The sequence below is a fragment of the Notamacropus eugenii genome, chromosome 1 (genome assembly GCF_028372415.1).
Source record: "Notamacropus eugenii isolate mMacEug1 chromosome 1, mMacEug1.pri_v2, whole genome shotgun sequence".
Lineage (NCBI taxonomy): Eukaryota > Metazoa > Chordata > Mammalia > Diprotodontia > Macropodidae > Notamacropus > Notamacropus eugenii.
The window spans coordinates 479,859,080-479,991,990 of NC_092872.1; the positions used below are offsets into that span (position 1 = coordinate 479,859,080).

Genomic DNA, 132,911 nt, shown 5'->3' on the forward strand with positions numbered 1-132,911 from the left:
ACCCCACCTCACTGCAAAACATTCATGAGGCCAGGGTGTTTTTCAGTGGGAGACAAAGGCATAAAAAGGTTTTTATAACTATCCCTCCATAACTGAAATTAAATGCATTCCTTACTGGTGGAAATTGGTATTCTCATTCTAGGTAGCTATAGCTTCCTGTGACACGGATGATGTTAGCCATTTTATACACTGAGCTGAATATTTGATTAGATATTTTGTTGCTGCCAGAAGTGGAAAAGGATATTGAAAGGATCAGCTGTTAACTGAAATGATTCCCCTAGGGAGAAATCCTTCAGCTCTGGTCTTCTCTATATAAAAGGTTTCAGGAAACATTTTGCCCTGTTGCCCCATTTTTCTGAGTCTGCAAAGCTTTTTGGGAGTGGCCATCTTTTTCCTTTGGGATGATGGCTTCCCCTGGAAAAAACATTTCCCTCCCCGAACTGTATGGTACTGGGAAGCTAGGAATCTGGGCAGAGCTTCCTAAGTCAAAGGAAGGAACCCGCCCATCCGAGTACGGGGAGCCTCCGAGCTGGGCCTGGACCAACGTTGAGCGCAGAGCCAGTGCCTTGAATGTTTATTTAATGAACACGGCTGCAGTCTGATGCGGCTTTGAGGCTATCCACCTCAGCACTGCAGATCTCCTTCTCTCTGACAGCATGGTAATTAGGTTTTCCCACTGCTCCTAAAGGCTGTTTTCTTCCAGCTCCTGTTTTTAGCAGAACTGAGGGGGGGAGGGAGGGAAGCATACTGCAAATCTTCCTCCCCAAGGGAGGGATCTGGAAGCCTTGGAGTCTACGAAAAATAATGTCTTTTAAAATATCCCCCCTATATATCTCTCTTTTGGCTTACAAAAGATTTTCACACGTATTGATCTCATTTCTTACCACATCTGTGATGTAAGCATTGTCCCCATTTTACGGATGAACATTCTGAGGGGATCGCCATGTTAATAAATGGAAGGCTTGAACAGAGGTTTTAGGATTCCAAATCCAACGTTATTTCCAATGTACCCTGCTGCTGTTTCTCAGGAAACAACCTGCCGTGTGCTCCCTGCCCTCAACCTCCTAGGGGAACTGTCATTATTAGCCAAGGTGGCAGGTTCTCTCTTCCCATCTGTCCTCGGGTCTCCGAGGTTCAGACCCCGGCTATCTGCTGTTTTTAAATGCGCTTCTGACACGCCGACCCGGGAGGCTGCGGTTCTCACTCTCGGTTTAGCCCCGCGTGTCTCGGCCCCGTCTCTCCCAGGAGGTGGGTGCTGCAGCGGAGGCTGCAAGGGCTATTTTTACTGGCCTGAATGCCTGCGGGACCCCCCGCCTCGGCACGGGGGAAGGGCAGGAGCGCAGGCACGCTCCCAGCTACAGGAATCAGGGTGGGACGGGGGCAGTGCGTCCAGGGGTCCTGACTGCCCACCCTAGGACTGGACGTTCTCTACGCTTACACCAACTCGGCTCTTTGCCCTTTCGCAGCATCTCTGCAAGGGGTGGGGTGGGATGGAGGCTGTGCAAAGGGGCGGGGGCAGCGGGGAGAACGGCCCCACCCTAGGAGCGCCGAGCCGGGCTCGCTCTCGGCCCCCACCCGCTGGCGTCTTCCTTTCTCGTTGTACTCCCACGCAGTTTGCTCCGCAATCCCCACCCCCCTTCGGCTCCTTCCGGAACCTCTCGGCCCTTTCCGCTCCAAACAGCTGGGGCGAGGCCCGAAAGCCCCGCCCCTTACCCCTCCTCCCCGCCCCTTGCTGCGTGATTTCTCCTCTTCGCCGCTCCCAACTATTCCTCCCTCCCCCCTCCTGCGCGCTGCCGTCGGGAGCGCGCCTGGGCTGCTTATAAAAGGATCCGGGGAGCGCGCGCTGCCTTCACTGGCCGCGGCGGAAACGAACGGAGCAGAACAGAGCCGAGCCGAGCTTTTTATCCCCTCCTCTGTCCCCGCGAACCCCACTCCCCGGCCCCAGAACCGGTGAGAGGCATTGGGGTGCCCCTCAACCCCCAGGGCCGGGCGAGGGCGGCTTCCTCTTCTGCCTCGGAGGCTGGCCTGGGGAACCTGGGAAGCCCTGGGGGTGGGGAGACGGAGGTGGAGGTGAGGGTGGAGGTGGGGAGGCACACCCTAGCGTTGGGGGGGTGCACGGGACCGAGGGGACGCTGGGAAGGGAAGAGAAAGGGTCCCCGGGAGGGCTCGAGGCGCTGGGCTCCCTGGAAGGGGCGGGGCGGAGACCGGAGGAAACCGACAGGTGAGCTCGGGCGGGGGCGGCCGCCCAGAACCAGCCGGTCCTCTCCGGAGCGCGGGGCCCGCGCCCGGCCCCGCCCGCGCCCCCGCATCCTCGCTCGGGGGCCGGGGGCCCGCGGGGGAGCGCGCGGCCAAGCCTCCCCCGACGGACGGAGGCAGGAATGTCATTGAGAGGATCGCCGGCCCAGCTGGTCCCATCCCCCTCCCCGCCAGCCCGGCCCCCGCCCCAGCCCACCCACCGCTCTGCTTTCTCCCTCCCTGCCTAGGCTGCCGGATGAACGTGGCTGGGGGTCGGGGCAGCTTAGACCCCCTCCGAGGAGGCGTGGGGGTGAGAGGCTCCTGTTGGGAAGCCCCCTTCACCGAGTCCCCAGCGGGTGAGAGGTCAGGGTTGGCGTGCGGGTCCTTGGATGGAGGGGAGATCGAGACAAATCCCTCAAGAACCCTTGACATCTCTGCCCCCCTTCCCAGTTTGCATCTTTCTAGCCCTTAACAGACCTTAGGAACCATTTTTTATAATTCCACTAAACATGCCTTTTTTTTTTCCAGCTCAGCTGTGGTTTGTCAATCGAGTTGGTATCATGCAAACATTTATAATTGTAAAACCGTTCAAATAAAACCTTAATAGGTTAGAAAGGTTTTTTTTCCGTTGTGCTTGGGATTCATAAGATACTTATTTGCCTTTTTGTATCAATTTCTCATTGAATGGTGGAGCCGTTGTTTGAAAATAATCCCTATGGTGAATTTTTTCTAAAGATGTTTTCTTTAAAGGTCTGTAACTCAAGAGTGTAAATTGCCTCTTTAAAATCTGTTCTTAGGTTTAAAAGCTAAATTTGTAAGTAACTGGGCAGACTTTGAAAGCTGGGATGAGGTGAATCAACTTGAAAAATAAGCGTTTACATAATGAATCCTGAAATACTTAACGCTCTTTGTTCTACTATCGTCATATTGAAAAAGCCCAAATTCAGGCCTTTTGAGGGAGAATAGAAGAGAATTCGAGTGACAGTTTACCAGTATTTTAGTGATCTATTGAAAAAATTGCCGTAAGCAGGGAATGCAGGTTTAAATACATCACCATATTGTGGGTGGGGAAAAGAGAGGACAGAAAAGCACAAAGGGATGGGAGGTGATTTTTTTACAGAAAGAAAGTGATGCATATTATAAGAACAGCACTGTACTTGTCGCTGAGGTATGTAAAAATCATTGAAGAAGTAATTGGTTGTCTTGTCATAAGTTTTTTTTTTTAATTTTTAACTAAAGTTGTGCATTTTGCAAGGTCAAATTGAGGCCAATCAGAGAAAAGATCATACTGCAGTCAACTTCTTACTGCAGGAAATTAATTCTTTTTTTGGTAAGTGGATCAATAATTAGCAGAGGGACGCTTAAACTGTGTTAGATGTTATCTAGGGACCTTGCCAAAGTCAGGAAAAGAATTGAAGGGTGGTATGGACAGATGTAGTTTCTATTGGACATTTTTTAATTGACCTAATAGGAAAATTTAATTTATTCGTCAAGTTGTAACATCTTCCTTTCAGACTGACAAGCCATTTTAAGTAATGGATATTATTTGCTCAAAATGGCTTTATTACATTCTGGTTCTTTGGAATGAGCCTTGTGAAAGGGAGGGGCTTATTGCAGATACTGGGAGTTGGATAACTGGGAGAGGTCCAGCACAATCCTCCCATTGCTGAACTTGTGTCAAGGGCAATAGGCGTCCAGTAAGCCTGCCTGCTGGACTGACTGTAATCAATCCTTTCTGAGCTATGCAAGGATTGTGCTAGGTATGCACTCAACTGCAAGGGTACATCTGCAGCAGTTAGCCCTGTACAGTAGCTTGGAATGCAGTGCCTTGATGGTAAATTCAGAGTAAGAGAAGGCAAAAAAAAAAAACTCAAAAAACTCCTACAGCTGATGATTTGATCACGCTTATACAGTACAGCAGCTGTTCCCTCAAATAGTCATTTCTCTTCCATGTTTTTAGTGTATTCCCTTTGGACCAGTTTTTTGTTTTGTTTTGTTTTTAAACAGGAAATGATATTTGGGAGAAGAAGCTCAGACTTCATCTGGGCTCATTTCAATGGATTGGGTTATGATAGTGTATAGAGATAAATACCATAACATTTTTTGCTTAAATCTTTGTTTTTTCTTGTTCAGGATGTGTTAACTAATCATAGAGAATGAAACACTCTAGAATATAGGAAAGGGAGGCTCACCTTTCCTTAAGGAACCTTATTATGTGTAGTTTGAAAGTAATCAGTCACATCTTTATTAAAAAAAATAAATAAAAGAGCTGAATAAAAGGTGAAATAGGGCTTGCTTTTAAAAAAATAAAATTTAGCATTGTGGCAAATGATATGCTACATTAATTCTTTAAGGCATGGGGAAGGAAAGAAAAGAATTCTGAAGTTGAAATTTACCCAAATGGTTTTTATAGATCTCTTTATTTTACCCTGGTTGTTCAGTTTGCCTTTAGCAGTATATTATCTTGCTCTTCCCCCTCCCCCTTTAGACTGCATTCTTCCATCATGTTGTCATCGTTTCGTAAGCGCAGAGTCCAGGTATTTGACATGAAGCATGCAGGAAATGTGTTGCTTTCTCTGGTTTGCCTGTTTTGCAGTGATGGCACAATATTGATGTCAGAGAGGATTGTGATCCAGAGAAGGGGGAAGGGGGGAGAAATTCGACTTGCATGGACCTTTCTGTTAAGCAGACAAGTTGGGGTTTTGGGGGTGGGGTATGGAGATTGAGGAGTGAAGAGAAAGGGGGGTGTGGTGTGTGATTGAAGGATTCTTAGTAGCTTCTCTTTAAAATTTCTAAATCCTTAAGTATTTTTCCTCTTCTGACGCATGAATGTATTATCTCATCACTGGACCGTAGTTTGCATGTCATGGATTTGGATTTTTTCTTTCTTGGTCATTGCTTGGCTCTTAGGAACCAAGGGACAAAACAGATTGTTGTTAATGTTTGGAAAAGAATTTGAACCGCAATTCACTTAGTAAAAGTGACATTTTGGTTCTCATTGTGTTCACAACTTGGGTTTGTTTCCTGTCTCTACTAGCTTTTATTTTTATTGTAACTTTGTCCCTAGAATGATAGGAATTTTGAATTTTATCTTTAAAAAATACCCAAAATAGCTAATAACCATTTTATTTGAAACATTTCAGAGCACTTGTTGAATTGGAATAATTTTTTTTTAAAAATATAAAAAGTTGAATTCATTTCCAAAGAAATAGAGATTCTCAAACCTGGAGGGATAATGATGTTACAGTATAAAGAGCCTTTGATGTAGAATCAGGGCCTGCATTCATGTTCTCTCTCCTCTGCCACCTAGTAATGTATGGTCTGGGGCTAGTCACTTAATCCTTCTAAACCTCAGTTTCCCTCATTTGTAAAATGAGGGGGTTGGACAAGATCATAGATTTGGTGATCTTGTGATTATAGGCAATAAATCCAAGGTACAAGCCTATTTTTAAAAAAATTGATCCTGTTTAACTCTTTAAATGGGGTTTTTAAAAGATGGGCTACAATACAGAACAGTTTCCTGTTCTAACTACAATAAAGATATTGTGCTTAAGTATTTCTGATCTGAATGTTATAGGTTAAAAGGTAAGTGATATGATGATATTTGAGAAGCATTCAGGAACTAGATTATCCAAAAAGCACATTCTTTTTGGATTTTGATGCAATGCAGTCTGGATAATTTGCTTTCTCGCTAAGACCCTGCTGATACCTAGTTAACTAAAAAATTAATGTAACATAGGTGCTAACTAGTAATCAATAGAGTTAATACTTTTGCTGGGGAATGTTAACATTTAAGTAAGTAAGGCTACTATTTATTCTCCGAAGACAGCTGCATTGTCTTTTCCAAATATCTTGAGGTGTCTGACTAAGCAAAAAAGCAAGACTGTTGAATGATTGCGCTGGCTCATTTCTTTGGCTTAATGCAAAGATTTTTCCCATGGAGCAGGTTACTTGTTCATCCTGTTAATGAGTAAAAACAGATTTTTTTCTGGAAAACCCCTCCCAAGCTACATTTTGGTTTTGTTTTGATCAAGTAGGTGGAATAGTATTCTTAACTTCCAGCAAAATAAATAAGAGTGTGATTTGAGATGCAACTCAAAAAAAAATTCATTGCTCTCTCTGGAAGCCTGAATTTATATAGTGGTTGCTTTGGATGCCTTTCAAATTTCTGTGCCATTCATTTCTGAAAGGATGGTGATCCAAGATTTTCCTTTTGTAGAAACTTCTGACCATCATCATTACAAATTTTTCCACTCATGAGCCCTAGAAAGAAGCTGTAAGTGCTAGCTCACTGCAGATACCAAGTCTGCAGTGCCCCAGATCTGTGACCTTTGGATTGAATATGTTGCTTAACAGTCCCTCTACCTTGCGAATGTCCCTCAGTCCATACTGAGGATTTTACTTGCACAGTTTTATTCATTTATTTAAGCAAAAACATTTTTTTAAACAAATAAATTTTAAAGTCTGTGTGTAGGGCACTGATTTAGAAGCTGCAAATGCTAATTAATGTCAAACTGCCCTTCAGTTAGAAATCTAGAAAATGCAGACGTGTTCAGTTATGTATTAAGCTTTAAGGTAGGTTTGAAAAATTGATCTGGGATTTCTAGGTGTTAAGTTCCAAATCTTTGGGCCCTTCTGTCCCTAGAGTTTAAATTGTACTGTAGAAATGCTGACAAAGTCTTAATTTTTATTTATCACTGTTGGTGGCCTGGTTGTAATTCCTCTTTAACCCCCTGAGATCAAGCTGCTTTCTTTGCTGAAAGATTGCTGACATCATGGCTGTTGCATTGCAGCATTTATAAATAGCCCCCATTGAATGGCGTCATTATTTTTTAGCATCACTCTTTTCTAATACTATCTGCAAAAATTTGATGTTTTTTTGTTTTCCGTTAATTTGAAGGGGATGATTATGCATGATTTTTAAAATAAATATTTTTATTATTAGACCAGCTTCACTCACTGTTAAATGTCCCATTGTATTCACACAGTGGTTTTTTTAAAAATCCATTTACAAACTGATTCAAGATAAGTAGTTGTTTGCTTTGTAATTGTAATAGTCTAAAAAATTATCTCATTTGAGGTTTTTTAGAAATTTAGTGTTTAGAACTTGAAAAAGACTTATCTTAAGTTCCTCGTTTTTTTAAGTCCTCATGACCAGAATTTATTTACCTCTAAGGACAAATATGGAACTTTTTGTCTCCAACTTGACCTTAATAGCCCACTGAATATTGCTAGGAGATACCCTGGTGCAGGTACCTTGTAATTCTGCAGCTTTAGTTGTGGGAGGGGTGAGGGTTGTATGCAAACGGAATCCAGGAATGCAATCAATTATATCATGTTGTGTGAGATGTAACACCATGGGATGGTGATAGCTTTTGGTAATTCAAAAAATTCTTAACAAGTTGGGAAGGGCTTTTTCTACTTATGCTTTTTAGGGGCTCTTCCATTGAGGATGGGGCAGTGAGAATAGGTTGAAAATAGCAGCTAAACTGAAGAGACAGTTCCATTTCAGATTGGGGGCTTTTTTGTAATTCTACAAATGAAAACACTGAATGCAGACTTCATTCTGCAGCATGGATGACTTTCAGCCTCCAAGCTCCCTAGTGACTGCTGACTGCTGATTGCGTCTTGGCAGAACCCAGGCCTGCTGATGTCAGCTGATCTGCTGTGGGGGAAAGAACAGTCCATTATCACCCGACCAAAGTACTTGGTATACAATTGACTGGCTCTACTTCACTAGGGCTACAAAGAGATCCTTTTAGGTTGGTAACTTCAGCCACAGGCCTCTGGATGGTCTAGCCTCATTGGTAGATTAAGACCAGTGAGCTCTGGGGAGACTGAAGAACATTCAAAAGACAAACATCGTAATGGTGGGTTATTTTTTTTTTTCCATCACAAAGGGCTTTTTTACTGAATATGATTTTTTGGAGGTTTCCATAGCAGCTGAAGGATTATGGAATAGGAATGGAGATTGTGATGTGAAGAGGCAGGGCTAAATAACACAGTAACAATCTTTAGAATTTAAGATGTCTTTCAGAAACTCCAGTGATTATAGCTTGCCTGTGTTTGACACATTCCTTGCTATGGAGGAGCTGGCAGGAACTATTTTTTTAAATTTTATTTATGTTTCCTCCTTTCTTAAGAAGGATTATAACCTGTTTCTGTGTCTTATTTATTCAGTAGGAGATGTAAGTATGAGAGATGATGGGTGGTATGGTGTAACGCAGGGATTCTCAAATGTTCACCCGTAGTTTGATTTGCCCAGCCATCTCAGGGAATATCTCAATTCTTAACTGCAAGATTCATTTTAATTAAAGCGTAGACAATATAGCTCAGGGTGGATATAATCAGTAGGAGTTTATTAACTTAAAAAAAAGGTTAGCAGTCCCTTGTTTAGTAGGCAAAGTGGTGAATCAGGATACAAAATACTTGGGCTCAGTTTGTAGCCTTACTGTTGACTTCATGATATCCAATGTTTTGGATAGACCACTTTGCCTTTGTATGCCTCAGTTTTCTTGAGCTATAAGAATGAAAACACTCAGTATATCTTATTTCCCTTGTGATGATTTGAGGATTAATGAAATCATGTCTGTAATGAATAAGGAACCAATAGAAAATACAGGGTGTGGTAGTGGGGATGGTGCTATCAGCAAGATATTTACTTTTTAATTTTATCCAATACTGTTTTAACCAAAATAAGCTTGGGCACTAGGACACCAAGAAAATAATGTAAAGATGCCTTTACATTTGGAAAAATTCAGCTACTGTCTGGTGTGTGTTTTCACTATAATTTATGTTTTCTCTTGCAAGGCTTTTGTTTTTAAGAGAAACGCTTCAGAAGCTAGAAAGAGAATCTTATTTTTCTTTTTTAATTCTTTATTCCTATTTTTCTAGAAACAATTTTACTATTGTCCTTCTTACGCCATAAAAAGTTCCGTCTTTAATCTTTATTTCCCTGTGGCATATCTCAGTTACAGTGAAAAGAGCAGCAAATTTTCTCAAAATGTTGCACTATGATATATCCAAGATTACCTTGGGCTGAACTCATTAAATGTGATTCAGACTTGCTAAATAGGTTGAGGCTGTTCTTTGTTTCTCTAGTTAATATTTCCTAGCTTTGTCTATTAAGTCATGAGTACAACTTCTTTCTAGATGAAACACCTGTTTTTTTAATTTGGAAAATGAAATTGTGGATGGATTATTAAGCCCTTACCTCATCCTTTGCAAATACACTTAAAACTCCTGCAATCCAAGTTGAGCTCAGAACTCAACTAAAAAGCTCCTGCTTTCCCCCACAATAACCAGTCTTGTTTAGATATCATGAGAAACAGGAGGAGTTATAATGTGACTGTTGTCACTTAATGTATTCCAGTTAGTGTACTTCAATTGGAAACACATTGACTGTATCTAGACCTCTTCTCAGTAGTGGTGTAGTTTTACAGGAGATTCTGGTCATAATAGTTACATATGTGACTTAAAAAACTAAAGGGTAATCTAAGCTTCATTGTTAAGACCTTTCAAAATGACCTTTCTATTCTCTCATCTCCATTTATTTAGTCCCAAAGCTAGACAAAGGTGCAAATTTCTCACAGATGATGATAGCCCAAACCAAATAGTACAAGAAAATTTGCTTTACTAGATTCTATAACTGTTTCCTGAGTAGCAAATATTTTTGAGCTTTTTACAGATTTGGAGATGTCGCTCTTCTCTGTACCCATTTCATTTGTCTATTAAAATCATTGAAGGGATGAGAATGGCCCTTTTGATTGGTAAAAGTTTCTTGAGTTCTTCACATCCTGTTACCTCTTTGACATTTAAATTTCAGTGAAGTTGTCCAGTCAGCTACCATGTAAAAATGGTTTGAAATTGGGTGCAACAGAACAACTCTGCCTTCTTGGTTTGCCAGCTTTTAACAAGCTGACTTCTCTAATAAATGAACTAAAGGGATTTGAAATTGAAGCTAAACTTACTGCCTTTTTAAAACCTACCATCTTTCTAAAAGGTCAAGTAAGGACTAAGTAAGTCAAACCTAGAGGTTATTACCTTAACTTACGCATGTAAGTTTTGTAACCCCAGTTATTTAGTTGTGCTTTGTTTTAGATTTCTTGCCAATTTGTTAAGCTTGATTTAATCTGACGGTCACCTATCTAACTTCTTTGGTCTCAAGTCAAGGTGTGATTGAGAGAAGCCAGCCAATAATGGTTAATTTTCATATTTAACCTCATTGATATAAAGGATTGATCATTGTAGTCATTTCTCATCTTCATTGAAATTCTAAATCAGGTTGAGAGAGCAGGAATAAAAGAGAAAATAACTGAATTAAAAGTTGGCAGGCAGTGGGAAAGTTTAATTCTCTCTACTTTCCCCACAAGGAAATGGGAATAATAAATGAAAGAGCTTTTTGAACGAATTTGGCAATGAGTCTTGATTACTATAGTTGGACAGGACAGTCTTTGAATTCTCAAAAGGCCTTTTAGGATTCTCCATCAACAACTGTAGAACAGCTTCTCTGTTCTGCATTTGAATTGTCCTCTACTACATTGATTAATCACTTTGGGAATACACAGAGACATGTACAGGTTTTAAAAATTAAAAGGTAAGTAAGCAGTCCAAATCTGAGCTTCATTGTTGGGCTGCTAGGAAGTAGCACCCCTTTCTTATCTCTACTTGTATGAACTAGTCTTTTGGAAAGCTCTTTTCCTTGAAATATGTTGGGAACAGGGAGTCAACATGGCAAGAGTGGATAGAGAATTGGCAAGACCTTGGTTCAGTCCTGGCTTCTGTTACTTAACTGGCTGGTTGACCTTAGGAAGACACTCAACCACTCAGGGCCCCAGGCATCTTGTAGAACTAAGTAACAGAGAAGGTATAGACCTACAATGGTATAGGAAATGCCTTATCCAGTATCCCTCACTTTTCTCCCCTCCATTCCTCAACCCCAGGAAATCACAGATTTAGTCAAAGCAAAAAAAAAAACAACTTGGGAATATTCATGCCGATTCTCTTTCATTGATTCTGTTTAAGCATATTTATAATTCAAAACACTTTGCTTTTCAGAAAATGGACCCAAGTGGGGTCAAAGTGCTGGAAACAGCAGAAGATATCCAGGAAAGGAGACAGCAGGTTCTAGACCGATACCACCGCTTTAAGGAGCTGTCAACCCTTAGACGTCAGAAGCTTGAGGATTCTTACCGATTCCAGTTTTTCCAACGTGATGCCGAAGAGTTAGAAAAATGGATCCAGGAGAAGCTACAGATTGCATCAGATGAGAATTACAAGGACCCAACCAACTTGCAGGTAAGTCTCAGCCCTCTGAAATGCCCACCTAAATTCTTGAACTCTTAGGCTTATACAATAAGGCAAGAGATTTTATTTAAAAAAAAAAAGTGATTCCAAGAGAAATTAGCCTATAGGAAAGCCCAATATTTGATGGATCTTGTCAATGTAAATTCATGGTAAATATATTTTTGCTTTATTAATTTTGTATAATTTATTTTAAAATATTCAGAGTACTGAATGGTGTGTCTGTGGAAAGGAAGGGGTTAGGGAATAAGCATTTCTTTCATGCCTGCTGTGTGTCAGACACTATGCTAAATAGATTCACAAAGATTTCACTTGATCCTTTCACATAGGAGCTGTTGTTATTTTTATTTTACAGTTGATAGAACTGAGGTAAATGGAAATTAAGTGACTTGCCCAGAGTCATACAACCAGTAAATGTCTGAGGCTACATATGAACTCAGGTCTTTCCTATTCCAGGCTCAGCTCTCTATCCACTGTGTAATCTTTTTAGTACTTGGAATATTTTAAAGTAAGTTATACAGGATTACTGTAGCAAAATATATTTACTATGAATTTATATGAAGCTATAGTTTAATATTAGCACTGACTCTAGAACTTTTTATTTAAAATCCTATCAGTAGGCAATTTGTCTTGAATGATTTGTAAGCAGTTTCTTGGCATCCCATTCGTTAATCTCTTACAGTATTAATTTTAAAACATTACGTTTATATTTTTGTTATTGATGTGAATTCAAAATGATGATAGACAAAAGAATACACATTGTGGAGAACTCTCAACAGGGAAGTTCCCTGTGTTAGTGCAGACCAAAACTCACTTGTGATTTACTATTTATAAATATAAGTCCTAGAGAAGTGCCTGAGGAGCAGAAATACAAAGTGTCAGAGGTGGTATTTGGACGCAAGTCCAGCACTTTGTCCATTCACTATTCCATACTACCTCTAGACAATTACTGTAGAATATTTAATACATGCCAGATGTTTCATCAGTAGCATATCAATAAAAATACTATTCTTTCTGTTCTGGAGAGATAATTTTTATGGTTTCAAGTATGTGTTGTGTATACTTGGATTCTTTTGTCCTGCCAAAAGTATGCTATGAATTAAAAATCTTTACCTTGAACTGCCTTAGATAGAATTTTGCTCCTAAACCTCTGAAGCTTCATCTGAGCTTAGTATTTTATGAAAATATGAATAACGAGTTATTAAAAGGTTGACTGCTTGCAGGATTGTAGAGTAGCAAGCCGATGTCGAAAAGCCTGTGAAGAGGAAAGATTTTTATGGTGTAAACCTGTACATGAAACAAAGTGATGTCATTATTAGGAATGACTAGCTCATTTGTTTCCTTGTTCATCCTTCCCTCCTCCTCCCACATATGAGCTTGGCACTTAATATGACTGTAAAATAAGTAGATTTTGCACTTTCATCAAATCCACTCTTGGAGGCATGGTTGGCATTGGTGTTGGAGCTGCCAGAGTCTTTTCCCTTGGAAGTCTCCCAGCCCCAATATGAATTCAGGGTACCTTAGTCTGAAAGTAAGCCAAGGAGTTTCTCCGGTTACAGATCTGACATCGTAAAACCATGTGGCCTGTAATCACATTCTTGTTAAGAGAATGATGATAAAAAAATGATGAAGATAAAGACCATTATCAATATGAATAAAAGTGCTTTTGGGGAAGAAGGTGGATCTCACTTGTGTAGGAAACTCCTGCCAGTCCAGATTTGCAACTGTTCTTAAAGGAAGGCTCCCTGGAGTAGTGGGTCAGACAGCTAGCCTTGAAGTCAGACTGGAAATTCAGGTCCTGCCTGTGACACATGGGCCAGCACATGTGATTCGAGAAGGGTCACTTAACTTGTCAGTTTCTCAAGCAAAATATTCTCATAGAATTGAAAGGTACTGAAAAAAGTAGCAATAAATATATACATTATACGTAATAGTTTTTATATTTCATTTTAAAATACTTTTAGTATTGAAATTTTCTATTTTACACATGCACACGCGCACACAGACATACATGCACGCACACACACACACTTTTTTCCTTTACCATACCCTCATTATTCATACAGCAAAATGTATTTTGAAAAATTGTGGTATTTGAGCCAAGTAGTGGGGAAAGGGAGGGACAGCATTGGTAGTATAAGAGATACCGGACAGTGCAGGGAGACGGGGAGAGCCTCAGGAAGAAAGCTGTGTTGACCTGAGTGGGTGCTTCCTTCCTTGTTTCCCTAACAGGGGAAGCTTCAGAAACACCAGGCCTTTGAAGCTGAAGTGCAGGCGAATTCAGGTGCCATCGTGAAGCTGGATGAGACTGGCAATCTGATGATCTCAGAAGGGCATTTTGCATCTGAAACGATAAGAGTAAGTATGAGTACTCAGTGCAGTGACTTTTGGCTGGAAGTAGAAAGAATTTGATAAAAACTGTTACCTGATTGACTCACTAAATAAATTTTGGATTTCTCAAACATTCTAAAGGAGTTTATTGAATCCTTAAAGGAAGTATCCAAATCTTAAGCAAATACTATGGTGATTCTTAGAGAATGTAATTAACAGTAATTGTGTATTCATTGCAGAACATTACTATCCTCTTTGGACAGCAGTCTAGAAAGTAACTAGAAAGAAATACTAGCAACAGGATTGGACAAATTAAATCATATATTTTTTGGAGAGGCAATTAACAGTGGGAGGGCATGTCGGTGACAAATTTACATGAGGGTACTGCCACATAAACAGAGGTCAGCCCTCTTTGGCTACTTGTTCATTTGGGCTTACTCTGGAAGATGCTATTGTTCTGAAAAAATCAAGTGGAAAAGTATTTCAACAAATAAACAGGTTCAGCGTCTGGTAGCCATGAGTCTGAAGCATGCTTGTTGTCTGGGCCTTCTGCCATGTGCTCTACCTAATATGACTAGATTTCAGCATTAACACATGGAAGGGGGGGTATGGTAATAACTGATCTTCTGACTTTTGTTTTGCACATTTCTAATGCCAGGAAGTTGGGGAAAATAGTTTTCTGTAGGATAGACTTTATGCTGCTATTTTCAGTGTGCTTTTTATTCACTTTTGATTTTCAGGATAACCTTACTTGCCTTGGAGGATTGACCAAAGCTTTTTTATATTTTATAAAAATTTTCCTCAGAACTTAGACTTAAGTAGATGCTCTTACTATCAAGTGTGAAGAGGTAGCTTCTGTGCTCTAGTATATATAATATTCTATATTTTTGTAAGTCTTTAATAACTTTTTTCAAGTTAATTTTTTAAGTCAATTTTTCCTTTAATCTGCTGTAATAAGCAATCTTGTAATGAATACATGCAACCATCATGTTTGAAAACAATCATTCATTGCTTTTATTATTAATAGAAGAAATGCTAGTAACAAATGCACTTTCTCTTTATAAAATGCCTATTTCTCTATTCCTGAAATAACCCTCTGAGAAATCATAAGACAATTCCTTTCCATTAAGCAAAAATTTGTGGTAGCCCATTTCTTCTTAGAATGATATATAGATATTGAGATGAGCGAAATCAGCGTTGTTCATCACCCCCTGGTATAAATTGTTACCTCCTCAAACTGAGCTTCCTTTATCAATGTCAGTAGTGTTATTCCCATATTACTAATGGAAAAAGTCAGAATAGCTCAGACAGATAACATCTTTAGCATCATTTAGGAAATGAGTTGTCTAAATCCAGATTTGTTAGTCTCCTCGGGATGCTTGACAAATCCTAAGTGGGTCATTAAAATATTATTTTCTTCTAGTCCTCTCTCTTAACCTGTATTAATATACTATTACTTTTAGTTATTTTCAACCCATATTGATTGGTAATACCTATTAGCTTTCCTATCTTTTTTCCACTTTTTTTTTTAACCTCTGCTACTCCTTAGAAAAAGATTGCTGTTTATATCAAATTGCTGTTGAGAAATATATCTGATCCAAGACCAGAATTTTCCCTCCAGCCAGTCAACCTTCACTACATTTCTCAAGTATTATGGTAATAGTGTTGGAGTCTTTGTTCAGACTAGTAGTCCTTGACAACTTACCCACCCACAATCATACTAATAACAACCTTGTGAAACTGGTGTCTGATCTACAGAATTCAAAAGATCAGGCTAATCAGGAAAGAAAAGACTGTTCTTAAATTAGTAGATTGTTTTATATCAGACTTTTAATAATATGAAAATTAAATTTGCTTTGGATAAAGAGTTAATTTTAGAATAAAATTTTTTGTAGGATATGTTTAATCTTTTGTGACATTTTAAATTTGGTCTGGTTCCTTCCCTGGTCTTTGCCTTAGTGTTCTCAGTTCCTTCTGCTTCTCAGAAACCAGTAATTCTTTATTGAGCTTTTAACAAACAAAATCTGTAAAATGTCATCACTGACTTGCTGTTGAGTGGGTGAATAAAAACTATTTTTGTATGCTGTATTGTGGGTAACCTATCTATTACTGATTCAGACTTTCACGCCATACCGGACTGCATGTCGTCCCATAGTCACAGCTACCCACATTGGGTCCCACATACGAGTAGGTAGAGTGTTTACTGTGCCATATGTGCTATCTCTTTTTCCATTCCTTGGAGATGCCACTTTCTTCTTCCTTCCTTAACTTAATTGCAGTGTTAATGAGCAATGTTAGAAGTGAGTTTTGTGTGAACTATTTTTCTCCCCTATTGCTTTTTTCTTTCAAATTAAATACCCACAGTTGTCTCCTGAGAATCCTCCTATGTTGAATGTCCATTAGCCTCAGTAACTTGGCTTTCAAGTTACAGTTTTAATGGGAGTAGCATTTCAACAGTGGGTGGAATTCATGCCTCTTTCTCTTTTGTGTTTAGTTTTTTGCTTTTGTTGGTGTTATGGAGAAACTTCCAGCATCTTGGGTAGGAACAACTGTATTAAGAAGAGATGTTTACCCTTAATCTGAATATAGAGTTTTGGCCTGCCTTTTTGCAAGCCACCTTAAGATTCTTAATTTGGCCAGGCCCAAACCAATAAAACCCAATGATGCTGGAAATATTGTTTAGGATATATTTATACATACTTTGGAAAAAGAGCATGTGACTTACAATTATTATTTGTTTGATGTCTGAATTGAGTCAGATTTGATAACTGTGTTCTCCTAATAATCTCTTCAGCACAAGCTCCTAAGGTTATTCTGCCAAGAACCCATTTTTGTCATTTGGTTAAATTTCAGGAACCTTTCCTTCTCAGTCTTCATGCTTATTTGTTTCCCTTAAGTCCTATAATTTTTTTTTTTTTTTTACATCCATGCTGTCTATATTATTCCCTTGATTGGGAATCCTTCCCAGTTAGATGATCTCCATTAATCTGTTAGCCTTCCCATTTTAGATCATCATCACTTCTGTCAGGGACAATCTTTTGAGCTTGGCAAAACTCAATTTTTTGAGTACTTTTGAGAAGTACTACCTTAAAACAGACCAGAGTATATCTGCCTATGAAGACTTGAGTCACGTCAAATTAGCTTTTAGTGCCCGCTCATTTTTCATTGTCACCGTTCATGTTTTTTTCCTGCTTCTGTAATGCCTTTTCAACTTAGTAATTATCTAAAAGGAAGATTTTGATGCAAAGCCTTGTGATGTTTCAGACAACTTGCAACTCTTGAAAAACATTGTTGCTCACTGCCAACACCCTGAGGCTGGCTGTGCTCTGTAGGTCTGACTTTTGTTCCACAGGCTCGTTTGATGGAGCTACACCGCCAGTGGGAACTGCTCTTGGAGAAGATGCGAGAGAAAGGGGTCAAATTACTGCAAGCACAGAAGTTGGTGCAGTATTTACGAGAATGTGAAGATGTGATGGACTGGATCACTGACAAGGTAGGTCTGCCCTGCGTTTCTTGTGAAGGGAAGCCGAACGGTGGAGAGTATCTGGGAAGAGAAAGAGGATTTTGTGGTGGAAATGATAAGGTGGTAGATGATGATAGGAGGGTCTTCAACAAAAATGTGACTGACCTGACTTTTGAAAAGAAGTTAAATGATACTAAAGGACTTTGTTCTATTCTCAGGGATTAGACACTCTGAGTCTTCCTGTTCTAAACATGTGTATCTTCGTACCTGGTTCTTCATAAAGAAGGCTGTTTTTTGTGCTTTAGTGGATAACTGGTTCTGATTCTGTTACTGGACAGGAAGCAATTGTTACTTCAGAAGAGCTGGGTCAGGACCTAGAACATGTGGAAGTTTTACAGAAGAAATTTGAAGAATTTCAAACAGATATGGCTGCTCATGAGGAAAGAGTAAATGAAGTAAACCAGTTTGCTGCCAAACTCATCCAGGTAAACAGCAAAAGAATCATGTGCATTCTGGAACATCATCAATACCAACTTCTTCTCGAGAATTCAAAAGGAAATAAAAATGGCAATTTGGGTATTATTTATAATCTTTCAGGGGATCACATTTCCCAAAAAGAACTGGCGACTGTCTTGTTCAGTTAGTCAGTTTGACAGATATCTGCTATTTTCCTGAGAATGTTTGCTTTCCTACTTAAGCAAAAGGAAGAGTCCATTTGAGCATTCTCACCTCCACCCAATTTGGGGTGAGGCTTAATCAAGCTTCATTTGAAGCTCTGCCCCAAAGGGTTTCTCAGGGGAGGGTGTGGTAGGAAGAGCTTCCTTAGAAAGGATTGGCAAGCTTCCATCAAGCCTGATTATGCCTTGCCTCCACTGTGATTCAAAGTCTTCCCAGGTCCCTGAGGTAGTCTGGCTTAGGGAAGGCCTTGTAATGAAAAGGTTGTAGAAAAGGAGTCCTACCCTGTTGTTATAGTGCAAAAACAGCCCTCTTGTGTCTGTTTCCTTCTTCTGAAGAGTTCATACTGTGTTAACACACGCTCTAAACCCTCATAGAATAAAATTTTAGCTTGCACAAGCTTGTATATTAATATACATCAACTACTAATAGTTTTTATAGAAATTTGTATTTCAGACAATTTAGTATGTATGTGTTTTTCTCCAATTAACAAAAATTCTCCCCTTTCCCATCAACCCTCTTTAACCCTCTTTCCTCTACCATTGAGGATGAAAGAAGAACAAAACCCCTGTTGCAAATTTGTATTATCAAACAAAACAAATTCATGCCTTGGCTGTGTCCAAAAACATGCCTCATACTCTATGGAGTCTTTCAGGAGGGGAAGAGGATGTTTCCATCATTAATTCTCTGGTATTGTGGTTTGTCATTACATTGATCAGAGTACCTAATTCTTTCATAGTAATTCATCTTTTCCAAATTATTATCATTATACAAATTGTTCTCTTGGTTCCGTTCACTCTCAGTTTATACAAGTCATCCCATGTTTTTCTAAAACCATCCCCCTTCTTCATTTCTTGGAGCACAATAGTATTCCATCATATTTATATTCCATAACTTGTTCAACTATTCCTTAAGGGACAATTTCAATTTTAAATGCTCTGGCTGAAGACATTCTTAGATTCTCTGGACCTAGATATGTTGAATGAAATAAATTGACTTTCATTCTACCCGTGAAACCTGACCTTCCCGTGTGGCACAAAATACTGTAAAAGATCTGCTGTCTTGTTCTCCTAATGTCCTGAAGTCCCCACTCCATTGAAAATCATCAGCGGTGTCCTGAAAGAAATGTGTATACCCTTAAGAAACTTTGGAAACAGAAGCAGATTGATTGCTTTGGATCTCTAAGTGTGCAGACTAAGTTACTTCATAGGCCCACAAGCAGTTCACAAGCACAGAACTTGAGGAGGAATGGCTGTTGAATTTGCAAATAAAAATGTTAAGTTGTTGAATAGATGGAATAAATTAGATAGCATCTATGAGTGTAGGTAAAGCCAATAAAAAATTTTTTTTGTCTGATGAAAACTTTAATTAACAGTCTTTCACTTGACTCTACTGTCTTCCCAAACTCTTATCCTATATTTATTCTTCCTTTGCAGCCAAATTCCAGAGTTAACTCACTTCTCATGTCACTCCTCAACCCTTTGCATATTTGGGCTTGTGACTTCATCACTCAGTTGAAAATGGTCTCCTCAGAGTTACAAGTGACCTCTCTCATTGGCAGATCCAGCGTCTTCTTTTTAGTCCCTGAACATTCTTGGCCTCTGCAGGATTTGGCACTGTTAATCAACCCTTCTTGTTGGATATACTTTGCTCTCCTCCCTAGGTTTTCTTGACAATGCTTTCTCCTGGTACTTCTGCCTTTTTTATTTGGTTATACTTACTCAGTACTGCGTCATCTCCTATGTGCCCTCATGTGTCCATGTGAGAAAGCTCTGTCCTAGATCTTCTCTCTCTACTCCTTTGATCTCATCAACTTCTACGGGTTTACCTGGTCATCTCTATACAGGTGATTTCCAAATGTTTGTATATTCAGCTGTAATCTCTCTCATGAGTTCCAGCAACAACTGCCTACTCTGACCCAGTAAGCATCCCAAATTCAGCATGCTCAGAATTTCTGAAGAGGATACCAGCATCCTCAGGTCCCCAATTTTAGAGTCTTCCTCAACCCTCCTCTTTCCCACACCCTCCATGTCTAATCATCTTCCAAGTCTTGTTTATTACAGCTCTGCATCTCTTATATTTGTCTCTTTTGTTCTATTTACCTGTAGATTAAGCCCTTATCACCTCTTACCTGGACTTAAGACTAGCCTTTGAATTTGTCTCTTTGTATCTGTCTGCTCCATGTTCCATTCAGTTTCCTAATAAAATCTTGACCCTAGAGCCCTTACTAGCTCCAAATTGCCTCTAGAATAAAATCCTCTTCAGTCTCGCTCCAGGCTTATTACGTAGTACTGTCACTGTGCATTCTGTGTTCCATCCAAACTGTCCGGCTTCCTATCCTCCACTCAGAACACTACCACCCTTCCATATGCCTGCACCTAGAACACATTCACTTCTCAGTCTCACTCTCCCAGAATCCCTAGTTCCCTTTAGCCCTTAGCTCCAGTGCTATACCTCTGATCCAAGGTCTAACCCGATCCCCTTAGTAACTAGTTTTTCCCCCTCACTCTCACTTATATTTATTTCATATTTGTCTTTGTCTAATTTCTTATTGTTTCTTCCCAGAAGAATGTGGCACCTTTGAGGTCAGAAATTGTTTAAATTTTATCTTTATATAGCAGTACTTGGCAAATAGAGGGTGCTTTAGGACATGCTGGCTGGATTCTTTCCCTCCAAGGTCATTGATCTTAATTACCAAAGAAATAATTGAAGTTCACATAAGCACTTAATTTCAAACCATGTAGTAAATTGTCATGAGATACATATTTTTTAACAGGAAATTAGGCTTTCATAAGATGCCATTACAACCCCAGGGTGATTTACTGTAACTGGATGGGCCAGAAGTTATTATTCATACATGTCCCCTTTATTGCATCTTATTTTTTTTTTAGGAGCAACATCCTGAAGAAGACCTGATCAAGACCAAGCAGGATGAAGTGAATGCAGCCTGGCAGCGACTGAAGGGCCTGGCTCTGCAAAGACAGGGGAAGCTCTTTGGAGCAGCTGAAGTTCAGCGTTTTAACAGGTACAGGCCTCAGAGATCCAAGAGAGAGGTGGGTGTCTTTATGACTTGTAACAAGCAAATGAGACACAGTCCTCTCTTTATACAAGAGAAAAACTTGATACGTGTGGAGATCTTACCAGCCGTATGGAAAGACTAAGACTCCTGCTCCTTGGTGTGCTAAATTCCTATGAATAAACTGGTGTGTGTATCTTTTAGGGATGTTGATGAAACTATCAGCTGGATAAAGGAGAAGGAACAATTAATGGCCTCTGATGATTTTGGCCGAGACTTGGCCAGCGTACAGGCTTTACTCCGGAAACATGAGGGACTAGAAAGAGATCTTGCTGCCCTAGAAGACAAGGTGGGTTTGACGGGAAACTGACTCATTCTTTCAAATTAACAGTGGTCTAGAGAACAGTACTTAAGAGTTAATATGTTTGTAGGTCAAAGCTTTGTGTGCTGAGGCAGACCGTCTGCAGCAATCCCACCCTCTGAGTGCTACTCAGATCCAAGTTAAACGAGAGGAGTTGATTACAAATTGGGAGCAGATCCGCACGCTGGCAGCTGAAAGACATGCACGCCTCAATGATTCTTATAGGTAGGGAAAGACATTTTTGCATCACTTTCGTTTCTCCCTGTATCCTTCTCCTCTCATCACAAAGAGCCATCATAACAATAATTCTTCTTAAAAAAGAAAGAGGAAAAGAAATTCAGAGAAATCAAGGGAGAAAAATCTGGGTGTGTAATGTTGCACACCTGTGGACTCTGATCTCTGCAAAAGAGTAAAGGATATGTCATCTTCTTTTTCCTCTGTGAGACTAAGCTTATTTATGTTTTTGCAATATTCAGTTTGTTTTATCATTTACATTTACAGTAGTCATTTTGCATATTTTCCTGGTTCTGCTTACTTCACTTTACATCAGTTCATTTAAGTCTTTCCATACTTACATATTCATTGTGTTCATTATTTATTACTGCACAGTAATACTTCATTATGTTCATATGCTGCAAATTTGTTTGCCCAGTTCCCATTTTTGTCAGTAACTTCCTTGAAGTATGTACCTCTCGAAAGACTCTGAGTCAAAAGGTACGGGCATTTTAGTCATTGTCTTCACATAATTCCAGATTATTTTCCAGAGTGGTTGGACGCCAGTTCTCAGTTCCACTGATAGCGTTTACCTTTACACAATCATTTTAACAATGGCTATTCTCATCTTTTGTTGCCTTTGCCAATTTTCTGGGAGTGTGGTAAAACTTAAGGATTGTTTTGATTTGCATTGAAATCGTTATTTTGAAATCATTTCTTTGCCTGGTAACCCCCTTCAATCCTTCGTTACATTATAGCACGGAATAAAGAGGTATCAGTTCAGAGATAGCCCTGCATTTTTTCAAGTTGGGACCTGAGGGCAGGATTTTCTGTCTTTTGGGTGAAGAAAGCTCATTGTTTCTTTCTGATTTTTCAAAGACTTCAGCGCTTCCTTGCAGACTTTCGAGATCTCACCAGTTGGGTGACTGAGATGAAGGCTCTCATAAATGCAGATGAACTTGCCAATGATGTAGCTGGGGCTGAAGCTCTACTTGACAGGCACCAGGAACACAAGGTAACTGCAGTAGGATCTTCTGAAAATACGTACATCCTGTGACACATGAGGTTTCTTTTTGAATTTCCAATGATCCAGATTCAAATCTCATCAGGGATCACTTCATGTCTGCTTTATAGGATGGGCTGTCGAAACCTTATTTACGTGTAATTCCTGGAATACATTATCTTGATCTGTTTTGCTGCTAAGAGTTATCAGCTTCTTTTAGTAGATTGCAGTGACCTTGGATTAAACATCAAGAAGTTAACTAGAGCTGTAAAGGCCAAAAGATGAGTTCTGGCGGGATTGACAGGATGATGTTTTGATTCTTGCTGTAGTATATTCTCTGCTGGAAGGGGATTGATTGACAGAAATGATTCATTTTAAACTCCCAATTCCTTTGTTATATATAAATCCAAAAAAAAAAGCAGTGGAAAGAGCACAAAAGAATCTAGGTTTGAATCCTACCTTTAGCACTTAATCACTGTAGGATCTTGGGCAGTTCTTGAGATTTCTGGGCCTCCTCTGTAGAAATGAGGGGGTTGGACTAGATTGCTTGTAAGATTCTTTTCAACCCTTCATCTGTGATCCTACATATTTTACATATTTTGGTGACATTTTCAAAGTTCTTACTGCTGCAGTCTGGTCTTTTTCTTACATGCCTATTGGGTGCTAAACTTCAACATTTGTTTCTCTGGGGAGAGTGTTCTTGAACAAAAGCTTTCTGTGAATACTGTTTTTCCCAACTTCTCCTCCTCTTAAGCTTTTTAGTAACCACCACCATCCCCCTTTTTTCTTTTTTGAAGAAATTCTTTGTTCAGAAAGGCTAATGAGATTCAGTAATCTGAGCTATTATTTCAGACTTGCAAAAAACATCAAGAGGTTTTGCTATTGATTATTTAGAAACTTGCCATAATATTTGGTTTAGTTTCTAATGCCTTGTGATATTCTGACTTATACTTCAAAAGGCCCCTTTGGAAATAAAGAGATGGAGTTTGTATTTTCTACTTTTGCCAAGTGTACAGAGTTGGAGTTATATGCTTTTTTCCCTCCCCTAGGGTGAAATTGATGCTCATGAAGATAGTTTTAAATCTGCTGATGAATCAGGACAGGCTCTTCTTGCTGCTGGTCATTATGCTTCTGATGAAGTGAGAGAAAAGGTAAACAAAATTGTGGAGAGTGGAAAATTTTTTGAATCTGAAAGCTGGCTATTGATCCTTTTCTAGCCTATAAGACAATTATTTTCTTTCATACCCTTCCCCCCCTCCCCAAAAAAATCTATAACTATACATCTGTATCTATAGATACACATTTATATTTATCAGGCTTATATCCAGCCTTTAGATTTTATTAATGTGAGAAAATCTTACAAACATATGAAGTTTTTTAAAAATAAGTTTATTACATGTATTTATATTCTGTTCCTCCTGTCTCCCCCCAAAAAAGAAAATGAAAACCCTCATCATAAACATGCATGTTCCAGCAAAACATTTCCACATTGGCCAAATCCAAAATGTATTAACGTTTTTTGCATTTTAAGTTACAAGCATAAAAATTTAAGGAGTGACTAAAATTATTAGGGCTTTACCATAAATTAATACAAGATATATGCCATTTAGTAATGGGCAAAAAACTAAAATTTTTAAGTTGATGTTTATTTACCTTTCAAATTAAAACCTTTATTTTATTCATTACATGTTTCATGCTTTAGGCAGATGTCATTTAAACAGTTTTCCGTTAGATAAACTTAACACTAATGTAGCATTGAATTAACCCCAGAATAAAAAGATAGGATCAGGGCTTTCCTCTTTTCATTAGCATAAACATTGACATTTTGGTCCTGCTGGTTTTTTAATCTTTATATAGTTTTTGCTGTGTGTCTTATTTTTATTCTCCCATCACCATAAGTGAAGATTTTGTAGGTGAGAAAACTGGATTCTGGAAAGGTCAACGGTCTTGTAATAGAATTCACAGACTCTAGATTTGTCATTTACGTGTGTTACCATCTAATTATTATAGCTAAAGTAATGGTTAATCTCTGTTTTTGTCTTCTCTCACTTTTAGCTCACCATCCTCTCTGATGAAAGAGCTGCCCTCCTGGAACTCTGGGAACTTCGCAGACAGCAGTATGAGCAGTGCATGGATCTGCAGCTCTTCTATAGAGACACTGAACAAGTGGACAATTGGATGAGCAAACAAGAGGTAGAATTTGAATGAGAATGTTAGGGAAATCGGAAGTTCTGGTGCTCTGCTCAGGGGAAGAAAAATCTTGTACCATAAGAGATAAAGTCTGACTCCACAAGTAAAAGTATGGAGTCAGTGTTCTTAAATATACTAGCATTTCTCCCTCAGCCCAGCAGTGTATCTGGACTGTCCTTAAAAGAAACTTCATGTATATAGTCTTTCAAAATTATTATCATTATTATTCTCGACTAACAATCATTGGGAAATGTGTATAACTAATAGAAAGATAGAAAACAACAGCCCAAAGAGTTTAGGACTGAGTTGATTTTCTCCTTTGTTGAATCTGAAAGTTTTTTCAAGTTTTCTTTGGAGCCTGGCATACATAGACTCTTCTTTCTCATTTTCCCTCTCCCTCATTTTCCCCCAGCCTAAAGTAGTTTATGCCATTTAATTTTCAGAAGTGAAAGCATCATCCCAAACCTTCTATTTCCTTTCTAAAGGCATTTCTGTTAAATGAAGACCTGGGAGATTCTCTGGACAGTGTAGAAGCTCTTCTCAAGAAGCATGAAGACTTTGAGAAATCCCTCAGTGCTCAGGAAGAAAAAATTACAGTAAGATATTTTACTTAGCTCTAGTCCCTTCATAATGATCTTGAGAATATTCTACAAGATTTATCATTTTCTAAGGGATTCCTACACACAATAGTTTTCACACAGTGTGAAAGGTGCTTTGTTGTTTTCCGTTGATACCCAAAATCTTTCCAAGACATCTGAGCCAGGGATTCTCAATAACATGATGAGTTAGGTGACAAAAGGCCAACTTGTATATTTGACTCCAAATTTGGAATTAACGTTTTGCTTAAAGATAGGCAGATAGACATTGGCAGTGTCATAACTTTGTTTGACTTGTGTGGAACTAAGGTTTTACTACTCAGTTGCTTCCTGTTGAACTGAGAGAGAGGAGGTCAGTAGCCTCTAAAAACAGGCATCAAACTTGGGGCCGGCAAAACTCTGTAGTGCAACCACAAACAGACCAAAATATAATTGGGAAATTTTAAACAAGAAATAAAAATACAAGATAATGTCATTTTGTGGTTTTCTAAGTCAATATGTGGCCCACAGGGGTCTGTCTCTTTTTGAGTTTGACACCACTTCTCTAAAACATCTGATGAGCAGAGGCTCAAAACCAGAAGAATAAATTTGCACAAATGTAACTTTGACATAGGATATATAATAATAACTCACATTTCTATGGCACTGAAAGGTTAGCAGAGTGCTTTACCAGTATAATCTCATTTGATCGACACCATGACCCTGGTGTTCTTATTTACGTTTTACAGGTGAGGAAACTGAAACTTACAGTGACGGTCCTTGTGGTGCTTTACACAGGATCATACAACTAAGTAAATAGCTGAAGCAGGATTTGAGTTCAGGTCTTCATGACTTCATCTCCAACACACTATTTATTGTACCACCTACCTGCCTGTATATGAATTTTAAAGTGGATGGAGTATAATCAAAGTTAGCTCAGCTTGAGGAAAACAGTATCCTTACTAATGAACAATTCTGTCTTTCTAGGCACTAGATGAGTTTGCAACCAAGCTAATCCAAAATAACCATTATGCAATGGAAGATGTGGCTACACGTAGAGATGCAGTAAGTTTCCAAGTCCTCTGTAATCAGGAAACGATGATGAACCATTTAACTAAGAGGTAGAAAGAAGGTCTACTGGGAGCCAAAAACCAGGAATTCACACATAATTCTTATCTTTCAGTTATTGAGCCGACGCAATGCCCTTCATGAACGGGCTATGTACCGTCGGGCGCAGCTGGCCGATTCATTCCACCTACAGCAGTTTTTCAGAGATTCTGATGAGCTAAAGAGTTGGGTGAATGAGAAGATGAAAACTGCAACAGATGAAGCTTACAAGGTAACTGCTAGGAAAGATAAACATAAGTCTGTAACAGTGTGAATTATGTCAGGAAATGAGACTTCTTTTATATGGAACATAGATGCCTTCTAATTTAAGACTGTTGACTGTAAGTCAGACACTGAGTGTGAAAGTGTGTTGGATGAATTTCCCATTAAAATTCCAACTAGAAATCTTTCTCTGCCATTTCCTCCAGGATCCATCGAACTTGCAGGGCAAAGTTCAGAAGCATCAGGCTTTTGAGGCTGAGCTGTCAGCTAATCAGAGTCGAATTGATGCCTTGGAGAAAGCTGGACAAAAACTGATTGATGTTAATCATTATGCCAAGGATGAGGTGGCAACTCGTATGAATGAGGTAATCAGTTTGTGGAAGAAACTGCTGGAAGCCACAGAACTGAAAGGTAAGAAATATTTTGTTCCAGTATTGGTGGGTTCTTCAGAATAGGAATCCATAGGTGTAGTTGATCTCTCTTGGCTTAAGACATTGCATATGAAGTCAGATTTTTTTTCCAATATAGTTTTGTTTAAATTGTTGTGAGCAAAACATGTACCGTGGAAAGTTATACCTTAGAAAGAGTAGATTTGAAGATAATTTCGGTATTGGGCTTAATAATTCTGTGAGAGAATTATTGTCAGCAGATTTCGTATGACAGACCTAATTAGTAAATATATTTGAACATGGCAGATGAAACATATGTTGTGTCCTACCATTGGATAAAGATTAGAGAAAATGGTTAATAAATTTGTTCAACCCTGGTTGAGAAGGGGATAATGCAGACAGACTGTTATCTGATAGACACCCATAGCTGAGAATAAAAATGGGCAATTCAGTTATATTTCATATTTCTTGTGATTTTTTTTCTCATGGAGCTCAGGATCCTTTTAAAAAATATATCTGATTCAACTTTCCATCCCTTCAAAGAAAGGGGAAAACAGAGATTAGACAATAGAGAAGTACATGAAAGGTAGTAACTTTTTCTCTCATTATTGAGTCACAAGGAAAGAATATGAAATAGCTTTCTGTTCCCATTTCTGTACTAACATTGCATGGCATCTTTAAAACATGTATTGACATAAAAAGTGACAATCATTATTAACATATAGAAATTCTCTCTGAATCTGAGACCCTTCTCTCTGAATAGGAATCAAACTTCGTGAAGCTAACCAGCAACAACAGTTTAACCGTAACGTGGAGGATATTGAATTGTGGCTTTATGAAGTAGAAGGTCATTTAGCCTCTGACGATTACGGGAAAGATCTTACTAATGTCCAAAACCTTCAGAAGAAGCATGCCCTGCTAGAGGCAGATGTTGCAGCCCACCAGGTAGAGAGTGTGTTCCTTTGGGATATTGGGCATTTTCAGCACCATACTTTGGGAATGTAGAAAAAATGCTCTCACACTAGAATCTCTGGTCATGAGATACCAAGAAATTCAAAGGGGATAGTCAGTTCAATATATCAGATGTTTATTAAGCCCCTGTTATGGTCAAGTGAGGGTTACATAGATATTGAGACAACAAAGGCAAAGGAAATAGTTCCTATCCTCAGGAAACTTAAATCCTCCTGTATGTTTCAGCAATGAAACTTAATAAATTTGTCAAAATCTGGCATTGTTTTCTAGTTAACCCAGAAATAAAGCAATTATGTAGACTTAGAATCCCTGAAGTGATGAGAGAAAGTAGATCTTCATCATCAGTTTTGTCTCTTCCTGTCTTATGCCTCATCCCAGGATCGAATTGATGGCATCACCATCCAGGCCCGGCAGTTTCAGGATGCTGGTCACTTTGATGCTGACAACATCAAGAAGAAGCAGGAGGCCCTTGTAGCTCGATACGAAGCTCTGAAGGATCCTATGGTTGCCCGAAAGCAGAAGCTAGCTGACTCCCTGCGCTTACAGCAACTCTTCCGGGATGTTGAGGATGAAGAAACATGGATCCGGGAAAAAGAGCCCATTGCTGCTTCCACTAACAGAGGTCAGGCCATTTCTATAATATGTAAAGCAAGTTTAATGAGCTAATACTCAATTCTAGTTGAGTTCTAACATTCAAGTAGGATGATCTATGTAAATGTCAGTTGTTACTGATTCATGGTTTTGTGTCTTAAAATGCATGGGTCAAAGTTTACTTAAATTTCAGCTATGATGATGGCTCCTTTTCACATAGTAGGCATTTGATGTTTAAATTGGATAATGGTGATTCCTGGGGAAACAGTTCAGCCTTGACTTTGTTTTATTTAATGGCTTGGATGAAGGAATTGACTTATTTTTTCAGGCAAGGATCTCATTGGGGTCCAGAACCTCCTAAAGAAGCATCAGGCCCTTCAAGCTGAGATCGCTGGTCATGAGCCCCGTATCAAGGCTGTTACACAGAAAGGAAATGCCATGGTAGAAGAAGGTGAGTTTGAGAGATTACAGATATTTTCTTCCACTTTTAAATTATTATTGATGCGTTTGTTTTGGCACAACAGAAACTTTCCAACAAACAATGCCCTCCTCCCTCTCTGCCAAAAAAGTTTCTTTACTGTTGTTAGCAGAATTTAAGAATCGGTTCTTAAAACGGTGTAGTCCTAACATGGGCCATTGTGTTTGACCAGGGTTTTGTTAACTGATGGTTGACTTTTTTCTCCACGTTGTTGAAATATGTGTATATTGTTCATTTGTGATTTCTTCACTCTTATCACTACAAACCTTGTCATACTTCTCTGAATTCTTCATATTTGTCGTGCGTAAGGGCAGATGGTGTTCTGTCTATTGTGAGTTCTCGATGTTCATCAGTTTAGAGTGATCTTGGCAGAACTGTCTGTACTGCGTTCAAGTTGGGATGTGGCCCAAATGCCCTAGTTTTATGGTCAAGTAAATGAGGTTCCAAGTTCTGATTGAACTTCAGCTCACTTAGGTCTTGGGATTTCAGAGTTGTTTCTGTGTTCTTTACAACAGGCAGAGTAACTGTTGTTCAGAATAATGTATTGATAACTGCTTCAGGGAAGTTTTTTGTTCATTTTCTCCTTTATTGATGCCTTTTTCTTTTCTCTCTTCCTCCTACCCCCCACATTCATACCTCAGGCCATTTTGCTGCTGAGGATGTGAAGGCCAAGCTAAATGAATTGAATCAGAAGTGGGAGTCTCTAAAAGCAAAAGCTTCCCAGCGTCGGCAGGATTTAGAAGATTCCCTGCAGGCTCAGCAGTATTTTGCTGATGCCAATGAAGCCGAATCTTGGATGCGAGAGAAAGAACCTATTGTGGGCAGTACAGACTATGGAAAAGATGAGGACTCTGCTGAGGTAAGACCTTTTCAGAAAGTGGGAAAAGTTGAACAATCTAAGGCATTTGACAGACTGACAGGAACCATTTGGTTAGAAGAGCCAGTTAGAGAAAACGTGGGGATAGCTGTCTTTTTTTTTTCCCCCAAAATTGAGATTCTGTGTCCACCTGTACCTTACTTTGTATGTCCTTCTGCAGTAGATGATGGGGCTCGCAAAACTGCAGCAACATTACGGCTGCTATTAACTTCTTTTAGATATTCTAATTAGGTGCTAGATATTTCATGGTAGGAGGTATTATTTTGACTTTCATTTCATCAGTTTGAATTTGTCAAGAATCGTTAGAATGGATACAAAGAATAAGGTTAGGTGACAACTTGATATGATACATGAACTTCACTTATCATAATATTAAATAGCCAGCATGTTTTCTCACATTGTAAAATAACAAGCAATTCAGTAAGGCTTGAGGGTAGAGTGTACTGATAAAGCTGCCACAGACTTCCCATTCGTGTTTTTGATATATTTAATTTTGGTTTCAGGCTCTTCTGAAGAAACATGAAGCTTTGATGTCAGATCTGAGTGCCTATGGCAGCAGTATACAGGCTTTGCGGGAGCAAGCTCAATCATGCCGGGTAAAAACATCTGATGTGACAGATCCATTATTTTCTCTAGATACTATTAATAAGTATTTCAAAAGCAAATTGAATGCGGGCCTGGCACATAGTAGGCACTTAATAAATGTTTACTGACTGACAATCAGAATGAATGCAGCCTAAGCTCTTTGAATCTCCTCTGGAGGAGGAGGTGTGCAGTTTAATATAGTTATAAGAATTAACTTTAAATAACATGAAAACTTAAGTGTTCACTTCAGCATCATGTAAACTAACGGAATGATATAGAGATTGTCATGTCAAGGATGATGCCCAATTGCGTGTTCCATAGTTTTAAGATATATTGGCTAGCCTTGTTTTGCTATGTTTGTTATTTGCAATAATAAATTAAAATTATCACTTACAAATTAAAATGTGTGTGTTGTCTTAAAATTTCCATGTATCTAGAGTAGAAACTTTAAATGAATAAAAGCAATAATGGGAATAGTGATAAGTTGATAGTCTTTCATTTAGCTAGTAGAAGATACTCTGCAAGAGAGAGTTGATTTTTAACTACTAAACGTAATTTCCTCTTTGCATTTTAGCAACAAGTTGCTCCCACCGATGACGAAACTGGGAAGGAGCTTGTGTTGGCCCTCTATGACTATCAAGAAAAGAGTCCTCGAGAGGTCACTATGAAAAAGGGAGATATCCTCACACTACTCAACAGCACAAACAAGGTAAGGCACTTTAGAGGATGGTGATTTTTGTTTTTTTATCAGCACGACAGTTGTTTCTGAATTTTCACAGCTGTACCTACCCTCCTGAACCTTGTCCTCCTGCAATTGCCCTAGTAGTTGAAAGTAAGTCTCAGGTTCAGTTTAGGATAAAAAAGTGTTAGCATTAGAAGAGAACTTGGAAGTGTTTAGTTGAGTTTCTTAAGCAGTAGAGAAAATCTGCTGTCTGATGACCTGAAGAGATTGTTATCTAGCTTCTGCTTAAATATCTCGATTGAGGTGTATCTAGCCTTTTTTCATTTTTTTGGATACTTCTAGTTAAGAAAGTTCTTAAATTATGCTGCAAGCGACTTCACTGTAATTTCTCCAAATTGGTCTAGGTGGGTTTATGGAGGGTTTCTAACTCTTCTTGACTCTGCAAACATTTGAAAACAGCTATAATTCTTCCTCTTGGCCATGCTTTTACTGGATTAGTAACATTACCTATCAGTCTCTCACACACACCCCATTCCTTTAACCAGTTCTCATATGGTAGAGTTTCCAGACCTGATCAGTATCCTGGACACAGTAGAGGGTGTATTTGTTAATATCTTTTTATAAATGTGTAGTACCTTACATTGGTTAGGACAGGAGAAAGTCCCAGTCATCATTCTCTTGGTAAGAAGCTCCTTATTTCCTACTCTTCACATGTACTTAAATATAGATGGCATTTTGGAAAGAAATACTATTCTTTTTTTTTTTAGGCTGACATTAGTTTAACCCAAAACGAATACCATAACACTAGTAGTGGGGTTTGCTCTTTAGTGGCTTGAATAAAGAAAGTTTCTATGTCCTTAGTCGTCTAATAACCCTTTTATTTCTGATTCTGGTGTAGCATTGGAACTATAAAATTACAGTACAAAATGATATAAACTATAAGATGATTTTTTACTTATAAGTGGCATACAGTAAGGCTGCTTTTGGGAGTAGTATAGTATCATTGTGTATGCATATAAAAATTTAACTGAATTCTTAACTTCTTTTGAGGAACAACCTTGAACTTAAGATTCAAATGCTTTTTTCTTTTCCCTCCAGGACTGGTGGAAAGTGGAAGTGAATGACCGTCAAGGTTTTGTACCTGCTGCCTATGTAAAGAAATTGGACCCAGCGCAGTCAGCATCACGAGAGAACTTACTGGAGGAACAGGGCAGTATCGCACTGAGACAGGAACAGATTGACAACCAGTAAGGGCATCGCAGATAAGACCCAAAGTCAGAGCCTATCAGTGGGCGTGGTCAGCACTGGCAGGCTTTAGACTCTGATTTTTACTTCTCTGTAGTTGAATAGTGTCCTAGTGTACATCTTTACTCAAGGATATACTTTCTTACTCTTGCTACTTTTCTTAGAATCACCTTTAACATGTGAATATTCCCATTTTTAACTAGATTTCTTGCCTAATTTTCCATAATGGTTTTTCCCCTAACTTCCATGGCATTCTCCTTTTCCTAGGTAATTTTCCTTTTTGAAATTACAAGCCTCTTAATGTTTCCATCTGGTGTGGGGGTACTCTTTGAAATTGGTTTACCAGATAGGCTTCAGCTTTCTGCCCCCCATTCCATTGTTGAATCCCTGCTCAGATAGATTCTGTATTGGAGTTTGCAGATTTTTCAGTGTAATTTGTTTTGTGAGGAATAGATAGCACTTTTTCCCAAATCCCTTTGTTAGGCTATGTTATGGCACAGTTAATTCGACTAATGGATTTATCAGCCTAAAAGTTTGGCAACCATCTTTTTTTTTTTCTGCATATCTACTTAGATTTGAAGTATCACAGCCACGGGCCTCACCGTGGTTAATCTTATTGGGGAAAAAAATAAAGCTGATTGTTTACTCAGTGACTTCATAAATTGCTCCTATTTTCCAGAGAGGCAAAATAGTATTCAAAATGACAGCCCACTGAGTCAGAAGGTTTGGATTCAAGTTCTGATGTTGACATTTTTGTAGCTAGGTGGTGGTGGACAAGTCAGCTTCTATATTTGTAAAATTAGGTTAAATAATAATTGTTTCAGCTTGGCTAATAGTAAAGAAGAAAAGACTTTTATATAGCACTTTGTAGTTTGTAACATGAGTTATTTTTACTATTCGGTAAAGGATTTTTAGTTTTTGTGGGGGAGGTTGTGATTTCTATTATGAATAGTACAACCTAAACCTGGCATTGTTTTTAAACCATCCTACCTACGATGTTTCAAAGGGATGTCGTTAGCCATTAGTAAGACTCTCATCATTTCCAAAGGAAGCCAGTTCTGAATCTAGGGCTTGATTGCAAGAAGTATCTATCCACTCCTATTACCTCCATAACTTTGAAGCCAAGGTGTATGTCTAACGAATGTTGTCTTCAGGTTTAGAGTTCTGAGATATTCTGACCTACTAATAAGTTGAAATGAATACCCTGCTGATCACTTCTTTGCCATTTGCTGGCCTGAGCTGCCCTGCTTTCCACAAGCTTTTGAATGACTCCCTAATCTTCACTTGAATGGGTCCTTTCTCCTCAGTCCTCCACCTTGGCCTCTGGTGGAGGTTCCCGCTTTACCTTAGTTGAATTAATCTCACTAATTTTTGCATGCTTTTGCTGTGCCCCCTCTGTGCAGGACACTCATAACTAAGGAGGCTGGCAGTGTATCTCTACGTATGAAACAGGTGGAAGAACTGTGAGTAGGCTGAAGAGCCTTTCCTGAGCCCCCTCTGTCCATTGATGTGCTTGCTGGTCTTGCCTCTGCTGCATAACTTGGAGGGGGTGGGCATAGAGTGGTGGGAAGAATGTCCATTGGTCATCCATCTTTCATCCAAAAGGAAAAAGATTTCGTTTTAAACTGTCTTCAGTTGGTTGCTGCTTTTCTCATCAGTTGCTTTCATGTCTTGCTATGTGTTCAGAGTGTCCTTGGTTTCACCCTCTTGAAATCTGTTTAGCTAACCTGTCAGCACCAGATGCTGATTTGCTCTTAATACCCAGTTGGCTGTGTAGTAGAGAGATTAAACAGGCCTTTAAAAATGTAGGTTGATGTGTAAATTCAAGATTTGCTTTACTTCACTTTTAGAAGCTTAGGTTTAATTTTTTGGAGTTATGTGAGATATTTTTTGCCTCAAACTCAGTTTTATTAATTTTTTCTAATCTCTACGAATCCAATGAGATTACAGCCTCTATATTTTCTTTACCAACTGTAGAATATTCATCTTTGATTCTTATTCTTTGCCAAGTCTTTGGCAGACTTTTAAGTTAGGAAACTCTTTGACCTAACTTAATAATATTCAACTAATCATAAACTGCATTGTAATGAATGCCAGGATATGTTCATTTCTTAATCTTTCAGGGACACATTTTTGAAACTCATTCACCGTCTTTCCAGCTTGAATAAAAAAGTTTATTTCTAGTTATTTAGGACTTAATGCCTTGATCCTAAGCTACATACCTGTGGCATTAGACTGTTTTGTAGCTCAACTGGCCTTCAGGGTTCTTAAGAAAAACTTGTATGGCAGGAAAAAGGAAACCTCTGTGATACATGATACTTAGAATATCCGTCTCATCTGTTGTTTGGAGTTGCATGCACCACTTGTACCATGTGCTTTGTTTCGGTCATTTGCAGTTGTTGGTTGTGGTGGTATTGAGTGACAGACTTTGTTACCAGTGTGCTTGGCTGTTCCTGTGCTTAGGTGTTCTTGGTATGGAGGATGTTGTCCTCTTCCTGATCTTCTGGTATCAAAACTTGGAGTTTTGACCTCCTCACAGATCTAGATCCTTGGTTACCATACACATGTTTATGCACACATTACTATGTGCTAATAGTTTTGAATTTGTGCCTTGGCAACTCCCCAGTGTTAGACTTAGGTGTTTGCATCATGATTCAGCTAATGTTCCTTCTCTTCCTGAATCCTGACAGGTACCACTCTCTGCTGGAACTGGGAGAGAAGCGAAAAGGCATGTTGGAGAAGAGCTGCAAGAAGTTCATGTTGTTCCGGGAAGCCAACGAGCTACAGCAGTGGATCAATGAGAAGGAGGCCACGTTGACAAATGAGGAGGTTGGCACAGACCTGGAACAGGTGGAGGTGCTACAGAAGAAGTTTGATGACTTCCAAAAGGTAATTGGTGATTGGGTTTTCTGATATGGATACTTTGGATTCAGAATTAATTAGATATATGCTGAGGAAAAGGGTTTCTTCTTTTAGATTTATGATATTCTCTTTACCAATATAACATTTACTCTGAAGTCCAGAAAAGCCAACATTTGAAATAGATGTAGTTCTCATGATGGTCTGGATTAAAATAGGGCACTCTGGTATCACTGTATACATTTTTTTCAGTATTTTGCACACTGAAACAAAGTAACTCAGGACTCATAAGGCAGTTGATTTAGATAGATGCAATGTATTTTTATAACACATTGTTATACATTCAGCATTTCAGCTGATAGCCATTAAACATATAACTCTCATCTCCTTTAAATAGCATTAACATTTGTCCAAAGTGTTGTGATAATTGGACGTGGGTAATTAATTGCTACTTTGAGACAGGGAAAGTTACAATGTATCTTTATTTCCTTGACTGTTGTAGCTGATATTTCCTGGTCTAAGTCATTGTGGAAGAGCTTAATGCCATGGTTAGGAAGAGATCCCTGCTGTACAGGAATTCTCTTTATCAACGTTTAATTGTTGCCCACCTTTGTCTTTGCTTCCATTTCACTTGCATTCAGGTGTTCACTTACGTCTTGTTTTTTGTCATAAAGGATTTGAAAGCCAATGAGTCCCGACTAAAGGACATCAACAAAGTTGCTGAAGACCTGGAGTCAGAAGGGTTAATGGCGGAGGAAGTTCAAGCTGTACAGCAACAGGTAGGAGGTTTCCTCTCTTCTGGACTCAGGCCGGACTGAGATGTCAGCACACCGTGTGCCTTTAGCAGTCCTTAGTAAAGACAATTGACTGACAGTTCACACTGTATTTGTAAATTGAGATTACCTAGACTTGATTTCCATGCAGGTTGTTTAATTCTTTGGATCAGTAGGAAAAATGTTATCCAGACTCTCTTTCTTCTTATAAAAGGTTACTTATTGTTATTCTATTATTTATGCTGTATTAAAAAAACTTAGTACAGGGCATCAAGACCATCAACCAAACTTGCCTCAACAACATTATTGTTTCAATCAGTTAACTCATGTATGAAATATCAATAATTTTTCAGTTACTCCCTCTAAATCCCCTTTGTGAGTCTTTTTCCATTCTCATTCATTTTTCCTCTTACATGGTTACAGTTCTTTTGACTCTTGTTTTTTTCACTGTACATTATTTCATGAAAGTCCAGATTTATAAAGATTTTTTTGCATGTTGTTTGTGTGATATCTGATAAATACTTCAAGTAAATATGTTAATCACCAGAACCTTCTTTTTCATCCCATTCTTTTGAAGAAGTCTCTTTTCTGACCAAGAGCAATCAGAGGTTTCTTTTTTGAAATTCTTACATAGTATACTTTCATATTTTTTAAAAAGAAAGACCTGTGACTTCATCAGTGGAGATATTCTTCCACTGACACAGATTGCAAATCCCTCCAGTCAGTCAGTAAGCTTTTTATAAATGCTCACTATGTTCCAGGTGCTATGTACTCCACAGCTTAGTAGATAATCTTCATGAGTTTCTTTGGGTAAAAATTATTCACCCACCGTGTAGCTAGCCTGAGGATTTATTAGCTAGCTTGGGTGGTAGCCACCCTGCCTGTCTCCCGGCACTTAGGCAATAGGCTCTCCATCTTGGTGGACTTTACTGACATGGCTTTGACTTTAATGGATTTTAATAGAAGCACTTATGCTTAAGCTATAATTAATAAGCTTAATTAAACTTAATTCTGTATTAGTGTGCTAATTTGTTTAAATTTCAGAATAATGAGCAAACACGAAACAGGTGTTACAGTGAATTTCTTCACATGTTCTCAGATGTTTTGTATGGTGATTTGGTCTTTTCTTGGCAAAGATCCTGGAGTGGTTTGCTATTTCCTTCTCTAATGCATTTTACAGATGAGGAAACTGAAAAAAACAGAGTGAAGTGATTTGCCCAGGGTCACATAGCTCATAAGTCTTTGAAGTTGGAATTGAAATCAGAAAAATGAGTCTTTCTGACTGCAGACCCAGCACCTCTAGCAAAATCATTAGACCCTGGGTCAGCTGTCTAACTTACGATCATGATTTCTACCCTAGTGCTAATAAACATGACTGGTATGCAGTGTGATGGAAAGAGCATTGAACTCAGTCAGGAGAAACCATGTATCTCTGGTCTCAACTTCCTCTTCCCTAAAATGGAGATAGGAATACCTTTGTTAGTATTTATTTGCCTCATAAAATTGTTGGTATCAAATGAGGTAATGCATATATGAGTACTTTGCAAACATTAAAAGTATAAATCTTAATTATCATTGTTTTTATCTAAAATTAATGTAAATTTCCCTTCCTGTGATAGTAAGCATTCATATCTCTTTTTTCTTTGCAGGAGGTATATGGTATGATGCCCAGGGTAAGTCTTAATTATTGCAAATAGAATTTTTGAAGAACTTGAATATGGTAAGGCTAACCACCTGAGATGTCTCCTACTGACACTCAGAAATGTCTTTTGAAAAGTCCTTTGAAAGGAAATAGAAGATTTTACATTTTTCTTGCCCATGCTGCAAAAGATCAAAAGAAGCTGTAAGTTTAAGGGTATTTTCCACATCTGTCATTTCAGTGTTTATTTTTTTCCCCTTGTTTTGAAAAAGTAGCAAAAGTATGATATAAGGAGAGATAATTGATATTTTTTCCTTCTGTTGCTCTCTAAAATCTTTCTTTATACCAGATTACTGTGTCATTTTTGTTTGCCAACCTTTCAACTGATCTTGCAAGTAATTAGTTGACATCAGTAAGATACTGGTTTTGCTAGGCAGGTAAAAATGTTGGTGTAGCCATTTGTTTTTAAATCTGTTGTGGAAAGAACTAATAAAATGGGATTGGCCTAAGTTTTTTGTACCTGCTTGCAAGACTGATCTAAATCCATTTTTGTGCTTTGGATAGGATGATACTGATTCTAAGACTGCTTCTCCCTGGAAGGTAAGGACCCTATTGCATTATATTGCCTTTAAAATGTTTTATCCCAAAAGGATTTTTAGCCATTTAAAGCTATTTGTTTTCTCCTATAATGTACTGCCTAAGTTATTTCTTGGTTTTGCATTATCTTCATTTCAGATTATAGCCTTCATTTCTCCCCCATCCAGTGAGCCATTTCCTATAACAAAAAATTAGAAAAGAGAACAAAGAAATTGGCAAAAACTAGTATATCACGCAAGGCTGATAATATATGCAGTAGTCCACACTCATAGTCTCCCACCTCTGCAAGGAAAGAAGGACATTTTCTCATTTCTTTTTCTGGAACAATTGAGAAATTAAGGATTCTGTAGAACTCTCATGATCTTTAGGTTTTTTCTTTTACATAGTCATTGTTGTTTTGTTCATCCTTTGTTGGCAGAGAAGACGCTATGCCATCAGAGAAATGATATGACTTGGACTTGACTTTGTTTTGAGTGAGGGAGGACTGTGCAAGGTCACCAGCCTCACTTCTCCTCCATTAAGTGACGGATAGATCTCTTTTGTAGATCAATTAATATTTTAGTCATAGAGTAGAAACCAAGCACAGTTTAATTTGCTTAGAGTGGTTATTTTGTTTCAGGTTCAAAAATACAGTGTGTGTTGTACTTCTTGGTTAGGCACATATCCTACCTCCCAGTTCATATTGCCAAATGTAGGACATAGCTCAAAACGTTCAGGGCGGCCCACTAAATAGGATTATAGAATTTCCTCCCCAAATCTCTTATTCTGCCTTGTTCTTCTTGCTTTTACTTACTTAAATAATATTCCTTTATTTTGTGTTTCTTTCTTGACCTTTTCTTTCCTTGCCCTTAGTTGACCTTGTTGATTTAAAACAACTTTTATGACTATAATTAGTAACTTCACTGATTGGTTAATCTTTGTGATTAAATAGGCTTAATTGCCATTTGTAATTTCTGCAGTGTTTTTTCCCCATGCTTTAAGTTCTGGATTTTTGTTTTTTTACCACCCTACATATAAGTTATTGTGACTTCAGTTAAATTCTTATCTTTTTCATTATGCAGTGGGGAAAATGAGCCATTGAAATACATCTGATTGTTGACATTGGACATTGTAATCAATGCTACTGTTGATGTCTTCAATAAAAACTCAGCATCCTTTTAACATCATATTGGTTGACGATTAGTCAGGCACAATTGATGTTGAAAGCCTGGTTTTCTGTCGCTGATTAGCAAATCTCTGATTACTTTTGCTCTCCTTCTGCTTTCCTTCCCCATGTAGTCTGCACGTCTGATGGTTCACACAGTGGCCACTTTTAATTCAATCAAGGTAAGAACCAATGAAAGCTCTACTTGCTCTTTTCTTGTTTTTCTTCAGTTCTTTTCTTCCATGTTTTGTGACTAATATCCAGTTATGTGGGCCTCAGGAGTCTCTTAAGTCAGTGCTGGATTTCAAATACTGATTCTGAGGCTAAAGGTTCTTATTTAGAATCCCTGTGATAGAAATCCCGTGAGGGAATCTTGTTAAAAAAAAAAAATTGTAGTAGTTGATTTCCAAGTTACTCATGCCATTGGTGAAGGGTAGTATCTGCTTTAGGCCCAAAAAAGTGTGGCTTCAATTATCCTTGCATTATTGTCCATTTTACTTTGAAACTAAACCTCTTGTTTTGAGAGTTGACTTTTCTAATCAGTGATATAGTTCCTTCTCTTAAACTGAAGTGGGAGGAGTGTAGCATGCTTTATACTTGGTAAGGTGCTCTTGAATGAGCATGACAAGTTTATTTTCTCCATAGATGTTTGAACCCCTTCAGGGTTAGCTTTTACTCCATAAGAGACTTTGTGGAGTTCAAGACTCCCCAGGCTGTTTTCAAAAGATGTGAACACAACCCAAGTTCTAGGAAGTGTCCAGCACCACCAAAGGCTACCGTAGTCCTATCACTTTGACCAAGGTTATAAAGTTTTTGTTGTAAAGTCCAAAAGTTTTATTTTGTGGTCTGCCTCTGTGGCATTCCATGTGACACTATTTGCATACTCATTACTCAAGTTAAAAAGTTTCTCTGAGAACTAAGGAACACTCACTGGAACTTACTTTCAAGGTAATCTGTTGAGTCCCTTTCATCTTTCACCATCATCCAAAAATGGAGTGTTTCACGAAAAACATGAAACCCCATTGTAAGGGCAAAAACTGTAAACAAAACTGATGATTTGCATTCTTTTGTATAGGAATTAAATGAGCGCTGGCGGTCCCTACAGCAGTTGGCTGAAGAGCGGAGCCAACTTCTGGGCAGTGCCCATGAAGTACAAAGATTCCATAGGTGAGAGATCTTATTGATAACCATGTTAGGAATGGAGCAGAGGATAGAAGAAGAAAAAAGTAATACTTGATTTGTAATATTCTTAGAACTTAGAGTGATTTAGGTCTCTGTAGGGCTTAGGTAAAGGAAGACACTTCACTGCTAGAGTAGGGGTTAGCAGACTGCAGGCCAAATCCAACCTGCTGCCTAATTTTGATTTGTTGTTGTTGGGGTTTTTTGCCAAATTTTGGGATCTCATTAAATGAAGATTTTTTAAATATATTTTTAAACATATTCATTAAAAATCCATTACCTTAGCATGCACACGTTTGACTGAGATCACAGACAGTATAAGATGAGCGTCATTAGGTAAATCTTAAAAATTAGTGTTGTTCAGTTGTTTGGTAGGGTCCAACTCTACATGACTCCATTTACTATATATATTGTTCATAGGGTTTTCTTGGCAAAGACACTGGAGTGGTATGTCGTTTCCTTCTCTAGTGGATTAAGGCAAATGGAGGTTAAGTGACTCACGAAGGGCCACACAGCTTGTAAGTGTTTGACGCAGATTTGAAGTCAGGTCTTCAAAGCACTCTATCCACTTTGCCACCTATCTGGCACACACACCCTCCAGTAAATTAATCCAAGTGCTTTCCCTCTACTGTAGACTTTCCAGGAATGATTTTTACCTTTTTAATTGTATTCTAAAAGTATGTATGCTTTAAATGTGTTTAAAAAGGGAAAAACCATCCTTCACTTATGGGCCTCACAAAAATAGGCTGTAGGCCAGATTTGGCTCCCCAGCTCTGGTTTGCCAACTTCTAACACAGACTTTGATTTAAAGGGCTTCTCTACTCTCCTACGATAACATAGAATTTGTATTCTTATTTCTTTGTAAAGCCACTGTTTGGATTTGAATTTTATTCAACTCTTTTGAACTTTTTCACAATCAAAGATATAAAAATAGAGCAAGCTGAGCTGCCTCATGAGGTAGGGAAATAGGACAGTGTGATGGAAACTACACGCTGCTGACTGGGTGACTGAGAAATTTGCTCACCCTTTGTGGTTCTCAGTTTCTTCAGCTGTGAAATGGGGATGATAATATTTACATTACTTACCCTGTCATGACTACTCAGCGAGGTATCCTTATAAAGTGCTATCTAAATATAAGTTACTTTAAGAATTATTGTGAAGAGATCCCCTTTATTGTTCTTCAAGCAGAAATTGTGTCAGGAGTGTAATAGAGTAGATTCCTATGGTGAATGGGAAAGCCAGACACGAGGTAGATAAGCAAACTGAAAACCCAAAATTTGAGTCTTGGTCAAACAAAAGTAGTATATGTACTATTCATTTTATTTAATGTTTAAAAGTTTTTTTGCTACAGCTAGGTGGTTCAGTAGAAAGAGCAACGGCCCTGGAGTCAGTAGGACTGGAGTTCAAATGAGGCTTCCGGACGCTTACTTAGCCATATGACCCTGGGAAGGTCACTTATATCTCCATTGCTCATCCCACCAAAAATAAGTTTTATTGATTCCTTGTTCCTTACATCACAGCTATTTATTTACCTGTGTACTCCTCTGCTTTTGCCCAGTTGAATGATTCCTTCTGTCCAAAAAAAAAAAAAAACCAATGGACAAAAATCCATATCTGATGGTATATATGCCTTAGTGCATAGTAAGAACTTAATCAGTGCTTGATACCTTGCCTTCCATGTGCAACATTCTGCTCTCTTGGTAGCCTTCCTACTACAGGAGAGAGATGTGTTTCAGTATCATCTGTTCTTGAGGGCTAAGATTGGTCATTACAGTTATTGTTGCTCGGTTACTTTTTAATTCATTACATCAGTGTGCATTTTTTCCTGGTTCTGCTGATAGAGGACTTGGATAAGAAGCATTCCCATGTTTTGTTTTCCACTTTTTGCTGCCATGAAAAGTACTGGTGTGGGTGAAGTATGACTGCCACTGGTACCAGTCAGTATTTTACTGTGTACCAGCCTTCTTAGTAATGATCAAAATGACTGCAGTGCACTACTGACAAAATACACTTCTCAGCACAGAGGTAGTAAACTGCAGGTACGGCTGAAGTACACTTTATCAGACATGGTCATTGTGTTCACTTGTTTGGCTTAACTGTGGGTTTTTTTTATTATAAAGGAGGATTCTATGGAGGAGTCAGAAGTAGAGTGCAAGGTGTTGAGAAAGGTTAAAAAATACCATTATTCTGCTCCTTAAAGCACATTGATGTATAGTGCAAGCGTTAAAGTCCCTTGGTGAATGTTTCAAAGAATAAGTTTCTAAAGCACGTAAACTAGTCTTTCTACACATCTAAAACAATTCTTTGCCATCTGTAGAGATGCTGATGAAACCAAGGAATGGATTGAAGAAAAGAATCAAGCTCTGAACACAGACAATTACGGTCACGATCTGGCCAGCGTTCAGGCATTACAGCGCAAGCACGAGGGCTTTGAGAGAGACCTGGCTGCACTGGGTGATAAGGTGAGCCTCTTCCTGACATAGGCTCCTTCCCAGATGGAGCAAAAGATTTGTAACTTTTGAGCATGGTTCCTGACTTGATTGTTCTGATTTCGTTTTTTCTCTAGGTGAATTCCCTTGGGGAGACTGCTGAACGTCTAATTCAGTCCCATCCCGAGTCAGCTGAAGACCTTCAAGAGAAATGCACTGAGCTAAATCAGGCCTGGAACAGCCTAGGGAAAAGAGCTGACCAGCGCAAAGCCAAGCTGGGGGATTCTCATGACCTGCAACGTTTCCTCAGTGATTTTCGGTAAAGATCTGAAGCATTTTACATATGAATGTGGTGGTTTGGTATGTTACAGTTCCATTTGGACATGGGGTTTTATGATCCTAAATGAAAAGTAGGACCAGTCTCCCCCACTCCTCTTTAAGTTGTTGCTTTTAGGAGATTTTCAGCTATCTGTCTTATAAAAAGAGTTGACCAGGGAAACTGTATACTTTTCCTCTGTGGAGTTTTACTGGTTTTTGAATGTTGTATAGGCTAAGTTCCATGAGTTTCTTAGCCCAACATTTACAAAATTACTCTGGTTTCTTGGACAAATGGCCTGCCTGCTAGAGAACGTAATATTTCTCCATGGGTCTGTTTTCTAGGGACCTCATGTCTTGGATCAATGGTATCCGGGGCTTAGTATCCTCTGATGAATTAGCCAAGGATGTCACGGGAGCTGAAGCTTTGTTAGAAAGACATCAGGTAAGTGAAATTTCCTGCTGCATGTGAAAGCCTCCATGTCCTCACTATCTGTTGAAGACTTCTCCTTACCTTTTGTTATGAGCAGGTTGATAACATTGGAGTGGTCATTCCACTGCCAGATATTTAATCCTTTCCCTTCTTTTGGCAGGAACACCGGACAGAAATTGATGCCAGGGCTGGCACTTTCCAGGCATTTGAGCAGTTTGGGCAGCAGCTGTTGGCTCGTGGGCACTATGCCAGCCCAGAGATCAAAGAGAAACTAGATATTCTCGATCAAGAGAGGGCCGATCTAGAGAATGCCTGGGTTCAGCGCAGGATGATGTTGGATCAGTGTCTTGAACTGCAGGTACCTGTTTAGCCTTGATACCTGTTTATATTTCATCCACAGATCTCTCCTAGTAACTGAGCTTTCATCAGCCTTTTCTCCTCCTCAGTTGTTTCACCGGGATTGTGAACAAGCGGAAAATTGGATGGCTGCTCGGGAGGCCTTCCTGAACACTGAAGATAAAGGAGATTCACTGGATAGTGTGGAGGCTCTGATCAAGAAACATGAAGACTTTGATAAAGCAATCAATGTCCAGGTACAGCATTTGAATGACAAGATGAATCATCTTTCATCATCTTAACATTCTTCACCTCTTATTTGTATATTTTACTCACTTAATTTGACCAAGTTCGAATGTTGAAATAATCAGTTGTCACCAATAAAAAGGGGGGTAGATAGTGCTTTAGAACAACCATTGGCCTGTGAGTGAAGAGGCTGTTTTAGATGTAAACACTAGTTAACTCCCAGGATCAATCAGAAAAATTGACACTGATCTATGTTTAGGGGTGAAGGTGTCAGGTAGTTTACAGACTCCTACTGCCAAGTCCTTTCTCTTCTTTCTGGAGCCATGAACTCCTCTCTAGTCAAGTTCTTTTCTGATAATGAAAAAGGCAGATGTCATAGATAAAGGACAGATGGCAGGCTTATTCCACATTAGCGTTCTCATCAGCTTCACATGTGACCATAGCTTGATTATCACCCTTTGGGTGTTTCATTCTACTTATGCTTCCCAACTTCAAATTGTGGCTTTCTTCTTGAACAGGAAGAGAAGATTGCAGCTCTGCAGTCTTTTGCTGACCAGTTAATCTCTGCAGATCACTATGCTAAAGGAGACATTTCTAACCGTCGCAATGAAGTTCTGGACAGGTATGATGATAGGTGAATTTTATTGTCAAATAAACTCTAGGTTTAGCAATGAAAATATCTTTGGAAATTCATTTTGACCTTTTAGGTCAAGAGCTAGCATACTGCTACTTACTGCAAACTTCATTTTTAATTTAAAAATCATTCTAGACAGCTGCATGCCAAGCCCAGCTCTTGGTCTTCAGTGTTAGCTTTTTATCTCACTTTGGATTGTTGAAGTATATTGACATGGTCTAATTTTCTTTCTATAGATGGAGACGCCTAAAAGCCCAAATGATTGAGAAGAGATCCAAGCTGGGAGAATCTCAAACTCTTCAGCAGTTCAGTCGAGATGTAGATGAGATTGAGGCCTGGATTAGTGAAAAGCTTCAAACAGCAAGTGATGAATCTTATAAGGATCCTACCAACATTCAGGTGAGTTACTGAACTGATTGGAAATCTAGCCCCATAATGGCTCTTACAAGTGCTAGAAGAGTTGTAAAAGTGAAGCAGCCCACCTTGTTACCTATGGAAAAGCTCAAGAAAATACTCAGATCGATGTAGGCTTTTGTAAACTGCTCTCATGGCTGTCTTCTCACCTAGTGACATGATATGAGATCATGTAACATGATTAGTCTAAAATAAAAGTTTAAGTCTTCCTTCTGTTTTACTGTTTCATAATACTGGCTTTTTGGGGGTAAGTATAATAGCAAAGTAATTTTTTTTTTTTTAGTAACTGATATGTGGATCTGTGTCAGTGTACTGAACTTTTGTTCTCTTAATCTATTTTGTAGCTTTCCAAGCTGCTGGTAAGTTTGGGGGGTTTTTTTTAGAGCTTGGTTCATTAGCTGCCAGTATTTGTGTTCTCTTGTATAGATTATTGATACTTGGTCATGTTCATTTTGTTAGTCCATTCATCTTTGGCTTCTCTAATCATCCATCATATTCCATCTAGGTGTCCCTTGTGGGATGTGGCTTTCTTCGTTTTAATCATGCAGCTGGCCAAAAAAACTCATTGTCTAGGCATGTTCTGCATGATCTGTTTGATTCCAAGGCAGTATTGGGGTTCTCATCAAAGAATTGCTTAGTATCAGTAAATACTAAGCTCCATAATTCATTGATAAGTTTTACCAGCTTCATTTTTAACAGATGTTACTCTTCTCTCTTTAGACTTTTGACTTGGTATTCAGGTCTTCTGTGACCAAGGATGGAAAATCCATAATATGTATAAAGCCTTAAGTTGCCATTCACCAAAAACAAGTTGCCTAAAGGCATAAGGAGATGCAAATCTTTGCACTGAAAGTCCAGTAGGGCAACAGTTTAATAACCTAAGACAAATGAGATTGTTTTTACCCATAAGACAGTAAGAGAAATTTAATTTAGATGTCATGGAATGGTCACTTAAATAGGTAGGTGAAAAACAAATGAAAAAACAAAAACAGAATTTGATAAGGAAGAGAAAAATGGGATTGAACCACAAATTAATCAAAACTAGAAAGAAGAGAACAGAATTTAATCATTGGTAACAGAGAAATATGTAAGCTGTTCAGACATGGAAGTCCTAGGTTCATGATAAGAAGCTGGTGGTGAGATTGTCATATTATGTGACATTTTTCCCCTTTAAAAATTCTCTGGTAAGTTTCTTTTTTCCATCACCTTCACCCATTTTTGAACTCCCTAGTAATGGATGTGTTAGCCTGTGGCATAGCCCCAGTCCTTGAATACTTGCTGCCTCTGTAAGTAAACATTTGATGCAGAATCCTTACCAACAGTAGTACTTTTCCTCCCTTTTTTTTTTTTTTTTTAACTCTGCCCTCTATACTTTTGAGCTCTGTTGGGGGGTGTTTGTTAATTAATATGCTTCTCCCCTGGCTGTTGTTCTCAGAGTTGGGGAGTTGCAGCTGCCATCATGGCTGTTTTTTGTTTCTGCTGATAAGAGTGCGTGCTCTGTTTTCTTATTAGTCCTCCTCCCATTGGGGTCCAGTTGTTCTCATGGTTCTGTTCTCTGCTTCTCATTTCTTAGCCAAGACAAACTCTTAACAAGAGTCAAGCCTGCAATTGTTTAGTGGGCTTGGTTTTAGGTTAACCACAGTTACCAGATAGCATAAATTAGTTGGTCTCTATTTCCTGCAATATATGCGAGAGGCTTTTCAGATGGATTACTGAGAGACACCAACTTATTTCCCAGACTATGTTAAATTAACTACTTTTTTGCTGACTAGCTTCCCAAATACATACATGATTTTTTTCATTGATTTTTTTCTTGTAAATCTGAAATCCATATTGGGGAAAGTAACTTGCAAATAAAATCAAAATTGAAATTTACTTACTGCAGTATCCTAGAGTATAAGATAGTATGTAATTTTAGAGCTGTCCTCGAAAGCTGTTTCACCTTGTTAAGAAAAGGTAAGGAGTCTGTCATTTGTAGCCTTTCTAAAATTTAGTCGTTTGATTTTGATATACCCCCTTTTCTTTCAAACTCCCTCCAAGTCTCCTCTTGAGAGAATTTTCTATAACTAACCTTGTCCATGAGAACAGCTTTGGACCCCAGTCCAACTTGCTGCATAATGACACTCTGTTTTTGCTGTCTCCAGAGCAAACACCAGAAGCACCAAGCCTTCGAAGCCGAGCTGCACGCCAATGCTGACCGAATCCGGGGTGTCATTGACATGGGCAACTCCCTCATTGAGCGAGGGGCCTGTGCTGGCAGTGAAGATGCTGTAAAGGTCTGAATCTTTACCTCTCTCACTGTCACGCATTACTTTGTCTGGCCTTTCTCACTTAGCGGGAGAAGAGATGACTTAAGTTTTAAACATCACACAGTCCAAGATCCATCATTGTTCTAAGTGGGATTCATGTGCTCGGAGCAGACAGCAGCAGCTCCAGGCAGCTCTCAGTCCCTTGCTCTCTCTTGCGCAGGCCCGGCTGGCAGCTCTTGCTGACCAGTGGCAGTTCTTGGTGCAGAAGTCAGCCGAGAAGAGCCAGAAGCTGAAGGAAGCCAATAAGCAGCAGAACTTTAACACTGGCATCAAAGACTTTGATTTTTGGCTCTCAGAGGTAAGTTTAGAAATTTTTCCCACTGTACCAGCACAATTTTTTGCCTTTATTTTGGTCATCTAATTTAGAACTTAGGAAAATAGCCTTTATTTTGCTTTATTTAAAGAGAAAACACAAGATATTTTCAGACATACCTTGGCCCAGGTGGGTCATCAACTCCAAATTGCCTCCCTAAATAGGTTTTTGAGAAGAAAGTACTTCATCTGTCTTTGGTTGCAAAAGGTCATAATTTATAAACCAAAGCAGCAGGTGATGAAATGATTTATTTGATTTTAGAATTCAGCTTAATGTTTTTGAAATAGATAGAACTTTTAAATTGAACTGTTTATGCTAATATTAAGATTTTTTGGCTGTTTCCTGATCATATCCCTGGATAGGCAGCCTGAAAATGTGGGAAGTGATGTCAAAGCTAAGATTAATTAAATAGTTCATGCAAAAGCTGGGCTTGCAGATGGTTCAAAGGTGGTTTTAGATTTGTTCTCATAAAGGTATAGATTTGTATGAAATTGTATCACCTTCTTTGGTCCTTTCCCTGCCAGGTGGAGGCTCTCTTGGCTTCAGAAGATTATGGTAAAGACTTGGCCTCTGTGAATAATCTGCTGAAGAAGCATCAGCTACTTGAGGCAGACATTTCAGCCCATGAGGTAAGGTTGCCTCCAGAAAGGATAGATAAGACCTCTCAGTGCAGAGAACACAGGACATGCCAGGGGGGTTCTGTGACAGTGACACAAATGGCTTTTGCGATCTGATGCCCTGGAGTCTGCAGCGTCCTCCTTCATGAGTACTCACCCAGCCTAACATACTGGAAGCTGGTTCTGCAAATGTGTAAATAAGTTGGAAATGGGATGCCTGTACCATCAACCTAGTTTAGGAGCTTACCTGGTGGTTTCCTTGCTGTCAGTCACAGTGCTAGAGACCCAGCTGTCCCACACCTCTCCCTGTGTCCACAGGATCGTCTGAAGGATCTGAGCAGCCAAGCAGACAGCCTGATGACAAGCAGCGCCTTTGACACCTCTCAGGTGAAGGAGAAGCGAGATGCCATCAACAGCCGCTTCCAGAGGATCAAAGGCATGGCAGCTGCCAGACGGGCCAAGCTCAACGAATCTCACCGACTGCACCAATTCTTCCGGGACATGGACGATGAGGAGTCCTGGATCAAGTATGTGCTTCTGAGACTTGTCGTCAAGAGTCTTTAAGTGGGGCAGAGAGGCAGGACCAGGAGGCAGTAAATGGATCAAGCACTGTCATCTGTAGTCAGCTATTCAGGCATCTGTTAGTGTCAATTTGTCTTATGCCATCAGACATGTTTCTTGTCTGTAGGCCTTGGTGATAGTGGTCTTAAGCCGTAATTAGGCAGATTCCTTTTGGCTCTGCCTCTTCTCCTTAGAGTAACTTGCTGTGTGACCTCAGGGAAGTCTTCTCTCGGGCCTCAGTTTCTTGTTATGTAAAATGAAGAGGTTGAATTAGATCTCTGAGATCTCAGATTCTCTGACTTTAGAGAAATTGAGAGCATGTGTGTAAATCATCCTGAGCGGGATCCCAGGTGGGTATCATGCCTGGAACTTTGTGGTTTCCTTTCTTAAGAAAGAGTTTTTATTCTCTTAAAAATATCTGTCTACTAGAGCTAAACTGATATAAATTCTAAGTAGTAAAAAGGCCTGTCTAGGGCGTACAGAAGCCCTTTTTTCTAAGAAAATTTGACAAAGGAGGGTGTTAGGATTACTTAGGTCCCTTTGGTCAGTGAAGGCTCATTTTTTGGATTATTTTTGGAGAGAATAGATGGCTGGATTGGGTTTGTGAAGGTATTTGTAGTCTTAAGATTGAAGAACATTTTGAGTCTCACCTATGGTGAAAGCCATCTTTCAAGCTAGAATACAACTTCTCAATGCGTTAACCTAACACAGCACTAAAAAAAATCTTTAAATTGGACTTCTCCTGTGCTCTCCCATACAGAGAAAAGAAGCTCCTGGTGAGTTCAGAGGACTATGGTCGGGATTTAACTGGTGTACAGAACCTAAGGAAAAAGCATAAACGCCTAGAAGCCGAGTTAGCTGCACATGAACCTGCCATCCAGGTAAATGAATTGTGGGAGTTGGGTAGGGGAGAGCTATGAATTTTTGATCATACAGAGCTAGGACAATAGTGTCCTTACTTAAACAAAGCAGAGGGGTGACCTTGTTTGGTCCTCAGGGCACACTGAGAAGAAGAGTGGGGTTGATGACATTCTGGGCAGTAATTGGCAGCCCCAGCAGAGATGGGGCATTTCATTTAGCTAATAATATACCCCAAAAAATCAAAAGACCCAAAAGAGGAAAGGGCGCCTATCTGATTAAAGGAATAAGGGACGCATATGGTCACGAGATAGGATTTGGTGGGAGACCAGTGTTAATGTGATAATTTTGTGCCCCTCAGGCTGTTCTAGACACTGGAAAGAAATTGTCTGATGACAACACAATTGGCAAAGAGGAGATCCAGCAGCGCCTGGCTCAGTTTGTGGAGCACTGGAAGGAGCTGAAGCAGTTGGCAGCTGCTCGGTGAGTGAAACCTCAAGCCTGCTTCTCTGAGTTTCATGAAGCAAATGAGGACTGTATTCTCCCTCTTTGTGTGCAGTATCAAGTGCTAAGTGTCTGTTGTGCCCTGAGGTCAGACTGAACTGGAATAGACTGTAGCATCTCTTATCCCATTCGTGGATGCAAACTCATTACACACCAGATCTGGAAGCTGCCTTCAGATCCATGGGAGGACATATATTAAGCCAGTCTTAGTCCCTGTTTTACCTGATCACAAGGGAAGAAAAGTGAAATCGTATCTTGTGTTCTGGCTGTGATGCTAGTTCCCTTCAGAATGAGGGGACCAAAGTCTTACCATCTTTTTTGTACACCAGGTTGTAGCCTCTATTTTATTGTCAGGTAGACAAACACCAGAACTCAACTTAGAATGACTTTATTTTTTTTCTCATAATAGGGGCCAACGTTTAGAGGAGTCCTTGGAGTATCAGCAGTTTGTAGCCAATGTGGAGGAGGAGGAAGCCTGGATCAATGAAAAAATGACTTTGGTAGCTAGCGAGGATTATGGAGATACTCTTGCTGCTATACAGGTAAATGAGACACTAAAAAGTTCACTATTCATTATTTTATTTTTTTTATCAGAACAGCATGAAAGTGATCTGGTTTTCCATTTGTTGACGGTGCCCACCTGGCCAGAACATTTCATCCTTCTCTTGGAAATAAAATAAATCCACTCAGCATTCAGTCTGATGCTGACACAAAAGGACATTTTATGAGAGAGCATGGTCTTGGTTCTCAGAGATCAGGGACATACCCCAAACATTGCAACAGCAAACTATGAGAAGTCGAATTGGAATATGAATTCCCTAAACTGCCATTACAAAATGAACTTTCTAATCTTTGAACTGCTAAGTAAAGTCAATAGCTTATTCAGCATGATTATTTAGTTTTCCTTTTCCAAGTTTTATGTAGAATACCGTAGAAGAGCAAATGAAAAGACTATTTCTCAAACTAGCATTTTAAGCACTGTTAACTATCACTAAATAAAAAGTACCTTACGAAATTTTAAAAATAATTACCTTCTTACTAAAAATTTTTAAGTTGACTTTTTTTGTTGTTGTTGAACTTACTTTAAACCTATGTTTTCTTTTTGTCTTGGACGACAGATGGAGCCAGCAAACTATGAACCATAGTGTTGCTCTGGCTCTGAGTCATACATTGCCATAGGTACTGTCTCTCCCCATAGGGTTTACTGAAAAAACATGAAGCATTTGAGACAGACTTCACTGTTCACAAAGACCGAGTGAATGATGTTTGCACTAATGGACAAGACCTCATTAAGAAGGTAAGCAGATCAAAAGAAAAGTTCTGTCTCCTACCTCCTAATCCTCCTCTGGTTTAAGTAGGTAGGCTGCTTAATTGATTGACCCTGGGAACTTGACTTGAAATGTTTTTTTCAGGTAAAAAGTCCACAGAGAGTAACATTTATTTTCCACATTTCATAAAAGGAAACATTTATCTAATGCGAAGTTGACCTTTTTCTTTTCTTTTTAATAGACCAGGAAATAATATTTACTAGCCTTAGTTAGGCATACACAGAAGGTGAAAGCTTGTATTTTGATACCTTAGCTAGTTATCCACTTACATTACTGTTAGTCCATAACAGGCCATTCTTCTAGGGAGTGTTGCTTTTCTGAGTTAGGGTGCAGGGTAGAAGTTGAGGTGGGCACTTAATAGAATCCAGATGAAATGATGTTGACCAGTGCATATGGTATGTTTGGGTGTTTTTTGATCCTGTAGAATAATCACCATGAGGAGAATATCTCAGCTAAAATGAAGGGCCTGAATGGGAAAGTGTCTGACCTAGAGAAGGCTGCAGCTCAGAGGAAGGCCAAGCTAGATGAGAACTCTGCTTTCCTTCAGTTCAACTGGAAGGCTGATGTGGTGGAATCTTGGATTGGTAAGTAATATTTCAGCAAGATCCATAATTTCTGATCATTAAGATCACGTGATTTACCCAGATCTGAAAGGTAAAGGAATATTGTGGATGCAGGCTCACAGTTGATTAGATTTCCTTCATAGATAATTAACAAAATGCAGTATCCAAATTATTATTAACTTGACCTCTTTATTTTATTTGTAGCTTTTTTTTTTAATTAGCAAGCATTTTTTTGCCTGTGTCTCTCACCCTCCCTCTATCCTTTCCCCTCTATTGGGAGGTGGGGGGACTTTTGTAACACTTTTTCGTATTCGTATTGACGTATTCGTCAAGTCAAGCATATTTCTGCATTGGTGTTGCCCAGAAATGTATGTCTTGTTCTGTATCAAGTCCCTTCACTTCTCAAGAGGTGCATAGCATGCTTTCTCATCAGACTGCTGGAATTATGGTTTGTTATTATATTGATTAGAGTTCTTAAATCTTTGAAATTTCTTCTTTTTACAGTGTTGCTATAAACTTTTCTGCTGGTTCTGCTGTCTTCACTCTGCATCAGTTCATACAAGTCTTCCCAAGTTTCTCTGAAATCATCACTTTTTAAATTTTTTTTACAGCATAATATTAATATTCTATTACATTCATATAGAGTAATTTCTTCAGCCATTCCCCCAGTTGATGAGTATCCCCTTAGTTTTAAGTTTTTTGCCACCACAAAAAGAGCTGCTAGAACTATTTCCATACATATGGGTCCTTTTTTTTTTTTTGATCTCTGGGGTACAGAGCTAGTCATTAACTCCTGCATTTTATAGGTGAGAAAACTAAAGTTTGCAAGTCAAGTGACTTGCTCATGATCACACAGCTATCTTAAACCATTCAAGGAAAGTTTGATAGAATTTGTGGGATGCTCCATAGTTTTCAAACTTAAATTTCCAGGTGAGAAAGAAAACAGTCTGAAGACAGATGACTATGGCCGGGACCTCTCTTCTGTTCAAACTCTTCTCACCAAACAGGTCAGTGGCCCCCATTCTCTGTAGAAGGGTAGTGAGCTGCTTATTCTGTATCTCTCAGTACCTTCATCCCTTTATCATCACAGGAAACCTTTGACGCAGGGCTTCAGGCCTTCCAGCAGGAAGGGATTGCCAATATCACAGCCCTCCAAGATCAGCTGCTGGCTTCCAAGCATGTTCAGTCCAAGGCCATTGAGGCAAGACATGCATCTCTGATGAAGCGCTGGAACCAGTTGCTAGCCAACTCAGCTACCCGCAAGAAGAAACTTTTAGAAGCCCAGGAACATTTCCGAAAGGTAAAGTTCAGAATGAGTCTCCTCTTTGAAATTAGAGGCTGGACTGGACAATTACCCGATTTTCTGTGATGTATAAATAAAGTAATATCTGTAAACCACAGGTGGCACATAGCTATGTATGACATATAGTTGCAGGCATATGTAGACTGTTTAGGAAGTTTCCTTAAAAAGCAGGAAGTACAGACTTTGCAGTTCCATTGCAGTGTAGGAAAAATTATAGAGAAGGTAAGGTTGATAGGAATGCTGATTTACAGAAGTGAAAATGAGAAGAATCAGGAGGAAGTAGATATTAAAATGTAAAGATGGCCAGTAAGCATCTTGTGTTCCTCATACCATAAACTTATCACCAATTAACTGTCCTAAACTAGGTTCTCTTCTGCTTTCAGGTAGAAGATCTTTTCCTGACTTTTGCCAAGAAGGCTTCAGCCTTCAACAGCTGGTTTGAGAATGCTGAGGAGGACCTAACAGACCCTGTGCGCTGCAATTCTCTGGAGGAAATCAAAGCCTTGCGAGAGGCCCATGACGCCTTCCGCTCCTCACTCAGCTCTGCCCAGGCAGATTTTAATCAACTGGCTGAACTAGACAGACAGATCAAGAGCTTCCGGGTGGCCTCCAATCCCTATACTTGGTTCACCATGGAGGCCCTGGAAGAGACCTGGAGGAACCTGCAGAAAATCATCAAAGTAAGTCTTCTCACTCCCTTTAAACAGAACTTGAAGCCTCATTCATCTCTCTGGTCTGTTGATTCTCCTTCTCAAATTCCCCTTTCCTGCTAGCATATCACATCATCTCAAGAGAAGAAAAAGATTTCTGAGTCACTTCTTGCCCATCTGAGAGAACACCCATCTGCAATAGGAGATTGTTTTAACTTTTTTGGGGGCATGGACCCCCCCCTTCTCAGCATAATTGTCATTAATGTATAAAATAAAATTCAATCATATTAAAATATGTTCTTTTAAAAATCCAAGTTCGCAGATCCCAGTTAAGAACTCCTTCTCTACAGCATCCCCAACAAGTGACAGAGTCCAGCCTTATCTTAAGGGCTCCTTAGTGCAGTAGAATTCTGCTCTTCTGTGAAGCTTCTGTCCATTGAGGCTCTTTCTGTCCTTTGGTATCAATTAAAAACCAAACTGATTCTTTTCCCAAATATCAATCCATCAGACACTTGACAGCTGTCATGCCCTCTCTAAGTCTTCTCCTCTCCAAGCTGAACATCCCTAGTTCCTTCAGCCAGTCTTCACAGGACATTTTCTCAGTGAGTCCCTTTACTGACCTGGTTTGCCCTCTTGGGCACTACATTTGCATTTCCCTCTGGTTCTTAGGAGCGGGAGCTGGAGCTACAGAAGGAACAACGAAGGCAAGAGGAGAATGACAAGTTACGACAGGAGTTTGCCCAACATGCCAATGCCTTCCACCAGTGGATCCAGGAGACCAGGTGCCCATCTCCTTGTTCATCTTGAGGGGCAGCTGGGGTGAAGGTGATCCCACTCAGGCTAGACTCTCCCCAGGGACACCCATTCCCTTTATGGTGGTTGGTTACACAGCAACACAATGATAGAGCCCTTAGGACAAGTCCGGTTCTGAAATCATGGTACTGTGGATTCTTGGCAAACTTTGTATTCTGTTCTCCCAAACCTCCAACTCTGATCATAGAAGCTTGTTTAAGGCTTGTCACTGAAACTTGCAACCAGAAAAACTCCTGTGGCCTCTTGTTGCCACCAGGACAAAACAGGGACTCTAAATTGGAGTTTAAAGCCTCTGGCTGTCTGTCTCATGTGACAGAGGCAGCTGCTTTTATACTCTCACCATCTGACACACAGTAGGTGCTTATGAAAGGAGCGAAAAACAGATCTGTTTTTCCAGGTAGATTGGGTAAGGAAGGCAAGAAATAGTTTTTCATACTGTTTTCCCAAAATGATCTATTGCAGATCCAGGAGTTAGGAACAGAAAGGTTTCTCTTCATTGTGCTTTGTGTGTGTAGCAGTTGTTCAATGCCTACTTGTTGATGAACTAGTAGAAATGTGTGGTGTATAGACATTTTGCTAATGTCTTTTTTTCCTCTTCCTTTTTCTTCCTTTTTCATGGTTGCTTCTCCTGACGCCACCTCCTGCTTCTTGGATCCATGTCACCGCAGAACATATCTCCTCGATGGGTTAATATCGCGTTTTTATTCTCCCCAGGCTTGTATTGTGGCATTGTGTATAATGTGCTTGTTCCCCGCCTTCCCACTTCCTACCCATTGGCTTGGCTTAAAATGTTTCTATGATGGGCCTGCTTGTCCAGGGGTGGATTGTGCCATCCTTAAGATACTGTGCCAGGCACCATCCCTTTCCCCCTTCCCCCCAATGTCCAGCCTGGATATCCAGGTTAATTGTAAAAAGTATGCCTGTAACCTTCAGGACCTAAAGCCTGGGGAGGAGAGCCATTTCTCTTCTTTTTTTTCCACAAAGGAGACATTCTCCTTTAGAAAAAGCAGCATGATGAAGAGACAAGGCACTGATTAGTCTGAGTTTTTAACTTGCTTCTTCATTTGAACACAGGATATCATGTCCGTGTGTCTGTTCTCCCATCTGTCTGCGCAGTGGAAGATAGTTGCCATTCAAGTACTTTGTAGCAAAGCCAGGTGGAAAATAATTTGAGAAGTGGGAAAGCTCGAAATACTTTAGAGAAACATCAGTTGTTGTCAATTTTGATATTATTTGTGTAAATTACTTGAAATTGGTTGAGCCGTGATAACTCATTTTAGACTCAGGGCTATCTCATCAGGTAAAAATATGCTCTTCTTTGAACCGTCAAGGAGACGTAAAGGGTCTTGTGAGAATCCTGTCCTGCCCTGGGAAGGACATTCTTGAAAACTTGAGTTTTGAGTACAGTATTCCTTTTTCTTAAGTTGGTTGAGAAAAGGATGTAAAATTCAAAGAATTATATGAAAGAAAATGGAAGAGCCAGTCCAGTTACCCCCCACACTCATTGGATCCACTGAAGTTGAACCACACCCCTTAATACTGCCATTTTCTTGTTTAAAGAATTGGCTGGTGGGACTGTTGTGGTCTTATGAGCACAAGCTTGGGGGGACCGGGTCAGAACCAGGATGAAGTCACTACTGGGAAAGTGGAAAGGGGATTTTTAATGAAAGAATGTCAACACCAAAGAAGCTCACTTTTGAGACTTCTGGAACAATTGGCCACCTGGCTCTCCTTCCCAGACTCACACCCTCTAAGCCCTTGCGTCTATATCTGCCAGTAGTGTCTGAGTGAAGTAAAAATGCTCCATTTTTCTTGTGGATCCCAAAAAGTCCTTGTCCCTTTCCACTCTAGTTCTCTGAGTTAAAAGTACCTGCCTGTGGTCCCTCGTGGGTAGAGGTTCTAGTCCACCACTGGACGCCTGCCTTGGCTTTGATATTTACTGTTGTCTGTGCATTGCCAGCTTGGACCTTGTAGCGTGTTTCCATCTGTGTGCTCTTGCCTCTTTCCCTTCTTCCTCCTTTGGTGTGTATTCATTTGGTTTCTTTTCTTTGAATAGCATAGCATATCGTCGGGTCATTCGTGTCTATCAGTATGAAGTTGGGGATGATCTGTCTGGAAGGTTTTTCTCCTCTTATTTTCTCTTCTTACCTCACTGTGGTTTTCCCAATGCACTCTGACTTCCTGGGCGGCTCTGCTTCCTCACTAACTCACTGCCCGGGGCGCTTGGGAAGGAGGGGCCTCTGTCCTTTCCCCTACCCCACTGCCCTGCCCCATGGTAATAGAGCACAGCTAGATCTGACCTGCTGTTATAGGAGAAAGCTTTATTGATTTCCATTGCTAGAGCAATTTTGATTCTGTTTCAAGGGGCAACAGAGTATCATGACTAGAGAGAAATCCTGGGAGTCAGGAAAGCCCGAAGTGAAGTCCTGCCTCTGGCAGACACACAATTGCTGGTAGAGGGAGTGTGGTTGTTGTTTTAATTTTTTTTTTTTAACCAGAAATATTCTATCCCAATGAAATCACATTCTCCCAACTCCCCCCATTTCTACCCCCTGGAAAATGGAAAGGTGTCGTTTCCAGGGGAAGAGGTAGTAGATGGCACATAAACATAAATTTCCTCCATCGAAAACACGGTGTTAACCCGTCCTTGCATGGTGACCACAACTTGCTCTTTGTTCACTGGTTGCCTGCTGTGAAACCTCACAGAGCATCTAAGAACCAAAGCACATCATTGCTGTTCACAGGGAGCTCTGCCCATCAACATCAAAACCTTGTGCAGTTACATAACCTCAGGTCTTGAACAGGAATTCAGGAGACATCAGTGTTCTTTTCCTTGTTGGGCCAAACCATCAGGGCTTTACAAAAACGTTTAAAAATACAAATGCCAACCATCTTAGTAACTCTTAAGCAGAAAAGATTTTTCAATTCACTGATGACGTTTCTAAGCTACTGGCCTCATTTTCAGTGTTCCTATACTCATGCATTTTAGTATTGGCATTATAGTTCCCCCTCACACAATGAAGAGATTGCAAAAAGGCCCTGAGATTGAGCCCCTGGCCACCAAACTTTAACGAAACATTTTAGCTAGAGGGTCTTGGCCATGTGTGTTGTCTTTCTCCTGAGTTTCCCACTGTTGTAGTATATAGAGCACGGTTGTTGGAGCTGCACTGTGTTTCTAATCTTACCAGGTTGGGAGAGAGGTGAGCACTTTGAATTGAGCACAAAATATCTCTCAGTTCCTTCCATGGGAGTCATGGGGCTTAAAATTGATTCCCAAGTCACTAAGGTCACTAAAAAAGACTGATCTCTATTTAAAATACTGGGACTGGGAAAACATGGGGAATGTGACTTTAGTGGAACATAGGGAGGCAGGTGTAGTTTTTAAAAATACAGGAAATAGGTGAAGTACAGGGCTGAGGAAGTAGGAGGCCTCAGTTCTATTCCTGTCTCCATTTTCAATCTTGTCTAAACCCTGTTGAGCCTCAGTTTCCTAATCTATAAAATGGAGATAACGCTTGCTTTAGCTGCCTCAAGGGGCATTTGTGAAGAGATGTTAGCTAATGAAAGATGTGTTTTGTGCTCCATGAAGAAAGGGACTTAAATGAAATGTCAAAGGTATTATTTCATTCCTGAAAGGATGGGGTTAATTTCAATCCCCCAACCCGTTCTTTCCCAAAATGTTGATCATGTTTCTTTGTTTAGGTCCTGTATGGTGGAAGAATCTGGAACTCTGGAATCCCAACTGGAAGCCACTAAAGTAAGTGTGCCATATGTGGCTCCTGTTATCTGCATCTGTCTGAAGTCACTGGAGTGGCTCTGCCTCCTAGGAGGAAAGCAAGCACCTCCTCCCCCGTAAGGTTATGGTATTTTCCTCCTTAGCTTTAGGTAGAGACATCCACAGTTTGGTACAAGGCATTTAACCCCGCCCAAGGGCTGCCAGGGGGCCCTGCCCTTCTTTGATTCTTCCTCATGCCTTCACTAGGCTTCTTAGTAAACACAAAAAAATGAGTCCCAACAGTTTTTTTTTTCTCAAAATGTGGGGGAAAATCTGTGGGTATTGGCATCCTTAGCAGCAATTCTTCCCTCTATATTTTAATTTCCTCTTTCCACCCACAGCGTAAACACCAGGAAATCAGGGCCATGAGGAGTCAGCTGAAGAAGATTGAGGACCTGGGGGCAGCCATGGAGGAAGCCCTTATCCTGGACAACAAATACACTGAACATAGCACTGTAGGGCTGGCCCAGCAGTGGGATCAGTTGGACCAACTTGGGATGCGAATGCAGCACAACCTGGAGCAGCAGATTCAGGCCAGGTATACCTCTCCTGCATCTTTCCTAGCTGTTAGGGTGCTTTGTGGTGAGATGAGAAGAAATGCCTTCATTATTTCTTATGAAAATTTGAGGGCATTCTTATCTTAAAGAGTCTAGATAAAAGGAGGGTAATGATCTTGGTATCAACAGGAAGATTAGTGAAAATACAACAACCACTAGCCATTCATCTGGTATTCGGGATTCTCTAGGCACTTAAGTGTTTAGAGGGGACAGACAAGAAGACCACCTTTTCATTGGACAAAAAAACAAGTGACCACCTAGTTGCTGGCACTTAACCATGCAAGTGCTCAGGCTACAGGGCCAAATCCATAACTGATTTTGTTTACAGGAATACAACTGGTGTGACTGAAGAGGCCCTGAAGGAGTTCAGCATGATGTTTAAGTGAGTACTGCCACAATTCCCCAGGGAGTTGTTAAAGAGGGGCCTATCGCTTTGGGCTTCATGCTTTCAGACACAATTCTGCCAACTCTGAGCTAATTCCCTGTCTCTCTGCATTCCAGACATTTTGACAAGGATAAGTCTGGCCGACTCAATCACCAAGAGTTTAAATCCTGCTTGCGTTCCCTGGGATATGACTTGCCTATGGTCGAAGAAGGAGAACCAGACCCCGAGTTTGAAGCTATCCTCGACACTGTGGATCCAAACAGGTACAATGCCAAAAATAAAAGAGTGAGCAAGAGCAAAGGATCATGCAAGGTGATGTCCAGGCTAAAACATTTTCAATCTCTAGGATGGATGTTCTGTCATCCTATTCATTTTCCTTTCTTTCTTTCCCAGGGATGGCCATGTATCACTGCAAGAATACATGGCTTTTATGATCAGCCGAGAGACTGAAAATGTTAAATCCAGTGAGGAGATTGAGAGTGCTTTCCGTGCCCTCAGTTCTGAGGGAAAACCCTATGTGACCAAGGAAGAATTGTACCAGGTATGCATGAAATACGTGGTTCTGATCCACCAGGTGACTTGGGAAGATTATAAGAGGCTCCAATCAGTGGGGTTTATAATGAGGCACACTGAGAAAATTAGAGCAGCAGCATCAGTGCCAGCAATCTCACAAGGCAGCCCCATTCCATGTTTGCTACATGTATTCTCTCTGCTGAGCCAGAATCTGTCTTACAAGCTGCAGACTGAAGAGACCTTATCAGGTCTAAAAGCAGGCCATACCAATACCCTATGTGTGTAACACTTGTTATTTTTAAAGCACTAACAAGTCCCTTAAGGTATAAGGGAATGTCCCCACTTGAAATACTGGTGATAGCGTCTTGTGCCTCTGTGACTTGCCCACAAAGCCAATTGGTCAGTGATAGAATCTGGAACTAGAAACTCGGTCTGGACAAATTGGTGCACTTCCTGTGATCTGTGATTTTCACCCTGATATGCTAATCAACCTTGTGCAGGGATTACATCTCCACTTGACTAAGGACACAGAGTCCCCAGAGGGTCAGTTGTCAGACTGTCAGTTCTATAGTCTTTCCTTTGTGTCGTGATGTCTTTCTTCTCTGTAATGAGGAATTGATAACTGGGGCTCTCAAGAGATTGTGCCCTCCATAAACTAGATTCAGTTTTGGTTAAGAGACAAAAAGTTGAGCTTTCTTGGACTCAGGGTACCTAATCTCTCTTTTCTTTTCCCCTTTCAGAATCTGACAAGGGAGCAAGCAGACTACTGCATCTCACACATGAAGCCCTATGTTGATGGCAAGGGCCGTGAACTCCCCTCTGCTTTTGACTATGTAGAATTTACCCGTTCTCTCTTTGTGAATTGATTCACAGCCCCTAGTGTTAGCTACAGCCAAACACTGCTCGTCTTCCTGCCTCACTGCATGTCTGTCCATCTTTGTGCTCTTAAAGAAAAAAAATTCAGACAGTGTTACTTCCAAATGTAACCTTAAAACTGCTTAGCTTGGGGATATTAGAGAAAATGGTGCTTCAATAAAATGTTATGAGTCCAGTTGAGATGGCTGGATCACTGTCAGGAGATTTATGTTTAAAATTATGGGATTTTACCCTGTCTCCTATATGTCCTAAAACCAGCTTGCCCCAAAACCAGACCTGAAGGGGAAAAATTCTATAAAGCTGGCTTCACTTCATTCCTGTTCTTCCCAATTTTCTGTATGCAAAAGATAAATAAATGACTCAACCCCCAAAAAAACTTTTTTTGTTTTAATCATTAGCAGATGCCTGCTTTACGTTACATCTGAGTAACACCCAAAGACTCACTCAAATATCTGCTCAAAGGAGCAGAATTCTCCCTCCAAGCTTTGAACAACATTCCTTGCACCACGAGTAAGCAGTTTGAATGTCCTACGCTGCTCATTTCTGCTCATCACCACCTCCTTTCAAAAGGAAAGTAGGGTGTCCTCAGCTAGCCACCTCAGTTGCCAGTTGGTCCAGGTCTTCTGTTTCCCGGGGTGCTTGTTCTGTGAACTCTGTGCTTAGCTGCCATATCTTTACAACACCTTTGGCATCGCCAGCAGCCAGGAGATGAGTCTGTTGAAGATTGAATTCCAGACAGTATACTGGGCTTTCATCTGGGGTTTGCTTGATAGAAACTGTAGGCTTCTGGGAGCTCTTTCTGAGATCAAATAGCTGTATGTCTCCTTTAAGAAAAAGGTGAAAATATAAATTCTTTAAGGACAGGAACTATCTCACTTGGAATTGCACAGAATGATTGCTTGAACGTTTAAAGGTGAATTTGTTCCTTAAGAAACAATTTTCCTATGCAGCAAAACTGAGTATAATACCCCAGGGAAAAAATTATAATATTTGTAACTCTTGAAACTTTTCTCCCTTTATTCTAGACGACAGTAATTGTTTAGATGTTTCTTAAACTGTGGGTTACGACTTTTCTCAGTATTTGGGTAGTTGAAGGGATTATACATATGTGTGTGTGTGTGTGTGTGTATATATGTATATACATATACACACACACGCACAGAGGGCACAGGGTGAGTTGAATAGTAAGGGATGATACCTAAAACAATAAAATTTAGGGGTGAAAAGAATATATTAGGAGGAGAAAGGGAGAAATGGAATGGGGCAAATTATTTCTCATAAAAGGCAAGAAAAAGCTCTTTCAGTGGAGGGGGAAAGGGAGAAGTGAGAAGGAAAAAGTGAAGCTCATTACATTCGGCACAAAAACCTATCTTACACTACCGGAAAGTAGGGGAGAAGGGGACAAGTGAGGTGTGGGGGGGGGGGGGGGCGGACGATAGAAGGGAAGGCAAATGGGAGGAGGGAGTAATTAGAAGTAAATACTTTAGGGGAAGGACAAGGTCAAAAGAGAGAACAGAATAAATGGGGGACAGGATAGGATGGAAGGAAATATAGTCTTTCGCAACATGACTATTATGGAAGTCTTTTGCAAAACTACACATATATAGCCTATATTGGATTGCTTGCTTCCTCAGTGGGGATGGGTGGGGAGGGAGGAAGGGAGAGAAGTTGGAACTCAAAAGCTTTAAAAACATGTTAAAAATTGTTTTTACATGCAACTGGGAAATAAGAAATCTATCTATAGGTAATCTATCTTGCCCTACAAGAAAAGAGAGAAGATGGGGATAATGGAAGGGAGGAGTGTGATAAAAAGGAGGGCAGACTGGGGGAAGGGGTAATCAGAATGCAAGGCATTATGGGGTGGGGGGTGATAGGGAGAAAATTTGGAACTCAAAAGTCTCGTGGAAACAAATGCTGAAAAAACTATAAATAAAAAAAAAATTTCCTCTTTGCACCCTATCACTGGAGTCCCCCCTTTAAAGCCAGGCTTCCAGAAACCCAGAATAAAAGTCAAGTATTAAATCTCATCACGTTCCACTAAAGAAATGAGAACTAACTGTGTAAAAGCAACCTGCCTTTTCGTCTCCTGGGTGATTTAAGAGAGGAATATCAGAAGGAGTTTCTCCTAAATAATGAGGCTTCCTAAAAGAAAGAAAAGCCTTCTTACCTTCCCCAGAAGCAGCAGCAAAGACCAAGGGACGGACTGGAGACCAGCGCACACTGAACAAGTACTTATGGGATAGCTGGAGAGAGGTCAGGGGCTGGGCCTGCAGCATGGAATAGAGGTGGATGTGACCGTCTGTCCCAGCACTCAGAAACAAGTTCCTAGGGGAAAGCAAGGGAGCAAATCAGTCTACCCAGTGGGCCTGACATACTCAAAAACCTGCTCTTCTGTATTAAAAGGCAGCAAACACTCTATGGTCCAGTCTGCGGCCCCCATTTTATCTCCCAACATTTCCTAAAGTACAAAGAATTCCAGGATCCCTTGCAAGGATAAATAACAAACAGTATTATAATGCATTAATATTCTCAGGTGTAAATGCTATTGAGTAGAACTCAAAGTGAATACCATGGAAATTCAGGAAGCTAAGAGCCACAGTGGGCAGCTGGGTGGCACAATGGATAGAGCACCTGGCCTGGAGTCAGGAAGACCCATGTTGCTGAGTTCCAGTCTGGTCTCAGATACTTAATAGCTGTGTGACCCTGGGCAAGTCACTTAAATCTGTTTGCCTCAGTTTCCTCATCTGAAAAATGAGCTGGGGAAGGAAATGGCAAACCACTCCAGCATCTTTGCCAAGAATTCCTTAACTGGAGTCATGCAGTCAAACACAACTGAAAAATGACTGCACAAAAAAGAACCACAGTAACACGGGCATAGAATTGGGACTTGCCCTGAGCTTTTGATTTTGGGTAGTATTTGAAGAAAGTGGGGAAAATGATGTGAACAAAGACAAGGAAGTAAAAAGTAAGGCACGCTCAAGTAGACTTTGGGTTCCTATAAGGGAACAGTGAATGCAGTCGGGATTTTAGAAGGCCTTTAATTAAAACTTACTGGGTCACAGAATCATATCTAATAACATCCTTTTAAGATAGAGACCATCTTCCTCATTCTACAGATGAGGAAACTTAAGGATAAGTGACTGGCCCTGGCCAAGGTCCCACAGCAAATTTGTGTCTGAGCTGAACCCTCACTCAGATCTCAAGCCCAGCCCCAGGGCTCTGCACCACATCTACATCCCCCTAATGTTTAAAAAGATTATTCTGCTGGTCCACACAGAATGGAGTAGGGGGTCTGAATCATTACAGGATATACACGTATGTATGTATACATATTTATATCCTTTCTTAGGAGGGGCAAGAGAAATTCATCTACCAACCTCAATGAGCAAAAAGGAGTGATTTGCCAAAGACCCCTTTGAACAGGCATCCTTAACTTTTTCTGGGTCCTTGGACCCTTCTTTTGGCAGTCTGGTGGGGCCTATGAATCCCTTCTCAGAAAAAAAATAAAATACATAGGATTACAAAGAAAACCGCTTAACTGAAGTTCAGTTATCAAAATAGGAAAAAAAAGTTCCTAGACCTCAAGTTTAAGAACTCCAGCTCTAAACCAGGACTTCTTAAACTTTCCACCTGTGACCCCTTCAGCACTTCTTAAACTATGGGTTGGAGCCCACAGTTTAAGAAACATCTAAATAATTACCATCCTGTAGAATAAAGGGAGAAGCTGCATACTCACCTGGCTCTGACAAACACCTGGACCTTACCTGTGGAAGGGTGAGCAGCTCACAGAGTAGATGGGGCCACCATGAGGAGAGAAGGTAAACTGGGCAGGTGCTCGGAGTGGCAGGGAACTGGGCATTCGGGTAAGGGCTGCCACTTCCACTGCTGTCGAACATTTGAGTGGGAAACCACCTTCTGTGCCCAGGATAAACAAGCTGGGGTCAAAGCTGGAGAAGGCTAGGGCTGTGACCCCTACCTCTGTTTCACCCCGGGTAGGCTAAAGGAAGACATAGGAGGATCAGCCCCAAACTGCTCTGACCAGCAGCAGCAAGCACCACCCACCTCCCTATGTGAAATCAGACATCAGAAAACTAGAGGGACATTGGCAAGCATCAAGGACAGTCGCTCCTTTCTTTGAGGGGATATGGTCAAGTCTAGCTAGGATAAACTAGGGACCAGAAATTAGGCCTCCTGACTACCAAGTTCAGTGTTCCTTTCACCAAACCATGTTTTAGACATGGCTCTGGAAGGCAGAACTGGGACTCGACCTCCAGCATCCTTCCTATAGCCCAATCCTGTTTTCCAAGGAGTTAATAGCAGGATTAGGCCTCCTTGGGTTCAGGCATGGGCAGGAGCCTAGCTCTTCAGCCTCCACCCTCCTCTTCCTCCACTTGGTACCTGCCACTTCCCTAGTACTAGGGGAGACATTTCTCACATTAGACTCTCCACCTCCTTAGTGCTTAGGCCTCTGCTGTCCTCAGGAAGGTAAAGGCAAGCTGGAGAGGGTCACAGGCACCACTAGTTCTGACTGGGTCTTTTTCATGGGGAGAAACTTCTCACTAGGTCCAGGAGGATGTCCTTGATCCCTTTCCTCATGCCCGGCCCCTCGATATCAGCCTTGGTCCAGCTCACCTTCTTCAGCTTTGTGTTTCTTGGGATCTGCTGGACGACTAGAGCAAAACCCTCTGTCAGCTGTAGCTGTCCAGGACCAGCTGCCTGCCACAGCAACACCTTCCCGTCTGTGGAGACACTCAGCAGCTGGAAGCGGTGGCTGTGCCGGGGTTCAGGGAGCCAGGCAACCTGTGTAGACCACAAGGGAAAGAAGGAACACAGCTGGACATGGCAGAGTGGATAGAGGCCCAAACCCGGAGCAGGAAAGGGAAAGAGGCCATCTCAGGGGCATGTAGGATCCTTGATGAACATTCTTTTCTCCCCTTCCCAAGGGTTTGGTCCCCTTCATTTTTTCCACTGTGCTAACACAAAAAATGAGGGAAGAACCAGGAAGCTAACGGACAGCTTCATAGTGGCAGAAAGTCTGGCATTAGAACTGAGTGGAGGGTTTCTTAAAGGCTCTCAAGTCTAACTCCTCTGCCCTGAATGCTATGGGGACAGCATCCTCCAGAGCAAAGTTGGGTTTCTGCGATTTCTGAGGCAACCAGAGTTGAGGTTTGTGAGCAAAAACACATGCTTGCTGAACCATCCTACCCTCCAATCTATGTCCCCTTCCTTCAAGAGAACAAAACCACAAAAGCAGAAGGGACTTCATCACTCATCTGGCCTAACCCAAATCTCCAGCAGAAATCTCTAAAATATCCCCAAGTACAGCCTCTGTGCAGACTTCCAGGGATGGGAGAGCCCAATACTTCCTAAAGTAATTCACTGAACACTCAGGCAGTTCTGAACATTAGAATATTTTTCCTCAGAGCCTAACCCTGCTTTCTTGTATCTTCTACCCAGCGTCCCCCTGATTCTTCCTCCTAGGCCTTCAGTGTGACCTTGACATCCTTCCCTGGGCACAAGTGAGAAAAGTCACAATACTCCACTCCACCCAGCAGACTATGGGCTACTGACCTTGCTCTCAACTGCTCTAATCACTCACCCACAACACAGGACAGAGCAGAATGGGCCACAGAGGACCACTCACCAAATCCATGCCAGGCTTCAGCCTGGACCCCTCAGATCCCCACACAATGGAGTGCCCTATGACGGGCTACGTGAGGCTCACTCTTCAAGGAGTTTTCTCACAATAGCCCGAGAGCCCACAGCAGGCAAACAGTGTCAGCTTTGAGATTACTCCGTGCTGTGGATTCTATGCCAGCCAGAAGCCAGGACAACGGGAGGCAGCTCAGTAACACTTTTGTCTAGACGTTTCTAGTATAGGAGGCTGGGCGATTAGGAAGCCTCTGCAAGGAGGTGGGGACAGTTGCGAGGACAATGAAGAATGATAACATCATCCACCTATTTATCAGTTTACATCTACTTGATTCCCAGTGATTTCATCCCTGGGAGGATGGACTTGCACATTTTGTTGGATTAAGTGTCTTTCCTGACAAGGAGGTTAGGGAGATGCTACTTGCTCATCTGTAGCACCTGTCTGTTCCCAGGAGTCAGGGAGGAGCCAAGGCCCATGAGCTGCTGCTTCTGGTTCTTTAAAGGGAGCCTCTATCGACTGAGCATGACTTCGTGTGTCTCCTGCAGCTGAGCTGTGCTGACCTGATAGACGGGATCTGTGTGAGTGTCATCCGTCATTCCTGTTCTCCAGAGCAAGGAGTCCTCAGGCCGGCTCATGTCCCAAACCAGCACCTCTCCACTATAGAGGCCACCTAAGGGGAAAGGAAGGGGAATTTTGGCAAGACTGACCCACATTCAAACCCCCTCAGTTTCCTATCCCCTTCTAAGCCCCTCTCCCATTCTAAAACACACAGAAGATGTACATGAAAACCACCCTGCTTCCTGTAGGAAGTCCCACTGCTCCCTTTCATGGCCCACATATCTTTCAAGACCCACCTTAAGTCCTAACTCCTCTAGGAAATTTTCCCTAGTCATACCAACTGAGAGCGCTCCCTCTCTCCACTGGGGCCTCTCATGGCATCAAGTATGTTCTAGCTTCCCTGATCAGCAGACTGGCCCAAGTCTGGAATGCACGCTCTCCTCATCTTCGCCTCTTATAGTGCTTAGATTCTTTCAAGATTTAGTTCAGGAATCACACTGCTGGGAAGCATTTCTTGCTCTCGCTAATTGCTAATTCTCTCCCTCTTGTATTTCATCATCTACATGGAAGATTCTCAAGGACGGAAACATTTTTATCATTCTTTGTCTGTACCCTGGGCACACTGCCTCCCACAGGGCAGGCATCTGATAGTTGTTGAACTGAACTAAATCCTCCACAATACCTAGCATGATGTTATGCCCACAGTAGTTGATCCATAAAGAGGTGTGCATTTATTGTTCTCACAGGCCCATTTGGGGGAGGAAGGGATAAAGACTTGGGAGGGTGGGAGTTGGACTGGAAAAAGAACAAGGTGTTGTTTAGTAGGATAAGCAAGACAAGAGAAGCCAGCATAGGGCTCACCTGCAATGTGAGACGGCTGAGCTGGATGGAAGGCCAAGCACATGACTGAACTGGGCACCTCCACCACAGCAGAAGGTTGCTTGGGGTTCAGCCCCCGACGATCCAGGTTCCAGGTGCACACAAAAGACTTCTCAGTGCTCCAATCACCATCATCTAAACTGATGGGGGAGGAAGAAGCAAAGTAATGGTGTTTCCCTACTAGAGATTTCATATCAAGTCTAGCGAGTTAAGAAAGGACCTTTACTTACATAGACACACATACCCTGGACTGAATTTTAAGCCTCCACTTTCCCCACCAGGATGATGGAGTACAGGGGATCAAAGGGACATGTCACTCGATCTTACACTTGGGTTCAAAAAATCAGCTCGACAGGCACAAAACGGATGAGATGGAGTGAAAATCCTGGTGGTTGTAACCAGTTATATCAAAGGTCAGCATGTGCAACACAGCAGCCAAGTGAGCTGCCTGAACTTAGGGGTGGTGCTCCCCATGAGGGAGGCCACAGCCCCACTGTGCTATACCTGGGGCAGAACCATCTGCAAGACTGCTTCAAGCCTGAGTGCCACATGCCGAAACAAGTCCAGAGAAGAGTGAACCGAATGCCGAGCAAACTGAAAACCATGTCATGTAAGGATTAAGGAAAAGGAACGAAGAAATCTTTAGCCTGAAGAGATGATTAGAGAAGATAGGATGAGCACATTCAAATGTCTGGAGGGCTGTCAAGTGGAAAAGACTTACTGTGCTTGGCCCCTGAAGGGGAGAACTTATGCCGCTGGATTTATACAATAGAAGATAGAATTTTCAAATAATTAGAGCTGTCCAATAACGGAATGGACGACCTTATGAAATGGTAAATTCTTCATCGATAGAAGTGTTCTACAATATCTGGTTTCTGATCCCACCAGTAGATGGGCTAGTGCCAAAAGTCACCAATGATCTTTTAACTACTAAATTCAGTGGTTTTATTCAGACCTCATTTTACTCGACCTCTCTGCAATTTTTAACACTACTTCCCTAGTCTACTTCCCGAGACATTCTCTCCTCCCACAACTTCCATACTACTGTTCTCTCCTGGTTCCCCCCTTCCTACAAATCTGATGGCCTCTTCTGGAGCTCCGCCTATCCAATATGTGCATCCCCCAAAGCTTTTCCCTGGGCCTTCTCTTACTATGCTCTCTCCTTTGGTGAGCTCATCCATTTCCATGGGTTCAGTTATTGTGTCTAGGCAGGTGAATCAAAAACCTATATATCCTACTTCCAACTCTCTCCCAACTCCAGGTCCTTATTACTGACATTATTATTATACACTATTATTACTGATATTATTATCCTCCATGGGGATATTCTATTGTAGTTCAGTCATTTCAATAATGCCCAACCCTTTGTGACTTCATTTGGGGTTTTCTTGGCAGAGGTAACAGGAGTGGTCTGCCATTTTCTACTCCACCTCATTTTACAGATGAAGAAACTGAGGCAAACAGGGTTAAGTGACTTGCCCAGGGTCACATAGCTAGTAAGCGTCTGAGGCCAGACTGGAACTCAGGAAGATGAGCCTCCCTGACCCCTAGCCCAGCACTCTATCTACTGAGCCACCTAGCTGTTTAGGAGTGTCCTATAGGCATCTCAGTTTCAGCGTGTCCAAAACAGAACTCACTATCCAAACTTGCCCATTTCTGTTGATGGGATCAACAGCTTTCTGTCTCTCAGGTTCCCAGTCTCATAGCCATCCCTGACTCTTCTCTCTCCAGCAATACCCAGAGCTGACCAGTTTCTCCATTTTTCCCAGCTTACCTTCATGTACTGATGATGGTGATGCCACCCACTGGCTGACACAGAGGTGATGGACTCAGGGCAAAGAAGGGAATCTACATTTCTGGATGGAGCCAATCTGGCAGTCTGTTTTGCTAGACTATGTACATTTGTTACAAAGGCTTATTTTTTCTATTTTCTTTTGTTTTTGATGGGAGGAAGGGGAGAAAATAGGTTTTTGTTCACTGAAAATAATAAAATAAAATCCAGAAAGATAAAGTAATTTGCCCAAGATCATAAAGCAGAGCAATGGCAGAGCTGAGACTGCACCCTGCTTAAGCCCTAACCCAGCCTGAGCTCCTAATGCCCCTTCTCCCAGGTACTCACCGTCCATAGGAACACGCTACCACTGAGCCAGTGGCGTTCCAGGAGACGCTGGTCACTTGTAGCTTCTGAGCCTGGGCCAGCGGGTAGCACAGGGTGTGCTGGCAGGTCACCTGCCAAAACAAAATCACACGTTCCTTAGCCCAGAGAGATGAAGCATCTCTGTACCTCGAGTGAAAACAAGCCCCTTCCAGATTGGAGAATTCAGACGTGCAAAGAAATACAGAGATTTCACAAGCCTGCTCCAAATATTTCCCTAATATTTCTGTCCTGAACAAGAAAGAAACAGAGTCAAATAGAGTTAACACATCTTGTATGCAGAACAAAGCAAAGTCCTATGATAAAAGCCTGAGAGTCCTCTAAAGAGCCAGGCAGCAAAGTCAATGCACTAATGCACCTGGCTTTTCCTCAATGTAAGTCCAGCATATTCTATCGCCTTTTGTTTTATGCACCATTCTAACCAGCTTAGAGATCTCTCAGCAGGGAGGCAGTGCACTAAGTGGATGGAGAACTGGTGCCTGCAAGTCAGAAAGACCTGGATTCAAGTCCCATATCCGACACAGATGAGCTGTGTGACCTTGGGCAAATCACTTAACTTCTCAGGGCTCAAGTCAAATCTCCCAGACAATAAATTGAAGAAAAGGTGCCAATCTGCATTGGTATAGGAAAACATTCATCCAGAAATGACCCGTATCAATATAATCCCAGTCCCTATTCCTAGATATTTAGCACTGCTCCCTGGAGGGAGCAAATCAGAAGCAGTAAGGCGGGCTGCTGGAGCACACATGCAAAGCTGTAGTCCCACAGAAATCTTATCTAGCTACAAGTTGGACTCCTGAAATCCTAACCATCTTTTCTAATCCTATGAGTGATAGACGGCATCTTCACAATAAGGTAAATCACATAAAAACTGTAAAAAAAAAAAAAAGTAATTCTACCTTAGAGAACCACTGCAACATCCACTAAACACTTCCTATGGGCCTAGCACTGTGCTAAGTGCTGGAGATACAAAGAGAGGCAAACACAAGCCCCACCCTCCAGAGGCTCACACTTCCTTGGGGAGACAACCTCAGAGGGAGAGCACCATGACTGAGGGGGAAGTAGAACTGAGATTCTGATGAAGCCAGAAAAGCAAGGGGGGTTGGAGGGGACCAAGAGGAAGAGCATGTGGGCTGCTGCTGTTTGGCCTTCCTTCTCCAGGAGGACCATGACATCAGGGAGATGTTGCCATGACCTGCAAGTGAACTGGACTGAAATGAGGGAGGGTTGCACAAGGTCACCAACCTCACCTTCTCCTCCGGAGCCAAATGTGGTCAGGGACAAATGGAGATGGCCCAGGATGCTGGGGGGACCTTGGCCTTTTGAAGCTAAAGTCTTTAACAGGTCTCAACGTGCCCATTCAGGGATTAAGGTTAGGTAAAAGGGGAAAGCCAGGGACAAAGAAGAACTGGGACATGGAGCATTGTGTGTGAGGAAAAGCAAGAAGGCCAATGTCACTGCATCACAGTGCACAAGGAGCCAGTTGTGAAGGGCTTTAAAAGCCAACAGAGAATTTTTTATTTGATCCTGGAGGTAAGAGGGAGCCACTGGAGTTTACAGAGCAGGAGATGGCAGAGTCAGACCTCTGCTTGAGGATGATCCCTTTGACAGCTGAGATGAGGCTGGCCTGGGGAGGGGAGAGGCTTGAGGCAGGGAGAACAGCTTACTGCAATGGTCCAGATGTGAGGGGACGAGGGCCTGCACCAGGGTCAGGGCAGAGTCAGGAAAGGAAAAGAGAGCTTCAAAAGATATTACAAGGGTCGTGATGACAAGACTCTAAGGAAACAAGAAAAGGTGGAAGGCTTGAAGGGAAAAGGGAAGCAATCCCCTAACCTTTCAGATCTATAAGTAAGGAAAGCATTTAGGGACAAAAAGGGAGAGGTAAAGAAAAGACAAAATGGACAATTTTGATGATATAAAAATTTTAAAGTATTTACACACACAATGCCAATGCAGTTAAAATTAGAAGGGAAACAGCTAACAAGGAAAAAATTTTTGTAGCAAATTTTTCTGACAAAGGTCTTGTTTTTAAGATAAATAAGGAATTGATTCAAATTTATAAGAATAAGAGCCACTGCACAGTTAATGGTCAAAGAATATGAACAGTTTTCTAAGCTATTAATAATCATATGTAAAAATATTACCAATCACTAATAACTAGAGAAATGCAAATTAAAGCTCTTCCTCATACCCGTCAGATTGGCAGATATGACAAAAAAGGAAAATGACACATGTTGGAAGACTTACTACAAAGAGGAACACTAATGCATTGTTAATATAGTTATGTGGTTCAGTGGAATGCTAGACCTACAGTAAGGAAGTCCTGAATTCAAATCCTGCCTCAGATAATTAGATAATATGACCCTGGGCAAGTGACTTGTCTCCATCTATGGAAATCACAATAGCTTATCTCAGAATTGTCATGAAGATAAAATGAGCTAACACGCATAAAGTGCTTTGCAAACCTTAAAGCACTATATGAATGCTGGTTACTATTATCATTAATGTAGCTAACGATTATACAATAGTGCATATTGCAATTCTACTGTATATGGTCATATTTCTAATTATGTTATACTCTACATTACACTGTGTTATATCACATCATATCATATCATATTCTACCCTATCCTATTATATTTAATAAGGATAAGGATGATGGTGACAGAGCTGTGAAATGGTATGGCCATTCTGGAAAGCAGTTTGGAATTAGACCCAAAATGTCTTTAAACTGTGACCTAATGATGCCACTACTAGGCCTATACCCAAAGAAATAAAAAAAATGACGAAAAGATCCATATGTATAAAAATATTTACAAGAGCTCTTTTCATAATAGGACCTAGAAACTAAAGGCATGTTCACTTAATTGGAAATGGTTAAAACAAATAATGGTATGTGAATGTAATGGAACACTGTTGTGCCATAAGACATGAAGAAATGGAAAGTTTCTGGGGAAAATGGGAAGATTTCTATGAAGTGATGCATAGTGAAGTGAGTAGAATTAGGAGAACAATTTATACAATGAAATAGTACAAAGCAAAGCTACTGTGAGAGACGTTGGAACTTGGATCAATGCACTGACGAATCACGCTTCCAGAGAAGAAAGGTAAGTGATGAACTTTTAACTGAGAGTGAGACATGCATGCCCGCACAAGGCCAAAGTGGGCATGACATACACATAGTTGTTGTAAGTTTCCTCTTTCTTTTTTTATCTTTTTAAAAATTTTTTGTTTATTTTTTTATTATTTATTGAGTTTTTTATTGTTTATCTGGGGGAGGAGTGAGTGGGAGAGAAAAATAATGTTTGTTAATTGGAAAAAAATTAAATTAAATTGGAGGGTGGGGATTGGGGTGGAAGAAACAAATAAATGCCAAAAATAAATGAAGGGCATTCTGAGATTTACGTGTGAACATGTTCACACATACACAGACACACACACAAGCAAACATTAGTTCCTCTTTAAGTAAAAAAAAATTCCAAGGAAATAACTCAAAGTATGTGGGGGTAGAGGATTTTTTGGGGGGAGGAGGGTCAGTAAAGGGAAGGAGTCTATTGGAAAACACTCTTTACAGTGGCACAAATCAAGAATAAACAAATGCCCAACAATAGGATTAAACAAATTCATGGGGGAAAATATAATTTTTAAAAAGCAGATGAAAATTCAAAAAGCAAATGCAAAACTCAAAAAGCACAGTGCTCCAGTATGATTTAACTTAGGGACAAACTGCCCTGTATATTTCAACAGCTATAAGGGGTGTTCACAACAATGACCATTCATCTTTAGGGCAGGATTATTTCTGAAGAATTCAGTGAGTCTAGAGGAGATTTGTAAGAAGTATGTAGAACTAAGAGAACCATTTACATACTGACCACAGTAAAGTAAAAGGAAAGAACAATAAAAGCCTTCAGAGCTCTCAATCAATTCATGGAGTGATAAGGACTTCAAAGGACTCCAAGTGAAGCCCATTCCCAGTTTCTGGCAGAGAGGTAGGTGTTGGTGGCACGAGGCATACATACAGAATGAGGCATACAATTTCAAACAGAAGACCCTTCAAACATGGCCAATATGTTGATTTGTTTCACTAAACTGTATTTATTTCTTATACAAGGGTTCTTTTGGGGGAGAAGAAAAGTCACTGAAAAGTGAAAGTGATGTAAAAAACAGAGCATCATGCCAGCCCCTCGTCTGTTCCCATTGGCTCCATGGAACTCCTGACGCTCCCTCTTCTCACCCCTGGCACTGTGTGTGTATGTATGTGTTTGGGAGGGGGAGGACAGAAGAGGTGATGGACACAGTTGATAAGTCTACTTTACAATCCTGATGATGACACTGTTTAAGGAGGATTGGAGAGCGCACAGGAGAGATTCAGAGATGACAATAGGAACATGACAAGAAGTTCTCAGCCTGTATCACAGGATTTTCAGGCTTTCATGAAGGTGGCATGCAACACTGGGGCAGAATCAGGATACCATCAGAGAAAAAGAGTACATTAAAAATGAAGCCATTATGTTTTCCAGAAGAACAAAAATCTTATAGATTCAAAACTGATTAAACAATGTATATAAATGAATGCATAATAAGAAATTAAATAGGATTATCTTACCAGATCCCATAGCCAAGATTCACCTGCCTCCAGTGGCCCTCACTTCCCTACAAAGTTGTGAACTTCCAACCCAGGAGAAGCTAAGGAAACTTTCCAGATCATTATACCTCAAGTCTCAGGATAAAGTTTCTTAATCGAAGAAATAGGTTCTCTGTATGAACCATGAACCAAGCTGAGTCTGAGCACAAACTAGATGATGAATCTTTTCTCCCTCACTTAAGCCTAATCAGAGAAAGGAAGGACAAAGAATATAGTGTCTTTGCAATAATTTCTCTTAAACATTCAAAGACTGGGTCCCTAATCTCATAACACTAATTTATATGTTGTTGAATTTATCAGTACCAGTGTCATGCTACCAGATAGGAAGATGCTCACCCACAAAGATTGTTCCTAATCATGATCTTGGCAACATCTCAGATGAAAGTCTGAACATAGCCCAGCCCTTGGGGATGGAGCCAAGATGGCAGAGTAACTGCACACACTTCCCAGAGTACTCCCACCAAGCCCAGTCAAATATGTGTAAAAAATGGCTCTAAACAAATTCTGGAGCTGCAGAACTCACAGAATGATGAAGTAAAGCAAATCTCCAGTCCATGACAGTCTGGAAGGTCACCAGGAAGTGTCTATGGTGCTATGCTGGGAGCAGAGGGCAGTCCAGTGGAGGCTGCAAGAGCACAGAGGGGACCTGAACATGCCTTGGGGAGACTGAATCCCTCACATCTGTGATGGTTTCCAGACTTCATGACCCCAAAACGCTCAGGATAAATTGGAAGGTCAGTGGGAAAAGCCTGCAGGACCAGTGCAGGAAAGTGGAGTGGTCCTGCCCCAGCCCCAGGGCAGCTGAGGAGTGAGGGGGTGGAGGAACCCCCAGCAGCCCCAGCAGCAGTGGCAGCTGCAGCCACTGTTTCTGGAGCTCTAGGCCCCCTGACTGTGGGGGGAATCTAGTGGCTGATAGTACACTGCCCCACCCCTACTGGAAGCAGAGAACTACCTTGAAAAAGAGCTCAAAATTTTGAGTAAATAGCTGGGGAAATGGCAAAAACCGGAAAAAGAATTAGACTGTGGAATCTTACTTTGGTGAAAAGGAAGAACAAAACATTAAAACAAAAGAAAACAACGTCAAAGCATCTTCAAACAAAGGCTCCAAGAAAAATGTGAAATGCTCTAAGGTCACGGAAGAGCTCAGAAAGGATTTTGAAAATCAAGTAAAAGAAATAGAGGAAAAAAAGGGAAGAGAAATGAGAGAAAATCATGAAAAAAGAGTCAACTGCTTGCTAAAGAAGACCCAAAACAATGCTGAAGAAAATAACACTGCAAAAAATAGACTAACCCAAATGGCAAAAGAGAGCCAAAAAGCCAAGGAGGAGAAGATTGCTCTGAAAAGAAGAACTGTCCAGATTGAAAAGAAGATCCAAAAGCTCACTGAAGAAAATAATTCCTTAAAGATTAGAATGGAGCAGATAGAAGCTAGTGACTTTATGAAAAATCAAAAAATTACAAAACAAAACCAAAGGAATGGAAAAATAGAAGACAATGTGAAATATCTCAGTGTTAAAATAACTGACCTGGTAAACAGATCCAGGAGAGACAATTTAAAAATTATGGAACTACCTGAAAGCCATGATCAAAAAAAGAGCCTAGACATTATCTTTCATGACATTATCAAGGAAAACTTCCCTGATATTCTAGAACCAGAAGGTAAAATAAATATTGAAAGAATCCACCAATCACCTGCTGAAAGAGATCCCCAAAGAAAAATTCCTAGGAACATTGTAGCCAAATTCCAGAATTCCCAGGTCAAGGAGAAAATACTGCAAGCAGTCAGAAAGAAACAATTCGAGTACTGTGGAAATACAATCAGGATAACACAAGATCTAGCAGCTTCTGCATTAAGGGATCGAAGGGCTTGGAATATGATATTCCAGAAGTCAAAGGAGCTAGGAGTAAAACAAAGAATGACCTACCCAGCAAAACTGAATATAATACTTCAAGGAAAAAATGGTGATTCAATGAAATAGAGGACTTCCCAGCATTCTTGATGAAAAGACCAGAATTGAATAGAAAATCTGACTTTCAAACACAAGAATCAAGAGAAGCATGAAAAGGCAAACAGGAAAGAGAAATCATAAGAGACTTACCAAAGTTGAACTATTTACATCCCTGCATGGAAAGATAATATTTGTAACTCTTGAGACTTTTCTCAGCATTTGGATAGTTGGAGGTATTATATATATATATATATATATATATATACAGAAGGCCAGGATGATTTGCATAGGAAAGGATGATATCTAAAAAAATAAAATTAAGAGGTGAGAGAGGAATATATTGGGATGAGAAAGGGAGAAATGGAATGGGGCAAACTATCTCTCATAAATGAGGCAAGTAAAAGCTTTTTCAATGGAGAGGAAAAGGGGGGAGGTGAGAGGGAAAAAGTGAAGCTCACTCACATCACATTTGACTTTAGGAGGGAATAACATGCACACTCAATTTGGTATGACAATTTATCTTACACCACAGGAAAGTAGGGGAGAAAGGGATAAGTGGGATGGGGGGATGACAGAAGGAAGGACAAATGGAAGGAGGGGGTAATCAGAAGTAAACACTTGGGGAGGGACAAGGTCAAAAGAAAGAACAGAATAAATGAAGAGGAAGGATAGGATGGAGGGAAATACAGTTAGTCTTTCACAACATGATTTTTATGAAAGTCTTTTGCATAACTACATATGCATAACCTGTACTGAACTGCTTGCCTTCTCAATGGAGATGCATGAGGAAGGAGGAAGGAAGAGAAGTTGGAACTCAAAGTTTTAAAAATGAATGTTAAAAATTGTTTTTACATGCAACTGGGAAATGAGAAATACAGGTAATGGGGTATAGAAATCTCTCGTGCCCTATAAGAAAATAGAGGAGATGGGGATAAGGGAAGGGTGTGATAGAAGGGAGGGTAGATTGGGAGAAAGGGTAATCAGAATGCACAGTGTCTTGGGGCAGGGGGAGGGGAGAGATGGGGAGAAAATTTGGAACTCAAAATCTTGTGGAAATGAATGTTGAAAACTAAAAATAATTTTTTTTTTTAAAAAAAGTATGAACATAGCAGGAATTGGGTTTTAAATTTAAATTTTAAAAATTTAAATTTTTTGTGGAAATAATAAAGCCATATACACAGAAGAGGCTGCAGTGTAAAGACATGGCAGTACCTGTTAGCAAGCTTCTCTTGGAAGTTATTAAAATTACTATGAAAATTAGATACTGGCCTCAGAAATTTGTCAGTCTCTGTGGCTTTGTTTTAAGCTATGGATACATTTAAAATAAGACCTTTTATGTTTTAGTTAGTTTACTGACTTTTTTTTTTTGGCTCTTTTGACTCAAAGATAATATTTTTCATTAACATGCAAGTAGGTTATTTTCTCCTTTGCCACACTACCAGAATTCATCATACATACTCTAGTCTGATCACCCCTTAACTGCCAATGGAACATATCATAGTATCTCAGGGAAATTTGCAGAAGGACAGAAACATCCCAAATTTTCAAGAATTGATGTAGTATGTTTAATTCTGTCCATTAAATGCATACAATGTACAAACAAATTCTAAAACCTATAACTTATAATTCTGGCCTCAAAACCTCAGCGCAAACTTATACTACAATCAATACTACAATCACTATTTCTAACTGACAACAAAGTTGGAATCTCACAAGCAGAATATGCTGTATAAATTACAAAGCTAGGCTGATTTTAAAATTATGTACAATTAGGAAAAGGAAAATCTAGATCAAAAGGAGAAAAGCTGTGCCTTTGTGATAAGCCAAGGGAAAATCCCACTGAGAATCACTGTACATCAATGTTGTCTTTCATGTTCAAAGATGATTGAAATCTTCAATAAAAAATGTTCATAAAAATTGAGCATCAATAAAACATTTTTAAAAAGAGGTAATATTTTGTATGATATTCTCTATTTAAGTAGGCAGAGAATACGTGACACATTTTAGAAAATTTTCCACCCCAAATGCTAAAAATAAATTAAATTTTGTTGCTTAAGGCTAGTCAGAAAACTTGCAATCCAGAAGGAAGAGTGACCGCACAGGACCCAAACAGGGAAAGAATTACTAATGCAATGGTGCTAGTCTTCAAATAATTTCAAAAAATATTTTTATATTTGTTGTCAAGAACCTTTATTAAACTGAGTTTAAAAAAATTAAACTGAGTCACCCTGGGAAGGCAAGCCAAAATTAGAGACACAGAATAAATGTGTTTCTTGCCTAGAAATGAGGGGAAAAAAAGTCATTTAAACTTCCCGGAGTCTCAGGTTCTCAGAATTCTTTAGAACCAGACAACCATTTTCATGAAATAAAAATTCCGAGGCTTGCAGAAATCCTGATGGGAAGACTGTGAAGTAGGAAATAAAACTGGGAGAAAATAAAGAGACCTTGGAGTTGTCAGAGGATATAGGGAACCCAATTCCCATCTTCCTTACCCCACCCCTCCATACCGTCTGCTGCTGTTCTGTCCAGTTCACCTCGAAGCCATCAAATGCATGGCTCTGCCAGTTCTTATCCAGCTCTCGGATGATAAGGTTTTCTACCCGACGGAGGAAAGAGGCCAACCCAGGGATATCTTGCTGGGCAGCATAACGTAGGGCCACAGGAGAAGGTGGGTCAGTTTGTACTTCTGCATCAACCTGTTCGCGAGCTTGGCAGGCATCTTCTGAAGTGGAAATGCTGGCAGTCTGGCAACTTTTCTAGAGAAGAGTAATAAGGAAGAACACAATATTCAGCGCAGATGTATCCTCAAACCATAATGAATGGGATGGGTACAGAGAAGCATGAACAGATCTACATGAACTGATGTAGAGTGACGCAACCAGGGCTGAGAAAACAACATATAGAATGATTGCAAGAATGCAAATTGAATGAAACACCACCAAAAAAAAAAAACCAAAAGTTAATATTGAAAAATTAAAAAGAACATGTATGGCTCAAAAGAAGAGATAAAAGAAAACACACAAAGCCTCAAGTTTTAGGCACAAGAACTGTGGGACAGAGCTCCCTGTGCCCCAGATGCAGAGATCTACTTTAAAAGCCAGGAAAAGGGTGATTATCATGAGTAAGAAGCAAAGCAGAAAAGACCATAGAATCTTTTTATGGGGACAGGGACCAAAACACAAATACCAAAGAGGTCAGGATTGAGATTGTACTCCCATCTGAAACTTCAGAAGGGAATATGAACTGGTTTGAAGTACAAAGAGCCTTCTTGGAAGAGCTCAGGAAGGATTTTAAAACCCAAATTAGAGAAACAGAAGAAAAACTGACCAATAACTTTAAAAATATGAAAAAAGAAATCACAGAAGAATTTAAAAGGACAATTGGACAAATGGAAAAGGAAGTACAAAACCTAACTGGAGAAAATAACTCCTTAAAAGGAACAATTGGACAGATGGAAAAGGAGACACAAAAGTTAATTGAAGAAAACAATTTGATAAAAAATAGAAATGGGCAAGCAGAAGCTAATGAAAATAAACTAACTTAAATGGCAAAAGAGGTCCAATTTAAAGAATGCTTTAAAAAGCAGAATTAGCCAAATAGAAAAGGACGTACAAAAGCTCACTGAAGAAAATAGGTCTTTAAAAATCAGAATGGAGCAAGTGGAAGCTAATGACTTTATAAGAAACCAAGAAATTACAAAACAAAACCAAAAGAATGAAAAAATTGAAGACAATGTAAAATAGCTCATTGAAAAAAGAACTGACCTGGAAAATAGATCCAGGAGAGACATTTTAAAAATTATGGAACTACCTGAAAGCCATGATCAAAAATAGAGCCTAGACATCATCTTTCATGAAATTATCAAGGAAAACTGTCCTGATATTCTAGAACCAGAGGGTAAAATAAATATTGAAAGAATCCACAAATCACCTCCTGAAAAAGATCCCCAAAGAAAAACTCCTAGGAATATTGTAACCAAATTCCAGAGTTCCCAAGTCAAGAAGAAAATACTGCAAGCAGCCAGAAAGAAACAATTCGAGTATTATGGAAATACAATCAGGATAATACAAGATCTAGCAGCTTCTGCATTAAGGGATCAAAGGGCTTGGAATATGATTAAATGCACACTAACCCTAAATGTGCTCTAGCCCTCGATTCTATCAGGTTTTCCCCTTTTGTTCTGATTCTTCTTTCACAATATGACTAACGTGGGAATATGTTTAACATGATTGTGCATGTATAACCTATATCAGATTGCTTACTGTCTTGAGGAAGGTGGAGGGCAGGAAGGGAAGCAGAAAAATTTGGACCTCAAAAACCTATAAAAATGAATGTTGAAAACCATCTTGACATGTAATTGGAAAAAATAAAATACTATTAAGTGTCTTTAAAAAAAAAAACCCAAAATGAAAATTCTAAGAAATATTATTATATCCAAATGAGCTCCCAGGTCAAGGAAAAAATAAAAGAAGCCAAAAGAAAGAATTCAAATACTGAGTAGCCACAATCAGAATCACAGACAATTTAGCAGCCACCACGATAATGTTTAGGCCAATATAAAACTTGACCTAAACATTCTAAGAGGCTTATAACCAAGATTAACTTACTCAGAAAAACTGAGTATAATTCTACAAGGGTAAAACTGGACTTTTAATAAAATAGAGGACTTCCAAGCATTCCCAATGAAAAAATCAGAGCTATGAAGAAACTCTGAAGTACACACACAGGAGTAAAAAGAAATATAAAAAGGTAAACATCAGAAATCATAAGGGACTAAACAAAGTTAAATTGTTTTACATTCTTATAGGGATAAATGATATATGGAAACCCTTCAGAACTTTATCACCACCAGGGGTCATAGAAGGAGTCTAAGTAATTAGAAAGAGGGCCTGAGGGGATTCTGTTGTATCAACTAAAAATGAAATGGGTGAGGAAAAGAAAAGCACTAGAAGAGTGAAGAATAGAGATGAAGAATGGGGGAAATTATCTTACATAAATGGGATGCATAAAGTAAAATTTATACAACAAAAGGAAGCAGTGGAATAGGAACAGATGACACCTTGAACCTCACTCTCATCTAAATTGGTTAAAGGAGTGAAGAATACACATACATGTATAACTAAACATAAAATACATCCTACTCAACAGGAAAATGGAAAAGAAAAGAGGTAAGCGATAAGAGGGAAATAAGAAAGAGGGTTGATTAAGGGATACATTAGTCAGAAGTAAAAGAGACTTAAAGAGAAGGCAGGGCAGCAAAAGAAGTATAAGAGAATAGGATGAAGGTAAATACACAGTTAGCAATCACAACTGTGAACATGAGTGGAATGAACTTACCCATAAAAAAGGAAGAGGATAACAGACTAGAATAGAAATCAGAATCCAATATGTTGTTTACAAGACATACACTTGAAACAGAGAGTTACACAGTTAAAATAAGGGCTTGGAGCAGAATCCATCACATTTTGGCTTAAGTAAAAAGGGCATGGGTAGCAATCATAGTCTCAGACATAACAGAAGGAAAAATAGACCCAATTAAAAGGGATGAGCAAAAAAAACCCCCTTTTTGGGGAAGGCAGGGCAAGGCAATCTGTTAAGTGACTTGCCCAGCATCACACAGCTAATAAGTGTCAAGTGTCTGAGGCCAAATTTGAACTGAGGTCCTCCTGAATCCAGGGATAGTGCTCCATCAACTATGCCACCTAGCTGCCCCAAAAACCTATATTTTGCTAAAAGGTACTACAACACAATAAATTTATATCAATACTAAGCTTAAAAATACCAAATGGCGTAACATCTAAATTCTTTAAGGGAATGTTAAATGAGTTACAAGAATAAATATGTAATATATATAGGCATATTAGTGAGAGACTTCAATTTACCCTTCTCGGACCTAGATAAATGGAACCAAAATATAAACAAGAAAGAAGTTAAGGACCTGAACAGAATTTTTTAAAAGTTGGATATGCTAGATTTCTGGAAGATATTAATGGGAACTGAAAGAAATATACCCATTTCTCAAGTATGCATGGCACATTCACAAAAACTGGCCATATATTAGGGCATTAAAACCTCACAGTTCAGAAAAGCAAAAACAGCAAATCAACCTGTATTAACAATGTAATGGAAATTATATTAAATAAAAGGTCTTTGAAGCAAAAGACCATTTAGAAACTAAACAACTTAATCTTAAAGAACGGGTGAAGCATATAAACAATAATTTCATTAAAGACAATGACAAAAATGAGACAACCTAACAAAATTTGTTGTATGTGGTTAAAGCAAAAATTAGACAAAAAATTATATTTCTAAACTCTTTCAACAATAAAAGAGAGAAAGAGCAGTTCAACAAACGGGACATACAACTAAAAAAACCTAGAAAACTAACAAATCAAAATTCTCCAATTAAATATCAAAACAAAAAACCTTGAAATAAAAGAGATTAACAAAACTGAAAGTAAATAACTATTTAGGAGCTATTTTGTCCAATTATATATCAATAAAACTGACAGTTGAAGTGAAATATATGAATATTTACAAAAAATATAAATTACTCTGGTTAGTAGAACAGGAAATATGATACTTAAATAGAAATATTTTAGAAAAAGAAATCTACCCTATCTTAAAGAAAGAAATTGAATAATTCATAAATGAACTCCCAAAGAAAAAAAAACCCAAGACCAGATGGATTTACAAGTGAACTCTACCCAACACCGGAACAATTAATTCCAATACTATATAAATTGTTTGAAAAAATAAACAAATAAGGAATCTTACAAAATTCCTGCTATGATATAAATGTAGTCTTGATACCTAAATCAGAAAGAGCCAAAACAATGAAAACTATAGGCAAATTTTCTTAATGAACATTCATGCAAAAAATTTAAACAAAACATTCACAAGGAGCCCAGAGCAATATATCACAAAGATCATACATATATTATGTAACCAGACTAGATTTATATCAGAAATGCAGCACTGATTTGCTATTAGGAAAATTATAAGAACAACTGACTATATTAACAAAACCAACAAAAATCACAATTATTTCAACAGATACAAAAAAAATGAATGTGATGGAATACTAGTGTGTTCTAAAAAATGATGAAGGAGATGATTTCAGAAAAACCTAGGAAGACTTGCATAAACTGGTACAAAGTGAAATGAGCAGAACCAGGAGAACAATTTATACAATAACAACATATGACAAGATAAATCAACTTTGAAAGGTAATCATCTTTGAAAGACTTTTAATAACCCTGATCAACACAATGACTAACTACAATTCAAAAAGATTCATAATGAAACATGCTATCCACCTACAGATTAGTACAAATTGAAGGATATTTTTTTCTTTCTTTTTCTTAATTTTTTTGGACATGGCTAATGTGGGAATGTGTTTTGCACATCTACACATATTTGTAATGGGTTTTGTCTTCTTGCCTTCTAAATGTATGGAGGAGGGGTGAGGGAGAGGATAGAAATTAAAACTAAAAATAAAATTGAATTTTTTAAAAAAGAAAAAAAAGAGATAGGTAATGGAATATTTTATTTAAGGAAGAACAAATAGGCCTGTATGACTAAACCATAAAATGTACAGGCCAGGTCATAAAGAGTTCTAAATACCAGAGGACTTTAAGATCTTGGAGGCAATGAGAGCCAACTGGAATTTACCGAGTGAGGGCAGTAGAGGGAGAGTATGATACAGTCACTTTGGCAGCTGAGGAGAAGAAACTTGAAGCAAAGAGAATAAATACATAGAAGGTTATTACAATAGTCTAAGAGAGAGATGATGAAGGACTGAACTAGGGTGGTGGCTGTGTGAGAGAAGAGGAATATGAGAGAAATGGTGGAAAATAGAAATGACAAGACTTGTCAAATGACTATATATGTGAGGTGAGTGAGAATGAGAAATAAGAAATGACATTAATGTTTTGAATTTGGATGACTGCAAGGATGGTGATGCCCTCTTCAGTAATAGCAAAGTTTGGAAAAGTGATAAGTTTGGAGGAAAAGATAATTAAGTTATCTTCTGAATAAGTTGAGTTCAAGGTGACTATAGGATGTCCAATGTTCAGTGTCTAATAGGTAGGTTGGGATGCAAGACTGTGGCTCAGAAGAAAGACTAGGATTGGCTATAAAGATCTGAACATCATCTTCATAGAAATAACCAACAAATCTAGAGGAGAGGATGAAATCACCCTGAAAGAGAATTTAGAGGGAGAAGGAGGTCCAGGAGAGAACCTTGTGGTACATAAGTGGGGATACAGATATGATACAGCAAAGGATACTGAAAAGTGGTTAGAGAGGTAGAAATAGAACCAAGAAAGACATGTCATCAAAACTCAGAGAAGAAGAGTGGTTAGGGAGGTAGAAATAATACCAAAAGAGAAATATCATCAAAACTCAGAGAAGAAAGATCATTCTGGGGTAGAAAGTCATCAGCAGCGTTCAATAAATACTACAGATAGGTCAAAAAGACTAAAGATCAAAAAGAGACCTTTAATTCTGCCAATTAAGACATCATTGGTAACTTTAAAGAGACCAGTTTTAGTTGAGTGATGAGGTCAGAGGGAAGAGTGCCGAGGGTTAGAAGAGGGGAAGTGAAGAAACTAAAGTTAGACAATTCCTTCCAGTAATTTGGTTGAGAAGGAGAGGTGAGATACAGCATGAAATCTGGCATGGAGGGTGGGATCTGGTGTGAGTTTTTTAAGTATTGGAGAGTCATGGGCAGGAAGGAAAGAGCAAGCAGATAAATAAATAGCGTATACAATAGTATATGTAATATACTAGATGTGAATAGTATAGAATATACTAATAGTATATACTAATACTCTATAATTTAGTACATATAATACACTACTGCATACACAATAACATACGTAAGAAATAGTGCATACAAGAAATCATGTATACAATCTGCTGGATAGGACAATGGGAATGGTGCTAAGAGTAAGACTACAAATTGCAGAGAAACCTGAATGGGTAGATAGAGGTGGTTTCCTCACTTGGGAGTTCCTTAAACCACTGAAATCACAGGTCCATTCCCTATCGCTATCGCAATGTGGAAGGCACAGGGCTAAGAGCTAGGCATACACAAACAAAATCAAAACAGTCCCTACCCTTAAAAAGTTTTTACTCTACTGTAAAAAGATGAATAGATAGACACTTATTTGAGGAAGAAGAAAGCACTAACAACTAGGGGAATCAGGAAAGGTTTCTCATAGAAGGTGAGGTGAACAAGAGGACGTTTGAGATTCTAAGAGGCAGAGGTGAGGATAGAGAGTGTATTGGAAACACAGAAAATACCCTGTTGCAAAGGCACAGAGACAGAAGAAAAATGCTAAATTTGTGGAGTGGCACATCTGCCAATTTTGCTGGAATGTAAAGTATATGAAAAAGAACATGAATAAGTCCAGAATGGTAGGCTGGAGCCAGACTATGAAGGACTTTAGCTGCTAAGTCAAGGAGTTTGCACCATACAGGCAACAGAGCTCCACTGAAGGCTCTTAAACTTCAGGTGGCATCTCTGAATCAGAACAACAATTCAGGAAGCTTTCTTGGTAGCTGTGAATAGGACAGATTAGAAAGGGGAAAGACAAGAAGGAATCAAATTTTAACAGTCTAGGTTGTGTAACAGATGTGTGTGGAGACACGACAAATGCGAAACATGTTATGGAAGCAGAATCAACAAGGCTTGTCAAATAATTAGATTGGGGGGGTAGAGTAAGGGAGAAGGAAGTGGCAACATGCACAAACTTTCTACTCCCCCAAACTAAACTGGCTTTCCATTCTCTGTTAAGTGTACCTTTATTCAGTCTCTTAAACATCTAGACTCAGTCATCTTTGACTATATATTTATATAGAGTTGCCACCAAGCTGCCACAACAACTCAATTCTATTCCTATGAGTTCCTGTATTTGTCTCCTCCCTTGAATTTCTGGTCACTCCAGTAGTTCATATTTATAAACTCACATTCGCATTATTGGAATAGATTCATAACTGATCATTCTACTTCTAGCCTACTGCCTCTCTAATCTGTCCTATACTTCCTATCTTTTTAAAGCACAATCCTAATTATCTCCCTTCCTCAAAAGTCTTCCACAGCATCTCACTGCCTCCAGAATGATGCCCAAACTCCTCAGCCAAAGTAATCACTATGTAATACTGCTTTGTAGACCAAAATCTTATTCCATATCCCATAATAAATTCAAAATGGAGACATGCCCTTAATACTAAAGATCATAACATAAAACAAAAAGAGAAACATGAGTAGGATACACATTCTTAACTAAAGGATAGAAGTAATTTTAAAAGATAAAACATCGTTTTGATTACATGTAACTGAAAAGCTTCTACACAAAGAAAATGAAGGTGCCTAGGACAAGAAGGGAAGCATACATGCATATGTATATGTGTAAATAAATATATATGTGTGTGTTACATATACACTTATAAATGAAGAAAAGTCATTCCCCAATAGATAAGTTGTCTTAGGATATAAACAAACAGTTCTCAAAGGAAATGCAAACTATTAACAACAATATAAAAGAATTCTCAAAATCATTAATAAAACAAGAGATGCAAATCAAAATAAGTTTGATATTTCACCTCATACTTTGCAAATTGGAAACAATGATAAAGTATACAAATAGTCAATGCTGTAGGAAGAAGGATACACTAGTGCATTGTTAGTAGAGTAGCAAATCACTATAACCATTTTGGAAAGCAATTTAGAATTATGAAAATAAAATGACTAAAAACGCAGCTACAGCACCAGGCCTGGAGTCAGATCAAATCCTGCCTTAGACAGTTACCAGCTGTATGATCCTAATTTAATCTCTGTCTCTTTAGTTTCCTCAGCTGTAAAATGGGGATAAAAATAACACCTACCTTCTAGGGTTGTTGTGAGCATCGCATAGGATATTTGTATTTAACACAGTGCCTGGAACACAGCAGGCACTAAATGCTTTTTTCTTTCCTTCCTAAAATGTCCACACTCTTTAACTCAGAGATTCCATTACTAGGTTATCACCTCAAGGAGGCTATTGAGAAGATGGAAAACCTCATGCATGTCAAAATATTTATAGCAACACTTTTTGTGATAGCAAAGAGTTGGAAACAAACCACAAAAAAGTATCACAAACTCTGAGCTGCTCTGCCTCACTTTAAAGACTGAGCCTTAACTAATTTTCCATCTTTATTTCTCAAAATGAATTCTATAATCTAGTCAAACTTGTCCACTTGCTATCTCTGAAAACTTTTTCAATACTTCCAAAGATCTTTTTTATTTCACATTGAAGGTACTCTACCTCAGCCTCTCCCCATCTCTTAGTACTCAGTTTCATGGGTTGCTATACCTAAAAATATTCACCTGCCAGTGAGAAGTCTCCATCTTCACTTAGTAGGTCTGTCATTAACAAAAATCCCTTCATCTTAGTCTTCTTCACCTCACAAATGGAATTATAAAAATCAGAAAGGATCTCAGAAGCCACCTAACTCAACCCACAGCTAAGCAAGAATCTCCTTAGCAGAAATGGTTAAGTTGTCATACATTTATGTAATAGAATGCTACAATACAAGGATTCTTAACCTGTGGCCTAGGAGCTTTTAAAATAATTTAATTACTATATTTCAATATAATTTTATTTATTTAAAAACATCATTCTGAGAAGAGGTTCATAAGCTTCCCCAGACTGCCCCAGGAAGCCATGGCACAAAAAAATAAATAAATAAATATGAGAAACACAATAAAATCTATAAAGCCCTTTTTGAAAGACTGCAGGGTGAAAATTGTAATGGAGTGTGCACTAACTATAACCACAGTTGGTCACTACAACACTATATAGCCTGTAGGAAAGAAGAAATGACAAAGAATCCTGATGAGGAGTTAAGAGCACATTACAGGAAAAAAAACTATTAGGATAATGTATGCATTGAATTAACTAATTTAAATGTAAATTATTACTAAGCATGATTAGTTGGTTGTATTTATGTCCAATATTGTTTTTAATAAATCTTTTTTTAATGAATGCCCCTAACAACATAAGAGACAAAGGGTCAATCAACTAGCCTTTGTCTGAAGAAATCCAGTGAAAGAGAACTCTAAGGCAGGAGGCTCATTTCACTTTCGGGTAGCTATAATTTTTAATATTTAATATTTAATAATATTTAATTTAATATTTAATTATATTTTATATTTTAATATTTAACTTAATAATATTTTATTTTCCCCCAGTTACATGTAAAGACATGTAACATTAACATTCATTTTTTAAAAAATTTTGAGTTCCAATTTTTCTCTCACCCTCCCTTATCTCCCCCAGCCCTGACAGAGTAGACAATTTGATACAGGTTATGCATGTTCAATAATGCACAACACATTATCATATTAGTCATGTTATGAAAGAAGACACAGACCCAATGGGGAAAAAACACCAAAAAATATAGAAAGTAAAAAATAGTACGCTTCAGTCTACATTCAGACTGCATTAGATCTTTTTCTGGAGGCAGATAGCATTTTTCATTATATATCCTTTGGAACTGTCTTAGATCATTGTATTGCTAAGAATAAGTCATTCACAGTTGATCATCATACAGTCTTGCTCTAACTATGTACAATGTTCTCCTGTTTATGCTCACTTTGCATCAGTTCACAAGTCTTCCCAGGTTTTTCTGAAATCTGCCTGCTCACTGTTTCTTATAGCACAGTAATATTCCATTATAATCATATGCCTCAACTTGTTTAGCCATTCCCCAGTTGATGGGCATCCCTTCAATTTCCAATTCTTTGACAACACAAAAAGAGCTGCTATAAAAATTTCTGTAGAAATAAGTCCTTTCCCCTGCCTTTTAAAAAAAATCTCTTTGGGATATAGACCTAGGAGCAGTATTGGATAGTTAGAAATTCTTGGGAAATTTTTCTTTGGCTCTCTAGATTGGCTTCCACCCTCTAGAACCAAGCAGAATAAATCTAATACTTCTTGTGACAGCTCTTCAAATACTTGAAACTCTAATGTAAGTCTCTTTTCTTCTCCAGGCTAAACATCCTCAGTTCTTTCAAACAATCCTCATAAGGCATGAGCTACCATCCTAGTTTACCCTCCTTCTTTTTACCAATATCCTTCTCTGAACGATAGTATTCTAGATGTGATCTGATGAGAGTATTACACAAGCCCACTAGTCCTATATTACTATAACCAAGGTTAGATCAATTTGGCTACTATTGAGCTTGTCTCCCCAACCTCCCTGCTCCTAACCCAGACCTGTGAGCCTTCATTCCCTTCCTACACATGGCTGTCTAGCCATTCCTCCCTGATCTGATCTGTGAAGCTGATTTTTTAACCAAAGTATAAGACTTACATCTATTCTTATTAGATTTCAATTGATTATATCTGGCCTAATATTCTAGCTTGAAATGATCTTTTTTGGATCTTGAGTCTGTCATCCAGCAGATTATCTATCCCTCCAAGCCTTGTTTCATCAACCAATCTGAAACTCATACTTGACTTTAAATAACTTAAATAAATAACTTTATCCAAGTCACTGATGAAATATTATTAAAGCATTATTAAACAGCACAGAGGTAAGCACAAATCAGGGGGAAATGCACTAGAGATCTCTTTCCAAGGGTACTTTAACCCATTAAAGACTACCCTGGGTCATCATTCCACCTGCTCTGAATCCACTGGATTATGGTTATCATCTATCTCACACCTCTCTGCCTTGTACACAAGAACAGTAGGAGGGCCTTTGCCAAATGCTACCCTTAGAACTAGGTAGAATACAGTTACATATTTCCTTGACATACCCGAAAACTTGTCAAAAAAAAAAATGTGAATCTGAAATGTCCTCCTCTTGATGAAATCATGCTGGCTCTTGGTAATCTACGCTGCCTTTCATTGAAGTTCACTATGCATCACTTTGGGGCACTCCACTAAAGAATTCTAACCAAACTGACATCAACCCTTGTGTCCTTATGTCTATCCACCTATGTTGTCTAGGTCACAAGTCTCCATCATTTCCATAAGAATAGCATGATACCTTGATGGAAAATGCTATCCACATTCACAGAAAGAACTATAGAGTCTGAATGCAGATTAAAGCATATTACTTTCTCTTTTTTTCTTACTTGTGGTTTTTTCCTTTTGTTCTGATTCTTCTTTCACAACATGACTAATGTGGAAATAAATTTAACATGACTGTACATGAAAAGCCTATATCAGATTGCCTGCCATTTTGGGGAGGGAGGAGAGAGGGAGGGAGAAAAAAATTTGGAAGTCAAAATTTTATAAATGTGAATGCTGAAAATTTTCTTTACATGTAATTGACAAAAATAAAATACTATTTTAGAAATGAGGCCTTTATCACAGACGCTGGTTGCAAAAATTCTTTCCCAGTTTTCTGCCTCCCTCTTAATCTTGGTTGCATTAGGTTTGTTTGTGCAGAAACTTTTCAATTTAATGTGATCAAAATTATCCATTTTGCACTTCATAATGTTCTCTATCTGTTGTCTGATCATAAATTTCTCCATTCTCCATAAATCTGACAAATACACTATTCCTTGCTCTTCTAATTTGTTTATAGCATCAGCCCTTATACCTGGATCATATATCCATTTGGAATTTATTCTTGTGTATGATGTCAGGCATTGGTCCATACCCAGTTTCCGCCACATTGTTATCCAGTCTTCCTAGCAGTTTTTGTTAAACAGTGAGTTCTTATCCCAGAAGCTGGAATCCTTGGATTTATCAAACAGTAGACTGCTATATTCACTGACTATTGTATCTTGAGTACCTAACCTATTCCACTGATATACCCCTCTATTTCTTAGCCAGTACCAAGTGGTTTTGATGATTGCTGTTTTATAATACAATTTGAGATCTGGTAGGGCTAGGCCACCTTCCCAAGCATTTCTTTTCATTAATTCCCTTGATATTCTGGACCTTATGTTCTTCCAGATGAATTTTGATATTATTTTTTCTAGTTGTGGTACATGAATGTAATGGAATACTATTGTGCTATAAGAAATGATTAACAGGAGGACTTCAGAGAGGCCTGGAAGGACTTATATAAACAGATGCTGAGTGAAAGGAGCAGAACCAGGAGAACATTGTACACAGAAACAGCCATAGTGTGTGAGGACTGTTTCTGATAGACTTAGTACTTCACAGCAATGCAAGGATCTAAAACATTCCCAAAGGACTCTTGAGGCAAAATGCCTTCCAAATCCAGAGAAAGAACTATGGAATTGGAACACATAATGAAGCAGACTACTTTTTCTCATGTTATGTTTTGTTATGGTTTGGTTTTTCTCATGGTTTCTCCTACGCATTTTACTTCTATACAACATGACTAATGTGAAAATGTGTTTAATAAGAATGTATGTATAGAACCCATATAAGATTGCATGCCATCTTGGGGAGGGAGGGGGAGAAAATTTAAGACTTATGGAAGTGATTGTTGAAAACTGAAAATGAATTTATAATTATTTTTTAAAATAAGAAATAAAATAAAATACTATCTAGTGGGAGAAAAAAAGAAGAAGAAAAGAATAGTATGTACCAGTAACAGTAATAACCAGCATTTATATAACACCTGGAAGCACTTCACAAGTGTGATCTCATTTGATCCGCACAACAATACTGGAAGATAGATTCCATCATCCTCTTTTTACAGTTGAGGAAACTGTAAAAACACTTGCCCAAAATCACCCAGCTGGTAAGTGACTGGATTTAAACTTGGGTCTTTATGACTCCAAGCCCAGTACTCTGGCCACCTAGCTGTCCAAAGGTTTTGCTAAAAATCTAGGTAAATTCTATAAACAGCATTGCCCTGATCTACCAAAGTTTTTAATATCGCCAAAAAAAGGAAATGAGATTAGTTCGAAATAAAGTGATCTTGATTTTGTTGCTTCTTTGTAATTCACCATATCCTTTTCTCTATTCACTCACCAACCTTTTGATAATATGTTCAAGAATTTTACAAGGATTGAAATCAAGGCTATATATAGTGTAAAGACTGTTCTCTTTCCTTTTGCGAAAACAAGAAGAAAATTTGTCCATCTCCAATCCTGCCTGCTTCTCTAGTTCTCCTCCACCTTTAAAAGATGCTTCCATTTTCTCCTATTTACAGAAACCTGGCTTCCTCTGAGATACAGTACATCCCTGCCCATCCTCTCTAGGTTTGTGTTTCTTCTCTCATGTCCCCTAACAGAAGGGTTGGTGTAAGCATACTTCTTGGTACACACTTCCAGACCTTCCTCCCATACTGCCCTTGCTCTGAAATTCTTCTTCCCTATCTCTATACTGCACTCTCCAGGACTTTACTGTAGTCATCCGCTGTCATCTGCCAGACTATGAATCACACTCTTTTCAATATAATAATAATAAAAGTAATAGCAGCTGATACTTATGTATTGTTTAAAGTTTACAAAACATTGTATATACATTATCTCATTTCAGTCTCATATCATCCCTTAGAACAGGAGAGTAGCAGAAAACAACAATGAAAGACTACAGAACTCTGATCAATGTAGTGATCAGTTTTGATTTCAGAAGATTAAAGGTGAGTTCTCCCTCCTCTGGGCAGAAAAGTGATGTACTATAGGTGTGGAATAAGGCAAAAATTTTTGGACATGGAAAATGTGTTGATGTGTTTTGCAGAACTGTACTTATATCTTACAAGGGAAAAGTTGGGAGGGAGGAGTAGTCATCAGGAAATCACAGCAATATAAAAAAGAACACAAAACACTATTTTAAAAAGGAGTTCAGTGTTTTGTCTACTTCCACTTCACCTGAAAAAGGCCCCAAGGAAATCGACATGTTGCTCTCATTTGAGATCTATCTCCCCCAGTAAAAATCTGTATATACTGGAAGGGGAGGTAAAGATGAATATAGATAGGGAATATCAGGGACATATTTGCTATCAATCAATATCTTCATGACACTACACAAGATACAAAGAACCATAAAAGATAAGGAAGCACAGAACTCAAACATATTAAGAACTAGATGAGATTTTGGAGAGTTAATCTAACCCCCTTATTTTACAAACGAAGAAACTGAGACCCAGGATAGAGTTAGTGTGGTAGAGGAGAAAGGACACCCAACATGGAGTGCTATTTGGTGTCACTAGGCTTAGGTCTAAATCCCAATTCTCCTTTCCATTCTAGGCCTGTTTTCTCATCTGGTAAATGAGAGGGGTGGATGAAAAGACCCCTAAGGTCCCTCCCAGTTCTAGATCTGACTTTTATGAGGTCAGTTAAATGGTAGTCAGTGGTAACACCAAAACTTACCATGGAATTGGGGATACCAGACAAATTAAAAAAAAAACTAAATGCAAAGCAATGGATAATTAAGTATCAAATGAGTGCTACAGGTAATAAATGAAGAGTTCAGAAGTTCAACTGGGTCAGCAAAATTCTTGCTCAAACAAGATAAAAGACATAGAACTCCAGGGGAGCAACAAGGAAGGAGGAAATTATTCTAAAGGCTAGCCCTTACGCCTGCCTCCCTGGGAGCACAGGTAGAGTGGAACAGGTGAGATGGGAACTGTAGTTTTATATAATTTAGCTTTGAGGAATATTTTGAAATAGTCTCAACTCCCTTGGGGAGGAGGGGGAAGGCGAGAAGCTCTGGAAACTTGAACAGCAAAAATGGCTCCAAAATTGAGCAGAAAGTAAAGTGTCCCAGCATTAAAAGAAGTAGGTGACTCGGAAACTAGAAAGCATAAAATGTGTTGGCAATGAAGAGAAGGATACACAACCCAAAAACTTTGGAACTGAATGAGACCAAAAAAATCCAAACCCTTTATTTTACAGAGGAAACAGGTCTAAACAGGATTAAGTGACATTTGAAGTTGCAATGCTGGTTAGCCCTGCTCCAGACGGCTCTCCCCTTAGAAACAAGACACTCTCTTCTGGCTCTTTCTGACCAACCAAAACCGGTTGACTCCTTTAGCTCCGGCATGCTGCTGCCACCACCAACCCCAAGGGCTGAGGCTTTTTCAGGAGAAGCTGTCCACCCTGGCTTCAACCTCAATGGGTCGGGTAGAGCTCTCCATCATGTATACATCTGTCCAGATGCTTTCTAAATCCACATAGATACAAAGTTTACTATTGTAACCGAAGTCTCCAAACCCAGACTTGTTACACTGGAGAGTGTTAATTACATTTGGCTTCAATTTAGAATCACCAATGATTTCGTCATGGAGACTGTGTACATTCATATTGTATACACTTACCTGTGCACAGGTCCTTTCTGCCAATAGAATGTAAGTTCCTAGGACTTTTTATTTCATTTTTTATATCTGCAACCCCCTTTACCTCGAACGTCACCTGGCATAGATAGAGTAGGGGCTTAATAAATGCTCGTTGCTTGAGCCCAGTGCCCACCTGTCCAGTCTCTGACCTGTTTTACAGATGAGGTAACTGAGGTCCAAGAGAAGTGCCCCCTTCCTAAGTTACATGGTCGAAAGGGCGGCAGGGCTAAGAGCCTGGGATGGGGGTGAGAGTGGGGGACGGGGCTTATTGGGGGCACCGAGGGGAGGCGGAGCGGGGAGTCCCCCTCTCACTCACCGGTTCACTCCGGATCTCCAGAGACCCTCTCCAGAGGGAGGGCACCGTGGCCCCGTCCAGGGTCTCGTCCCGCAGCATGCCGGGAGCCTGGCCGGGGCCAGGCCTGGGGACGGGACCGCGGCCGGTGCCAGGGCCAGGGCCGGAGTCGGGGCCTGGGTTGGAGATAGGGTCAGGATCGGTGCCGAAGTCAAGATCGGAGTCGGGTTCAGGATCGGGGCCTGGGTCGAGACTGGGCTCTCGATCGGAGTTGGGATGGGGGTGGGGACGGACGTGGAGGTTCGAATCAGGGCTGGGGCTTGGATCAGGGTTGGACCCCCAGACTAGATGAGGGCCAGGGTCCGAATCGGGACGCCGGGGATTCTGGGCACCTCGGACCTTCCCCCGACGCCAGCCTCTACTATTTGGCCGCACCCTACGCCCATAGGTTTCCATGGAGACGATTCCCGACTGCCTCCTCGCCCCCGAGAGGTTGGCGCCTTCTGATGACGCCATGCACCAGGGCCCCAGGCGAGGGCCGATGCCTTTGCCGCCATCTTGACCGTGGGCAAGTTTCCTCCTGCTCGGAGGACTTCCCTTCCGAGGAGGGTGGCGCGCGGGCCTTGAGCGGACTAGCTGATCTCGGAGGGGCGGGAAAGGGGAAAGGCCTGTTTGAGACAGGGGCCTGCCAGTACCAGGCTCTAAGATGGCGGCGAAGGGCAAGGTCGCTTGGGAGGCGCCCGGCGAGGGCGGGGGGCTGCGGTGGCTGCTGCGGCAGCGGAATGGAGGGCGCGCCGTCGCCCGCTGCGCCCGAGGGCTGGTCTTGGGAAGGCGTGACCTTGGGCAGAGCCCTTCCCCTGCCCCGACTTCGGCTTCCCCAGCTTTAAAATGCGGGTGGGGGCGGGCCCGCTCCGCTTCCTGGGACCTCCCCCTCCCCCAAGCGCCGCCACGTGCCTAGAAAACCCCCCCCAAAATCTCCCACCGGCCCGGGCTCCGGCCCTCCTGAAGCCTCCGGCCGCTTCTGCGAACACCTGCCGCGCCCGGCCGAGCGCCCCCTAGAGACGGTGCGGAGCTGCCGTGATGGTGACGGCGGGCACCGATAAGCGAGCTTTAAGTCTGGCCAAGCGCGTTAGGCGGTGTCTTCCTTTGAGTGCCCAGATGGCCCTCGCCCCCTTTAATTCGAGAGGCTGCCCTCTGGAGCGGACGGGCCGCTTTGTCTGTGTTGTCGGCTGGTCTCCCCCGTGAGAGGGCAGGCCTGGGGTTCGCCTCCTGTGTCCAGCCCCCAGGCCGGAGCGCTGGCAGTCGTGACCCCCTCTGGGGTTTTCCTGGCGGAGATCTGGAGCGCTTGGACTTGTCCTTCCCCAGCCGAGGAGACTGAGGCACACTGCCTGCAGTGATTTGCCCAAGGTCGCCTAGCTTGTGTCTGAGGCTGATGGATTGATTCCATACTTATGTGATTTGTACTGATCCTATGGTTTAATAATAATATGAAGTATAAAAACTAAAGGTTTGGTAAAAACAGCAAAGGTGTACGGATGGGCCTCGTTTGAAAACCCACGTGCAAACAAGATGGGGTCATCAATCAGTAGCCATTTCTTCAGCCGCTACTTAAGAAGTCTGTCACCAGGGCTGGGATGGGACCCGGGAAGACAAATATAAAAATGAAAGAGTACCTGCTCTTAAAGAACGCCCATTGTCAGTCAATCCACACACAAGCCTTGCTTAGACCCCTCCAGGCCAGGCTCCAGGAAGGCCAGTTTCTGCTTGCCCATCGGAAGCTCTCTTTCTGTCTCTTTCCATCAGGAAATAACCAAGGAGAGTAGCTTTCAAAGTTGGGCCAGGCCACAAAATCTACACTGTAAAATGAATGTATACAAAGAACTCACCTACTACTGTCATCCCTTCCAGCTCAGAGGTTGGGGGAGACCCTGCCCCCAGCCAGCTAGAAAATTTGTGTACAATTTTTTTGGCCCTTACCAGAGAAGAATTCTGAATTTTTTCTTTTTTCTTTTATGGGGTGTTTACAATGCCCCAGTACAGTACTTTATTGTAAAATTTGAGTTGTATATACATATATTTCATGCATTTCTGAGTTTCTAAACTTTTTCTATGTTGTCTCCTGGCATTTGTATGTTGTCTTTTGCTTCCGCAAAATTTCCCCAAAAAAATTCCCATTTAATTTCTTATACCAACCTGCTTCACTTTCCAAATTAACATTCACTCCTCCATCATCTACTTTACCTATTGTATAATTTCCCCTCTCTCCATCCCACCTCACCTCTCCCTTCAATTTCTTGCTCTATTCTCAGTAATCAAATCAATACTACCATTGTTCCTGGGAAGGGCAAATCCCAGACTTCCCCAAAGATTAATTCACTATCCAGGTGATTCTTTGAAGTCTGCCCTTCCCCAACCCCAGCTAGAAGTCCCAGATATGAATTGTCTCCTTTAAAATGTAAACTCTCAGGAAAGGAACTGCTGCAGGTTTGCTTGGTTTTGGTATCCCCAATTAATATCATGTCAGTAATATATTAAATTATCAGGGCATCTAGATAGGGAACACCCCACTAGGAAATGATGATGATATTTTGAGAGAAGTATGATGATGCATATAGCAGATGTTTAATAAATGCTTTTTTAATTCATGGAAATACAGAAATATATACAAAATAAATATGATGGGGGAAGAGACACTAAAGTGGAGAGAAGGGGGTGAGACTGCATGTTGAAGGCAGCATTTGAACTGAGTTTTGAAAGAAAGTAGAGAATCTAAGAAGTAGGAATGGGAAGAGTACATTCCAGGCATGGGGGAAAGTCAGTCAACAATCATTTAATTGGAACTTACTATGTTCCAGACTCTGTGTTAAGGACTAGGGATATACTTTAAAAAAAAAAAAAAGTGAAAACTTGGTCCCTGCCTCTTCCGGAAATTTACATTTTAATGGGTAAACAATATTAAAGTAACTGTACATACAAGGCAACATTTGAGCTGAGTGTAAAGCAAAGCCAGGTGAAGGGGATTCTGGGGGAGGACAGCCAGCCAAAGAGCAAAAGTTGAGAGATGAGTGTTGATAAAACAGCAAGAAGGCCAGTGTCACTGAATCATAGAGTACCAGGAAAGGAGCAGGGTATAAAAGGGATGGAAAGAGGGGAAGGGGCCAAGTTATATAGGGATTTAAAAGCATAACAGAGAATTATATTTGATCCTGGAGGAAATAGGGAGCTATTAGAGTTTATTCAATAAGGAAGTGACACAGTCACTTTAAGTTTCAGGAAAATCATTTTTGCTGCTGAGTAAAAAGGTGAATTGGCGTGGGGAGAAACAGCAGGCTATTGTAATAATCCAGGCTTTAGGTGATAAGGGCTTGCACCAGGGGAGCTGCTGCATCAGAGTAGAAAAGGGGCTATATAGAAGAGGTGTTGTAAGTGCAGAAACAAGATTTAGAAATGGATTGAATATAGGGGGTAAATGCAAATGAATTGAGGATGACATCCAGGTTTTGAGCTTGGGCAACTGGGAGGTTAATGGTACCTTCCAGAATAACAGACAAGTTCAGAAGAGGGGAAGGTTTAGGGGGAAAGATAATGAGTTCTGTTTTGGACATGTTGAATTGGAGATATCTGTAGGACATCCACTTTAAGCAGGTATTTAATGGTGAGACTAGAGGTCAGGAGAGAGGTTAGAGCTAGATTTTTAAAAATCTATATAGGGATGATAATTGAATATATGAGTGTTATTAAAATCAACAAGGGAAATAATATAGAGTCGTTCTTTTTTAACCTGGAGGAGTATCTTGTGGGGTCAAAACTATTTTCATTATGATACTAAAAAGTTTTTGCCTATTAAAATTCTCTTTCCCTTTCCAACTATATATCTATGTGAAATCATCTTTTTCTTCATATATGTCAACCAAAATAACATATCAAAACAGATCAAATACAAAGATATACATGAGACTCTAGCAGAGTTCTCATTAGCCAGATATTAAAGAGATTCACAAAAATATGTAGAATGATGCCACTCTTTTCACTGTTTTGGTTTTTTTTTTTGGAAAATAGTTCTTTTTCATTTAAAATGTTAATTATATTAGCATGTTATGATAGGTTTGTTATCATTTTTCATTATTAGTTTTAATTTCTAATACAATAAATATTGATTAAAAACTCACATAAATAAGTTTTTTGAGACCCACAATAATTTTTAAGAGTTTAGGGGTCCTGAAACCAAAAAGGCTGAGAACCACTGGTATAGAGGCAGAAGAGAAAAGGGCCCAGGACACAACTTTGGGGGACATACATAGTGAGCATGGGCATCACCTAGACAGAGAACTAACAAAGGAGAGTGAGAAGGAGAAGTTATAGAACCAGAAGAGAACAGTATAACCTTCATATGGTTCTCAGGTTCCCCACTCTTGGTATAATGAATACCTAGAGAGGATATAGTATCCAGGAGGAAAGGGTCATTTTCAAAGTCAAAACCTTCAGACAGGTAAAAAAGGATAGCTAACGACTGAGAAAAGACCATTAAATTTGAAAACTACTGTCATTGGTAACTAGCAAGGGCAATTTCAGTGAAATGTTGAGGTTTTTAGAAGAGAAGCACAGGAGAGAAAGTGTGAATACCAATTGCAGGCAGCTTTTTCAAAGACTTTAGCCATGAAAGAGAGTAGAGATATGTAGTATGATAGCTAATGGGGAAGATGAAAACTGAAAGGTTTTTAAGGATGGAGAAGACATGATCATGTCTGTAGACAGCAGGGAAGCAGACAGAGAGATTGAATAAAACAGTGAAAGAGTGCAAGGGATAGAGGTAGAGATGAAAGAGGGGATCAAAAATATATGTAGAGGGATTTACTTTGGCAAGGGGAACAACCACTTCGTACGAGACAAGGGTGAAGAAGAGAGTGAGTGAATATAAGAGACTAGAGAAAAGGAGGAGAGGAGAAGGAACTTTTAGAGAATGTTCTCAGCTTTTTCAGTATGAGGCAAGGTCTTAAGATGAGAGGGTGGGAGAAGGGGAATCCATGAGAGGCTTGAGGGATGAAAAGTATTAGGAATAACTACTGTATAACAGCAAATTGATTAGGAAGGTATAAAAGGATTCCCTTGATGCAGTGAGCTGAGATTATGTAACATAAATTTGTGCTGGGCTATCACCAGTCATCTTGACTTAAGTCTTGCCACTGGATTCTGATGACTCCAGAGGAGAGAGTGAGGCTGATAACCTTGCACAGCTCTGCTTCACTTAAATCCAATTCACTAACAAGTCAAGACATTTGCTGTCATGATGTCATTTTTCCTCTTCTGAGAATGAAAGACAAACAACAGCATAAATTTGTAATGGAGAAACGGAATGCTCTGTATGAGAAGAGTAAGAAAGCCAGTTTGGTTGTACACTAAAATGTCTAGAAAGATAGGCTGGGGCCAAAAAGTGAAGGACTTTAACTGCCAAACTGAGGAGTTTGTAGTTGATCCTAGAGATGGTTGGGAACCAGGGCCGATGGAGTTTATTAAAGAGGGAAGTGACATGGTCAGAACTGTCCTTTAGGAAAAATCACTTTTTGCTTTTCTGCAGAGGGTAAGAACATGATAACTTTCAGGGGGATAAATTGGGAAGCTATTGTCCAAGTGAGGTGGTGATGGGAGCCTGAGCTAGGGTAGGTGGCCATGTGAGTTAAGAGATGGAGATTGATATGAGGAATGTTGTAGAAGTAAACTCAGCAAGACTTTGCCAAGTCTATGACCACTGATTGGATATTTAAGGTGAGGGAAAATGAGGAATTGATGACTCCAGGGTTTTTCCATACTGAGTAAATAAAAAAATAGTTATGCCCTTGACAAAAATAGTGGGAGTTACATGTATTCACTCATCTGATCATTTCTGACCACAGAAATTGGGGCAATTGAAGCAATGATTGTATTCTTTCATACACATAGACAGAAATAGACATGTACTGGCCCATTCAGTCCAAGAGGGGAGTTTATGGACAATGTTCCTTAATTCTAACCTCCTATATAAAGTAAGGATTTCAGTTTTCTAGATAATGTGATCCTAGAATCTAAAATCTTAGCTGATAAAGGGTGATTTCTTGGTCAGTGCCAATTTTAGTTTTCCTCACAAGTCTTACAGTCTTATGATCCAGCCATTTGGAGAACTCCTTAGGTAGGTGATATGAAATCTAGCCTTTGAGTCAGAAAACAGAGATTTCCTGGGCAGTGTCAGCCTTAATGGTTACTTCAGGAATAGCCCCAAGCCCCATAGAAGGCAACTGTACCCTTCTTTGCAGAAGTAGGGGACCAGGTGTACAAAACATGGCATATAATTAACATCAGAATTTTTCCATGTGTTAGTTGGTTTTGATGCATTTTTTCCTTTTATTTTTTGTTGTAGGAGATTTCTCTCTGGATAGAAAAGAGGGAATAATACATCAGAAAATATAGGTGATGTAAAAACAAAACATATCAATAAAATTATTTTTTAAAGTAGACAAAATATAGGAACAGTCAATGTTGTATGGGTTGTAGAAAGTTAAACATAATAATTCACTGTCAAGGGAATTGTGATTCAGACTGTCATTTTGGAAAGCAATTTGAAATTATTTGAATGAAATGACCATGTCCTTTGACCCAGAGATTCTCTATCAGGCATATGCCTCAGTGAAGACATTGATAAGATGAAAGTTCCTATATACATTTTTATATATTTTATATATTCCCTATATATGTATATTCAATATTTATAGCAACACTGTTTGTGGTAGCAAATAACTGGAAACAATGTAAATGTCCATCAATTGGGAAAAAGCTAAACAAATTGTGGTATACAAATAGTGGAAAATTATTGTGTTATAAAAATAATGCCTGGGAGCCAAGATGGTGGAATAATTGGTAATTGCTATGTCCCTCCCCTTGTTGACCTTGATGAGCCCGAGCCCAGAGAATATCTCCCCAAAAAAAGCCCTAGAACAGTGGGAACAGCAGAAGGGGTAAACAGTCTCTTAGCCCTTGAGGCTAGGAAGATTGTTAAGGAGGGTCCCTCTTCTTGTGGCTGAAGGGGACCAGTGCAGAATCAGAGCTATCTCAGACAGCCCCACCTCAACAAACCAGGAGAAGATCTTGAGCCCCAGGGGGGTGAAGCCAGCAACTGCCAACACTAAGACCCCAGGCATGCCTCAGCATGGAATCGGGAAGACATTAGCACAGATGGGATCACCAACCACTGAGCTTGCCTATGCTCTAACTCAGCAGAAGAGACCTTCTGTGGCCAGACTGCCCCTCCCCCATACTTAATGAGCTAACTCCAGGGTAACTGCAGGGAAACCCAAAAAGACCTCACCTAGCCTCTGTTCTCCAACACCAGCCAGCTCAGTCTCAGGTAAGCTGCAGCATTTTAGCTTCTAGCTGAAAGAACCAGAGACCACAACACACAAAACCTCAAGTTTTAGGCCCAAGAACTGTGGGATAGAGCCTCCTGTGCCCCAGACACAGAGATCTACTTTAAAAGCCAGGAAAAGGGTGATTATCATGAGTAAGAAGCAAAGCAGAAAAGAAAAGATCATAGAATCTTTCTATGGGGACAAGGGCCAAAACACAAATACCAAAGAGGTCAGCATGGAGACTGTACTCCCATCTATAAAAAATAATGAATGTGATGAATATGTATACCTGTTCATGGAAAGATTTAAATGAATTAATGCAGAATGAAGTAAGCTGAACCAAGAAAACAATATACACAATGCCTACAACAATATAAATGGAAAGAACAGCCATAGAACATTTAAAAGAGAATGTTGCAAAATTCCAAAGAGCAAGTACGGCCCCAAAGAAGAGAAACAAGGAGATAGCTTCACCTCGTCCTGCTCCTTGCAGAAGTGGGAGACTGGAAAACATTGCATACATTTTCAGATCTTTTTTTATTTACTCAACAGCTTTACTGATTTTTTTCCCTCTTTTTTTTCCCTTTGAAAAAAGTATTTGTTATACAGGATAGCTAAGTGAAAGGAGGGGAATAGCAAACTGGAAAGGATATTAGGAGAATTTAGGTGATATAAAAACAAAAAAATATAAATTTTTAAAAAATTAACTAGCCTCAAAATTGAGAGTTCAGAGATCAAACCCTGAAAAACAGAAAAAGGCATTTCCTGAATATTGGTGCCTCTTAGAAAAAGAAAAAGATTGTCCACATGGCCCCTGCAGGTAGAGAGCAGAGCTACAACATGCAGGAGCAAATTATGTGGACCTTGCCATATACCAATCCCTGTTGCTATTATTATTAATTATTCAAACAGCAGGTCCAATGGAAAAGGGTTGTTCATATACTATCACTAAGTTGTGTTTCCTTTCTTGGGGGTTGTCTAAAGTACATGGAGTACTACAAGTCTTAGGGGCATTGAGTAGGAAGGACCTTGTGAGAGAGCTAGGTATTCCCCAGAACATCACTGATGTATCAAAGACAATCTCAAGTTTTGTTATGTCATTAAACCAAGGTTTCTTAACCATTTTTGCCCTAAGGACACTCCCTTGACCACTTGGTGTAGTTTATGATTTCTTCTCAGTATAATGTTGTGGTTTAAAAAAATATTGTCTCTCCCTGCAACTGCCCCCTCCCCAAATGAACAATTAAAAGAAAAGAAAATAGTCATGGTAAATATGCATAACCAAGCAAAACAAATTGTCTTATTGGCCATGTCCAAAAATGTATCTCATTGTGAATTTTAAGTCTTTCACCTCTCTGGTAGGAAGTAGGTGTCATATTTCACCTTTGGCCATCTGTACTCATTTATCATTGCACTGATCAGTACTAAAATGTTCCCAAGTTTTATTGTTATTGTTTTTTAAATAACATTGTAACTATAGGTATTGTTCCAATTCTGCTTATTTTACTGTGCATTGGTTAGTAGAAGGCTCCCCGGTTTCTTGTGAAACTGTCTAGTTTATGATTTCTAAGAGCACAATGATCAGAATAATGTTTTTAAGTGTATAAAACAAAATATATAGGACTACAAAAGGAACCAAATATATTGAAATACAGTTACCAAAGTATTTAAAAAAAAAACAACAAGTTCATGAATGTCAGATTAAAAGCCCATGATCAAACTGATTAGAACCCATGGCAGTAGAGCTAGGAAAACTAAAAAGTTGCTCAAAATTAAGCTAGTTTTTCCCTAAAAAAGCAATAAACCACTCTTGAAACTGAATTGGTTCAAGGCTTGCCTTTAGACATAGCTTCCCTGACATGCTGACATGTAAAGCATAAAAGTCCAGGGTGTGTGTAGTCTGAACCCTTCTGGCTTGACTAACTTCCACTGCCCTGTGAGGCAATACACTTTCTGGACCAGGTGCGCTACACTGGCAAAATTGAAAGTCTAGACTTGACTAGCTGAAAAAACAACATCGTATCTTTACCAAACATTCTCTCCCGGCAAGTGTTGCATACAGCTCTCCAGGTTGCCCTGAGATGCACTTGGCCCAGAATATTTTCCTTCCTAGGGGAACTACTGCACGAGCTTTTTGTATTTTGTATATCTGTTTATGAGCTCCTGAGAAATCTTTTCACTTTCTACATTTTCTGTGAGTTCAAATAAAGGCTGTCCTATATCCAATATACATTTCTTATTTAGAATGCTTATGCAGGGGTTCAAGACTCCTGTTATCAACATTTATGCAAATCCAAACACAATCTATATTTAGAGGTTTTTACAGAGTAAATTCTGGGTAAAGGCAATGACCCAAAAAAGGAAAATTACCTTCTCATGTCAAACACCAGAATCAGACTAAGTCTTTATGAGTGAACTCAGAGGGAAAGGGCTGGACCACATGTACATGTGGTAAGTATCTTGAAAAATGGCCCCAATGACCCATTGGGAAACATCACTCATATTAGACTGACACTCAGCCACATTTCTGTCCTAACAGACCCACTGAGCAGTACAAAAAGAATCAACGGTAAGGAATGATCTCTGTTGCTGGAAGGGTTCAAGAAGAGGTTATATTATTACCTGTGAGGAGTGTTCTAGAGGGAATTCCGAGACTGAGTGGGACCTTAAGCAAATCACAACCTCCCAGGACCTCAGTTTCCTTAACCATAAAAAACAAAACAACAACAGAAAAAAGCCATTACTTTTAATCTTCCTGCTCTAAAACTCTGGCTTAGTACTCAGCAACAGTAGCATCCTAGATCTAGAGTAGAAAGGAAACTCGGAGATCATCTTGCTTACCCATTTCCCATTTAATATAATACTTTATTGATGGTAATAGCTCATAATATATAGCACTTTAAGATTTACAAAGCACTTTCTTCATAACCACTCCATAAAGAATACAGTGCAAATATTATGAGGGATCTGAAGAAAGAGGTGTAAACTCATGCAGGGTCTAGTAAAAGCTACTAAATGTTTTGAAGACAGAATTCAAACCCAGAACTGTGTTGAGAGTCTAAGACTAGATAACACTGACTATCTACAACATGAATCCTCAGTTTCACCAGTTTATAATTACATTGTTTTTTTTTACTTTAAAAATATTTTATTGCAAAGTTAACAACAAATACAAATACAGTTTAGCTTGTTTAGTAACTATATACATTTAAATCAATTAACTTCAATGAATACTCATAATGTTATTTCATCACTCCTATGTCCCCATCAACATTTTGTCCTTTAATTTTTTTTTTTTGTTTTAGATTTTTTGAAATTTTAAACTTGACAGACATCAACAAATATGAACATTGCCATAAACAAAGAACAGGAATGAGTATATATGAAATGGAATCTCTATAACTTGTTTTTAAATGTATATATTAATAATGTAAGCATAATAGCAGCATCACTGACCTATTTCTCTGTGTCTCCTTCTGAACTTCCTTCTGTTCTCTTTTATTTTTTGAAAATGTTTCATTTATGATCTTTCCTTTTTTGCATCACTCTCATTCCTCTCATTCCCCTATATCTCTTCTTCTTTACCCCAAATAAAACCCTTCCCTTAAAAGAGATAAGTATAGACAAGCAAAACAAATTTACCATTGACTTTTGTCTGAAAAACAATGTCTCACTCTGCTCCTCTAATCTGTCCACTCTGCTAAGGTGCTTCATCATGAGTCTTGTTGGTTATGGAATTGATGTGGTTATCAAGTCTTTCATATATGTTTTCCTTTCTTCATGTTGCTGTTGTATAAATTGTTCCCCTGGTTCTGTCTACTTCAATTCTGCATCCTTTCAAACAAATCTTCCCAGATTTCCTAGAATCCCTTTTGTCATTTCTTGTACATTAATATTCCATTCCATTCCTATACCATAATTCATTCAGTTATTCCCCACTTGATAGATACCTACTTTGTTTCCAGTTCTTTACCATAACAAAATGTGCAGCTATGGATATTTTTGTACATGTGAGTCTTTCCCTCTGTTCTTGATCTCTTTGGAGTATATACCTAGTAGTGACTGGAAAGATTATGACCTAGTTTGACCTCACACCTTATGGAGACTTAGTTTCTGAATGACTTATGACTGTTTCCCCAGATCAAATCAGTCTTCAAAAGAAAAAAATCTTTCCTCTTTAAAGGTATGCAAAAGAATCTATTACAGGCTCACAAGACAAATCTTAAAATTCAGTTTTACAATTCAGTGTTACAATAATTTAGCAAAGACTTAAGCCATGTATAAAGCTCACCCTAAGTATGTTTGCAGAAACAACTGCATCACTGGAAAGGGTGTACAGCCACCAGAGATGACCATTTTGAAAGGTAATACTCCTTTGAATTCATAAATCCAATTTGTTTGAAATAAAATTGCCTTCTAAAAGGTCATAAGTCAGAAGTAGAGAAAAAAAAATCAGGCTTCCTGGAGTCCCAACCTCAGGTGCCATATTACCAGCTCACAAAGAGGCCAAAGGTCTGCTTAAGACAAAAACATCAAAAATCACTGCAAGTGATTGAACATGTATAACCTATATCAAATTGCTTACTGTCTCAGAAGGGGGGAGGTGAGGGAAGAAGACAGAAAATTTGGAGCTGAAAATTTTTTTTAAATGTTAAAAATTGTCTTTACATGTAACTGGGGAAAATAAAACATTTTTTTTTAAACTGCTAGTAAAAATAATGAAATTCCAACACTCACAGTTCACCTTCCTCCTACTCAATCCCCTAGAGCCTTGACCCTCCCCCAGTCTCACTTTGAAAGTCCTGAAAGGCACAAAGAATTTACAAAGAAGACAAAAGGCACCTTAACAAACCCATTAACATGGCTTTATCATGATTAAGGGACTGGCTGGGAGGTCTACGGGGAGTCTAGCAGGTTTCATTGTCTTGCTCTTCATGCCAGGTCAGCCTCTCTTTGTGAATAGACTGGTAGGATTTGGCCTTTTCTTAGAGCAAAAATGAAATAACTGGGAAGATGACCTTAATTTTAACATTCAAACTCTACTCTTTGCTGTTGTCCATCCTTTCAGCAAATATTTATTAGGCTATCTGGAGACCCAGACTTGTGCTAGGCAATGTGGACAACAGGAAGAATTCTATGCTGAAGGCTGGAGTGATCTCTGTCTTGAATGAATCTCCCATTTGTGATGAGGAGAGGAGATCATAACATAAGAGGACACTTTTTAAGCAAACAGACTGAACTTTAACAACTTAAAAGGTTCCTCTAGTTTGGAAGTATTCAGAGACTGTTTGTTGAATTGAATTGGAATGTTCTTGAGAATGTCAAATTTTGCTTTGAGGATGAACTGGAGTTTTGGAGATAACCAAAAGTCATTTAGAGCCAAGACTGTGGAATCAGAAGAATTGATTTCACTGAGAAATCTGCTCTCATGAAGCTTATAGTCTTGGAAAGAACACCTAAGTTCAGTTCAGACTATGCCAAACTCATTTCCTTCTTTTCATGCAGTTTTCTTACTTACCTGTAAAATAAGTGTAAAAAAAATTTTTGTAAAAAAAGTTGGTGAACTCTCCTCAGGATCACTTCCAATGAATCATAGATTTCCTCTTGAGTTAAAAAACAAAAACAAACAAACAAAAAAAACACTACAAAAGTCATCTAGTCCATGCCCCTAATTTTATAAATTATAGAGCTAAGAAAACAAGCCCAGAGAGGTAAAAGTCACCGATCAGAAACCACACAATCGGCAGAGTCAGGACTCAACCAAAGACTCCAAACCCAGGGGTCTGCAGCTGCTTCATACTGACTTCTGAAAAATAATTCCACGTTTGTTTTGAGCAATGGAAGAATCATTGAAGTAAGTGGACAACCTATTAAATGAAATGTTTCAAGGGGAGTTTGTTGATCATTTTGGATGTCTGAGTTCTCTGCTTATCAACTGAACAGTTACATTATTTTATAATAACATATTATGCAAAAAAAAAAAAGGATAGATAAGTGACATAATAGATACAGCACCTGGCCTAGAGTTTTAGGAAGACTCATCACCCTGAGTTCAAATCCAGCCTCTGACACTTACTAGCTGTATGACCCTGGGCAAGTCATTTAATCCTCTTTGCCTCAGTTGCCTCATCTGAAAAATGAGCTGGAGAAGGAAATGGCAAACCACTCCAGTACCTTTCCCAAGAAAACCCCAAATGGGGTCATGAAGAGTCAGACATGACTGAAACTACTGAACATACACATGAAAACTAAGGAGAAAACTCAAATTCAATAAATGTTAAGGGCCTGTTTTCTTCCCAAAACAAGGGAAACGAAGAAGATAAGCATTTGTAAAGTGCCTGCTATGTGCCAGAATTGGGTAAATATATATATATTTTTTTAATTTTAAACTTTTATTTCTTTTCCGTTTTCTACAATCACTTCCTTTTATCTTTAGATTTTTTTTCTTTCCCTCCCCCTTCTTCCCCCTTCCTCCCCGCTCCCTCACCACTCCCTCCCCAAGATGACATGCAATCCTATATAGGTTCTACACACACATTTCCATTAAATACATTTTCACCTTAGTCATGTTGCATAGAATAATTAAAATGAATGGAAGAAACCATAAAACAAAACAAAACATACACAAGAGAAAAAGATCTGCTTCATCCTGCGATCCAGTTCCATAGTTCTTTCTCTGGATGTGGAAGGCATTTTGCCTCAAGAGTCCAATGGGAATTTTTTAGGTCCTTGCATTGCTGTGAAGGACTAAGTCTACCAGAAAAATTCGTCCCACATTGTGGTTGTCGCTGAGTACAAAATTCTCCTGGTTCTGTTCCTTTTACTCAGCATTTGTTCATATAAGTCCTTCTATAAGACTTCTCTGAAGTCTTCCTGTTCATCATTTCTTATAGCACAATAGTATTCCATTATATTCATATATCACAACTTGTTCAGCCATTCCCCAATTTATGGGCATCTCCTTGATTTCCAGTTTTTGGCCACCACAAAGAGAGCTGCTATAAATAATTTTGTACATGTGGGACCCTTTCCCATTTTTATGATCTCTTTGGTATATAGTCCTAGAAGTGATATTATTGGGTCAAAGGATATGCACATTTTTATGGGCTAAATATTTTTTAAAACAAATATTTGATCTTCACAACCACCATGGGAGACAGACTCTGTTATTACTCTCACTGTACAATTGAGGAAACAGAACTTAAGTGACTTGCCCAGGGTCACACAGTTAATAAGTACATGAGGTCATATTTGAAATTGGTTCTTCCTGAAGCCAGACCCAGCATTCTATCCACTCTGCCACTTAAACCATCTTTTTAACAATATTCTCCCAATGAAATTAGATGACTGCAAAACACAGAACACTGCAAGTTTCTGAAGATATGAAACTGCAGATCACTCAAAAGACAACAGAGAGGTGAATAGAGGACCTGAGCATAATGCAACACATTAGCAGAACCAGATGAAAGAGGAAGACCTCCTGCATGTTAAGTGCCCCCAACATTCTTCCCCCAACATTTTTAGAAGGGCTTAAATAGACAAGAGTCTCACCGAATGGGCAGGCATGGATGGGATTGCAATCTGTACCACTAGAGGGATTACTCACATTGATGAGATCACAACTCCCTCAAAATAGGCGTAACACAATGAGAATGCAGCTCTTGCTTTCAAGGAACTTAAAATCAAATGAGCAGAAAAGATATAGACAATAAACTCAAGAGAGAATGAGATAGATGGCAAGGAGAGAGAATGGCAAAATCCTATAAGAATTTTGGAAAAGAAAGATCACTTTCATATGGGGGGAGGGGTCAGTGGGGCAGAAGTTTTTCTATAGGTTTGGGGGGAGGGGGAGAGAGGATACAGAACATTTTCCTCAAGCATAGAGGATAATGTCATCAAAGGCACAGATGTAGGAGAAGCCAAGAGGGGAACAGAAGTGAGAAAATTGCCCAGTCTGGCTTTAGTAAAGAGTACAAAAAGGAAAATAACAGGTGATAGGACAAATTGGAGATAATCCAGATGGACCTGGATTGTTGGGGAGAAATGGGAAGGGGTCTTGAATACCAGAATCAGGAATTTGTATTTTATTTGGGAAGCAATAGGGAATCACAAGAAGTTTCTTGAGTATAGAAGTTACACTGAGCAGTATACCATTCATTTAATCATTCACTCAAACAAACATTAAGCCCCTTACTCTTTGAAAAGCTCTATGCAGCTGTGGGTGATACAAAGTATAAGGGAGTGGTGGCCTGATAGAGTAGAAAGGATGTTGGATTTGGAGTTAGCATACCCAGGTTCAAATCCCAGCTTGCCCACTTACTGTCTGTGTGACCTTGGGTAAATTGCCTAACATCTCTGGGCCTCAGTCACCTCATCTATAAAATAAAGGGATGGGGGAGGGTGTCCCAGATCAATGGTATCACACTCAAATAGAAACTGATCTCTGTAGGGCCAAATGATGACTTAGAAAACTGCAAATTAATATTTCAGTATATTTTTACTTATACTGTTAAATATTTCCCAATCACATTTTAATCTGATTTGGACTAGAGTCAGGAGATACCTCAGGCTGCCTGTTGACATAGACACCTATGGTCTAAATGAAATCTAAAGTTCCTTCCAGATCTTTCTTATCTGGTTCTCTGCTTGCAGTCTATTAGGAGGACTAAGTCCCACATGGCAGATAGATGGCCCAGTGGACAGAGCACTGGTCCTAGAATCAAGAAGACCTGAGTTCAAATGGGACCTTGGACAGTTACTAGCTGTGTGATCCTGGGCCGGTCACTTAACCCTGTCTGCCTCAATTTCCCCAGGAAATAGCAAACCTCTCCAATATCTTTGCCAAGAAAATTCCAAATGGGGTCAGGAAGCATTGGACACAACTGAAGTTGTGTTCCAAAGGAGAGGAGTGTATCAGTGAAATGTGTCATCTGGCTTCAGATCCAGGAAAACCTAAGAATCAAGTCTTAGAAATCACTTAAGCTATCAGCGTTCCAGGTAACTAAGACTAAAAACTGCAGAGAAGATGCCAAGAGGCATTGGTAGAGGGAATTTTTTTTACTTGTATATACCCATGAAATCACAGTTCCAGGCCCTATTCCCAAGAATAGCTAACTGAAATATACAACATTGCATGATAAGTATGCAGTTTTGTAAAAACACAAAAAACAATATGCATTAGAAGATGAGGGAGTCTCTTTTGCTACGAAGGGCAAGGGGTGCATAGAGTAAACCATTCTTCTGCCTAGTCAGAATAGCCATTGTTTACAATTGCTGCTTAGCAACCAGCACCACTCTCCTCCCCTTTCATCAAACCAGGAACTAAAAAATCTGAAAGTCTCTGAGGGAAGGTGTGGCTGGGAATTGGAATTTAGCCTCTTGTTCCCATTAACTTAAGGTAGTGCCTAGGATCCTAGATCTAGTACCAGAAGGTTCTAGAAGACCTGACTAGTTCAACAGCCTACTTTTGATAGATCAGATGTTTCAGGTACAGAGGAGCTAAGTGATGTGCATTTGAACTTCATTCTCTTATTCTAAACCCAGCATACTTTCCACTACTATACTATATTATACTATACCATACCATAGCATACCATAGCACACTATACTATACTATACTATATTAATCATACTATACTATACTATACTATACTGTGAAATCAGAGACTCAGGTGGGAATTCCCAGAAGATAATCAAACACAGAATTACACAGCTGACCAAAGCCTTACAGGTCATTTAATCTCTTCATTTTACAATTGGGTAAAACAGCTAACTAGCATTTAAGTTACCATGTCCTTGGCACTGTGCTCAGCACAGGGGATACAGAGAAGAGCAAAAGATATAATGGGGGAGACAACATACGAATAAGCAATGTTCAGAATAAATTGGAGATTTTCAACAGAGGAAAGGCACCTGCATTAAAGAGGATGAGGAAAGGCTTCTTGCAAGTAGGTAGGTCTTTAGCTGAGACTAGAAGCCAGAGGGAGAAGCCAAGAGACAAAAATGAGGAGGAAGAGAATTCCAGGCATGGAGAACAACCAGTAAAAATATCCAGAGTTGGGGGATGGAGGGTCTTGTTTGTGAAACATTTAGGAGGCCAGTGCTGTTGGATCACAGAGTTCTTGGGGGGCTGTCAGGTCTAAAAAGTCTGGAAAGGTGTGTGTGTGTGTGTGTGTGTGTGTGTGTGTGTGTGTGTGTGTGTGTGAGAGAGAGAGAGAGAGAGAGAGAGTGAGTGTGTTGAGGAATTATAAAGAGTTTTGAATATCAAACAGTGGATTTTATGTTTGACTCTGAAAATGACAGGGAACCACTAGAGTTTATTGAGGTGGGATTGGGAAGGATGTGACACGGTCAGTTCTGCACTTTAGAAAGATCATTTTTTTAGCTGAAAGTGGGATGGACTAGAGTGGGGAAAGAGTTATGGCAGGGAGACCCACCAGCAGGCTACTGAAATGGTCCAGGTATGAGGGCCTATACCAGGATGGTAGCAGTGTCAGAGGAGAGAAGTTACAAAGGTAACAGGCAACAGGTCTTGGCAACAAATTGGATCCTGGAGAAGGGGGACAGTGAGAGAAAGTGAGGAGTTGAGGTTATTGGGAGGATGGTGGTACCCTCAACGGTAATAGGAAAATTAGAAAGTGGGGAGGTTTGGCAAAGGTTTGTATGAAAATTATGAATTCTATTTTAGACATGTGAAGTTTAAAATGTCTCAGGACATCTAGTTTGAGATGTCTAATAAGCAGTTGGAGATATGAGGGTGGAGGTCGGCAAAGAGATTGAATCATCAGCATAGAGGTAGTGATTGAATCAGTGGGAGCTAATGAGATCACTGAGATCACCAAGTGAAATAATATTGAAGAAGAAGAGAAGGAGACCCAGGATAGAACCCTGTAGGCATGACCTGGATGAAGATCTAGCAAAGGAGACTGAGAAGCAGTCAGAGAAGTAGAAGAACCAAGAGACAGTAGTATCACAAAAACCTAAAGAAAAGAGAATATCAAGGAGAAGAGAATGTTTGATGGTGTCAAAGACTGCAGAGATGTCAAGAAGGATGAAGACTGAGAAAAGGCCATTAGATTTGACAATGAAGAGCTCAATAGTAACATTGCAGAGTAGTTTCAGTGGAACCATGAGGTTGGAAGCCAGCCTGGAAAGAGTTAAAGAGTGAAAGGAAAAGGAAGTGGAGGATCTATTATAGACAACCTTCTGAAGTTCAGCCACAAAAGACAGGAGACATAAGAGACATAGTGAGGATGAATGCATCAAATGAGGTTTTTTTGAAGATGAAGGAGCTGTGTGTATGTTTGTAGGCAGCTGGTAAATATGGAGAGGCTGAAGATAAGTAAGAGGGTGGGAATTATAGCTGGAGAAAAATGGGATTGCTTGTGAATATAGATGGGTTTGCCTTGGCAAGGAAAAGGGTCACCTCAGTGTGGGAGACAGTAAAGAATGAGACAATGTCAGAAGGCATCTAGGCACAGAGAGTTGAAATGATTTGCTCAAAGTCACATGGTAAATTAATGGCAGAGCTAAGGCTAGACCCAAGGTCTCCTGACTACCAGACCAGTACATTTTCTACTACATTTCCCCCTCTGTTTCCCAGCAGAAATCTAGACCTCTAACACTACTTATTGGGAGAATACCATGGTAAAATTCCATGTAGCCTGCTGCTATGACTTTATTCACCATAATCGGTCCTTCATTAAGTCAAAATCAACAACCCACTATATCTAGCAGTGCTCTAGACCAGAGTTATCAAACAGGCTATGAGCTACATGTGGCTACCTGAAGCAGATTAAAATTTAATTTGGATATATTTAACAGAATGAAAATACAGTAAAACAGATGATATTACATTTTAAATCTAAGTCAATATGTGTTTGTCAGAAAATCTTTTATAGAAATTAATGACCACCATTTCTATTTGAATTTGATACCACTACCCTCGTCTCTGCTTCACATCCTATCAAGCTGTCCACCAGGAAACTTGAATCTACACAGATGTCTTGCAAAAAGTGAGACTTTATAGGAGACTTTTAGCACTCTAGGAAAAATATGATGAAAGTGATAAGTTCATTCCAGTCATTTGATACAAATAGTCATATGCAGCCAAGTCTGGTCATCAGTCAAACTCTGAAATCCTGGTTTCAATGAAAAATGTAAGATGTGGCTATAAAGTCAAGGGAGTAATTTTCTCTAGTTCCTTTAAAGGATAACCCTCATTTGGATAAAATAACTTAGGAGTTTTTGATTAAAAATAAATGTCATAACTTTAAAAAAGTCACCTAGTCCAACCTCTTCATTTTATAGATTCAGTGATTCAGGTACAGACTTCCACCCCTCCCTATCGCTGTTCTTTTGTCATTAATTTGTTCAAAGCATTTATTAAACACCTACTAAGTACAAGGAGGGCAGTTAGGTGATGCAGTCAATAGAGTCTGAAGACTCAACTTCCTGAGTTAAAATCTGACCTCAGACTTACTAGCTGTGTGACCCTGGGCAAGTCATTTAACTCTGGTTGCCTCAGTTTCTTCATCTGAAAAATGAGCTGGAGAAGGAAATTGCAAACCACTCCAGCATCCTTGCCCAGAAAACCCCAAATAGGTTCATGAAGAGTCGAACACAATTGAAAACAACTAGATAACAACACCATTCAAGGAACCTTGCTAGAATCTGAGGATACAAAAAAGCAAAAGCTAAATAATTCTTGCTCTTGACTAGTTTAACTTCTACAGGGAAGGAAAAACATGTACATAGAGGGCTCAATACAAAATATATGCAAGGTGAATACAAACTAATTTTAGGGAGGAGAGGACTGTAACAATTTTGGGAATCAAAAAGAGCCTTTGAGTAGAAGACAGCATATAAGCAGAACTTTAAAAGATGCTAGAGATCCTAAGAAGTAAGGCAAAAGTGAGAAGAGAGGATTCCAGGCACAGGGAACAGTTTAAGCCAGGGGTGGGGAACTTTCTGCCTTGAGGCCACACACAGCACTCTAGGCCCTCAAGTATAGGCCTTTGACTGAATCCAAAGTTCCCCACCCCTGGCTCAAGCAAAGGCAAGAGGTGGAGAGTCGTGTCTGGGCCAATTCAGCTGAAACATAAAGAACAAGAAAGGCAGTCTGCAAAGAATTTGGAAAAGTAATTTGGAACTAGATTATAAGGGCTTTAAATGACAAGCAGAGGACCTGGAATTTTTTCCTAGAGGCAGTAGAAGTCTATTAAAACTGTTTGAACAGGGCAAATTTGTGCTTTATAAGTAACAATTTGTCAGCATTGTGAAGGATGGGTTGGAAAAGAGGGAGAACAGAGACAGGAAGACTAATTAGGAAGCTGTTGCAACAGTCCAGGTGAGAGATGCTAAATCCACCTGGTTTAGTGGTCATCTGGGTGGAGAGGAGGGAAGAGATAATGTTGTAGATAAAACCTGACAACTAATTGAATGGAAGAGGTAAATGAGGAAGATGTTTTAAATTAAATTTTTTTTCTGCTCCAAATTCTCTTCTTTTTCCATCCACTGAAAAGACAAGAAAAACAAAACCCATTACAAATATGTATTGTCATACAAAACAAAATCCCACACTGACCATGTCCAAAAAAAGAAAGAAAGAAAAGAAGAAAGGAAAAGAAAATGCTTCCATGTGTACATGGAATCCACTGTCTTTATATTGCTGCTATTGTTATAAATTTTCCTCCTGGTTCTGATTACTTCACTTTGCATCAGTTCATATAAGTCTTCTCAGGTTTTCCTGAAACTGTTAGGGCTTTCTTTCCATCATATATATATATATATATATATATACATATATATTCCTTGAAAAAAATTTCAGTAGCATCTGTAGCCTCTTCTAAAACTGTATGGTTTAGGGGATAACCACTTAGAAGTCGAAAAAAAAACCAGAAGAAATATTTTTTGTCTGACCCATCAGCTTGCCATCAAATAGTACCATCAAAAGAGAGAACTAGTCACAATCTGGTAGAAAGGAGAAGGCTTGCCACACTTCTGTGTCCTGATAAATGTTATCTCTGTTCATTGTTGTTCAGTTGTGTCCGACTCTCCATGATCCCTTTTGGAGTTTTTTTGGCAAAGATAATAGAGTGGTTTGCCACTTCCCTCTCCAGATCATTTTACAGATGAAGAAATTGAGACAAGCAGGGTTAAGTGACTTGCCTAGGGTCACAGAGCTAGTAAATGTCTGAAGTCACATTTGAACTCAGGTCTTCCTAACTCCAGGGCTGGTGCTCTATCTACTATACCACCTAGCTGCCCCCATCTCTTCCAATGGAACTGTCTTTTTTTGCTTCTCTGACTCCTAGATTCCTTTTTCTTTTTTAAAGGACCACAGAATGTTAAAACTGGATGTGGCCTAAGAATAAAGAATATTAGGGCTAGCAAGGACCACAGAGATCACTTAGCAAAAAATTCTTCCCCTCCCACATTTCCTCATTTTTTGATGGAGAACAGGAAAACTTAGAAAGTGAAAGAAGAGAAGAGATGACACCAGATTGCTGCCAAAGAAGAAAGAAGGAGCATTAGAGAGAGAATCAGGAGAATTGAGTTCTGGTCTTCTGCTCCTAGAGAGATACATAGCTTGGGGCAAGTCACTTCTTTCCAGGACTCAGTTCACTCTTCTATAACATGAGGAAATTATACCCACTGATTCCTAAATTCCTTTTGACCACTATGTCTATTATGCTTTGATAATTCCTCCTGACATAACTGATAGCCAATAATAAAGGTGTTGACTGGCATCAGGACCTGAGAGTTAACAAGTTCAGTTTTATACTGTCCTTTACTCTCAAACATGTTGCCTCCTTACCTTGTCAATCCCAGCCCTAAATCATCTATCCTCATCAGTCTTTTCCATTCCAACCCATAAACTGAGCAGCATTTGGGAAAAACATGGTGGGTCTACAACCAATTAGTCATCTGTTCTCACCTGGGTCCTCACTGCTGAATGGTGATCCTATTTTTTTTTTCTAATTGACTGTTTATCTCCCTTCTTAAAGCAGCTGTTCAAAATTTCTCTTCTTTGTTCACACCTCTATTCCATTCCTCCAAGCACCAGATTTCATCTCATACTTTGTTTAGAAAATAAAGGGAATTCATTGTTACTTCTTATCCTCTGTCTATAGCTCAGAACCCCTTGACATTCCTTCTTATTCTCTCCTCCAGTCTCTGAGGGAGAGGCAGCCCTTCTCATCTTCTACTTTGGTCCTTGATACTTCACTGCCTGGGAGATTGCTCTTCAATTATCCCCTATCTGGCCTTATCAATAGGCTTTTTCCCTGCTGTATATAAACATGTCCAGTTATCTCCCCTTTTTATTAAAAAACCAAAAGTGATCTTCATTGATCCTACATTCCTTCAAGTTATTGTCCTATATCTTCTCATTCCTTTTACAGAGGCAGCTAGGGGTCACAGTGGATAGAGCACTGGATCTAGAGCCAAGAAGATCCAAATTAAAATTCAGCCTCAGACGCATATAAGGTGTGAGACCCTGGGCTAATAATTGAATCTTTGCTTCACTTTCCTCATCTGTAAAACAGGATAATAACAGCACCTACCTCTCAGGATTGTTGTAAGGATCAAATGAAATATATTTGTAAGGCACTTTGCAAATTTTAAAGCACCATATAAATGCTAGCTCTTGTTATAATCAAATTCCTAGTCACCTAAACTCACCTTGCAGTCTTATCCTCCCATCTACTTAGTCTTCTGCCAAAAGGCTTCAGTGCTCATCACTCTGAAACCATTCTCTTCAAAGGCACCAATGGTCTTTTAACTACTAAGTCACAGGGCCTTTTCTCCATCTTAGTCCATTATCACTCAACCTCATTTGTCCCTAGTGATCATGGCTTCCTGTTCCTTCTCTCCCTATTTTGACTACTTTTTCCCATTTTCTTTGAATTATAATCCAGGATTTGCTCCTAACATTGAGTGTCCCCCACAAGCGATCCCCTCTCTGGTCCCTTTTTTCTTCTTTCTCCCTTGATGATTCATCAGGTACTGGGGGATCAGACCCTGAACTCCAGGGTCTGTTGAACATCTCCAACTAGATGTCCTCTTGGTATCACAAATGTCCCAAATGGAATTCATTTTATTTCTCCTCCTAAACCTGCTTCTACTCTAAACTTCCCTATTTCTCTCCCCCCACCCAAATTTTCCCCTTTCTATTGAGGGAATTCATATTCTTCTGGTCTCCTAGGTTCACAACCTTTCAATCTTTTTCTCTGGAACCAAACCTGCCCAACTGAATCAGTTACCAAGTCCTATCTAATCCACTAATAACATTTCCCCCATTAGTGCTCTTTATATACTCCTAAGTTTGTCATTTAAAGCCCTTTACAATTTGGTTCCTCCTTACCTTTCTAGGCGTATTCATTTTATTCCCCTTCTAGTCAAATTGGCCTACTTTCCAGAAATCAAGGGAAACATTTAAATATATAAACAAATATGAAAATCAAACAGGCATATAATGGAATTCAGTGTTTCATCTCAGCATGAATTAGATTCCATTTTTCCATCCCTTAGAACCTCCTCAGTACAGGGGGAGGGAGTCTTTTCATCTGCTTTGCCAATGCCCTGATTTTTTCCACCAAGAACAGAGGAACTTTCAGGACTCAGACCTCCAAAGACTGTTGGACTACCATAGGGAAGGGAGAGAGAGTGAATAGTGTGGGAAGGGGATGGGGATGGGGTGGGGGGCAGTGCTGTTAATCAACTCAGTTTTGGGATTTTGCCCTAGTACAGAACTATCATGATTGATGGGGTAAGTGCCCAGGAACTGAGCCATTAAGATTGTAATGATTTTGTAATAATTTCTAAACAATTATATCTTGGTAGGCCTCAGACCATGCTTAACATCCCATCTAGTTATTTATCAGGGCCTATACAACATAGGTATCTTGTCATCTACTCTATTCCCAACCTCTTTCCATTTCTTGTTCTTATTCTAGGAATAACAATCAAAGCAATACTGCCCTTGCTTCTGGAAAGGTCATGACAATCTATTGTCCTGTCAACTCATAACCTGACTTTCTAGGCTAACGTTTTTATCTAATGTTGTATCTCTCATTAGAATATAAGCTCTTTGAAAGAAAATATTCTCACTCTTATATTTGTACACCCAGGGTCAACATATAGGTATTTAATAAATGCTTATTGATTGATGGATTGGGTAAATAGCAATTGTTTCTAGCCAGAAACCCCAAGGGTCTTGCCCTCCCAGTTTTATTTTATTTATTTATTTTTTTTAAAGTAGGCAAATTAGGCTGTCTTTTGCCTCATTTCTTACCTAGCCTTAAATCACTGAATTAGTATTGCCTCAGACAAACTGAGACCTAGGAAAGATCTTAGCTTAAAGGCCAAGGTCCCCTACTGCTTCTGGGGTCATCTCTAGCAGTCTTGCTTTATATCTTGCCACTGGATTTAGATGACTCTGGAGAAGAGAGTGAGGCTGATGACTCTCCACAGATTTGCCTCACTTAAATCCAAATCACTTGCAAGTCAGGACATCACCCTCCCGATGTTATTGGTCTTCTTCCAGAAGAAAGGACAAAGAACAATAATTGATTGATTCATCTCCCGTCTCCATATCTTTGCCTAGGTTTCATTTCTTTCTCTCCTCTGACTCTTATAATGGCTAGGTTTCTTCAAGACTCAGATTTTATTGCCACACTCCAGAGGAAGCCCTTCCAGATCCCCTTAGTTGTTGGTAGTTTCCCCTTCTCATATTATCAGATACATACTTCTCTATGCTGCTAGGTGGTATAGTAGTAGATAGAGTGCTGGGCCTGGAATCAGACCTAAGTTCAAAACTGACCTCAGACACTTAACTGTGTGACTCTGGGCAAGTCACATAACCTCTGCCTGCCTTAGTTTCTTCAACTGTAAAATAGGGATAAAAATAGCACCTACTTCGCAGAATTTTTCCAAGGATTTAAAAAGAAATTTTGTAAAATGCTTAGCATTTAATAGATGCTTAATAAATACTTGTTTCCTGCCTGCCTGCCTTATCTCTCCCCATTCTAGAGCATCCTCCACTCAGCTGTCAAATACATCTTCCTAAAGTGAAAGTCTGACCATATCACCCCTATTCAGTAAACTCAAGTGGTTCCCTAGTGCCTCCAGAATCAAATACATACTCCTTGATTAGGTTTTTAAAGATCTTCAAGCCCCAGCCTCTTCTTGCCTTGCCAATTTTCTTATATTTTACTTCCCGCCATATACTCTACAATTCAATGATGCCAGCCTTCTTGTTCATTTTCCAAATCCAAAGTCTTCTTTGGTTGTCCTCTTACCTAGAACTCTCTCTTCTTATCTCTGCCTGCCAGCTTCCCTAGCTTCCTTCAAGTGCCACTTTCCACAAGAAGCCTTTCTTGATCCCGCTTAATGCTAGTACCTTCCCTCTGTCTCGAACCTCTAATTTATTCTGTATATATGTTTGTACATAGTTATTTGCATATAGTCTCTCCTACTAGACTCCTCTAGAGCAGAGGGTGTTTTTTTTTTCCTTTATATTTGGCTCTCTACAACCTAGCTTCAACCTACCTGTTGAAATATATGTTTTCTTCAAAATTCAACTCAAAAGTCATATTTTCTAGGAAGCCTTCCCATAATGACTCTGCTGAAATTGTTATCTTCTTCCTCAGATTTCTCTATAGCATTTTTGTCTGTTCTTTCCTCCATATAACAATCTACTTTGTATTATATCCACCTGTGTACAAATCATATCTTCCCTTCTCTTTTACCCAACCTTCCCTAGTAGATGGTAAGCTCTTTGAGGGAAGTTCTGTGACTGTGTTTATCCTTGTATCCCTAGCATCTAATACATGGTAGGTACCCATTAAATGAACTGAATAAAACCATGGGTTATTCTATAATGGTACTCTCCTTTCTTCCTTTTTAAATCAATCTAAATCTCTGAAATTTCAGTTATGAAACATGATTTCTTTCCAAATTAATAGACAATTATATCAGGAACACTCATCAATTAGATTTATTTGTTCACTCAGTTTCACTGATAATGGAGAGAAGATAGGCTACTACTTTTTACCAACGCAGAGAAAGCTCCTAGTATTAGGATAAATTGGAGAAAGATTTGCACTTTTGTGTCACATTAAGAGAGATTTTGTGGAAATTGCTAGAAAGTACAGATGCCCATCAGCAAATGGTTTATGCTTCTTCCCCTGAAGACTGCTGGTTTTACCAGATGTTTTCACCCCAGATGAATAGTCACTATCAGATGTGCTGAGTCCTTGTTCCTTACCAAAAGAATTGAAATAAGGAGAATGTCTGGGGCTCTCAGCAATTTCTTTCTTGTAATGCTCTGCACATAATAGCACTATTTTGGTATTTACACTATTACTCCTTATAATAGATAGCATTTAATTTTACAAAGCACTGTACATTTATTATTTCATTCGATCCTCATCATAATCCTGTGAGTCAGGCTATTTTTACCCACATTTCACAGATAAGGAAACTGGGGCCAAGAGAGAAATTAAATTGTCCATGGCCACATGGAGTGAATTGAAACTCAAGTTTTTCTGACCTTGTGAACTTTTCACTATAGCTTATTACTGCTACTCATAATTTCTCTCTTAGAATCTCCTCCAAGAGGGAATGACCTCCAGATAGTCCACTTTTTCCCTACTCACAAAAGAGAGCCGTTACCAAACCCCCATTCCAAATGCCATTTCCGAAAGCTGCTAAGAGATCTATTCCCTCCCATGATGTTGGTACAAATATCTGTAGTTAATTTACTTCATGGGACTAGCCAGGCACACTTATGCTCCGTTCTCCATTTGTGCTTCTAACCTAGAATCCTAAACCTTGACATGGCAGATGATTGTTGGTGCCCAAGTTACAGGGAAGCAGAGCTGATTCTATATTTCATACTTCCTTTTCATGTCATTCTATGACTACATTTGCCTGTATACGGCTCTTCCTCATGCCTCAAAAGCAATCTCTAACTTTGCCTGTCTTCCTTTAAGGTTTAACTCAAGTGTACCCTTTTCTGGGAAACCTTCACTTAACACTCCAGCTAAAACTGTCTCTTTCCAATAAAGGTCCTTTGGGGAGGAAATTTAGTATTGATATGATTGGTGATAAGTTGTTCATCAGTGGAGTGGTAAGAAAAAAAATGAAAAGAGTGTACTGGCAATGTGTACAGATGGGCTCATACAGGCAAAAGGGAAAAAAGGGTGATTGGAAATATTACTCAATAAGTACCTATTGAGACTCTTACTCTAAAGTCCCTTTCCAGTTCTAAATCTATGTTTCTGTGACCCTGATTGGATGAGTGGTATCCAGGAGGAAATCATAGACCAGAAGGCTATTAGGTCAAGAAGAGGTCTCAAATATCATGAGGCCAATGAGGACACAGGTCTAGAGAGTGAAAAAGGTTTTGCCCAAGGCTTTATAACTATGAAACAGTGTCAAACGTTATCAGCTGTGAAGCAGAATGGACTACAATGGAAAGGGCTCTGGATCTGGAGTTAGAACAGATCGGGGGTTTAGAGCCCACCTCTGAGACCACATGGACTAACCTGAATCTGTTTCCTCTTTTGTAAAATGGGAGTCCTTATAATTACCTCAAAGGACGGTCATGAAAATTAAATGAGATAATGTATAAACCTTTAAAGTCTGCTATTATTACTATTAAAGATAATTACCAAGTATGGTATAGCAAAAGTAGCATTAGGAGACCTGGGCGTTGGCAGATCTTCCAGCAGCTCCTCTTGTAACTTCGGACAAGACACTTCCTTCTCTCCGAGCCTTAGTTTCTCCTTTTGTAAAATAAAGTTGGGCTAGATTATTTCTCAGATTTCTTTCACTTCCATGACGTGGCTCCTGCCCTCTCTTATTTAAAAGTGAAACCCTCAAAACTTTGCTACGAATACACACAAAAGCTACGACAACAGAGCAACTGAAGACAATTCTTCGGGAAGCAGCAAAGTTTGCTGCGGGGACCCAGTCCCGCCCAGGCTCCGAGGGCCGAAGTGACCAAGGCCTAAGCCGAGGGCCCCGAGGTATAGCCGCGCCCCACTGAAATGGACGCTTAACATTGCATGTGAATCACAGGGACCTAGGCTCTGGCCTCGCGGTAGTCTGGCCGTTTCTTATGGCTCACAGGAAGAAAGATCAGACCAATCCAAACCCTGGCACGGCTTACAGATCAGAGGGGTTCTGTCCCCTCAACTCAGCCTTAGCTAGGTGACCCCACTAACGAGGGAACAGACCATACAGGGAGTGGGTACGGCTGTCCTGGGAGGGCAGGAAGACAGCGCCCCTTGTCCAGCTTCACCCGAATGAGACTTGAACCTTTCTTCCCACGGGTTAGAATTACAGACCCATCGGATGGCAAAACTGGTAAGCCGAGGTCGGGAAGGACCACAGGCCAACCCCTCCCGTGATGGGCTGAGGGGGAGAAGTGGCTGTCCCCAAGTTAGCCGTCAGAGAGTGAACTAGATAACAATAGCTGTCATTTCCAAGGGTTATTTTTAACTTTATCGTCATTTTGCAATTCAGATGAGGAGGATTCAGAGATTAAAGGCCTTGGTCAGGAAGGGTCAGAGCAAGGCACACTCTGAAAGCTTGGCGTTGGAGATGCCGTCCTTGACTCGCCCGAATGCACCGCGGGCAGTAATGTGGCCAGATCCGAATGCGCCACCAATAACTCTCCCCTCACCCCCGCCCAGCCTGTTCTTTCGAATCCGGAGCCTCATAAGGACCTGAGACAGGTCCTCGCGCCGGGCCAAGGACTCCAGACGAAGAGCGTCGCCCCTTCCGCGCTTCCAGTAATAATCGCGAGCCACGGCGTAAAACTAAGCACGCGGCCAGGACTAGGGTGCCGCCGCGCCGAGTGAAGAGGCCGAACAGCCGGCCACGTGACCGACCCCCCCTCCCGGAGTCAGCGCGCCAGCAGCTTCGCCGACGCTCCGCCGCAGCGCGCGAGGTGGACACCGAAGCCACGCCCCCTCGCCGCTCCTTTCCTCCTCGATCCCCTCCCTCCTCCCTCCAGCCTCCGCCACCGCCGCGCGCTACTAGCGCGCTGACGTTCAGGGTATGGTGAAGAAGGGGAAGGCAAGGGGAGGGGGGAAAAAAGGCTAATCTCGTACGCCGCGTTCTTTTCCCTCCCTTCTCCCGCCTCTTCCCGAGGTCTTGTGTCTCCACCGCGCAGGGCCCCGCCCCTCTTCTTGGGTGTCACAGCCAATGGGGCAGCGGCGCGAGCCACCCGGACTGGGGGCGGGGCCTGCGCGTGGGGCCTGGCGCGCCTGCGCCCTGTCGCCCGCCCCTCGCCGCCAGGAGGAGGAGGAGGAGGAGGAGGAGGAGGAGGAGGAGGGAGGTGGAGGAGGTGGAGGAGGTAGTGGAGGTAGTGGTGGTGCTGATAGTGGTGGTGGAGGCAGCGGCTCTGGGAAGAGAGGGAGAGAGCGCGAGTGAAGGAGCGCCGTCTACGCGTCTCTCGGAGCAGGAGCAGGAGCCTCAGCCCGAAGAAGACACTGCCGCCGCCCCTCCCCTTCCCCGCCTTAGGGTCCCCCCCCTTCCCCTCCCCATCAGGCCGCGCGGAGAGAGCGCCCGAAGCCCCAGGAGGAGGCGGCCGAGGCCCCCCGAGCCCCGAGCGCGCGGACCGAGCGAAGCCGCCCGCCCCGTGTGGTGTGTGAGGTGAAAGGCAGCCGCCCGCCCGCCCCCCCTCTCCCTTCTCTCCTCCCTGGAGCCGGTGAGCGCGGAGAGAGCACCACCATGTCGGCGCCGGCGGCCAAAGTCAGTAAAAAGGATCTCAACTCCAACCACGACGGAGCCGATGAGACCTCAGGTGAGGGGAAGCGGGGGCCGCCGCCATTTTACCCCCCCTCCCTCCCTCTCTCCTCATTCCTCTTCCTCGGGACGCGCGGGGGGCCTGGGGCGCGCGGCGGCGGGCGCTGGGCGCGCGGGGGGCGCTGGGCGGAGGGGGGAGCGGGCGGGCGGAGGAGGGGGGCGCGCGGCGGAGGCCGACGGCGCGAGGTAGCGCGCGCAGGGAACGGGAAGGGGGGGAGGCCAGGGCCGGCGCGCGGGCCGAAAGGCCCGTCCTCGCGGTGCTGGCGGAGGAGGGGAGGCCATGTTAGCGCTCTTTTCTTCCCATTCTAACACGCTTATTTTTTGGTGGTGTGTGTACATGCGTGGTGGGCCCCCGTGCATTGTGTTCCTAGGTGGCTCCACAGCCGCCGCGGACGGGGCTCGCCAAGACGGGGGCGCTGCGGCCTGCATCGCGCTGCTCTGGCGGCGGAGGGAGACCCCCTCCACCCCTACTCCTCCCCCTTCCCTCCTCCCTCCTCCTCTTCCCCCCTCCCTCCTCACCCCCCCTCCCCCTCCCCGAGAAGCGGCTCTTTATTGTGTTCCGCCATGATGCTTCTCTCTCCCATCAGCCGCCGCCGCCACATGGTGCGGCTGCCTCCGGACACAGCCCCAGGCTCCGGGCGGCCGGGCTGTTCTCTCCCTGGGCCGCAGCACGGGCCGGGCTCGGTGTCCTCCCCCTTCCCCCTTCCCCTCCCCCACCGCCGCGTCCCCCGAGGGCGCTGGGCGGGGTGGGGTGGGGGAGAGGTTGGTGGAGAGTGGAAACCACGCGGCCGGTTTAGGCAGTGGGCACTGGCCGTGTTGTTGGGGTTCGGGCCTCGCTGGGGGATGCCCCGGCCGGCGCCACCCGTGGCTGCCGGGAAGAGCCCCCCACGTGGGATCTTGATTCCACAAGCAGCTTCCCTCGCATGATCATGGTTGAGGAGCTGGGGGTGTCTTTATTTATACCCTTTTAAAAGGTATTGGAATAAAATACCCCACAAAACCCAAGACTTAAGAGAGGTTTGGGGGCTTCCTCCAGCTTGGCTCTCAGATTATGGGGGAGGGGGGTTGTCCCTGAGCTCCGGATGGTTCCCGGAAACGCTTATCCACCTTCTCCTCATGTTTGATTGTTAACTTGTCCGTTTTTCTCCTTATTAAGAACTTGTTAATAAACCTAAGTTGCTCATTGTCTACCTCTTCTGCCTTTCATCACCCTTAAGAAAGTTTTCTTGCTTAACACGTGCTTCACATACTTGTGCCTCGAATTCACGCCGAAAGCTTAGGACAAGTAGCCCGCCAGAAATTTGGGTTGGGGGGGGGTGGGGATAGAGCTTAGAATCTGATCCAGCAGGAATTTGAATTTGACCATATAAGAAGGTGGTAAACTTGAGGAACGATTAAAATGATAGGTAGTATGCAATTGTTGCCTTTAAAAAACTGTTTCCGCTGTCTTAGTTTCTTATGGATTGCCAAATGTTCATACCATTTGAGAAAACTCAAGCATCCCCACTGTTTTAAAGTGCTAGCGTTGTTTATTGTTTGTTGGTCGTTGGGGGCTCCTGGTGAGCAGCTGCTATTCTATTTTGGAAGTTGTGATATTTTAAAGCATTATAAGGATTCGTCTGGTGTCCGTACATAGTTTCGTTTAAAGTTATCCCATGGAAGAACTGTGTTTTTTTAACGCTTGCTTCAGTAGGACAAGTTTGTTTTGCAGCATGGTTTTTAAAAATTAAGTAGCTCGATCAAATATATTGAAAATATTATTCAAATTAGTTTTTGAATAACTTTATAATTAGGTGGGTTGGTTACTTGAAAGAATAAAATTTAACAGATTTTTGAACTTGAGAATTGAAGTACTATGTCCCAAAAGGAAATAAGCTTTTTTCCCCTCCCCAATGTATATTATCTTAACTTCTTTTTTTGCAGAAAAAGAGCAGCAGGAAGCAATTGAACATATTGATGAAGTACAAAATGAAATAGACAGGTAAACTAAAGGTTTTTGTTTTGTTTTTTTAGCCTGAGTTGCTTTAGAGTAAAGCATCTGGTGCATTAGGTGCTTAAATACTTATTAATTAAAAAGTAACTTTGGAATATGCATGGTGACTAGTGAATAACTTAAGTAGCCACTTTATGGTATTAGTCTGCCTTGGTTGGAAATCTAAGGTTCAGTATTTCCCAAAAACATTTGGGTAATCACCAAACTATTTGATAAAAGATTGACCTTGTAGGAGTTGGATTTGACTTTGAAGGCTACTAATTGTCTGACTTAGCTTGTGAACTTCTGATGAATTTGAATTATGAAATCAGTATGACTGGTATGCCATAATTTTGCAGCTAACTGGTCTTGCCTTAAATTCCTATTGGTTTGAGGAAATCAGAATTGAAAGTTCTCTTAATACATGTGATACATTTAGAACAGAATTCTTTAACAATCTCGATTTGTTGTTCATCTACTTATTTACTAGATCTTAGTAAATAATGAGGCTTAGTTGTTTTTTTTTCTAATTTCATGTTCAGTTATTGGTTAGGCCTTTAGTTTTATGAATTGTGTGATGATGAAGGAAATTAACTTAGCAATTCCCAAACTAGTTTTGAATTTTTCCACTAATAGACACTTTTGTGCCAGGTGTTAGTATTAAAACCCCAAGCTACAGCTTCATATGTACCTGTCAGGTCCTAGTCTTAAAACTGTAGTAAACATTTTTTTCTTTTGCTTCAGACTGAATGAGCAAGCCAGTGAGGAAATTTTGAAAGTAGAACAGAAATACAACAAACTCCGCCAACCCTTCTTCCAGAAGAGGTCAGAATTGATCGCCAAAATACCAAACTTCTGGGTAACAACATTTGTTAACCACCCGCAAGGTATGTTTCCTGTCTTTGAGACAGGTAAAGGAGGGAAGGGCAAAAAAAATTTAAAGGTAGTAGAATTTTTGCATTTTTGAAGAGTTCAGCCATGTAAGAGAAGAGGAAACTGAGGCCTAGGGTTAAATTAACATATGTATTTATCACCTACAACAGTAGAACTTCTCAGCCTTTTGGAAATAGAAATCAGTGGCACACTTATTTTGAGTATGCCCCTAATTAGTGACAAATGCAGTACATATGGACAGTTTCCCTTTGTTTGCTGGTGGGTTTTGAATTTTTATGAGTCTAAGAAATGGCTTGTACCAAACTAAGTCTTCTTTTTTTTATATGAAAGTTGTAGCATATTGACTGTAAAAAAAAAAAAAAAAAGGCAAGAGGCTAAATTGACCTGTGATTTTTATTTATTTATTTGCTATTCTTATCTAGTATCTGCACTGCTTGGGGAGGAAGATGAAGAGGCACTGCATTACTTGACCAGAGTTGAAGTGACAGAGTTTGAAGATATTAAATCAGGTTACAGAATAGATTTTGTAAGTAATCCCTTATCAGAATCTTTCTTTTTATTGCGGGAGTTCTTTATATGTGGGGTAATTACACTTATAGCCGTGTTCATTTAACAGTGTTTTTATCTTTTCATATAGTATTTTGATGAAAATCCTTACTTCGAAAATAAAGTTCTCTCCAAAGAGTTTCATCTTAATGAAAGTGGAGATCCCTCTTCAAAATCAACTGAAATCAAATGGAAATCTGGGAAGGTATGTACAGGATTTTTGGATTCAACAACTTGAGAGACATTACATTATTTGTAAGAGGGGGTGGGGCATAAGTCTTATTATATCCTTGATGAGATCTGATCTGACACACTGAAGATAAGGTACTTTTTTCCTTTTTAAAATAGGCTTAAATCAGATCAAGAAAATAGTAAATTGAAATTTTTTTACTTTTAAGATAGTTTTTGTTTCTTAGGACACATAAAACTTAAACTTGAGGAAAAGAAATGCTTCCTACAAATCTAAACTCTTCGCACTTGCCTTAGTACTGATAATAAAGTCTTAAGAAAGATTAGGTGGTTTTTAAATAAGGGATTTTATCTAATATTTAGGGATTGTCGTGAATATTTGCAGGGTAATGGTGCTTTTATATCTGAACTTTTAAATCTCTCTGTCTCTTCTTAGGACTTGACGAAACGTTCAAGTCAGACACAGAATAAAGCCAGCCGGAAGAGGCAGCATGAAGAACCAGAAAGTTTTTTCACTTGGTTCACTGACCATTCTGATGCAGGTGCAGATGAATTAGGAGAGGTCATCAAAGATGATATCTGGCCAAATCCCTTACAGTACTACTTGGTATGTTTTAGAGTTTGTGGTTTTCTTTCACAATGTACTTGTATGTCTGATTAGAGTGAGTTCTTAACAAGATACCTGTATTCCCAAGGTCCCTGATATGGATGATGAAGAAGGGGAAGGAGAAGAAGATGATGATGACGATGAAGAAGAAGAGGGTTTGGAGGACATTGATGAAGAAGGTGATGAAGGTGAAGAAGATGAAGATGAAGATGATGATGAGGGAGAAGAAGGAGAGGTAAGAATGTACTGCACAAAAAAGATATTTGGCACTTCTAAAACATGTAGTAGTCAGTTAATTTGCAAGTGAATGCTTGAAAAGTAAGCATATGTCCTTGACTTTATTTCTTTTTAATGTTTACTCATTTCTACCTTTTTTATGTATCAAAGTTTTTCTCTTAACTAGATGAACAGTATTATTAAGAGGATAGTATAGCCCCTCCTCTTAAAGAAAATCTCATCAGAATTGAAGACTGAATATAGCAAAATCCATGTATAACCAAAATAAGATACAATCATGGAGGTTGATGTATTGGCATATTTGTTGAATTTTGATCTATAATTTGTGTTTACTTGTTTTCCTGTGGTATATGTTGGCAGTGATAATTTAAATTTAAATAATTGCTTAAAATTATGATGTCATTAGAAGTCTGAGGAGATTTAGCATGATATGATAATCAAGAGCTAGCTCAATTGTTATTTGTTGAAAGGCTACTTGAGCATTTGTCTGTTACCCGCCATCCCTTGTTTTAAGACTCAGAACCCAGATTGGGCAAAGATTGCCGGAAATGTGGTAGCTTTTCAGCAGGAATTAACCAACATCCCCCCTTTTTTTTCTCCCAACAGGAGGATGAAGGAGAAGATGACTAATAGAACACTGATGGATTCCAAACCTTCTTTTACCTTTTTAATTTTCTTCAGTCCCTGGGAGCAAGTTGCAGCCTTTTTATTTTTATTTTTTTTCTCTTGTGCGCATTCGCCTTGTTCTCTTGAGGTCTCTTTCTCTCCTCTTTACACCATGGTTCACAACTTTTTTGGGGTGGGTGGGGGAAATACCTTGAGCAGAATACAGTGGGAAAAGAATCTCCACCAGTTTCTGTTCCAAGTTCATATTTTTATCCCTTCCTATCTCAAAACAAACTGTTTATGGAATCAACACACACTGTGTTCTGTGGGAAAAAAGAAACCTTCTGCTCCCTTCACACTGCTGGAAGCTGAAGGGTGCTAGGCCCCTGTGTAGTAGTGCATAGAATTCTAGCTTTTTTCCTTCTTTCTCTGTATATTGGGCTCAGAGATTACACTGTGTCTCTATGTGAATATGGACAGTTAGCATTTACCAACATGTACCTGTCTACTTTCTCTTGTTTAAAAAAATGAAAAAACAAAAAAAAAACCATGGGTTATAGCAGGTCAGCAAGGGTGGGTTTGAGATGTTTGGGTGGGTTAAGTGGGCATTTTGACAACATGGCTTCTTCTCCTTTGGCATGTTTAATTGTGATGTTTAACAGACATCCTTGCAGTTTAAGATGACAGTTTTAAAATAAAATTCTCTCCTAATGATGACTTTGAGCCCTGCCACTCAATGGAGAATCAGCAGAACCTGTAGGATCTTATTTGGAATTGACATTCTCTATTGTAATTTTGTTCTTGTTTATTTTTAAATTTTCTTTTTTGTTTCACTGGAAAGGAAGATGCTCAGTTTTAAACGTTAAAATGTACAAGTTGCTTTGTTACAATAAAACTAAATGTGTACACAAAGGATTTGATGGTCTTCTCTCAGAATAGACTATTGCAGACCTCCTCCCCTTCCAAGTCTGACGTAATTATTGTTGAACTTTCAGTGTCACCAAATATGGCACATTTGTTTGATCACTATTACGATGTGCACTTTGCAAAATTACCTCAGGGCTGTATGGACTGATCTAGAATTGAGTCAAAGAGTCAGTGTGCCATTGTCCACAGCTGTTAAAATACCTTAATGTAATGTGGCTGGAATTCATCCATGAATTTATGCTATCAAGTATAAAGTAGGTCTGGCAATCAGCATTTATTAGTGTGTTGTGCACACTTACTTTTAAAGAGAAAATCCAGCTGCTTCATAGATAGTGATAATTCTAATAAATACATGGAGTTGATGAACAGCAAAAACATTGCTGTTAGTGCCTCCAGTCAGACGTAACTGGTGCTATAGTGTCCAATTTACAAGTAGAACTGGTGTTGATATATATTTGTTGATTTTATAAAGTGTGTCCGAGGAGGAATAAACCATCAATTAAAAGTGGGTGCCTCGGGGTAAGGAACTCAGGTTAGGAGTACTTCATTTTGTTTTCTCTAAATACCACCTCTTAAGCAAAAAACAATCTAAATGAAACTTATTTGTTCAACCTGGTGAGATACAGACTATGCTTTGCTAAATGCCATGGTGCGTATAAACATTTTTCGAAAGTTGCTACCTAATGTGTAGGCTTCTAATGCTGTAAAGTTTAGTAGCTAAAGTTTTCTGCCACATATATTTTTAAAGATGTGAGTTCAAGGCTGGCCTGTTGAAATGCAAAAGCTTTTTGATGTATGAAACTATAGAGAACTATTCCATCAAGAGGCAACGTGTAACAACCTGTTTAGATGGATAGAATGTAATTTTTCTGCACAGGTCTTTGTGTTTAGTAATACATCACTGTATA

General features: G+C 40.1%; 3 protein-coding genes and 1 pseudogene across 15 annotated transcripts in view; 3 read left to right on the top strand and 1 right to left on the bottom strand.

Annotated features, from left to right (window-relative positions):
• Nucleotides 1–1,740: 1,740 nt before the first annotated feature.
• SPTAN1 (spectrin alpha, non-erythrocytic 1) lies at nt 1,741–61,812 on the top strand. 13 transcript variants are annotated; one of them, XM_072632595.1, is made up of 58 exons: nt 1,741–1,950; nt 11,293–11,532; nt 13,771–13,896; nt 17,222–17,362; nt 17,671–17,817; nt 20,899–21,032; nt 21,228–21,372; nt 21,455–21,609; nt 22,477–22,612; nt 23,650–23,751; nt 24,656–24,793; nt 25,276–25,386; nt 26,353–26,430; nt 26,549–26,704; nt 26,901–27,105; nt 27,847–28,028; nt 28,434–28,677; nt 28,975–29,097; nt 29,766–29,983; nt 30,505–30,597; nt 31,161–31,295; nt 32,367–32,515; nt 33,917–33,976; nt 35,204–35,402; nt 36,047–36,151; nt 37,795–37,818; nt 38,349–38,384; nt 39,660–39,707; nt 40,601–40,692; nt 43,022–43,166; nt 43,271–43,452; nt 43,794–43,893; nt 44,042–44,239; nt 44,328–44,474; nt 44,982–45,085; nt 45,334–45,496; nt 45,856–45,870; nt 47,656–47,787; nt 47,981–48,118; nt 48,658–48,762; nt 49,069–49,277; nt 50,072–50,192; nt 50,531–50,652; nt 51,083–51,215; nt 51,872–51,970; nt 52,426–52,585; nt 53,495–53,571; nt 53,655–53,864; nt 54,251–54,547; nt 55,187–55,299; nt 55,999–56,016; nt 57,387–57,449; nt 59,033–59,087; nt 59,447–59,643; nt 59,991–60,044; nt 60,164–60,310; nt 60,441–60,588; nt 61,301–61,812. In XM_072632595.1, the coding sequence occupies exons 2-58, from the start codon at nt 11,296–11,298 to the stop codon at nt 61,424–61,426; spliced, it is 7,497 nt and encodes a 2,498-aa protein (XP_072488696.1). In that variant the 5' UTR covers nt 1,741–1,950; nt 11,293–11,295; the 3' UTR covers nt 61,427–61,812. The 13 variants fall into 13 exon arrangements, with proteins under 13 accessions (XP_072488696.1, XP_072488701.1, XP_072488698.1 ...); XM_072632596.1 differs by lacking the exon at nt 1,741–1,950 and adding an exon at nt 2,517–2,591; XM_072632600.1 differs by lacking the exon at nt 57,387–57,449.
• On the bottom strand, nt 61,810–96,706 carry DYNC2I2 (dynein 2 intermediate chain 2). Its single transcript, XM_072632608.1, has 9 exons — nt 95,853–96,706; nt 79,783–80,031; nt 70,646–70,755; nt 68,509–68,666; nt 67,650–67,759; nt 66,069–66,236; nt 65,201–65,433; nt 63,604–63,761; nt 61,810–62,260 (listed from the first exon to the last, which is right to left on the bottom strand). The coding sequence occupies exons 1-9, from the start codon at nt 96,342–96,344 to the stop codon at nt 62,022–62,024; spliced, it is 1,917 nt and encodes a 638-aa protein (XP_072488709.1). The 5' UTR covers nt 96,345–96,706; the 3' UTR covers nt 61,810–62,021.
• Nucleotides 74,937–75,502, top strand: LOC140519518 (LYR motif-containing protein 1 pseudogene; annotated as a pseudogene).
• Nucleotides 96,707–125,131: 28,425 nt separating the features above from the next.
• Nucleotides 125,132–132,911, top strand: part of SET (SET nuclear proto-oncogene) — a 7,820-nt gene continuing 40 nt past the window's right edge. The window contains exons 1-8 of the mRNA XM_072632609.1: nt 125,132–126,023; nt 127,949–128,006; nt 128,742–128,884; nt 129,314–129,417; nt 129,529–129,642; nt 130,063–130,233; nt 130,322–130,468; nt 131,077–132,911. The exon at nt 131,077–132,911 is cut by the window's right edge and continues 40 nt beyond it. Coding sequence (XP_072488710.1) covers nt 125,951–126,023; nt 127,949–128,006; nt 128,742–128,884; nt 129,314–129,417; nt 129,529–129,642; nt 130,063–130,233; nt 130,322–130,468; nt 131,077–131,100 — 834 coding nt within the window. The 5' untranslated portion in view covers nt 125,132–125,950 and the 3' untranslated portion in view covers nt 131,101–132,911. The remainder of the gene's footprint in view (nt 126,024–127,948; nt 128,007–128,741; nt 128,885–129,313; nt 129,418–129,528; nt 129,643–130,062; nt 130,234–130,321; nt 130,469–131,076) is intronic.

What these genes read in the sequence shown, in the direction of transcription:
- DYNC2I2 (XM_072632608.1), bottom strand. Translation starts at nt 96,344, where the DNA reads ATGGCGTCATCAGAAGGCGCCAACCTCTCGGGGGCGAGGAGGCAGTCG. An exon ending in GTAGCGTGTTCCTATGGACG is followed by an intron (nt 68,667 to 70,645) that starts GTGAGTACCTGG and finishes CTCCCCCATCAG; the next exon opens with TTTAGATGATGGTGATTGGA. An exon ending in AGCTGCTCACCCTTCCACAG is followed by an intron (nt 63,762 to 65,200) that starts GTAAGGTCCAGG and finishes GCTTTCCCCTAG; the next exon opens with GAACTTGTTTCTGAGTGCTG.
- SPTAN1 (XM_072632595.1), top strand. Translation starts at nt 11,296, where the DNA reads ATGGACCCAAGTGGGGTCAAAGTGCTGGAAACAGCAGAAGATATCCAG. An exon ending in CGTTTCCTCAGTGATTTTCG is followed by an intron (nt 43,453 to 43,793) that starts GTAAAGATCTGA and finishes TCTGTTTTCTAG; the next exon opens with GGACCTCATGTCTTGGATCA. An exon ending in TGTGGTGGAATCTTGGATTG is followed by an intron (nt 52,586 to 53,494) that starts GTAAGTAATATT and finishes TTAAATTTCCAG; the next exon opens with GTGAGAAAGAAAACAGTCTG.